Source organism: Prionailurus viverrinus, chromosome D3, assembly GCF_022837055.1.
Source record: "Prionailurus viverrinus isolate Anna chromosome D3, UM_Priviv_1.0, whole genome shotgun sequence".
Classification (NCBI taxonomy): domain Eukaryota; kingdom Metazoa; phylum Chordata; class Mammalia; order Carnivora; family Felidae; genus Prionailurus; species Prionailurus viverrinus.
The window spans coordinates 44,306,258-44,428,153 of record NC_062572.1 but is presented as its reverse complement, the minus strand read 5'-3'; the positions used below and the strand labels follow the sequence as shown (position 1 = coordinate 44,428,153).

Genomic DNA, 121,896 nt, shown 5'->3' with positions numbered 1-121,896 from the left:
CAATGCAGATACCAGGATTGATAACAAAAACAACAACAGCTATCTTTTATTATGCCCTCACCCATATGTATGCCAAGTGCTTTACCTGCTACATTCACTGAATCCTCATAATCGCTCTGGAGGTTGGTAGTCCCCGATTACAGGTTGGATTCCTCCAGCTTGGAGAGGTTAAGCAGCACACAGCTAATAAGAGAAAGTTTGCAACATCTATTCTACTAAAAGTCTTTGTGATTACAAAAAGGAAATTATTTTTAAATGTTATTTTAATGGCCATGAAAACAGCATTTATTTTTCCAAATTCTGGAATAATTAAAATTAGCAAATTGCTTGTATAAATAGGAATCTAAATTTTTTTTAATGTTTATTTTTGAGAGACAGAGTGTGAGTGGGGGAGGGGCAGAGAGAGAGGGAGACACAGAATCTGAAGCAGGCTCCAGGCCCTGAGCTGTCAGCACAGAACCTGATGCGAGGCTCAAACCTATGAACTGTGAGATCATGACTTGAGCTGAAGTCTGGAGCTTAACCGACTGAGCCACCCAGGTACCCCAATAGGAATCTATAAAAAAAGAAATGTGGATTCTATGGATTTGTAGGAAATTCTTTATTTTATTATATTATATCCCAAAGAAAGGGTTGGGGGAAAACTGAAAACGATTCATGAGACCAAACTAAAAAGAATGAATTCAATTTCTAAAAAAACAACATAGATTCAGTATACCTTTCTGGAGATTAGCCTTTGGCATCTATTGTCAGTTTTCCAATGGCACCTCCACCAAACCATGGTCTTCAGACAGAGAACCAAATGTCTGAGAAATGACTACATGTACAGCATAATTACCTTGCCAAATACAAAATATCTAGGTTAAGTCAATGTTAAGGTTTACATTAAAATCTGCCAAAGCTAGGTAATTATAGTTAAACCTTCCATGGTAACCACAACTCAGTGATTAGAGTCAGTAAACAGTTAATAACCCAATGCTAGGAAAGGTTATTTCATGTTTTTAAAATCATTCATTCATTCATAAAGCATCTGTATAATATCTACAGATAAATTCTGTATATTTTATTGTATATTGTATTTAAAAAGATCTCAGGACTTTATTAACTTGGAGAACTAAAAATTAATGGTAGGGTATTTTCTTTGTGTCTAAATCCAAGGAATGTAAATATTAATAGATTTTCAAAGCTTTTATTAGAATTTTTTTTTTTTTGTCGAAGGAGGAATTAATATCCTATCAAATTTAATTTAAAGTACATAGTTTTCTTTTGGAAATTTTCATTGGTGAGTAAAAATCAGTTTTTACTGTTTATACCTAAGTTGATTTAAATTTTTTTTTAATTTTGCTTAAAATAACTAGTTACTGTATTTTTAAAATTATTTCTTGGTTTTATTGTCATTATCATCTTTTCATTTCTTTGTAGTGGACTAATCTACAACCATTTCACCTTTTTTGAGCCCTGAGTTCTGGTCATTAATTTGCATTGGCCTATGTCCTTATGAATACTTGCAAGTGTGTTTACTAAAGACTCAACAACCAGGCACTCAAGAACCAAAAAATATACAATGACTCACACTTTAGAGAACACTATTTAAATAATCCAAAAGTGACTAAGGTAGAGATTTTTCTTTTAGAGACCTGGTAATTTTTGGCATAAAATAGCAAATTGGCACTCATGTTCATTTTATGTGAAATTAATTCCAACAAGTTAAAATAGAAGCAAAGCCAGAGACCAAGGAATGGATATTTTAAAAACCAGACTGGAAATTTTGGTTTATATTATGATGAGGTACTTTAAAATTTATTTCAAAAAATATGTTCAAGAAAATATGTAGATTCTCCTTAGACCTCTTAAGGACCTATTGTCTAGTTGTGAATTTATTTGAAACCTTGAAATAGAAAAAAAAAAAATTCCTCCTTTTGTAAAAGGCTCCAAGTCTTACATACTATCTCTAAAAGTCACTAGTCTCATTTCCTTTGAGATGATGAGCTATACGTCCAAAAAACAAAACATTTCCTGAGTCTGTTTAGAATACATAGGATCTGTTCCTAAGTGTTTGTCATGTGTCCTCAACAATCTGGTAGACATCAAAAAATAGATAGATAGATAGATAGATAGATAGATATTTATATAAAATTTTGAGATGGTTAATGGCACAGAATCATACAAAGTCTAAGCAAGTATTTGATGAATTTGGTCATTTAGACATATAAACACTTATTAAACTTTACTTACTGTAAGATATGGAAATCCATATAAAGCCTTGACAGTGGAAAGATCTTTGGTCTGGGAGTAAATATTAATTCTATTAATATCTATATTATATCTATATTATATTATATATATATTAATATCTATATTAATAAAAAATTTATTAATATTAATTAACACCACTCACTGCTAGTGGGTGTGAGATTTCTTCTGGGGTTCTGAAAATATTCTGGAATTGGATAGTGGTAATGGTTTCACATCTCTCTGAATATACTGAAAACCACTGAATTGTGCATTTTGAAGGATGAATTTTATGGTATGTAAATTATTTCTCAATTAAAAGAAATTCTGGTTCCAGAATTTTATGCCCTTATGTAGCTATGTAATCTTTTCCCCCTCAACTTTATTGGGATATAATTGATATATAACATTATATAAGTTTAAAGTATACAACATGATGATTTGATACACGTTTATCTATTGTGAAATGATTACCATAATAATGTTAGTTAGCATATCTATCACCACTTATGCTACACAGAATTGATCAAAGGATTGGGGCACCTGGTTGGCTCAGTCACTTTAGTGTCTGACTTTGGCCTAGGTCAGTGAGTTTGAGCCCCGCATCCAGCTCTGTGCTGACAGCTCAGAGTCTGGAGCCTGCTCTGGATTCTGTCACCTCCCTCTTTGCCCCTCCCCGCTCACGCTCTGTTCTCTCTGTCACTCAAAAATGAATAAACGTTAAAAAATTTTTTCAAAAAAAAGAATTGATCAAAGGATAAAGTACATAAATATAAGGAAATAAACACTATGTAACTAACTTCCAATGGAAAGGATAGGATACAAGGACAACTGATTGTCCATCTGAAGAAAGAAAAATTTGCCTAGAAAATTTTATGCACATTTATTGGCCATTCATATTTCTAATTTTGTGAATTGTCCTGAATCAACTTTGCATTTAGGTGTGATTGTTCTTTTCTTTATGGATTTTTAAGTACTCTTATTGAATATTTTGAATATTTGAATTCTTTATTTTTCATAAACAATGGCAACATTTCCCCCAAGTTTTCATGTGCCATTTATCTTTATTTGTGGATTTTCTTTTAGTACAGAGAAATTGAAAAAAAATTTATTAAAAAAATTTTAAGTTTATTTATTTTGAGAGAGAGAGAGAGAGAGAGAGAGAATCCTAAGCAGGCTCCACACCATCAGCACAGAGCCCAATGTGGGGCTTGAACTCATGAACTGTGAGATCATGACCTGAGCTGAAACCATGGATGCTCAACAGACTGAGCCACCCAGGTTCCCTGAAACTGAAAAATATTTTAATTGATTTATCGATCTCTTTCTTTTTGGTTTCTTTTAAGTTGGCATTCTTAAATTTTCCTTTCTGATCCTAAAATTATTTATATATTTTTCTACTATTTTTGTGATTTCCCTTTACATTGAACAAATTTAGTGCATTTGAATGTGTTTTATATTGTAGAATAGGAAGTAGTGATCTAATTTTTCTCTTTTTCCAATAAGATTGTCAGTTGTACCCGTATTTTCTGGAAATTAAATTTATTTCTTTTTCTTGCTTAATTGCTCTGACTAGGACTTCCAGTACTATGTTGAATAGGAGTTGTGAGCGTGGGCTCTTTTGTTTTATTCCTGATTTTAGAGGAAAAGCTTTCAGCTTTTCATCATCGAGTATGATGTTAGCTGTGGGTTTGTCACATAGAGCCTTTATTATGTTGAAGTATGTTCCTTCTATACTTGATTTGTTCAGAACTATTATCATGAAAGGATGTTGGATTTTGTGAAATGCTCTTTCTGCATCTATTGAGAAGATTATATAATTTTTATCCTTTATTTCATGTGGTGAATCATGTTTTCTAGCTATGTAATCTTAAGTACGTTTCCCAAGTTCTTAAGACTCTGGTTTTCTCCACTGTAAAGTGAAGGGATTTTATTAGATCAGATTTTTTCACACTATGGGTTGCAGTTCCTCAGTAAGTAGCAAAGCAATTTAGTAGATGGCAACCAACCTTTTTTAGAAAACGAAACAAAGAAATATGAGTGTTACTACATATAATAAGTATTATTTTGCCAAACTCTTGTTTCCCTTATAGATGTGTACATACTGAGCCGTGATGTAAAATATATTGTTTTCATTGTGGGTAACAATTAAAAGTTTGCAATCCACTGTATTAGCTGATTTGTAATGTCCTTCCTTCTATAAAATTCTGTCAGTTTATTCTATTTGGTAGTAGCAAAGTCTCTATTTGATCTTGTAAAACTTGCAGGTAACATTCTTTGAACACTTACTGTGTGTCAGAAGCTATTCTGAACTCTTTGGGTATTAACCCAGTCCTCACTGCAAACTATGAAGCAGTACAATTATTATAATCCTTCCCATATTATAGGCAAAGAAAATGAGGGAAAAAGAAGGCCACAGCTAAGATAAAAATATTTAGCTAGAACTGGTGAAACTGGAAATTAATAGTTAATTTTAGAACCAACACTTTAACCACGATGTCATTCAATTAAGAATTCTAGAAAAAAAAAAAACCTTTAAAACAGTTTAGACTGATTGAGATCTTGTAGTCCTTCTCTACTTAATATTATAAAATTATGTATTTTGGGTGGTGAATAAGCCATATTTGAGAAAGCATTAAAAGAGGTGGGGGAGGGATAGTCAACACATCATTTAAGACCATCAACTCTCTTCCCAGTTCCCTCTGTAGATCTCGAGGTTGGGGCTGAGTAGCAGAAATTTTTCACTTAAAAAGAGAGAGAGGGAGAGAGAGAGAGAAAGAGAAATATTTCTCTGTGATAAATAGTCTTCCCTTAAGAAAAAAAACAGAACTCTTGTAAATTCCTTTGTTTCATCCTATTAATATAAAGATTTATTCAACTTTAGTTCAGTTGAATTTGGTCACAAAAATGTCTAGTGTCTTTCCTCCTCTCAGAATTTTTCTAATTAGCTTCTAAAAAAGGTAAATGATACTAAGATGCATGAGAAATGAAAAACAGAATTTAAATGAATGGCTGAAGTCAATGCAATTAAAACAACAGCAACAAACGCTAGATTCTCTGTCTTCCTATTTTTTTCCTTTTGATGATAGCTATATTCTGTGGCACACATACATACTCACTATTCTACTAATTCAACAACCACAAAAATTATTTGGACATGGTCCCTGCTGCTCAAGTACATTCCAATTTGTTGGTAATAAAAATTGGAAACTATCGTCTGTTGTGTTCTTTACCCAGTACTTGCCATGATTTATATGCTAAGTCATTTAAATTCATCTTCTCCACAATCTGTGAGGTTATCCCCCCTCCTTTTTTTTTTTTTTAATTTTTTTTCAACGTTTATTTATTTTTGGGACAGAGAGAGACAGAGCATGAACGGGGGAGGGGCAGAGAGAGAGGGAGACACAGAATCGGAAGCAGGCTCCAGGCTCCGAGCCATCAGCCCAGAGCCCGACGCGGGGCTCGAACTCACGGACCGCGAGATCGTGACCTGGCTGAAGTCGGACGCTTAACCGACTGTGCCACCCAGGCGCCCCTATCCCCCCCTCCTTTTAAACTGAAACTCAGTTAAAATAATTTGGTATTAAAAGATCCTGCTTGAGTTAAGCCCCAGATTCTCTGAGCCATGTTATAGTTTCTCCCCTAGCTCTGAAATGTTGCTGTTTCCCCCATACACAGTATACATGTATTTAGTATGTTTTCTGTTATTGCAGTTATTTGAAACAAATGTAATACTTTCATTCTTTCGCTTCCATCTGCTATGGGATTTGTATTTTACTATTATGGAGCATTTAGAAGATTTAGTTTAACTACAGAGACTATTATTATTATTTCTGGTTCAGCTCAAATCGTGATTATTTCCTTTATGTTACAATCACATGTACATTTTTCACATTTCCTTTTTTTAAAAAAATTTTTATGTTCATTTATTTTTGAGACGGAGAGAAACGGAGCATGAGTTGGGGTAGGGGCCAAGTGAGAGGGAGACACAGAATCCGAAGCAGGCTCCAGGCTCTGAGCTGTCAGCACAGAGCCTGATGCGGGGTTCGAACCCACCAACCGTGAGATCATGACCTGAGCCGAAGTTGGATGCCCTACCAACAGAGCCACCCAGGTGCCCCATTCACATTTCCTTTTTAATGCTTCATTGTGAATTATTAATGTCTAATGGGCCAGGAACAATGTAGCTGTTTAGATAGAATTTTTCAAATTCATCATGGAATTTAAAGAGGGAGGGAGATCCCTGGTTGAGTTTCTTTAAAAAACAAAACAAAATAAAAACCTCTATAATCATACTCTTGGAGCAGTGCTTGAAATAATGATTCCCCACAAGGAACATTAAATAATGTAAAGGAAAAGCATTTGTATAAAGCATAACAGAGAGATAAACTTCCAGCCTATAAAACCTGTTTTGGAAAAATCAGATATGAAATTCCACAAGGCAGAGGAAGAACACATTTAGCAGAGATTTTAACCACATAGGAATAGTGCAGAACTACCATGAAGAACTTAGTGTGAGCAACCACATACAACCTTACAAGCTTTCTGGACATTTATTTTCTAAGGCAGTGTTAAAAATATTCAACTGGGTAAAAAAAATTTTTTTAATGTTTATTTATTTTTAAGAGAGAGAGAATGAACATGTGAGAGCAGTGGAGGGGCAGAGAGAGAGGGAGACAGAGGATCTGAAGTGGGCTCTGCACTGACAGCAGAGAGCTCAATGTGGGGCTTGAACCCATGAACTGTGAGATCATGACCTGAGCTGAAGTTGGATGCTTAACTGACTGAACCACCCAGGGGCCCCTGGGTAAATTTTTTTGGTAATGTTTATTTATTTATTTTGAGAGAGAGTGTGAACACAAGTGGAGGAGGGACAGAGAGAGATAGACACATAATCCCAAGCAGGCTCTGCACTGTACTGCTGACCAGGAAATTCCAGATTGACTAGTTTAAGATTACATTCCCAGGAGAGGTTGAAATTGCAATTAAATTGGGTGCTAAATCTAGGCTTGCTGAGGTAGGCTTAGCACAAGTGACTCCATTTTGGACCTATTGTCCCTTCTTAACAGCAGGTACTATTTATTTCACAATCACAAGGTTCTAGGCAAGTTACTAGTACTTCACATCATCACAGCTCTTTTCATCCCTCACAACAATCCTATAAATCCTAAATTTGGGCATTAATGAGGTTCATATGTCCTGAGAGTCAGAAATATTCTTTAGTGATGAATATCCTTTTTAATTTATAACAAAAGATAGAGAATAAAATTCTAATTTATTAATTTTCATGAGACTTAGTAAGGCTAGTGTGTCCAAGTTTGTGCAGTTATAACAGGTGGCATCACTATTTTAATCAAGTCTGATTCATAATCACTTTTGGCCACTACCTCCACAATTCAAAGGTGCTCCCAGCCCTGCCTGTTTTCTTAGAGAGCTCAGTTCCTCAACCACATATCAATAAATGTGAAATACAAATTGCATATGGCTTAGGCATTTTTCAAAAGCTAGAATTTAACTATTGATTATAGATTAGAATCCTTACATAAGGGAATACTTTTGGATATTTGTCATGGACAGAAAATATCTAATCTCAGTAATGGATATTGATTAATTTCCTTATTTTCATAATGACATTACAAACAAATTATTACATTTGTAACCTACTTATATTTTTCTCCTCTTGGTAATAAAATATAGCTTACATAAAATTCCCATTATCAAGAATTTTCCCCATTGTGTAGATTATGAAAAATCAGGACATTGAAAGGAGATGATTCCCCAGTTTCCCTTCATTATTCAATAGTAGAAATCATTGTTACTCAAGAAATGCTCACTGTACTGAATGAAACAAAGAAATATAAGAATATATCCTGCTTTTAGAAGCTTAGCACCTAGAATATTATACACAAAGATGAATAATAGCTCATATCTGATACATGCTAATGAAGAGCATAGAAAATAAAATCTTTGGGAATTTAGAGTAGAGGGAGATCTTACAGGCAGTTGAAAAGAGCTTTGAAAAGGCAGTGGGACATAATGAAGAAATCAATTCTATAAAGACATTCCTCAAAGGAAAGAAGATGACTTGGGCAGAGTTTCAGAGTCCAAAATGTGTGTGGAGATAGAGTGCAAACAATGCCAGAAGTTGGGGGTCTATATAGGGGGTAGAGTAGGAAATAAAAATGTCTGATGATTTGATGTTTACAGCTCTTGTCTTTGGACATGAATTTTTCTATCAAATGTCTCCAGTTCTTATTGTACTGAACTTTTTAAGGGTGGAGCCTTTATCTTATCTATCCTGATATCTTTAGCACCTAAGACCACATCAGTGCCTGGAACAGAAAAGGAAATCTAGACTCGGATGCTTTAACAGACTGAGCCACCCAGGTGCCCCAATTAAAAACAGTTTTTTAAAATAGGAGTTTGGTATGCAGTGGAAATAAGGATAGTTTTTGTAACTTGGTAAAGGATTTATATCTTTAACACCAATTTAAGACTCAATTTTGGGGGGTACTGGGGTGGCCTAGTCAGTTGAGCTTCTGGACTTGGGCTCAGGTCATGATCTCACAGTTTCCAAGTTTGAGCCCCCCCCCCCCCCCCTTAAGGCTCACTGCTTAAGTGCAGAGCCCACTTCAGATCCTCTCTCTCCCTCTCTCTCTGACCCTCCCCTGCTCACGCTCTCTCTCTCTCTCTCAAATCTTTATTTAAAAAAAAAAGGACTCAAAAATTTTTTATTGACGTTATAGTCATTGTGTGTGTGTGTGTGTGTGTGTGTGTGTGTGTTTAAGTAATTTCTGTGCTCAACGTGGAGCTTGAACTCACAACCCCAAGATCAGGAGTCACATATTCTACCAACTGAGCCAGCCAGGTGCCCCTGAAGTTATAGTCTTGACAAGATGATAAAAAAAAAAATAGAATTACCCCAAATCTGCCACTCTGATAGTAGTTATAAGGCATTCTTGCACATTTTTCTCCTGCAATTCTATGCCTTCAGTCTCTAATGGAGAGTGAATTCCAGTTGGATTCACAAAGCCCCAACTTGAACAGCTTCCTGATAGTTTTGAGTTTAATGTTTTATACCCCTCTTACAGTGACAGTGCCCAGAACAATGGCCGGCAGGCAGAAGGTGCTTGATGTATTCTTGAGCAACGCGGATATAAATGAAATTGGTTTGGAAGAGACCTGGGGAAGTCTGGGATAGAGGAATGGGAAAGCTTTCTTTGTTAGAAGTAAAGATGAATAGATACCCCTCAACAGTGGGACATCAAAAATGACAATCCCATGTAGCAATTGGTGAAGAGAAGCAGGAAATAGCGGGGAAATGAAGTAAAGGCAGGTACAACAGAGGCAGTCCAAAGGAATGAAGGCAAGCTTTGACTACAAGACTAAAGACAAGGGGGTGTTTGGGAAGGGGATGATGTCATCAGAACAACAATAGAGGAAGACAGTTTTGGCAGCAGCTTTTGAATAGACTTTGAAGAAAAAAAATTAGAGAGAGGGGAAAAAGGAAACGGGAAAGGGAAGTCTGCTCAGAACTCAGCATGACATTCAGAGTGGGTGGGGAGCTTCCTGTCACAGCTTGATGTTTAGAACATCTGGTCACCTCTTATGAAAACTGGGCCTTAGAAAACTTTAGCTTTCTTAAGCCGACCAGGTTAGAAAACGTACGAATTCCATGGCCTAAGGGTCATCGCCAGTAGACAGGCGTATCTGAAGATGGGAAATAAATTCTTCTCTTACCCTGAGAACACTCCCACTAGTTTTCCAAGGTAAGTGTTCTTATTTGTAAATGTATATGCTTTACGTGTTTTGGGAATTTATTGGTTTTGTATTAATATTAAAGGATTGCAAATTCACTTTTAATTCAATGATCTCAAATGGTGAAAGGCAGTTAAAAGACTTACAAAGCAAACAATTGTTTCCAAAGCTAATGATTTTCACCGCCCATTTTTCTGTTGCGTTGTTTAATTTTCCTAAGATTCCATACCTCGCTTCCTTTACAATCATGGTCCAAAATTTCCACAACTCAATTGTGCCCTCTAGTGTTTCTTAGTATTTAATGCAGGGTACTTTGGATTTTTTTTTTTTTTTTTTTTTTTTGAGACAGACTGAGTGAGTGGGAAAGGGGAGAGGTGGGGGGGGGGGGGGCGGAGAAAGAGAGAACCCCAACCCAAGCAGTCTCCGCACTATCAGCACAAAGCCCCATACGGGGCTTGAACACAACAGAAATGTGAGATCATGACCTGAGCTGAAACCAAGAATCAGCCGCTTAACCAACAGAGCCACCCAGATGCCCCTACTTTGGAGATTTTTAAAGTGGCCACAGGTAAAACTAATCTTGCAATGAGTAGGGAAGCTGATAATGATTCCCACTTTATCAGCTGTAGGCTACCCCCTGTATTAGCCAGTATAAGGTAACTATGTTATGTAACAAACTCCCAAATCTCAGTGACTCAAAAAACAAAAGTTTATTTCTCACAGAAGGTCCAGTGCAAGCTGGCCAGGCCTGTCTGCATGCCTCACCTTGGAGATGCAAAATTCCTTCATCTTGTAATTCTGTTATCTTACCTGCTAAAGTCACCAGAGCAGGAAAATAGAGATATGCAGATGGCACACTGGCTTTTAACTGGTCCAGCCTGGAAGTGACACATGTTACCCGGCTACTTTCTACTGGCCAGAAGTAGCAACCTGCCCCAGCCCACAGGCAAGGGGGCCTGGAGGACACGGATGTTCTGGGACCTCTGTCTCTACTAAAGTTTCTATAAGAGCAGCTGGGGATGAACACGTTAGACATTCTAGCTTCATTATTTTGGGACATATTTTTGATTTGAAGTTTTCCAGTAGGAGAGAATTCAATCAAAAAGAGAAAACAATATTTTAATATTTATAATTCTTCACTTTCAATATGACACTCAAAATTAAATATTTCATTTGTATAATGGCCAAAGTGTAGGGGACTGATTTTTATATTATAATTTCTGTTCTAACTGACTATTGTATAAAATAAAATGTCCCTATTTCCTTATTCTTTGAAAGAACTATCATCTTCCTCCTGCATCTATTCCTTCAACATAAGTTACAATTTTGTTTTTAATTATTTCTTTCCAACTTTAATTGGGTATATTTGAAAGCTGTTCTCTAACCTGTTCTTTTTACTGATATTCCATCTTAAATTACATTTATTAATGGCATTTTGGAAGTTTTGCCTATTATTGGGGAAAATGTATTTAAGGAAACTATAATTATCTATTAAACATTGAGCTTAATGGCTCTTTTAAAATTTTCTTTATTGTGGTGGTAAAATATACATAATATAAAATTTACCATTTTAACTATTTAAAAATGTACAGTTTGGAGGCATAAAGTACAGTCACAATGTTGTGCAGCTATCATCACCATCCATCTCTGGAATGTTTTCATCTTCCTGAACTAAAACTCTGTACCTTTTATTTATTTTTAAAATTTTTTTTAAAGTTTATATTTTTTTTTGAGAGAGAAAGTGAGGAGGGGAGGGCAGAGAGAGATGGGGAGAGAGAGAATCCCAAGTAGGCTCCACGCTGTTAGAGCAGAGCCTGATGCAGGGCTCAAACTCAGGAAGCCTGAGATCATGAACTGAGCCAAAACCAAAGGTCAGAGGCTTAACTGACTGAGCCACCCAGGTGCCCCAGATTCTGCACCCTTTATTTTTTTTTTTATTTTTTTTAACGTTTATTTATTTTTGAGACAGAGACAGAGCATGAACGGGGGAGGGGTAGAGAGAGAGGGAGACACAGAATCAGAAGCAGGCTCTAGGCTCTGAGCCATCAGCCCAGAGCCTGACGCAGGGCTCCAACCCATGGACCGCGAGATGGTGACCTGAGCTGAAGTCAGAAGCTTAACCGACTGAGCCACCCAGCCCCTGATTCTGCACCCTTTAAACACTGACCCTCATTTCCTGCTCTCTCCTATCTCTGGAAACCACCATTCTACTTCTTGTCTCTATGAATTTCACTACTTTAGTACTTCATGTAAGTGTAATTAGGCAATATGTGTCCTTCTGTGTCTGACTTATTTAGCACAGTGTTTTCAAGCTTCATCCATGTTGTAGCATGTGTCAGAATTTCATTTTTTAAGGCTGAATAATATTCTATTGCATGTTTGTACCACATTTTGTTTATCCATTCATAAGGGCTCATCTATGACAGTGTCACATTAATTTTGTTTAGTTAGTAAATCCTCAATACATATTTTAATAGTCTTTGATAATCTATAGCACATCTTGCTTAGAGAGACATAAAATTGCTCAATCTTTGGTTGCCCTATTACTCTATACATCTTATATATCTTGCCATTTCCACCTTTCATTAGGTCTTCTGGCAAATTTCCACTTTTTGAAGGAGGTTTTCTACACTGTAACTAACGGTGCTCTGGGGATAATCAACCGTAGTACTTGGCCTCCAGTACAAGCATGTTACATCGTTAAACTTTTCCTTTTCTGCCTTGATATTTCAGAGACTGATTTTTTAAAGTTATCTTATATAGAGAGATTCTATAGAGTGGTAGGCACTTCACCATCAGCTTCACCATGTTTTTAAAGTCTTTGTCATAATTCTATTGCTAATGATAGTGTTAACTCTCATTTTTTTAAATTTTCTTTTTTATTTTGAGAGACAGAGACAGAGACAGAGGGAGAGGGAGAGAGAGGCAGAGAGAAGGGGAGAGAAACCTAAGCAGGTTCCAAGCTGTCAGCACAGAGCCCAATGTGGGGCTCGAACTCACAAACCATGAGATCATGCCCTGAGGCGAAATCAAGAGTCGGACGCTTAACCAACTGAGCCATCCAGGTGCCCCAACCCAATCCTCACATAATAATAATAGCCACTGAGCTCAGTTCCAAGTATTTGATAGCACACTACATACTGCTGCTAGTTTTCGAAAAAGAAAACACAGGAGAAAAAGCAGGGTAGAAAGGAGGAAAATGATAACTTGAATTTTGGACAGGTAGGGTTTGAGGTGCCTGAGGGAAGCAGACAAGCTAGTGGGAAATGTGAATGTGCATCAGAACTCAGGAGCACTGACAGGGCTGGAGGTAGATTTGGGAATGAATAATATGTAGGTAAGAGCTACAGCTGCAGAACAAAAGACATTTCCAAGGGAGGGAGAGAATGCAGCTTCCACTTAGCCCAGCACCAGCCCTGAGCTGAGCCTGAGGCATGAGTAGGAATTAGCCAGGCAGGAAGCCAGGAAGGGATGTGAGCCTGCATGGTCCCTGGTAACTCCTGTTCTACTTTTCATTTCCATGGATTTGATTATCTGGGTACCTTTTACAAGTGGAATCATTGCATATTTACCTGTTGTGTCTGGCCATTGGGAGCAGTGGTGTTTACCCCAGCTGTTTAGCCAAACTATCTGAAGAGCTTTGAAAAACCACAAATGCCTGAACCCCAGAGCCAGTGATTTGTAGTCATGTGGTCTGAGGTAGGAGTCCGACATCTGCATTGAAAAAAAAAAAAAAAGTGAGAACATCTGCTGTAGAAGTAGAAGACCAAGGGAGGATATTCTCATGTAAACTAAAGAGGCAAGGCTGCAGGTGAGGGCAAGTGGTGACAGTGAAAAAGTATCTCCTGGAGGTTGAGAAGGGAGAGGACTCTGGAGCAGCCAGGGTGTTTGGCAAACAAGGTTTTATCTGCAGCTTGCATGGAGCAGTTTCAGTAGTGGGATAAGGGGAAAAACAATTGTCAGAGCAAGTCTTCTGGGACACAGAGAAATTCGAATCAAAATTATGGGTAGAAAGGGAAAGATTCAAGGACAGGTGGAGATGCAGGTAAGTGATGAGACGGGGGTGCATACATGGAGTGACTCATGCGTGATAGCTTCTGTTTTCTAAGCAGAGGCCACACCATAAGTGATAAAAACACAGACTCAAATTCTGGCTCTGCCATTTCCCTCGTCTGTGATCTCTGTGCCTCAGATTTCTCATCTGTAAAATGGGGATATATATATATATTTTTGAAAGACAGAATGGGGGGTGCAAGGGGGGGAGGGAGAGAGAGAGAGAGAGAGAGAGAGAGAGAGAGAGAGAGAGAACTTAAGCAGACTCCATGCTCAGTCACTCAGGCGCCCCCAAAATGGGGAAAATATTATTTCCTGCCCAATAGAACTCCTGGCATACAGTGAGGACACAGGTTCATTAACAGACATGGAGGTGAAGGTTGGGCTCGATGGCCGCTGCCTCTGAAGGGACTCGAAAAGGAACCAACTTGAGTCGCAAAGGGGGTTGTGGGATAGTGTTGGTGGTTCAGCCGAAGCTGGAAACTATTGCTTGTAGCGGAATAGATCAGCTTTTTGTTTGATTTCCTTGGCGGAATTCAGCAGCAGGAAGCAGCGAAGGCGGGGCATTAACAGGGGAGGGGGCAGTAGGCGGGGCCAACAGTCGTGGGCGCCACCACGGAGTGTCAGAGTGTCGCGGGGGTTCGCCCCCAGCCCAGGCAGGACTGCGGCTTGGGTCACGAGGACTGCACGCGCCGGAGGTCCCAGAGGAAGCTTCTGGCTTGGGAGGTAAGTGGAGATGCAGAAGTGGGGAGAGTTAGGGTTTGAGAGAGAAATTCCCCACAGGAAACATGTTTTAGGACTCCTGATTCAGTTTATCCCACACCATCAGTACTTTTCAAACTCCTCTGGAGATAGGGAAACTGAAGGGATCCTGTAAAGGATTGCTTTTTTTTTTTTTTTTTCTTTTTTGATCCTTTTCCTGGTTCTATTCTTGCTAGGACCTGTACCCCTGCTTTACACAGGCCGCATACACAAATAATGTATGTCCTCCTTGTAAGAGAAAAGGAGTTAAGGATTTCTTTGGAGTCTTCAGCACGATAGATAACATCTAAGCCCACCAGGTGGGGTTGTTATGTCTGTTTTCCAAGACCACTGACTCCAGACACCTTGACGCCGAAACCCCTGGATCCCTGGCGTGAGTGAATTATGAAGGACACCTGAGCACTTGTCCTTGTTCCGACCAGTTTCTAGATGCCTGAGAGGACCCGCACACCAGACCACAATCGCCCATAAAAACCCCAGACCCCAGCAAAGATGAGACTCTCTTTTACCTGAGTTCCCTAGATTCTGTTTGTATTTGTGCTCTCTCTCCATCTTCAGTAAATTCTGCTCTCACTTCCTCTCTGCTTGCATTTGATTTCCAGCCTGCAAAACCCTCTTGGCTGGTCCTGAGGGCCCCCTCTGGGTCCTCCCACCTGGCCAGCCTACATCACTCTTAGGTTGGTAGTTCTTCAGATGCCTAAGGGAACAACTCTTTCAGTCCGAGTGACTCCATTTTATTTTGTCTAGATAAGTAAGGGGGAAGGGTGTGGAGGGCTAGAAGCAATAATATTCTTTATAAAATTTCGTTAGAAAAAAAAGGTGTTTTTGTTGTTTGCTTGTTTGTTTTGGTTTGAAAACCATGGTCCTTTGGTGGAATGAATTTGGGATCTACAGTGTAGAGACATAGGCCTTGATCGTGCCCTCGCAAAAGCAGGCGTGTGGTTTGGATTGGGTCAATGACCTTGCTTGGATCTCAGTTTTGTTATTTATACAATGAATGGGCTGCGCTAGGTGACCCTTTCTGCTCTCACATACCCTTATGCTGGCTGATGAAAGCTGGGATTCAGCCCCTCAGCGGCAACGCGTCAGTGGAGGTTGCGGGCGCCACCTGGTGGTAGAAACGGATAGTGCTGTCCACAGGCTGGGACCAGACTCAAGACCCAGGGATCCATGCCACTTTCTCCACGGGAGAAGTATCTCTCCAGGGACAGGATGCCCTATCCAGGGTAAGAGTGATCTTTTGTTAGAATAAATTGAGGATTAGCGGGACATGGCACAGTGGCCAGAAACTCATCACGGCGACCAGAATAACTCATCAACACATGTGAATAATTTATGGCATGCTCATCACATTGGAAAGAGAAGGCCAATAACGTTAGCCAAAACTTACTTGGAATTTGCTTACTTTGATTAAATGTTTCTTTGTTGGAACAGTGACCTTGAAAATAACTCCATCATCATGTTTAGGTCCATCTCACAGGTTTCCTGGTTGAATTGTGAAACTGCTGTGTGTATTTGCTGTTTATGTCACTGCATTTGTTGAGCTCAGATGAAGTCAGGGTCACTCTGCCATGAGCCATAACAGCCTCTTTTGTCTCTAAAGGATTTTTAAAATGACTGAGGGGTAATATTGGAGAGCCAGGTATTGATTCAGAAGGATTATTGGGACAAAAGCTTCTGGGAGTAGACTTGGATTATGAGTTTCCTACCCACAGGCAGAAAGGGTGCCTGTCATGAAGGTTGTCAGGAAACAAACACAATAAAAATGATAATAGAGCAGAATTCGGAAGGAATTTTTCTGTCATTGTGCTCATCCTTGAACCCTCAAGAAATGAGATCCACGCCTCTGGTTTTGGATTGCACATAGTCTGGGTTTAACCTCACTTTTTTTTTGTAAAACAGCAAAGCTAAAGTTTTACTCTCCAAAGAGCTGGTTTCAAAAATGTGTTGGAAAAGCTCCTGTTCCTTTATATTTAGGGTAATTTTATTTCCTCTATGAAGAATTTTGTGGATTAAAAATCAGAGTATCCAAAATTTATTATAGGCCAAGATCAAAGCAATCACCCACTTTTATAATTCTGCAGGTCAATCCTGTAATCCTACCCTTCAACTCCTTCCCCCTCAGTCTCAGATCTAACTTCTAGTACACTGTGAAAAATTGAAACTCTTGACTCCCATCCCCAAAAGTCTACGACATTTATACTTCCTTCCCATTTCACAACAAAAGGTGAGCACCCTCCACTCGTGTTCTGGATCCTAGGACCTCTCACCTCCTACCTATACGTCAACTGTCATTGTCTTCGGTATGTCCATCTTCTCCTCCTGAACATATCATTGTGCATAAGTGATTCACATCTTTAGACAAAGAATCAAACTTGATCTTGTTTTCCACTTTGGTTACAATCTTGGGTCTCCTCTTCTGGTCTAAACCAACCCTCTTGACAGAGCAGGGTATGTTCTCTATCTCCAGTCCCTCCCCTAGTTCATAATCCTTCCTCAAATGATAGTAATAAGGCTTCCAACTCAACCATGCTATTGAAACTACTCTGCCAGAATTACCACAGCCAGATTCAGTGCGTGCTTTTCTGGCCCCTCTTGATCTCTCGGGGGGCATTTAACACCTCTGACCACCTTCATTTTTTAACAGTCTCCTCAATTGGCTTTGGTGAACCCCTCTCCCTCTCCCAGACTCTCCTTCCTCTTCAGAAATTCCTTCTCAGTTTCCTTTTTTAGGCTTATGCTGTGTGTGTGTGTGTGTGTGTGTGTGTAGAGAGAGAGAGAGAGAGAGAGAGATGCTTGTCATTTACTGAGCCCCTCCTAAGTGCCAGGTCCTGTAATAGCTCGCATACATTATTTCATTGAACTCTCAGAATAACCTTATGAGGTGGTGTTGTCGTTGTTGTTGTTTTTAATTTTATAGGGAGGGAGGTAAAGGGAGAGAGTAGGAGACAGAGAGAGAGGGAGGGAGGGGGAGAACGAGAGTGAGAGCGAGAGAGAGAGAGAGAGAGAGAGAGAGAGAGAGAGAGAATCTCAAGCAGGCTCCATGCTCAACGTGAAGCCTGAGGCAGGGCTTGATCTCACAACGCTGTGATCTTGACCAGAGCCGAAATTAAGAGTTGGTCGCTCAAGCAACTGAGCCACCCAGGCGCCCCTGAGTTAGGTGTTTTTTTTTTTTTTTTAATTTTTTTTTTAATGTTTATTTATTTTTGAGGGAGAGAGAGACAGAGCATGAGTAGGGGAGGGGCAGAGAGAGAGAGGGAGACACAGAATCCGAAGCAGGCTCCAGGCTCCGAGCTGTCAGCACAAAGCCCGATGTGGGACTCCAACTCACAAGTTGTGAGATCATGACCTGAGCTGAAGTCGGATGCTTAACCGACTGAGCCACCCAGGTGCCCCGAGTTAGGTGTTTTAAATTCCCATTTTATATGGGGACCTCAAGACTCAGAAAAAGTTTAATAATTCCTCGAGTAACAGACTGAAGCCCAGTGTCATCTGCCTTCTGAGGCTAAGCTCTTACCCTCTGATGTTATAGTGCCTCTTCTTCATTGGGCCTCTTAAAGTCTGACCTGCCTGAAGGCTATGCCCACAGTTCCCTTGCCTCCCTCAGGGAGTATCATTCCCACCCTGAGGTTTGATGACCATTTCCCTGCTGATACATGAGAAGTCACTGCATGCACTGTCACTCCCTGTAAATAAAACTCCATGTCCCACAAGCCTCTCAATCTTTTCAAAGTCTTTGTTTTTTAATTGTGGAAAGAACACTTAATATGAGATTTAGCCTCTTAACATTTTCAATGTACAATATGTTATCGTTGATTGTTGTCAAATCTAATCAAAGCTCCGAGTCCTATAGATGGGGACCTTACCACTTGCAACCTCATTTCTTCCTGTTCTGCTCCTCCCTCTCGTGGTGCTTCAGCCACACCCACCTACTTGCTGAAGTCCTACTCAGTTCCACCTCGAGGCCATTGTCCATGTTGTTCTCTTTTACTGTTGTGTTCTTACTGCAGCTTATTTCATAGTTAGGTCTTTCTTATACTTGATGGCTCGGCTTAATTACTATATTGTCAGAGAAACTCTCCTGACCATCCTATCTATAGAAATCTTTCTTCAGTTTTTCTTGGTCACATCATCCTCTATGGTTATCTTGTGTTTACTTAGTCATCGTCTGTCTGCTCCCACTATCACAGAAGTCCTTTGACTTGTCGGGGGCCACCATGAACATTTGCACATGTTGTACACCGTATGAAGGTGCCTAGCTGAGGTGGGTGAATGTGCTAACATCTAGTCTGCCTCTACTTATGTGCCAGAAGAGCTCTCTTTAAAAAAAAAAAATTGTTCAAAGATACCATCCAGGCTGGTGGTAGACATGGTTTTGTCTGTCTTGTTCAGTTTCTCGAGACTAGAACAGTGACAGATACATATTGGACTTTCATAAAATACTTATTGAGTGAATGGAAGGGAGTAATGTAGTTGCAGGACAGGTTTATACCAGAAAAGAACCATTCCTTAACATTTAAAATCTTCTGATAGGTTCCATTACTCATAGAGTAAGATAAGAATCCTTTACGTGGCCCATGGGGTTGGGCTTGCCCTGCCTCCAGCCTGTGTTTGCAGCCTCATTTCATACGCCCTCCCCATGAGTTGTTTGATAAATGGCTATCATTCTGACCTGCTTCACAAAAGACACCCCCCCCCCACCGCCATATCTTTTGCTAATCAAACTCTGATTACAAGTCCAGAGCCCACCAAACATAGGAAATGCTGTTTCTTGCTAAGTTTCAACTTGCATGAAGGGATGGTTTGTATTCCAGGGCGTAGCTGACGATGTCTTGAATGCTTGTATTTTCTCCCTATCATAGGAACATTTTTGATGAGAATCTTCACCAAAAAACTGCCTGGTAACTTCAGTTCCCTCAGGTCTTGAGAGCCCACACAAATTTACCCATGAATGTTTCCTTATTAAGTTTTACTTAAAATCCCAAGTAAGTGGGAATGCTGTATCAATTCTGGAAGTTCTTTGACACTGTCTTTAATAGCTATCTCTAATCACTTGGTTCCTTAAAGTAATTCCTCCTTTGATTACTGCTGTTTGACTAGATTCTCATCTTCACCTAATCCCATTACACCCACCATATAACCATCTGCTTCAGGCTGGCTTTTTATTGTGTCCTTTCTCCTCTCCCTTTTGCAAGCTTTGCCCAACCAATTAGGGGAGACCTCCTATCCTGGCGGTGATAGTAATGGAGCAATTGTGGAATCATTCCCTTCAGGTTACCCCAGCAAATGATGAGTTGTTGTGGTGTTTTTTTTTTGTTTTGTTTTGTTTTGTTGCTAGTCCTGAAGGGACTGGAAATTCATTTCCTAATGACTAACTTCCTTTTTTCGTAATGTGACAGGAAAGGAAGAAAGGCAAAGACCCCAACCTCTAAACTCCCTCTTAGGCTTTTGTAAGATGTGTTTACAAAGGAACAATTAAAAAAATTTTTTTAACATTTATTTATTTTTGAGAGACAGAGATAGAGCATGAGTGGGGAGCAACAGAGAAAAAGGGATTCACAGAATCCAAAGCAGGCTCCGGGCTCTGAGCTCTCAGCACAGCTCGAACTCATGGACTGTGAGATCATGACCTGAGATGAAGTGGGCTGCTCAACCAACTGAGCCACCCGGGTGACCCACAAAGGAACAATTTTAGGACACCAAGCCAGACAAAGTCCCAGGGCCAAAGTTTTAGATTTTTCCTTATTTACTCATAGGGCAAAGTGGTGGTGGTGGTGGTGGGGATGGCCAGGATAACCTTAATCACATTAGGCACATGTGATTTCTCTTAGTACCTATTTCTGCTGAGTCCTACTTTAACATATACATGCCTCTTATTGCTATGCATTTAGAACTCTCAGATCTTTGGAACAAATGTGACAGCCTCTAAGCCCTTATTTGCTGCTTAATAGATTTAGGAAATTTAGGCACTGGAATGCTCCAAGATCCAACCACAGGAAGCCTGGTGTGGAGAGATTGCTTTCCAGGGGCCATTTCTCTGGGAATACTTGCCTGAACCAAATGGAAACCATCTGGCTGAGTGAATTTATTTTCATGAGCTAATAACACTGTATTTTCATATCTTTTTAAAGGGATAGGTTTTTGGAAAAAAAAAATGGCACTTTAGTAGTCATTCATTCTTATTTCAGTTTGAGGTAGAATTTTTTAAACTTTTTTTTTTTTATTTTGAGTTTATGTGTTTATTTGGAAAGAGAGAGAGTAGAGGAGGGGCAGAGAGAGACAGAGAGAGAGAATCCCAAGCAGCCTCCACACCACCAGTGCAAAGCCTGATGTGGGGTTCGAACCTAAGAACCATGAGATCATGACCTGAACTGAAGTTGGATGCTTAACCAACTGAGCCACTCAGGCACCCCTAGGGTATATATTTTAAAATTAAAATTAAAATTTAATTAGTGATCAGGGACACCTGGCTGGCTCCATCAGTGGACCATGAGACTCTTGATCTGGAAGTTGTGAGTTCAAGCTCTACATCAGGTATAGAGATTACTTAAAAATAAAATCTTACAAAAAATAAATTTAATCATCAAATTGAAAGTGATTATTTTCATTTTAAAATATATTCTCCCCATCCATATTGTTGCTTTTCCAAAGTACAATCCTTAAATGATAAGATAATGATACAAATGTGAAGAAAAAGTAGGCATTTTTCCAATCCCATGAGAAACTTTTCACCAAGAGTGTTTTTGACAGAGGATTCCATTGTATATAATAGCACAGTTTAGATAATCTGGAAGCAGCCTAGATTACTTGATGTGATAATAATAATAGCTATCAGCATAGAATACATGCCCTGCTAAATATACGTGCTAAGTATTTTACATGAACTATATCTCATTTTTTAATGTTTATTTATTTATTTTGAGGGAGAGAGATAGTGAGCAGGGGAGGGAGAGGGAGACAGGGAGACAGGGAATCCCAAGCAGGCTCCATGCTGTCAGCACAGAGCCTGATGACTCAGGGGCTCGAACTCACGAACTCTGAGATCATGAACTGAGCCAAAATCAATGGACTGAGCCACCAAGTTTCTCCAAGCTATATCTCATTTAATCTCTACATCATAAATACAGTGTACTTACCAATCTGTATGTACAAAGAAAATACAGCTCAGAGGAACTAAGTAACTTTGCCCCAGGCATGACAGGTGGTAGGCAGCCAAGTGGGATATGAACTAGGGTCTGTCTGATGCCAAACACATATTCTGCATGCTATGTATAGACGGTGGAGAGACTGGGCTCATTTTTTCTTGACTTAAAACTGTCACAGTGTTAAATCCTAAACTTGTGAACTCATTCCTCAAATGGAATTTACGGTTAAAAACGTTTATTAGGGGCACCTGAGTGGCTCAGTCGGTTGAGCATCTGATTTCGGCTCAAGTCGTGATCTCATGTTTCATGGGTTTGAGCCCTGTGTTGGGCTCTGTGCTGACAGTTCGGAGCCTGGAGCTTACTTCAGATTCTGTGTCTCCCTCTCTCTCTGTCCCTCCCCTGCTCGCACTCTCTCTCTTTCAAAAATGAATAAACATTAAAAAAAAAAAAAAGAACAAATTTGTTAAGTTCTAGTCCTTTTAAAAACAACTTATAATTCTGGAAAAGTTGGCTCATAGTGAGATGATTAGGGCTTATTCGTCAGGGCTAATACTATTTATATATTTAGATGACTGTTACTCATGCCAGGCCTACCCAGGAGGAATTATAGAAATAGAAGTCTTTCTGTTCACGTTGTAGTCCTTCTATTTCTTTGGCTATCTCTCTGTCTTTGGTGGATTTTAGGATTCCTTTCAGCTAGAATGCAGAACCCATCAACTTAAAAATACCACTAATTAAAATAAAATACAAAATCCACCAACGGAGTTGTCTTATAGCCAGAATTGTTTCAGTTAGTTTATATTCATCTGGCTTATCATGACAGATACCCAACTCAAATCAGCTTAAGGAAAAACAGTAATTTCAAGGCTCATGCAGCTGAGAGGGATTCTGGGCTGGCTCCCAGAGAGAAAGGTAGAGCTATAGGAACCAGGGCTTAGAGCCCTGGCATGACGTCTCTCCTAATGGCTGTCTGTCTTCCATCTCTGCTGTCCCTTCTAGACTTCCCCCTGCAGATACGCTCTCTCCACAGGATGAGAAAGGGGCTAGCCTCAGCCACACTCTCATCTTAGTGACCCCAGGGAAAGAGGCTGACCTGCTTTGTGGGATGCTTCCCCATCACTGTGTGCAGGTAGTAATGATGGGGCTTTGGAGTGAAGGTCTGGAGCTGGGCAAAGCAAGGCCGGGCAAGATTTCTAGAGGCATCTTTGGTGCAAAAAAGGTGATTTTATTAAAGCACAGGGACAGGACCCATGGGCAGAAGGAGCTGAACTGGGGTTGTGAAAAGTGACTGCTTATATACTGCAGAGTTGGGGGTAGGGATAAAGTCAAGAGGAAGTTTCTTTTTTTTTTTTGTAAATTTATTTATTTTTGACAGAGAGTGCGAGCATGAGCTGGGGAGGGAGAGAGAGAGAGAGAGAGAGAGAGAGACACAGAGAGAGAGAGAGAGAGAGACACAGAATCCGAAGCAGGCTCCAGGCTCCAAGCTGTCAGCACAGAGCCTGGTGTGGGGCTTGAACTCATGAACTGTGAGATCATGACCTGGGCCAAAGTGGGACGCTTAACCAACTGAGCCTCCCAGAGGCTCCAAGAGGAAGTTTCTTAAAGAGATTTCCATATGCTAAAGAAGACTCACAGATTACTGGAGGCCTTGCTATTGACAAGCTAAGGTGGTTTTTCCCTCTCAAAAAGCATTATCATTAAGACAATAGGGAGTTTCTGGAGATTAGGTTGTTGATAAGATTGTCTTTTTCTTGTAATTTACTAAGATATTTGTAAACTGATGGAGACTCAGGTCCTGTGATCTATCAGTTAACCATGTGTCTTCCCCTTTCCTTTGTTCATGGGCAGCCAGGAGTGCCTGAGGAATATCACACATATCCCACCTGTAGGGCGGGGGTGCTGGTTTGCAGCCTCATTTTGCCTTATGCTCCCTCATCAGTAAGATTGGCCAGGCTTGTGGAACACGCCCACCCCTGGATCTAGGGATGGGGCCACAGTTACCTGACAAGGGGGAATGGGGTAAAATGTGCTGGGCAGTCAACAGCGAGAGCCACCACAGTGCATTGTATGCCCTGTGCAGTATACCACATTCCTCACCAGAATAACCAGTTTAGTTAATGAAACCTAATTCCTTCAGAATGGAATCTAAGTACTGTCTACCTTTGTACCAGTCAGATTAGATTATACCGAGTTCCAAAATAAACAACTCCAAGATCTCAGTTGGCTCACCAAATTGGAGGTTTGTTTCTCCCTCATGGTGTATGTTGGTGAAGTTCAGCTGGGTGTCTCCTATTCTGGTTTGCTCCCAACTGGGTGCCCTGCCATACATTTCTGATATGTACCACTTGGAGATAGGGTCACGCCTCACAAGTTAAGGGCCAGTTATCCACAAGACTGTCCTTATTTCAGATACTGGACACACTTCAGGGGTCCCCAGGCCACCCATAATTCTGGCTATAAAAATCAGGGGTTTCTACAACTCTCTTGGGTTTGATAATTTGCTAGAGTGATCCACAGAACTCAAGAAAGTGCGATACTTATGACTGCAGTTGTATTATAAAGGATCCTCATAGGGCAAAGTCTGGGAGGGAATACAGAGCTGCTGTGCCCTCTCCTGGGCAGGGGTGGCGGGGGTGGTGTCAGCATGCATCATACTCAGCTGTTTACCGTGTTCACCAACCAGGAAGCCCCACTGGGCTTCGGTGTCCAGAGTTTCACATGATTCAACTCAATGTTCAGATCCACTCTGCTTCCCAGAGTCAGGATGACCCAAAATTCCAACCCTGTAGTCAACATGGTTGATCTTTCTGGTATCCTGAAAGCTATCTAGGTGCCCACCATAGTTACATCATTAGATAACAAAGACACTCCTGTCATTCAGGAAATTCCAAGTGTTTTAAGAAGCTCCGTGCCAGGAACCCTGGGGAAAAAAACACACAAATTCTTTATTATTGCCACATCTTTACTCTAGGATTGAGGCTGAAGGAGCAGCTCCTTTCTTAAAGACAAAAAAAAATTTTTTTTTTAATGCTTATTTATTTTTGAGACAGAGCGTGAGCAGGGGAAGGGCAGAGGGAGAGACACAGAATCTGAAGCAGGCTCCAGGCTCTAACCTGTCCTCACAGAGCCCAATGTGGAACTCAAACTCACAAACTGTGAAATCATGACCTGAGATGAAGTCAGACGCTTAACTGACTGAGCCACCCAGGCACCCCAGAGCAGCTCCTTTCTGGGACAGTGACAGTGACAGTGGAACCTTGTGTTAGCTCTTGAAACTTCAGCTTGCAGATGGAGTAATTTACTTCTATTTCTGTCACTTTGGCTTATAGAAGTCATGTGACTCTGAGTCTGACATCACTGAAATTAGGGTATACAATCCTCCCCCAGTGAGGGCAGCAAATATTTTGAACAGACCTCACAGTGTACCAAAATCCCCTTTACAGAAAGGTAAAGCTGTATCACTGAAATTTGTTAGTTAGAAAACCCTTTTCAAAACTCTCTACAAGGGGCGCCTGGGTGGCGCAGTCGGTTAAGCGTCCGACTTCAGCCAGGTCAGGATCTCGCAGTCCCGTGAGTTTGAGCCCGGCGTCGGGCTCTGGGCTGATGGCTCAGAGCCTGGAGCCTGTTTCCGATTCTGTGTCTCCCTCTCTCTCTGCTCCTCCCCCATGCTCTGTCTCTCTCTGTCCCAAAAATAAATAAACGTTGAAAAAAAAAAATTAAAAAAAAACAACAACTCTCTACAAGTTTTCTTCTGGGTAGGAAAGTAGAATTTATACTAAGTGCCTATAATGTGGCAATTGCTTTATATATGCTATATTATATAAATAGCATGCTGATTATATAAGGTGTATATTATTATTATATGATTATATTACATTATATTATTATTATACAGTATGTGTATCCATTTTACAGATATGGAAACTGAGTCTCAAAGATAACTTATCACAGAATTATGGGTTGAGTCAGATGCAAATCAGATCTGTCTGGCTCTAAAGCTTCTCCTTGGAAGTTTGTTAGATGTAGAATCTCAGAGTGCCCCTCTTCCTACCCTCACCTGCTAAATCAGAATCTGCATTTTCACAAGATTCCCAGGTGATTAGAATGCACTTTGATGTTTGGAACTGGATAACACAGAGATTTCAGAAGCTGAGGTTTCTTTTACTGCCTCTTGCCTGTTTTCTGCCTCCAACCTGTTAATATAACATGGGGGGCGGGGAGAAAGCTGCCTAGTGCTATCATTTACCAATACTTCACAGACACAGTCTCATTTAAGCCTCATAAAAACCTCACACTGTCAATACCATCACCCCCACTTTAGAGGTAAGGAAATTGAGTTTTGGAGAGATCAGAGTGCTAATGTTGGGATTGGAAAACAAAAATAATTCAGGTGAAATTTAAGTTTAAAATGGTATAAAGTATTATTGCTTTTGACTTTCCTTTTAACAAATATTTAATAATCCAATAAAGATGATAATGGTACTAATAAAATTGTAGCTATTTGTTGAGTACTATACTAAGTGCATTATTTTAAATATGTAAAATTTTGGGGGGGCCTGGGTGGCTCAGTCAGTTAAGCATCTGACTCTTGATTTCGACTCAGGTCATGATCTTATGGTTTGTGGTTTGAGCCTAGTATCGGCTCTGTGCTGACAGTGCAGAGCCTGCTTGGGATTCTCTGTCTCCCTTTCTCTCTCTGCCCCTCCCCTGGTCGTGCTTTCTCTCTCTCTCTCTCTCTCTCTCTCTCTTTCTCAAAATAAGCAAATGACCTTTTTTATTTTTTAAATAAACGTTAAATAAATAAATATGTAAAATTATTATGTAAATGGAATTTATTCTCTCTGACCATAATAAGTAGAAAGACAAATATGAAAGCATTTGGCTTGTTTATCAAGAATTAATGGCTTAAAAGAAGGGATGAAAACCGTTTATTAACTATTGTCAGCAAGACCATCTGATATTCAGTCAGTGATTCTCAGTCAGGTGTGGGGCACCTTCCAAGGGACATTTGGAGCCACATAGGGACCCTTTTGGTTGTCACAGTGAGTGGGAGGTACAATTGGTATTTAATGTCTTGGGACCAGGGATGCTAAATGTTCTGCAAAGCATGGGATCCCAGCCCAACCAAACATTGTCTGTCTCCACATGCTACTGGCACTCTCCTTGAGGAATGGAGAAATTTGTCACAATGTTTGTATTTATAAAACAAATTTCACCTTTGAGGAGAACCATACTAATTATTCCCACCTCAAAGAGTTAACACATTCAGCTACTAACTCATTGTGATAAACCCACTAGCATATAGCTGTACTGAAAACCCAGGGGCTTTGAAGCAATGAGAGATCCTTAAAGGTCAAAGGGACAAAGCCCTTCTCCCCATACCTAGAATTCCCCTGCAGCTCACAAATGGGGAAACTTCTGTCTCCTGACCTCCCTGGCCAGTGTTTCTTGGGAAGAGGAGTGGCTAATTAGATTGTGAGGCAGGTTTTACTAGTGTGTGGGGTTACTGTGGTTAAATTCACCCTTCCTTAGTCACTTCCTGCTGAAGGGGTTCCTAGCAAAGCCACAGGCTAAAGGTCAAGGAGTGGGCCTATGCCAGCTGAAAGTCATGGGCTCTTATTCTCTATTTTGCCCTTTGCTGTAGTACTGGGAATGCTCTTCGGTCTGGCCATTCTCCACCTGCCGTTGGATTTGCAGGTGAAACAAGTGGATAAGGAAGGGAAGTAGTCTGAAGCTCCTCTTTACCCTCAGGCCTGACCCTTTCTCCAGTTCCTTAGCAGAATTCCTGTGGAGGGCTTGCTCAGCTATTAACAAAGAGTCACTGTCTTTTCTTCTGTGTTCCTTCCCACTGCGCAGGCTCAGTCAGTAAGCCTGAAGGAAGGAGCTGGAGGGGGCATGAGGGAAGGGGGCCTAGGGAGGTCTGGGGACAGAGGGGCTGGAGGGAGGAGATGGGGGGTGTCTGGAGGGAAGAGAGCTGGAGAGAGGGGAATTGGAGGGAGGGGGTGAGCCGGAGGGGGTCTGGAGGGAGGGGGGCTGGAGAGGGGGAGCTGGAGAGTGGGGTGGCTGGAGTGGGGGAGTTGAACCTTGAACATATTCAGCAGCAGTAGTCGCTGCCATCTAGGAAGCACTTACACAGTGCTGAGCATTTGATTTACAGTATTTTCTTCACTCAAAACTCTGAGAAATAGGTATTATCCCTGATATGGAAGCAGAAACTTTGAGACATTAGTAACTTGCCCAGGGCTACTTAATTAGCAGGTAGTAGAGTTGTAATTAAAATATTTTCTGGACTTTAAAGACTAGGAGTATTTAAAAAGACAAAGCAATTTCTCCCATGTTTTATGATACAGATTTATCAACAAAGCACTTTTTTGAGTTTGTAAGTAGATCTGAAGCTGTTTTTTGAGAAAAAATATTGTGGTCCTGGTAGCTTCTCTGAGGAAGCAGGTTGCTCTGTCTCTGGCAAGAATATAAATCAGGTTTCTAAATTTCCCCAACACTTTTAGCCATGCCATCTGCATGTCTAGGATCAAAAACATATGTATTTTCCTCCACTTTGCAACACAGAAGACTGGCATTCTAGTCATTTGTCACAATTTTATTGCAGTTTAGCACTTGCCAGCAGTTTGCTTGTGACATCTGATGAGACAGAGAGAATGAGAGACAGAGAAAGGAAGAACGTGAAAAAAGATTTGTTGAAATTGTGTTTATCTGTTTTTCTAGGGTCTTTAAGTTATTTTATTGTATTATAGGAGACAATCAGAAAATAATGTTCTTGGGGCACCTGGGTGGCTCAGTTGGTTAAGCATCCGACTTTGGCTCTGGTCATGATCTCATGGTTCGTGAGTTTCACCCCCGCATTGGGCTTTGTGCTGACAGCTCAGAGCCTGGAGCCTGCTTCAGATTCTGTTTCTCTCTGCCACTCTGCCTCCCCACCTCCAAATATAAACAAACATGAAAAAAAAGAAAAGAAAAGAAAACATTCTTGACTGTGTGTGTGTGTGTGTGTGTGTGTGTGTGTGTGTGTATAACCATAGATCCCTTAGAAATATCTTTGTAAGAATAACTAAATAGTGTTAGGCTAATCTGTGTTTTACTGATTTCTAGGGCTGCTTTAATTGATCTGGCAGGTGTCCCTTTTCTCACCGTTCAGTGTCTGTCTATAAAATTGATGTTTGATGGAGGAAAACTTTCTTTTCAGATGCGGAAGGCTGATACTTCAGTCAAAGTATACAAATGTCCAGGCTCTCATACTTTTAAAATAACTATCCACTACATTATTCAATGTGTCTATATAAGCATCACTGTGAGATGCTAGAGTCCAATTCACTTTATGGAAGAATTTATGTGCCTTATTCTATTTGGAAGTGAGACCTCATACTATATGTCTTTGCTTTATTTTTTGGTTACCAGAAAACTCAAGGCCAAATGCAGACTCAACTATACTACTTAATTCTTTCCAGATGATAAGTATACATATTGTCCTTAAAATATTACACTTTTAATTTTAATCATCACCTTGTGTTTTAATATTTTGTAAACTCCCTAAAACACCCCCTCCCACTTAATTTTTTTGCCAATGGGCATAAAATTACTCCACAGATTACTTGGTAACTGTCCAGGGTCATTAACACCTTAAAGTTGGTGGATCTGGCTTTTACCACCCCAATATAGTGATCAATTTTACAATTACTAATAGTAGGACAATCAGACATTATGTGCTACCTGATATATGGAATATGATGTGCATATCACCACTTATCAAAAACGTTAGCTTGAATGTAATCAAGCCTTTACGTCTTCCAGTTCCTGAAAATAGAAGGAATAGAGAAATAAGTTAAGAAACAAAGTCAGATGTAGGATGTGGGAGATTGTTCAATACAATTGTCCAGGTCTCTTAAAAAACTAAGTTTCATGAAAATAGGAGGTAGAGTGTGTTCTAGATTAAAAGAGATGGGAACAGGCACAGAAACTAGATCAACAGTCATCACGGATGGGCTTGTAAAATAGTACAGCCACTTTGGAAAACAGTTTACAAGCTAAATGTACATTTACTATGTGATCCCCCACAGTTCTTCACCTAGGTATTCACCCAAGAGAAAATATATATTCACACAAGGACTTGTATATGAATGTTTGTTGCAGCATTATTTGTGAATGTCCCAAACTGGAAACAATCCAGATGTCCATCAACTGGCAAAAGGATAAACAAGATGTGATGTATGCGTACAATGGGATATTCCTCAGCCATAAAAAAGGAAGAACTATTGCTATATGTTATAACACAGATGAACATCAAAAACATTATGCTAAATAAAAGAAGCCAGATGCAAAAGACTGCGCATTGTACAATTCCATCGATATGAAATGTTTAGAAAAAGCAAATACATAAAGATGGTAAGTAGGTTAGTGGTTGTCAGGAGCCGAGGGTAGAAACAGACATTATAATGGTCATCAGGGATCTTTTTGGCGTAAAAAAAAGTGTTCTAAGAATGGATTGTGGTGATGGGTGCCCAACTCCGTACATTTACTAAAAATAATTGTATTGTACACTTAAAATGAAAATTTAAGTATAGAAATTAAACCTCAATAAAACTGATTTTAAAAAGGATATGGCTGAAGTGATGTTGTGTGGTCCTAGACCCCCAGAGACCTTGTAGATTTCACCTTCCCCTACTGAAACCTTCCCTGAGACTGTCACGGAAGAGAACTGAGGTGCCCAGCCAACAGCCAGCCCCAGCCACTGGACCTGGGAATGAGGCCACCTTGAATTTTTCAGCCCAGCCGACTTCTAGGTGACTGCAGCCATAGGAGCGAGCGTAAGGGAGACCAGCAGAGGAAAAACCCAGCTGATCCGTGAATCATAAGACATAATAGTTTTATGGTAATAACATATAGAGATACAATTAAATAAAAATATATGGGTCAAGCAATATGGCAAAGTGTTAACAATTGTATTTACATGGTGGCTATATGATGATTTATTGTGCTATTTCTACTATGTGTTTGAAAAATTTTAAACAAAAAGTTAAAATTGGCACATAGGAGAAAGCACACCCAAATAAGAAAATAGGCATTTTGGGTGGTTATAGGTGTCTCCCTCAGTTGATGTCTGCACTTCCACCCATGCAATTCTTGGAATTTGAGATACATCCCGAATGAGTAGCCACTGAGTGGGGAGCACAAGGGATTCTAATCAGAGGAAAAAGCAGATACAGAGAGATAGAAACAGGACAGGGCATGGTTCAGTTGGGGCTTACTCATTTATTCAACAAAAATTACTAGCAGTGTACTTGGCACTGATAAGGGTACTGGGGATTCATTCAGTAGTGAACAAACTGGCTAAAATTCCCGCCTAATCAGAGCTTACATTCTAGCGAAGGAAGACAAATAATAATTAACAAACAATTGGATGGTATATATGGAATATTCAGTTAATCAGGAGTGGATCCAGGTTTTGTGAGGTTATACACACTTGGAACATGCATCACCAAAATAAAAAAAAGAAAGGATCTTTTGTGGGAAATTTTACAAAGATATGACCGTGTGACTACACTTCTGGAAGCCTTCCAGTGAGGGGTTATGGTCCTGATGCTTCATCAGCTTGTAATGTAAATCTGCCCCAGAGTTCTTTGGATTTCCCTGGAAGAACCGGGATGAAGATTTGAATGTTAATGGTGGATATGGGAATGTCCAGGCAATACCAGTAATGGATGGGAATGTGAGAGAGAGAAGAAAAGTCAATGAATGTGCTCATTCCTACCCAGGGAACTAGGAAAAAGGTCACTTAACTTGCTCCGACTCTCCTTGCTCACTTGAAGGGCAAGGAGACTGGAGTGTAGTTGTGTACACTATCTCCTGTCGGGCACTGGTTGACACATGTTCCTGGGGGCATTATTTCTGGGGCACTTCTGGCCTGTAGGGAGCAGAATGGGTGCCAGCAGTTAGAAATGGGACTGGCGAGCGAGCACCGGAGTACGAGTATTAAGAGGGAGATGTGGGTTTTGCCTTGAGGGCAATACCATTGTTCACACTTAACACCACTCTGATCCATTTATGCCCTGCATTGGGTTCATGGCAACCTGTCACCAATTCTGCGTTGGCCAGTCACATTTTCTAAAAAATACTCTTGTAACAAGATTGTTGGAAATTCATGCTTTCTCGACTCTAGTTGGTCCCCAAACTGCAACTAATATTCACTATCTCCCTCATCTGCCATCAGTCTAGACTCCCCCTATCCTTGGCTCATCTTTCTACTGGTCTAGGTTGCTTGCCCAGTGGGAAATCCAAATCCTTCCTTGGGGAGGTCTGAGCCTTTAATTCTTGTGTCCTTGCCAAGTGCAGTTGCTGTGTATGGAAATGACAAGTGGTGGCCTGGTGGATCCCTAAGTTCCAGACATATTCTTCCCTGCCCCAATTATGCAGCAGCAATCTTATTTCCTCACAATATCTGGGTCACTAACCTCCGCCAGTGTAGTAGCTCTGCCCTGCTTTCCAATCTACAGCATGAGAAACCAAAAATGGCAGTCAGGGCTTTCGCTTCAGTAGAACCGTTGCTTAACCTCTTGGTGAAGTGGACTTTGGTCAAAGAGAGCCTAAAATTGCAGGGACAGGAACTGCTTCCACCTTTTGTTTTCAAGACCTGTGTGCTTTACCTAACAGAGACCTAATACCACATCTTGGCCAGTTCAAAGTGATTTTATCCTTTCAATGTGGATAGAGCGGAAATACTGCAAAGGCCCAGGCAGAGAAAAACAGATGTTTTAAAAGGAACAAAGCATGGGATTAGACTTTTTTGAATCCCAGAAGAAAATAGATAGATACCAACAATACTTGAGAAAAGTGTACAGTTGGGGAATTTAGGCTGGCCAGATTTTTGGTTTTTTGGGAAAATTAAAGGAAGGTGTTATGTGTGCTAAAGCCCTGACAAAATACTTGTATGGAAACGAAAATTGTTTGGACATATAACCAAGGTCATCAACAGTTAACCAATATTTAAAATTTAAGAACTTGAGAGATCCTGGGGGGGCCTGGGTGGCTCAGTCAGTTAAGCATCCAACCCTTGATTTTGGCTCATGTCATGATCTCACCGTTTGTGGGATCAAGCCTCATGTCAGGGTCAGTGCTGAGTGTGGAGCCTGCTTAGGATTCTCTCCCTCTCTCTGTACCTCCCCCACATGCATGCTCTCTCTCTCTCTCTTTCTTTCTTTCTATCTCTCTCAAAATAAATAAACTTAAAAAAAAAAGAATTGAGAGATCATGCCGTAAAGGACTGGTAACAAACATTAAAACCACTTAAACTTAGACTACAAAACCAAATGCAAACTTTATTGGAAACATTGAGGAAGACCTAAATTAATGGAGAAATAGATAACATTGAGAGAGGAAAGCCTGTGTGTTTATCCCACTTACTTATTGACTCTTCTGATGATGGCCACTGAATTCATTTTCCTATCACAAATAAGATCAAAATGAATATTCTTGTATTCTTCTTCCTAGGCACAAAGGCTAGGGTTTCTCTTTAATATGTACTCTAAAGTGGAACTCCTGATTAGAAAGATGGTCTTTATATTAAAAAAATTTTTAAACATTTATTCACTTTTTGAGAGACAGAGAGAGACAGTGCAAGCGGGGGAAAGACAGAGAGGGAGACACAGAATCCAAAGCAGGCTCTAGGCTCCGAGTTGTCAGCGCAGAGCCTGACGTGGGGCTTGAACTCACAAGTTGTGAGATCATGACCTGAGCAGAAGTCAGACACTTAACCAACTGAGCCACCCAGCCACCCCTTGAAAGATGTTCTTGTTTTCAATTTAATGAGATGTTTCTAAATCATTTTTCAAAGGGGCTGTACAAATTATCCTTCCACCAGCAGGACATGAAAGTCCTTATTGCTTCACATTCTTGCCAATACTTAAGACTTTATTGTTGTTGAAATTTGTAAGAGTACTAGGGAGACTGAGCACTCTTTCATATGTTTACTGGCTATTTGACTTTCCCTGTCTGCTAACTGCCTGTTCACATGTTCTGTTCATTTTTCTGTTGGGTTATTTGTCTTTGCTTTTGTTTTTGATAACAGGGTTTCTGAATACATTCTAGATACTAACCATTGGTAATTTATATGGATTGCAGACTTCTGCCTGTCTATGGTGTGTCATTTGATTTTATTTATGCTATCCTTTTGGGCATTTGTTTTGTAGTGTTTGAGCCTTGGGGCATCCACTGGAGGTGTCTGGGTAGTAAAGATCTGGGGATTTTTAGCAGGATGCTGAATGATGTACATGAATGTGGTTCGACTCTTATGCATTTAAATCCTTTGGGCAAGTCATTATTCTTTCTGTGTCTCATTTTTCTTATTTGTAAAGTGGGCATATTAATAGCACATGTCTCATAGGGTTGTTGTAAAGATTGAATGAGTGTATTTTTTCTATTTCTGCATAAATTATCATAAATTTAGCAGCTCAAAACAACACAAACTTATTATCTTACAGTTTCTGTGGGTGAGGAACTGAGTCTGTTTTACTCTCACACGACAACCACACCCAAAGCACCTCTGACACCAGATATATGGGGCTTTTCCCCCACCAAGCAATTTTCTGTGACACTAGGTCTGTGTCCTACAATTTAACTCAAATCTGACACCATGTACCTGGAGACAACATCAGATCCCACAGGTTAAGGGCTCAGTCCTACAAGACTGCCCCCAACCTCACTTCAGATGCCAATTGCAAAAGTCTATGTTGCCACCTGTGCTTCTGACCCATAAGCTACAAATTTAAGGTTCCCATGACCCCCCCCCCCCTCTTTGAATCTGATTAATTTAGTAGAGTGGTGCACAGAACTCAGGAAAACAGTTTACTTAATGTTGACCAGCTTATTGTAAAAGGATATGATAAAGGATACAGATGAAAATCCAGATGGAAAAGATGCATAGAGCAGGGTATGTAGGAAGGGCACAGAATTTCCGTACTTTCTGAGGGCACCACTCTGAGGGCACCACCCCCATTCTTTATACATTCACCAACCTAAAAGCTCGCAGAATCCTGTATTTTGGGATTTTTATGGAGGTTCCATCATGTAGGCATAAATCATTACCTTCGTTTCTAGCCCCACTCCCCTCTCTAGAGTGGGTGTGGGGCTGAAAATTCTAAGCTGCTAATCATGGTTTGGTCCTTCTTGTGACCAGCCCTCAGCCAGGATCCCCTAAACAGTCAACTCATTAGAACAGAAGACACTTCTATTACCTAGAAGACACTTCTATTACCTAGGCACTTCTATTACAAGGGATTTAGGAACTCTGTTCCTGGGGACAAAGACCAAATATTAGAACAAAAGATGTTCCTAGGGCTGTCATCACTTAGAAAGTCACAAAGGATTTAGGAGCTCTGTGTGAGGAACCAGAGACAGACATCAATATATACATTTTCTATTATCTTAGGGTTCCAAGCACGTTTTTGCTGGGTCCTATGCTCTCATAAAGCTGAAATCAGGATTTTTGCCAGCGTTTTGATCTCCCCTGGATTTGGGGTCTTCTAAGCTCATTGGTTGTTGGCAGAATTCAGTTTCTTAAGGTTGTAGGACACTTTCTTGCTGTTGACCACTGGGCAGCCTTCTCATATCCTAGAAGCTGCCTGCCTTCCCTGCCATAGTCCTCTCCCCAGCATGGCAGTTTGCGCCTCTGTGAGGCTCTCATCTTCCAAATTTCTTCCTTCAGGAAGGGCCCAGTGACTTAAATTTTTTTTTTTAAATGTTTATTCTTGAGGGAGGGAGGGAGGGAGAGAGAGAGAGAGAGAGAGCAGGGAAGGGGCAGAGAAAGAATCCAAAGCAGGCTCCTCACTGTCAGCCTGAAATGGGGTCGAACCCACAAATCATGAGATCATGACCTGAGCTGAAGTCAGACACTCACTCAACCAACTGAGCCACCAAGGCACCCCAGGAACCAGTGACTTTTAAGACCTCATAGGATTAGGCTAGACCCACCCAGGATGATTTCCCTTTTGATTAACTCAAAGTACACTGATGAGGGGCTTTTATTACATCTGCAAAATCCCTTCTGCCATGTGATGTAATATAATCACCAGTTACAAGTCACACTCATACTCAGTGGGGAAGAGATTGTAGAGTGTGTACAATAGGGGGCAGGAACCTTGGGGTCATCTTAGAATTCCACCTAGCATAACATTCCTACTCACTGTTCAACCTGCAACAGATTTTTGGTCAATTCCATAAATATTTGTATTATAGAACTTGAGGAATTTCATATTGGAGTTTTTTAAAAGTAATCTCTACATCCAACATGGCACTTGAACTCATGACCCCCAGATCAAGGGTTGCATGCCAGCCAGTCGTCCCTTGTATTAGACTCTCTTATCTGTTACCCCCTGAGCCCTTTGGGAAAAGGCAGTCTTGAACAGAATGGAGGGCAGGAGTAAAAGTATTTGGAAAGGCCCCCTGCCTGAAGTCACAGAGGATCAGGACAAAGCCAAGAAGCTCTGTGTTTTCTTTTCAGGTTAGAACCAATAGCTAGAGCTAATGACATGCTTGTGTCCAACATTTGGTTGCCCTATTAATTGCACAGTTGAATAACTTTTCATTAGGTTTCCTCAAAGATGAATATGCCTTCATTCTCTTTAGGGTCTTTAGCAAATTAGATTTCTGAGTTATTTTATAAAAATTTAACTCTTATTTTTAATGATGACTGGAAGAAGGAAGAGAAATCGTCATTCATAGAATTTTTAGTGGGAAAAATAATAACTTTAGTATTCTTTAGGGGGAGCATTTTTGGGTGAAAGTTACCCATACGGTTCCCATGATTATTATTACTTCAAATATGAACCTGAGTGAAAAGAAAAATTTGCTGATTTTTGTGTTTGAGATTCATGTACCCAAGGCACAGGGAGTGTTCAATTTATTTGTAATACAATAAATTATGCATTAGATTAACATTTTTGGTGATTCATTTTCTCACTTATTAATTTAATGAATACAATTTTTCAAAGTGAGGTTTAATATTGTGAGTAATACAGGCCTATCCTCCTGGGTTAAGTGAGAATACCTTCATTTTCATAACTTACAGCATTATCCCTTATATAGAGAGGTTGAACCAAATGCCATGCTTGCTGCATTTGCCTGTATGAGGATGGTTTGTTTAAGAGGAAACATTTTGTGTTTGGCTGAAACTAACCATTTGGAAAAAAATCTCAGGAAACTTTACGGACTGAATTGTTTTCATGGTTCTAAGAATTTATAAATGAACTAACTGTGACAATGAAAAGAAATGGTTATAAAGATTATTACTTAATATAAAAGAATATGAACTAGTGTCATCCAGAACTTAGAAACCAGTTTTGATGATACATATGGTGTATATTAGGTAATAAAACTATGTTCTTTCTTTCATTTCAGTATCTATGAGGATAAAGCTAACTGAGCAGCAATGAGTATGGAGCACACCTAGCTCACAGAGAATCTGTGATCACTGGCATTTATGCAAAATAAAATTCATCAATAAGCTTTAAAAGAAAGAAAACATAATCAACATTGGATGCTATCATATAATAAGATACTCTATGTACATGTTGGAAATGCAGTTATTTAGTAGAGTTCCATTGTAAAAATCATACAGAATTCATTTCTGGGGGGTGGGTTAAACATAATTTAAGTAGGTTTCCCTTCAGTGTATCAATCATATGTGGATATTTCCAGGTGGAATGAATTTTTTGGAAATTTTGGAAAACAAAGTTGGTTTGTTCTAGTTCTGGGTAGTCCTACCTCTATCAGGTTGCTCTTCACTGCTACCAGATCTTGGCACCTGGCTGGCTCATTTGGTAGAGCATGTGACTCTTACTCTTGGCGCTGTGAGTTTGAGCCCTATGTTGGGCACAGAGATTAAAAAATAAGGGCAACTGCTGCCAGAGCTTCTCATTTTTAAAGATGTTTTGATATGTGTATATGCTGAGAAATGATAACTTTGGTTAATACCAATCACTTCACATAGTAAAAAATTTTTTTTCCGGTGATGAAACTTTTAATATTTACTCTCTTAACAACTTTCAAATATGCAATACAGGGTTGTTAAACTATATTCACCATGCTGTATGTTACTTCCCCAGAACTTATTTATCTTATAACTTAAAGGTTGTACCTTTTGACTACCTTCACCCATTTCATTCGTCCCTCATGCCCTGCCTTTGGCAACCATCAATATGTTCTTTGAATCTTTCTGTTTTTTTTTTAATTCCATATATAAGTGAGATCATATGGTATTTGTCTTTTTCTGATCTATTTCACTTAGCGCAGTGCCCTCAATATTGTTGCAAGTAGCAGGAATTCCTTCTTTTTATGCCTAAATAATATTCCATTTTCTTTGTCCATTCATCTGTTGATGGACACTTAGGTTTCTTCCATGTCTTGTCTATTAAAAATAATACTACAATGAACATGGGGGTGCAGATATCTTTTCAAGCTAGTGATTTTGTTCCTTTGGATATATACCCAGATGTGTAATTGCTGATCATATGATCATATGGTAGTTCTATTTTTAATTTTCTGGGGAACCTCCATATTTTTTTTCACAGTGGCTGCACTAACTTACCTTCCCACCGATAGTGCACAAGTGTTCCCTTTTCTCCACATCTTTGCCAATATTTGTTTCTTGTGTTTTTGATAATAGCCACTCAACAGACGTGAGGTGTTTTCTCATTGTGGTTTTGATTTGCATTTCTCAGATAATTAGAGAAAATTGCATTTTCATGTACCTGTGGGCCACTTGGATGTCTTCTCAGATCTCTCTGTCTCTTAAAAATGAATAGCCTTTTAAAAAGAGAGAAAAAAAGAGAAAGGGAGACACAGAATCCAAAGCAGGTTCCAGGCCTGAGCTGTCAGCACAGAGCCTGATGCGGGGCTCAAACTCATGAATTTGAAGATCATGATTTGAGCTGAAGTTGGACACTTAACTGACTGAGCCACTCAGGCACCCTCAGATCTCATTTTTAAAAGAAGCAGGAATTGAGCTCTGTTTTGTATGAGATCTTCTAATTTTTAAATGTTGGCTCAATTTTTGTGAAGGTGCCTTTTGGCCCAAAGGAGGAAACATGTGTGTGGCCCATAGGAGAGAGAGATCTGTGTGGGGCATTGATATTGATGTGAAACAGAAAGAGGACAGGTTGAGGACCATTGTGCTCATCACTTGCCTGGCCTTTTAGGGAAACCTCTCCATCTTCTGGACCTTAGCTTCCATTTATGCAAGAGAGGATTGGCACATTCCTGGTTCTGGGACAGGCATGTGGTGGGGGTGGGGGAGGGTCAAGGTGGTCAAAAGGTACAGACTTCCAGGTGTAAGCTAGATAAGTATTAGAGGGGCACCTGGGTGGCTCAGTTGGTTAAGCATCTGACTCTTGGTTTCCACTCAGGTCATGATCTCCTGGTTTGTGAGTTTGAGCCCCACATCAGGCTCTGTTCTGACAGTGTGGAGCCTGCTTGGGATTCTCTCTCTCCCTCTCTCTCTGCCCCTCCCCTATTCACTCTCTTGCTCTCCCTCAAAATAAATAAATAAATTAAAAAAAAATTTTTAAAGATAAATAAGTACTAGGGATGTAATGTACAACATGATGCATGTAGTTAACACTACTGTATGGTATATTTGAAAGTTGTTAAGAGAGTAGATCTAAAGACTTCATCCCAAGATCAAAACTATTTCTCTTCTTCTTTTTTTGTATCTGTATGACATGGTGAATGTTAACTGAATTTCTTATGGTAATCATTTCACAGTTTATACAAGTCATTATGCTATAAGCCTTAAACTTATATAGTGCTATATGCCAATTATATCTCAATAAAACTGGGGGGAAAGGTGGTGATCAGATGATATGTTCTCTAAAGATCCCTCCTCTGAAACTCTTAACATACTTTTTCTATTTTGTACCAGCAACATACTATGTTTCTTTGAAGAATCGTCCATTACAACATGAAATTCATACTACATTACTTGATTTCTCATTTATTTTTCATATACTCATTAGGTTCCCATAGATATTCTCAGAGAAGTAGCATGCTCCAGGTCAGCAGTAACTTGTTACTCTTTTGTTTTGACATTATAGGCTTTTTAGGGATTAACTTCTTAATTTATAGCCCAAGAAATAAAGTCCGTCTACTATATACAAAGGGAATTGGCATTGTAATTATTTTCTCTCTTCTTTTCATTCTGTGTGGCATTACTTTTGGGGCCATGATAGGAAGCAGAAAATGAAATAAAAGGTAGACGTATTTAGTGAATCTTAGCTTTTCAGGCAGTCAGTCTAGTTTATCCAGTTCCAGTTTCTACTTCACTTTTAACAGTGTAGAAATTCTAAAAATTCTAGCACTAGATGTAGTAATTCCAGTTTTGTAGGCTAGGCTGCAGAATTGGGTTTTTATTAAGATTGGTTTCCTAGATTCCTGGAATTATTTTTTAACAATCTGGGCTTGTTATGCCATCTCAAAGTGTTGTACCATTTTTAAAAACAACACTCATGTATAAGAAAAACAATAAGAAACAGGCAACCTCATTGTAAAATCCTATTCACCATCCCTAACCATTTGTCAAGGTCTCTCTACATATTTGTTGTGAAAAGGTATCCTTAGCAACCAAGATGGTTGGCTTTTCATATAAAAGAGACCCCAGACCATTCTTCTAACATCTAAAGATTCAACTTCCCCACAATAACAAGCACACAGATGGCGAGACGTGACAGCAAAGCACGTGGGCCAGAGCACTTGAATAAAAAGTGGATGTGTTCTAGGCCACACACACGGTGATTTCCCTTCTCAGCACTCTTTTTATCTTTCATCAAGTCTCTCTGAGCAAGGCTGCCCTACAAAAAGAAATCCGGCATTTCATTAGGACACTTGGGAAAACTAAGAGAATATAAAAATCCTCCTGGAGCATTTTTAAAATGAAGAATGAAAGAAAGTCATCTGAAGTTCCACTTGGAAGTGAAATGTATATTCTTACAAATTGTCCTTTTTGAAAAAAGAATGATAACAAGAAAAGAATGATTAGTCCCTAAGATGGTCATATTAGGGCATACAGTAAAACCTTGGTTTGCAAGCATAATATGTTGCTGAAACCTGCTTGTGATCCAAAGTACTCATATATCAAAGCCAATTTCAAGAACCATCGGCTCTGGGCACCTGGATGTCTCAGTTGATTGAGCATCCAACTTCGGCTCAGGTCATGATCTCATGGTTCGCAGTTCATGAGTTTGAGTCCTATATTGGGCTCTGTTGCTGACAGCTTAGAGCCTGGAGCCTGCTTGGGATTCTGTATCTCTGTCTCTCACTGCCCATCCTTGCTCATGCTCTCTCAAAAAAACAAAAATAAAACCAAACAAACAAACAAACAAAAAAAACCACCCCAAAACAAAACAAAAAAACACCCATTGGCTCAGTTGTGGTCATGTGACATTCGGTGTCACATACTACTCATATGGTGAGACATTGCTCGTTTATCAACTTAAAATTTATTAGAAATGTTTGCTTGTCTTGGGGAGTACTTGCAGAATAAGTTACTTGCAATCCAAGGTTTTACTGTACTTGAGAAATAATAACATGGAGGTCGTTTTCTCATTTTTACCCTGAAATTGGTGAATTGTTCAATTAAAGGGAGTTCCTCTGCTTCTAAAATGGTCCTTCTTTTCATAAAATAGGTTGGGGAGATTTTCAGAAAGAAGCTTTCATTTTCAAATTTTTTTTGGAAATACTAAATGCCCTTTTCCTTTTCTTCTGCAGGAAATTGCAGTGCATGTCTCAATTCAAAACCATGAAAGAAGAATGGGCTTCCTGAGTACAGGTGGTCAGAGCTATCTGCTAATGTGAATAAGAAAAATGGGAGGGGGACATCAACGATAAAAATCAAGCCCTTCCTTTTTTGGCTCTCATGTTTTGGGTAGTCATTTCCTGCTTCTAACTTGATTCTCTTCACTTCTGTTTAACTGCAGAAATGTTTCCTAGAATTGGTTGTTCACACTTAGAAATCTTTGTACTGACAACTTACAGATTTTTTTTTCACCTTCTTGTGTGTGGCTGACGGACTATTAAGTGACATTTACAATTCAGGCAATCCTTTGTGTTTCTGACCTGCCAGTTTCTACGCGAAATAAGGACGAGCAGCTTGGAGAGTCTCAGTCTGAACAAGGCTATTTGAGCTCAGAGGGAACAATGTTCCCTCATGAGATGTAGGAATAAAGAATTAGCTCAGGGTGTGCAAGGGAACATTTCAGACTTTCTCCTCTTGTAGAATTCAGATCTGGTTTTATAGTTGTCCAGTTTCTAAAAACCCAAGGTCAGTTTTGACATGAGTCATCTGGACATAATCAAATAATTGTGGGCAGTTGTGTGAAGGGGTCACACACACAGGGAAAGGGGGAGAGCCTCCTATTGCTGTAGGGTTGCTTGCACCCATGGTTTCTGTTTTTTAAACCCAGACAGGACTTGGTGGGTTTCTTTCTTATTAATGAGTCCCCCTTAAGATACTCACTCAAGAAGTTCTATTATTTTATGGTCTGAAATGATCACATTCACTCTTACATAAATTAAGTAAAAGCTTGTTACAAGTTACCTTATGGTCTTCCTTGGGGGGAAATCACCCCTTAAGGGAATGGCAGACTTCTTTCATGTGGACTAGAATGCACGCACTACCCAGCAGATAAAGCATTAAAGCACAGAAGTTTGGCTGTTGACATGGGATCTACCATTTTGTCTTCCATCAAAAGAACATGAGCCCAAATAAACACGCAGCCCAAGAACACATGCTCTCAAGTTCAAAGTCAGCATGCCATTAATAGTCAAATAAACCTAGAAAAAAAAATCGAATTTTTTTCTCCTTCCTGACTGTATCCAAAGATAATCACATGCCTCCTTGGCTCAAGATGCCAATTTTGGTAAATACATAAATGTAATATGTTTCTATTTCATTTTTGTGCTCTTTTTTTTCTGTCATATTGAGGGTTTCTGTGAAATGGTGCACTTCGAATTGCTTCTGTCAGTTCCAGTTTGCCTCCGTCCAGCTAAGGAGAGGCTGGGGGAAAAACAGTGCAATTTAAATAATAGAGTTATTTAAAGTGAAAGATAGCAAGGCTGTAGTTCTTGCTCACCAGTATAAATTGTTTCTGGTCTCAACTGGCTTTATAATCCATGGTTCCTATTTTCTGGATAGATCTTACTCTGTGAATCAGAGGATTTCCTGTAATAAGGCAGAAGTAGTTTCATTCAGGACCATATCTTGGTCCAGATGTTCTTTTGAAAAGATTGCCAATCTACAAAGGCAGAGGGCTGCAGTTTTGGCAGGGAGAAAGTCCTTCAAATGGGCCACTAGATGGTGGTGCTGCACTGTCAGTGCTAAATGCTGCCCGCCCTCTACATTTCAGGGCTGGGAGTATTCCTGAGGAGAGAACTCTAATCACTGAAGTCTGTGCCCAGGAGCAATAAGGTGGGCCCAAGCAAAGGTGGTCTTTATATGTCATATATCTGGGAACTGGATATTCTGTTAAGCTTTTATTGAGGCTGTGATTTGTTGACTCAACAAACTATTGTTTGTCTGTCTAAAGGTCATGATGTTTTTTGTTTTTTGTTTTTTTAATTGGAAAGGACCTGAAAGGGCAAAGTGCAAAATTTGTTGAGATTATATGTAACATTTTTTTTACAGTAATTCATGCTTTTCATTGGATGATTAAAATTTCCCAGAGACCGAGGACTTTGATACCTGAATGGAAAAGTAAAGAACTGTTGGCCAGGGTAGCATCAGGTGGCAGGAGCTCTGCCCTACATCCTGAATAAGGAGCTGGAAGGTTGCTGGGCCTTTTCTCAGCTACATTATGAGAGATTTGGACTGGACCCGGATAAGGTTCCTTCTAAGAGTCTATGGTTGTCTGATCTTAAGCAGTTGCCAAGTACAGAAGCCCCTGAAAGCCATTTAATTTTACTCCAATTTACTGTGAAGGCATATGGGTGTTTATAGTGTAGTATATATGTGAATAATGCTCTTGTTTAATGTCAGAAATGGTGTTCGTTCCTGGACTTCCAAGGTATGGAATGAAACTTTGGAGTTTTAGTTAAAGAGATAATGAAACTGTTTATTACAATATCATCTTAGGCTTCATCTTTGCTGTAAATGTTTTAGAAACCACTGGCCATCTCTTTGCTGCATTTAAAATCACGTCAGAAAGTCAGAGAGACAAATACTGTACATACGTTCTCACTTATATGTGGGATCTAAAAACATTAAACTAAAAGAAATAGAGTAGAATGGTGGTTGTCAGGGTTGGGGGGTGGAGAAAATGGGGAGATGGTCAAAGGGTACAAATTTCCCTTATAAGATGAGTAAGTTCTGGGGATCTAATGTACAGCATGCTGATTATAATTTAAAATATTGTTGGGGCGCCTGGGTGGCGCAGTCGGTTAAGCGTCCGACTTCAGCCAGGTCACGATCTCGCGGTCCGTGAGTTCGAGCCCCGCGTCAGGCTCTGGGCTGATGGCTCGGAGCCTGGAGCCTGTTTCCGGTTCTGTGTCTCCCCCTCTCTCTGCCCCTCCCCCGTTCATGCTCTGTCTCTCTCTGTCCCCCCAAAAATAAATAAACGTTGAAAAAAAATTAAAAAAAAATAAATAAAATATTGTATTATACACTGGAAAGGTGTTAAGGGAGTAGATCTTAAAAGTTATCACCACACATACACACACACACACACACACACACACAGACACACAGAGGTAATTATAGGAGGGAATGGAGGTGTTAACTAACCTCATTGTGGTAATCATTTTGGAATGTATACACGTCTCAAATCATCACATTGTTCACCTTAAACTTACATGTATTATATATCGATAAAATCTCAATAAAGCTGAAAGAATTAAATTCATATTAGAACTTTTGGATCATAAGTCTGACAATAAAGAATTATGTAATCTTCTTGTAAGGACATGATATATTTTACACAGTTGTGTATATATTCCCTTTGAATTAACTTATTCATTAATTTTCTTTTAAGTGATGTATTCATATATTGAGGGAACCGGTAATGTGCCCTGCCTTCAAGGAGATTACATTTTTCTAGTGAGACAATTAATTGGACAAGCAATTACAAGAATGTGTGGGTATGTGATCTAAGTGGAGAAATACAAGATTTTCTGAGAGAACATAGTAATAGAGATGAAAATTTCTCTCTGCAATAACTTCACATGGAAAAACTACAAGTTAGATTTGATTTTACAGGGATGTTTACACAAAAAAACAATCCTTTAACAGAGGAAAAAAAAACCCATAGTGTGTCTGTGTTAAATGCCTCTTTCCTTTATGAAACCTGGAAACATATGCAAAATTCTATCAACCTTTTGATTATAGATGTTATAGAAAAGCTACAGAAATAAATACTAAGGGAATATTTTTCTTTTAGTTTTCAAGTCACATCAACAGTTGTATCTGGAAAAAAGCTTAAAATTTTTTTTCAAATTTATTTTTAATGTTTTTATTTATTTTTGAGAGAGAGAAACAGAGCGTGAACATGGGAGGGCCAGAGAGAGAGGGGGAGACACAGAATCTGAAGCAGGCTTGCTTATCAGACTGAGCCACCCAGGTGCCCCTAAAAAATTTTTTTTTAATGTTTATTTTTGAGAGAGAGAGAGAGAGACACACACACACACACACACACACACACACACACACGAGCAGAGTGTAAGCAGGGGAGGGGCAGAGAGAGAGGGGGAGACACGAATCCAAAGCAGGCTCCAGGCTTTGACTGAGCCACTCAGGCACTCCATGGACAAAAACTTTATCAGTAGGCTTTCCATTCATTGTGAAACTTTCTGTGCCCCCTCCCCCACCATTACTTATACCCTTCCTTTAGGAAAATTATGAACTCCTAATTAGGACTTAATAGTTACCCAAAATTTGAAAATAAGAAGCAACAGTTTGCGTTTGCAATAAAGACCATTTCAGGTTAATGGCAACTTTTGCTTGTATGCAAGAAATAAATATACTGAAATCTGTCATTCATACTGTGAACAAAACAAGGGAGAAAATATTCCTAGAACCAGTGATTCATAGTTATTTTTGTTGGGGTGAAAAACCATCTCTTGAAAAGTACAATGGTTCAATGAACAAATGTCACAGTGCATGGGATGACATAAGCCATACTCGTAGCTGAATGGAGGAAGAAAAAGAGTTTTTTTTTTTTTTTTACAAGGCCAGTTTTGATGCAATTGAAATATTACATTTAAAAAACCCTACTCATTGTTGATGAGTAATCTGATTTTGATGATGGTCCTTTGTTTGAGATACATATATTCTGACAACTTTCCACCCCCAAATAGAATGTTTGAAGCTTTCTATTATCCTTTATTAATGTTTTCTGTATTATTCCCACACCTTGGGCTACTGCTAAGTGCCACATCCAATTTTAGCAACCAGAATGTCTTGTGAGCCCTTCTCCCAGGGGCAGTTTTTGGGGTGTGTATATTGAATCAGAGAATGTTAGGGGTGGACATGGCTTTAAAGACCACCTAATCCTTTATTTTACAGATGGAAGATTCAATCTTGAGAAATTTGGTCACATCTGATAGGTCATGGAGCTCCAACTAAAACTCAGAGAAGAGAAGGTATGAGAGAATTTGTTTTTATGAAGAATTTACTGGGATGGCCATGGAACACACCTTATTTGATTTTAGCCCCCAAGTAACTGTTTGTCATGGGCAAATCTTTATTTTTAGATGAAGAGATTAAGGCTAGAGAAGTAAAGAATAGCAGTCCAGATCTGAGTTTGCTGGCTTTTCAGTCACTCACTTACTCACTCATATCTGTTGAGAGGCCGTCTGTGTCACACACTGTGCTAGGGATACGGAGGTGTGCAAACATAGGTGGATTCCAGGCTCAATTTGTTTATGGTTTAGCTGCAGAGATAGATATCATCTAAATAATCATACAAAAAGATGTAAAATTACCCATGAAGGCTCTGAAGGATAGGACAAGTCTTTTGCTCCATATTGTGATACAAAAGCAGGGGTACCTGGGTGGCTCAGTTGCTTAAGAGTCCAGCTTCAGCTCAGGTCATGATCTCACGGTTTGTGAGTTTGAGCCCTGCATCAGGCTCTGTGCACACAGCTCAGAGCCTGGAGCCTGCTTCAGATTCTTTGTATCCCTCCCTCTCTGCCCTTTCCCCACTTGTGGTCTCTCTCTCAAAAATAAATAAACATTGGGAAAAAAAATGTGATACAAAAGCAGAGCAGAGCCTTTTCCCATGAATGTGGTCCTGGCAGCGGCCTGGCTAACCAAGTGCCAGCCTCTTAGACAGCCAGGTTGGGGAAGAAGCTGGATCATTTGGTAGGATGACAATCAGTTGGTAGGATGGCCTAGGTGCTACCCTTTGATTAACTTCTCTGGGGCCTCATGGTCTTGCTTTCACATGGCTTCCTCTAGTGATTTTTCTGTCATAGTTTTGTGTCAATAGCTGTGTCAATTTTTTTTCAACTGTAAAAAAGATTTCCTTTGTGAAGTTGTGCTCAGAAGGTACAGCTTGCATTGCTTTCTCCCAACCACACTTTCTGAATCTTGGTAAAACTCCATGGAAATTGACTGTAACATTGGTGGTACTTTTCCTTACTATGAACTGTGATCTTAAAGAAATAAGTCACCTTGCCTATTTATGAGTGAATAATCCATCCGTCCATCCATCCATCCATTCATCCATCCCCTCTTCTATCTATTTCTCTTTAGTGGTTTTTCCTCATTTCTGATGCAGAATTCTAAGGAAGGTTTTATCAGTGGTTATGATGACTTTGCAAAATTTTGCTTTCTTATAAGACAGAAACCAAAAGGAAATATGGAAAAGGAAATGATTTTCTTTTGACAGAATAGAACCTTAAATGAATGTTGTCTTTTTGATATCCACTGTTGTCATTATAAAGTTTGTATAACACACTTTTGTTTTCTCTCTTTTGATCTTTCCAGATATATTTTCTTGCAAATATGTGCATACATATACTTACTCATTTTTATGAAAATGAAATCATACTCTGTAAACATTTTTGTGGCCCTTTTTGCTTTTAGAAATATAAAATAAGCATTTTAAGTTAACAAAGCTCTTCATAATAGTTTTAATGGCTGCACAGTATCCCATTGTAAGAATGTGCCATAATTCACTCCATTTAATTAATTCAACTAATCTCCTTTTTTTGGGTATACTTTAGAATTTCTCCATTCTTAGAAACTTTGATGCAATGAACATTCTTGCATGGTTACTTTGTGCACCTGGTCATTAATTTCCTTACAATAGATTTCTAGAAGTGGAATTTGCTATATGAAAGGCTTTTGATATAGTTGGCCAAACAGTTCTTTTTCAAAAGTTGAACCAATTTATCCTCCCATCAGTAGAGCGTGAGGATATCTGTCTCTCCACTGATTTTCTGTCATAAGTCACTAAGCAATGCCAGTGAACATTTTTTACCATTGAAAACTTTTCCATTATTGACTGGATGCTTTTCTTGTTTTGTCAATTGCCTGTCTGTATACTTTGGCTGATATTCAACTGAAGTGTCTGTCTTATTTTTTTTTTTAATTTTTTAAAATTAAAAAAAATTTTTTTTAATGTTTATTTATTATTGAGAGAGAGACAGAGCATGAGTGGGGGAGGAACAGGGAGAGAAAGGGAGACACAGAATCTGAAGCAGGCTCCAGGCTCTGAGCTGCCAGCACAGAGCCCGATGCGGGGCTCAAACCCATGAACCGTGAGATCATGACCTGAGCTGAAGTCAGACGCTCAACTGACTGAGCCACCCAGGGGCCCCTCTGTCTTATTTTTTTTTTTAAAGTCCCTTTGCATAGAAAGGACATTTTCCCAGTTTATCATTTATATTTTAACTATGATAATGATGTCTTTTGATTACAAAATTATAACACTTTGGTATAATCAACTTTATTTACTTCTTCCTTTGTAGTTGTTGTTATGCCCCAAGTTCATATAATTATTCCACATTTTTGTTCTAGTGATTTATTTTAAAAGATTTATATCTGCTTGGAAACTATTTTGGAATATGGTGTGTATTAGAAATATGATCTTTGTTCTAAAGTAATTAAAATAAATACTTAGATCTATTTCTTGGGCTTTTAATATTGGTCATTGATCTGTCTGCAGGGGAAGGCACCAATATTACATTGTTTAGATTAGTATGTTTTTACTATTTTTTAATTGTTACACTATGCAAAATGTACATAACATAAAATTTATCATTTTAACCATTTTAAATGTGCAACTAAATGGTGTCAGCTACATTAACAATGTTGTGCAACTATATCATTATCCATTTCCACAACTTCTCCACCATCTCAAATAGGAGGTCTGTACTCATTAAACAATAATTTCTTGTTCCCCTCCCTTTAGCCCCTGGCAACCTCTGTTCTACTTTCTGTCTCTATGAATTTGCCTATTCTAGGTACCTAAAACTGGAATTGTACAACGTTAGTCCTTCTGTGTCTGGCTTATTTCACTTAGCAGAATGTTTTCAAGGTTCATCTATATGTAGCATGTATCAAAATCTCATTCCTGGGGTGCCTGGGTGGCTCAGTCAGTTGAGTGTCCCACTTGGGATCATGATCCCCCTGTTTAGGGGGTTTGAGCTCCGTGTCAGGCTCTGCTGACAGCTCAGAACCTGGAGCTTTGGATTCTGTCTTTCTCTCTCTCTGCCCCTCCCCTGCTCATACTCTGTCTCTCTTTCAAAAATAAATAAAATATTTTTAAAAATTAAAAAAAAATGTCATTCCTTTTACAATTGAATAATATTCTGTTATATGTATATACTACATGTTTTTAATCCATTCATCTGCTGATATTTGGGTTGTTTCTCCCTTAGGCTATTGTGAATAATGCTGTGATGAACACTGTTATAAAAGTATCTATAATGTAGTTTTATAATTCCCTTTAATATATTATAGTGTGTATTTCCACTCATTATTCTTCTCCTTAAAATTTTTCCTTAGATATCCTGCATGTTTACTTTTGCTGCTAAATGTGAAGATAATTTGATTTCCTTTTAAACCTCTAACCTCAAATGCTTTTGGAATTTTATTTTGGATCATATTGAATTTATCCATTAATTTTGACAAAGTTGATATTGTGATATTTAGAGTTCTCAATCAAATATTATGGCTTGCCTCTCTTAAATAATGATGCCCCCGGTAGAGTTTTGAACATACTAGGATAGCTCTTCTGCGTTTTTTGTTAAGACTATTCTTAGGTATTTTACAGTTTCTGTAGTTATTTTTATGGAATAGTTTGCATTTTATTTTCTACTGCTTATTGCTGGTACACAGAAATTCTTCTACATTAACTTTTGTTACCAGGTGCGTACTTGAATAACATGTATATTATAAACGTTAAACTTAGTTAATGTTTTTTTTTAAATTTTTTTTTTTTCAACGTTTATTTATTTTTGGGACAGAGAGAGACAGAGCATGAATGGGGGAGGGGCAGAGAGAGAGAGGGAGACACAGAATCGGAAACAGGCTCCAGGCTCCGAGCCATCAGCCCAGAGCCCGACACAGGGCTCGAACTCACGGACCGCGAGATCGTGACCTGGCTGAAGTTGGACGCTTAACCGACTGCGCCACCCAGGCGCCCCTTAGTTAATGTTTTAAATTGATAGTGTGCTTGGCTTCCTCTCTGCATGGATTGTTTTTATGTTTAACAGATACATATTTAACAGGAAAAAAATTTGTTTTCAAAGATTGAATTGTTGCTGTGTATCCATATTATAGGGAACAGTGGCCTTTATCTTAAAGGCAGACAGCTCTTTTCTTTGGAAAAACTCTTAGTAGATCTTTTGGTTATGGAAATCCTAGATAAGTGAAGGATTAAAAACTGTTCTTCCCAATAAAATAACAGGAACATTCATGAATTCTTCTGCCATTTGAATAGAAGGGAGTGGGGAACTGAAGGATGAAAAGAGAAGAAACCACAGGGAGTAATAATAGCCTCAGTGGGGAGAGGCGTCCCATGACAATATCGCTGCTAAGAAATTCTACGTAGAGATGGCTGAGGAACAGTGATATCTAGTAATTAATTGTAGGTTAACTCCTGTTCTGTGCCTTATTGTGATTTGTTCAAGAATTTAGTGTAGTAATAAAAAATTTATGGGAAAGCCAAAGGATCACAAAATGATTGCCATTGAAAGATACTTTACTCACAATTCCCAAGAGGAGTGGGCATGCCATACCATGGGGTGTGCCACACGAGGAAGCACAAGGGTTGTCATGAGGCAGAGGGAGGGGGAAGAAATGTGGGCCAAAGTTTATTGTGGTTTCTTCAGAAAGGAACTATCAAGGCAGAATAAGCAGGTTTTGGATTGGCTAGTTGGAGTAATTTCACCAGGCTCCAAGGCATAAGGGCTGTTCATGTTGTCTGGGGTGATTAGGGCAGGTGGATAGTGGCCAGAGTAAGGAGGTGATTGGGGGTGTGGACTCTGGATTGTTTGGTTAGTATTTGAAAAGGAGCCCCCAAGAGAAGGACGCCTCTCAAGGAGACAGGGGTGGTGAAGCAGTGGAGGCTAAGTCAAGGTGACTCAAACATATTAGTAGGTTGTTCAGAACGAGTCATGTCCAACATATGCATGGAGGGCAGATATTAAAGGCATCAAGTTTATGGGGCGCCTGGGTGGCTCAGTCCATTAAGTGTCCAACTTAGGCTCAGGTCATGATCTCACGGTTTGTGAGTTCAAGCCCTGCATTGGGCTCTGTGCTGACAGCTCAGAGCCTGGAGCCTGCTTGGGATTCTGTCTCTGCCTCTCTCTCTGCCCCTCCCCTGCTCACACTGTCTCTCTCTGTCTCTGAATAATAAATAAATGTTTAAAAAAATTAAGCATCAAGTTTATAGAACCTAGAAACATGGTTAATACATGGTCCTTCTCAGTTTTTCAAAGCCTTCAGTAAAGTTCTATCTTATGATAATGGTACTTTGAGGAATCAAGGAAACAAGAGCTATTTTCTATGTTGAAGATGTTGCTATAGGAGGTGAATAGAGTAGAAAATCAGAATGAGAGGTGACCAGGAGAAACATGAGCAATCCCACCAAGAATTCTCAGAAACACTGAGGAGGGCTGTAGACATCATGTTGGATGGAGGCTCAAGTCAACTTTTAGAAGATAAATACTTTAAAGAGGCTGGAGGAGTTGAAAACACTAATGGCAAGCCCTTGGGTTATGTAGTAGACATTTTAAGTTTTAGAGGTTAGGGAATGGCTTGAGGGCTGGTTTGTTTCCAGAAAAGGGCTCCCTTATATAGGGGAGCAAAATATGCTACCGAAAATATGTTTCATTGGCATATAGATTATTTTAGGCTGGTTATTTTTAAGAAACAAAAGACCCATGAAGAACCTTTGACCTTTCACTTAGCTGCATGAAAGTATCTAGATAGAAGTCCTGGAAGTCCTGCTCCAGGAAAGGAGCTGTCACAATAGATGAGTACCTTATAATATGAACTAGGTATGGCAGACAGGGAACATTGAAGTATCTCCCAAAATTAAAGACAGAAGTCATAGTAAAAGAAATGAATACTATGTGTTCTCCTTAAATTGGCCACAGCACATCTGGTCCAATTATGCATCTTTAATACTACCACATGTTCACTGAGAGAACTACTTTTTCTTTAACCAACTCTACTGGTTGCATTCTTATCTATCATGTAGTGTAAAGTCAGGTCAACTTAGAATGATAGAAGTAGTGCTTTTATAATAAATGTCAGGGCAGTTTTCTAGTATTTATTGTTAAAACTTATGTTTTTCATATATATATTTCATGTATATTTTATATTTTCATATTTTCACACATATTTATATATCTATTCATATATTTCATATATCATATTTTTCACATATATATATTTTAAATCCAGTTAGTTAGCATATAGTGTAATAATGATGTCAGGAAAAGAATTTAGTGATTTATCACTTACATACAACATCCAGTGCTCATCCCAACAAGTGTCCTCCTTAATGCCCATCATCCATTTAGCCCATTCCCCCCACCCAACACCCCTCCAGCAGCCCTCACTTTGTTCTCTGTATTCAAGAGGCTCTTATGGTTTGTCTCCCTCTCTGTTTTTATCTTATTTTTGCTTCCCTTACCCTATGTTCATCTGTTTTGTTTCTTAAATTCCACATATGAGTGATATCATATGATATTTGTCTTTCTCTGACTGACTTATTCCACTTAGTATAATATACTCTAGTTCCATAAACTTACAATTTTTCTTTACATCCAAATGAAGTTAATAAGGACTCATTAAAAAAAATTTTTTTTAACGTTTATTTATTATTGAGAGACAGAGAAACACAGAGTGTGAGCAGGGTAGGGGTAGAGAGAGGGGGAGACACAGAATCTGAAGTAGGCTCCAGGCTCTGACCTGTCAGCACAGAGCCCGACGAGGGGCTCGAATTCACAAACTGCGAGATCATAACCTGAGCGGAAGTTGGTCGCCTAAACAACTGAACCACCCAGGTGCCCCACCTTTAAAAAAAAAATTTTTTTTAACGTTAAGGACTCATTTTTTACTCTTGTTTCTATCTAAGAGTGTGGATGACATCAGAAAATCTTATTCTTTTCTGTTCTGAGTGGAAGTGAGGAAATATGATTACCAAAAAAGATTTTTATCTTCAAGTTATTGAGAAGTTTTCTGAATAGTTCAAAGGAGAAATAAAAATCACATAATGATAAAATGAAAGCTTGCTTGACATTTTTCTTAAAATTTTAACAAGAGGTAATTTGATAACTTATTGCTGGCTAACGTCTGCCCAGGGACCATGAATTACAAGTAATTTCACTGGTAAAATGATATCTACAGGGAATAAAACAAAGCTGTCTATAAGGGTTTCATAAGACACATTTCAGGAGCCTTCATTTATCTGCTTATTTATCTTAAGTTGTAGGAAAAGGTGCTGTATAATAATTTGTCTGGTCTCTGCCCAGCTTCCCAGATGGAGATCTTAAATCCTTGGAATTTTCCCAGGGACAGAAGTGTCTGTTATTCATGGTGGCCCCCTCAGACTCTCAGACCATGTCTGAGTTTATACCAATGAGATGACTCATGGTAGGCCCATAGATGGTTTCTGGGTGGGGGCTGGTCATAATGGAAAGACTAACCATGTGACTAGAGGATTAGAGGGTTGCAGCTTTTTTTTTTTTTTTTTTTTTTTTTTTTGTTAAGAGGGTTGGAGCTTTGAATCAGGTGATATTAGCTCAACCACTGGGGAGGGAAGAAGGGCTGGAGATTGAATTCAATTACATGTCCAATGACTCTATAAATCATGTCTAAATAATGAAACCCCAATAAAAACTCTAGATGCCAAGGTTAAATAAACTTCTCAGTTGGTGAGCACATCAGTGTGAAAATAGAAGGTGATGTGTCCTCATTCTGCAGGGAGAATCATGGAAGTTCTATGTTTGGAACCTTACCAGGCCTCACCCTACAGGTATCTTCCTTCATCTGGTCTTGATTTTCATCCTTTGTAATAAAACAATAATCATAAATACAGTGCTTTCTTGAGTCCTGTGAGTCTTTCTATCAAATTATTAAATGTGAGGGAGTAGTGGGAACCTCTGAATTTTTAGTCAGATGGACAGGAGTTTGAATGGCCTGGGAGCTCCAGAGTTTGTAGCTGGTGTCTGAAGTGAAGAGACTCTTTTTTTTTTCTAACATGTATCTATTATTGGAGAGTCAGAGCTTGAGCAGGGGAAGAGCAGAGGGAGACACAGAATCTGAAGCAGGCTCCAGGCTCTGAGCTGTTAGCACAGAGCCCGATGCAGGGCTCAAACTCACTAACTGCGAGATCATGACCTGAGCTGAAGTCGGACGCTTAACCCACTGAACCACCCAGGCGCCCCTCTGAGGTGAAGAGACTCTTGAGAAGGACTGTGATCTCTACCTGTGAAGTCTGTGTTAACTCTAGGCTGTTGGGTAGTTAGTATCAAAATTGCATTGCAGAAGCAGTTCAGGTGGATGTAAGAAGAGTGTCCTTGCCTGGTAAGGTAATTAGACACTGGAATTGGCTACCCACTGAATAGACGAGCATCTGTCTTGTTTGAAGTGTTGTCTTGGCTAGATCTAAGAGATATGGGCTAATTATTGTTTATCATGAATTTTGACCCAGCTGTGTGGTTCTGATATCTTACAGCCAGCTTTTTTTGGAAGGGGGGGGGGCTAGCACAGTTAAAAATTTTACCATTTTTTTGCTGTTAAATAAGGATTTTAATAAAGATTCAGTATCTAAGATTGGTAACACATTTATGAAATTATGTTGAATAAACATTTGAATATCTCTATAACAGAAAGAGGTCTCTCCAATAATTTTGAAAGGATCATAAAGGTTGATAAAGCACTTATTAAAAAACACCATGTGGTAGAGTAGAAATATGGTTTGTGATCTTAAACATGACAAAGTTGTCTCAGAGCTGCTATTTACATATAAATTTCCCTGATATTTGCCAGTAGTTCTTATAATGGAAAATGTTGTCCTTCAAACATACAGACCTTCTAACAAAAAATTTAAAGAAATCTCATGATTTGAGTATTTGGACATTCAAATAAGAAAACAATCACACAGTTATTTTGGACCCAAAATAAAGAACCAAAGAGCATCTGTATTAATTGTATTAATCTGTATTAATTGTTAGGTAATAAGGAAATTACCACAAATATTTTCCAAGTCCTAAAACCCTAATGTTGGGCTACAAATCATCACAAAAATTGCAACATGAAATATTTGTTTTGTATGCTTAAGTAATGGATAAATACAAAGCACTAAAGAACTGCAGGAACCATGGAAAACACAGAATCTCTAGAGATTGCCATGAGTGCTAAACCAGGTCTACACAAATATATGAAGTAAGTGAAATTGGTCTTCTGTTCCATTTCAGGATCCTGTCTTCTCTGAAAGTATCTTCCCCCCTCTTTGGTTTCCCAATGCTATTATGCCAGGCAGACCAGAACCTCCTAATCAGCCTTTATTCTCAACTCCAGAACAAGTCTCCTCCCTTCCCCATCAAGAATAGCTCCCAGTTATCACATTATGAAGTTCTGATAAACTTACTCTGCCTCAGCAGTTACTGATAAGTGTAAAACATTGTTCCTCCCTCAGTCTCATATAGTGTGAGTTGAACTGTGGCAGGAAAATTTTCCTTTTTCTCTACCTGATGTATTTCCTCAATCCCACCATTAACCTAGTTCTTAGGGTTTTGAAGTTTTTTGATCTTTGATAGAACTCTCTTAAAATATAGTTTAAAATGCTACCAGCCAAAGTCAGCTAGTAGAAGAGGTGGAGATAGAGTGAGGAGTAAAGGCTGGAGGTTGGGGTTTTTGGGGGCTTATAAGAAAGTTTAACCATAGGGTCTTAGAAGAGCTCTGGAAGAAGATGCAGAAGGCTGCCTTGTAGGGTGGAATTAACTTATAAAACTTTAATTTTACAGTTTAGACATAGCTATTAAAGGAGATCTGGAGAAAAATATACACACAACTTTGTGACTGCTTCATCCACCTTGAGGAAGGGGATCTTGGTCAGAGACCTAGAAATGGAAAAGTGGATCAAGTCAGTGTGTGATTCAGGAGGCAATGAAACACGAGGGGAAAAGTACAGACTGGTTCTAGTCTCACATTTGTAATGGGGCAGCTATATGAACTTGGTTCAATCATTAACCTTCCTGAGTAAGTATCTTCCAGGGTGACATATGAGAGTCAGACTGGATGACTGATTTCTGAGGCATAATCTGGCTCACATTCTCATCCAGACACCCACTTTCTGATAATCTTGAATATATTGAATGTGATTCACATCTTCTTTGTAAGAAGAAAGACTAATACAACAATAGGTTGTAATCCCTCATTTCTTAAAAAAATCCCTTATCTCTGCCTTCTGTTGTTAGTCACTATCCTCTCCAAGGGCCACCATTCTTAGTGCATATCATCTTCTACTTGGATGATGACTTTTTTCTTAAACCTTTCAAATTCCACTTGTTATGTTTGGTTTTAAATTCAGGAGTATAGCTTCCGTGGGACTTTGGTGTAGGTAGGGAGATTGTAGGCAGCAGGGGATCCTGGCAATAAGGTCGGAAGCAAGACTTAAATAGTAGAGATGAGTTTGGAGTTGATCTTGAGACTAGATCATGTGATAATCTTGCCTTAGAAGTAAGCAGCAAGTACCGGCGCTCCTGGGTGGCTCAGTCAGTTCAGCATCAGGCTTCAGCCTAGGTTATGATCTCGTGATTCAAGCCCCTGTGGGGCTCTGTGCTGATAGTTCAGAGCCTGGAGCCTGCTTTGGATTCTGTGTCTCCCTCTCTCTCTGTCTGCCCCTCCTCTGCTCACACTTTGTCTCTCTCTCTCTCAAAAAATAAACATTAAAAAAAAAGTAAAGGGCAAGTACCAATTTAGGAGCAAGCATTGAGTCAGAAGAGCAGAAGCAAAAACAATATCCATAGATCAAGGTACCTCTATACCACAGAAAACATAATCCCAGGTGCAACAGGACCCAGAGTTTTGGCTTTTCATGGCATGGCCAAGATGATGTTTAAAGGCTGCTGCTGTGTAAAAACTCATCACTCTGGGTAGATTTTGTTCCACCGGACTTGAAGTAGAATTATCGACCAGATATAATGGATATGTGTTTGTGTGGGAAGGAGCAGTGAGTGGTCAGTGACTGATATAAGAGGTCAACCACTGCTGAATACTTAGATGTTAAAATATCTTCAAAATAATCTTGGATAGGTGATTATTTTATCATAACTATCTTACATTATTTAATCTGTTAAGATTATGTCAACTGAGACTTTCAAATTTTGCCTAATTTGATTAGGGAATTTACATTATCCCTTGTTATCTCATTAACTCTCACAATAATCCCATGAGATAGGTATGGGGAATGAGACAAACGAGTTTCAAAAAGGTTAAGTAACTTGTATAAGACCAATTACAGAGAACATAATGGGCCTAGAATTCAAATATAAACCTGTCAGATAACATAAAACCCAAGCAAGCCTTACTACTGTATGTACCATTGTCAACATGGAACAATAAAGTGTTCTCTGTTAGAATATTCTAACTATAGTGGCATGAATGCCAGAACCAAGGTTCCTCTACCTTCACTTTTTTGCCCAAACTCTCAACATTATATTGGTGAAACTGTTACTTTTGGCAAAGAGTGATAATGACAAAATAAAAATAATCTGTATATAAAAATATCCTTAGAGTTGCCTTTATAGAGACTGTAGATTAGCAAGAAAAGTCTCTGAATACTGTGCATATATTATTCCCACATTCAAGTGGATGAGCTAGTGGGAAAAATAAATTTTCCAGTGATAGCCAAGCATAGAGTTAATTACTGGTTAAAAAAAAAAAAAAAAAGGTCCCAGTGTCCTGCCTCCCCTCCCTGGGCTGCATGTATGTGTGTGTGTGTGTGTGTGTGTGCGCGCATGAGCATGTGCATGTAATGACATTATACTCCAGGTAGGCTAGGAGTGAGTGAGTCCATCCCTTCCCAAATAAGGCCTGGAGAGAAATCCAAGCTCCATAGAGAAGTGCCTCCCAAAGTGTGGTGTGGCAGTGGCAAATGCCCATGGGGAAGGTCTGGGCAGAGAGTGCCTGAGGCTGCCCCCAGAGTCACCTGTGGACCAGAGGAGTGTAGAAGAGCATTAGAAAGTTTCCCATGCTCTCAAGAGAGGGTTAGGATTGGCTGAGAAAAGGCTGGTGGATCAGAAGTGGTCTCTAGACATGAATGAGGAAAAGTCATGATGAATGGAAGCAGTCAGCAGATGTTGCATAGACCATTTGAATGAGAAACCACAGCTGGAATAGATGTTCACCACTGAAGACACAGCAAGATAAGTTATATCTCTGTGGATACCTGAGGAAGATGGATAAGAACCAAATACCTCACGTTCTAAAGAACAAGTACTTCCAGAAGTTCTCTAGCACTTATGCCCTTGGGTAAAAGTGGAATGGGGTCCCTGGATTTTACTGGAAAAAAATTCCTGAATTGATTGGCTAAAAACATGGAATGAGTGCATGATCATTCATTTGATTGAGTTTACCTAGAAATCATTCTATTTAACTTTCTGCTATTAGGCAGTATGGAGGCTCAGGCAGAAATTTACTTCAATTATAGGAAAATAAAATACAATTTTGCATATTTGAGTTTATGACTAAAACTCCATTCCTTTCTATGTCATAATGCAAAACAAATCAGAGTATTTCCCACCTACCTCTATGTTTTTCCACAGTTTCTCATTGATTTCTCTGTTATTTCCTCCCACACAGTCTAAGTCGCTAGGCTATCCCTGTCAGCTTTCTCGGATTTAGAGGCCAGGAGCTCCAGGGAACTTGGAAGATGTCAGGTTGTTAGTTATTATTGTAATAACTATTCAGTTAAATAAGAGCTCCATGAATTTGTGTGTTGAAAAATTTCAGATAGTTTCTATTTCTTTTAGCTTTGTTCCTTTTGCAATAAAAGCTTTGTATTTAATTATTAATTTGGCTGTTATTTCTGGCAATTCTTGGTTATAAATAAATGTCTTCAAAACATTATCCACAAACCACTAAGGGTTTTTCCCTTGGTGGTAGAGCTGTTATATATGAAATTGTTGACTCTGTAAGTAGTGTTTAACCATGAATAAATACTATTAATGTAAATTAAATTTAAGTGATAATTTCTTCATGATTTTGGAAGAACTGGAGGCAAAAAATATAGTTTAGACAAAATTTGCTATGTAGTAATTGTGATTGGATGACCAAAGAGATTGTGTAATTTCCTAGTTATAATGGAAACAGAAGTCACTCTTACAGATTGTGATGGTTAGTTTTATGTGTCAACTTGACTAGGCTATGGTAACCAGTTATTCAATCAACACTAAGACTTTACTATAAAGATATTTTGTAAATATGGTTAACAACTACAGTTAGTTCACTTTAAGTAAAGGAGCTTATTTTTGGTAATGTGGGTGGGCCTTATTCAATCAGTTAAAGACTTTAAGAACAAAACTAAAGTTTCCCTGAGGAAGAAGAAATTCTGCCTTAAGACTGAAGCATCAGCTCTTGCCAGAGAGTTTTTAGCCTAGCAGACTGCCCTACAGATTTCAGATTTGCCAGTCCCCACAATCCTGCAAAATCCTGTAAGCCCATTCCTTGAAATCTCTGTCTCTCGATCTCTAGATCTCTATTATATGAACATAAAATTATATCTGTTTTCCTTGACTGATACAGATATAGTACCCAGAGTAGTTCTAGAGGAACAGAATCTTAAGGATGAGTTTTCTGAATTGGTTTTGGGTCTTCTGGAATTCGTTCTGTAATATGATTGGATTTAAAGGCATGAATAACTCCATTTCCAGTGGCAAAGAGGCCACTGATAGATATTCCACGGTATGATGCAGCAATAAAGATATGCAAACTATTACCACCGGATACACTTAATTAAATAGTTATGAGGCAAGGTTCTAGGTGACCATAAACTTGAAATCTTAGAACATTGTTGTCAAACTAACAAATATAATGAGATTGGCTAATTTCACTGGAGAAAGTGAGGAAAAAGATGAGTTCAGGGTTTCATGTTCCCAAATAAATGCCCTGAAAATTTCTGTGTCCTCCCTGAAAGGAATCCTTACCTTCTATAGTTTCAGAGCTGAGATTTCCAAAAACCAAGCTTAGAGTATCATGCAGGTGGCCTAATTATTCAGGCTGTAGAGAAATTTTTCCTTATTAATTTCTAGGTTCTTTGGCTCATCTAATAATTCAGTTGACATAAGATAGATTAACAGAAAAACAAATTTAATTTCATGCAAATAAGAGCTCATAGAAATATTAGACTCAGAGAAGTGACCAAAGCAAACAGTTTTTACAGCTTTTAGACAAAGAACCAATAAAATTTTGAAGAATTGACAAGATAAAGAAGTTGGGCTTGGGGTAGTAAATTAGTGAAGAAGTAACAAGGTATGTTTTCACAGCCTTCTCAACCCTAAATTCCCTATCTCTGGTGACAAGGAGGTCTCTCTTTCTCCTGGTATGGGGAGGTACCTTCCACATGGGAGATTTTCTCACTGTTTTCAGGGGGACAAAGGATGGTCAGTGTGTCCTTTTGGCACCAGCTGTTTTTTTTTTTTTCCTTAAAGTAAGTTTAATTCAAAATAATCAATATGCCAAAGTGGCTTAACTTGGAGTAGTCTGCCCTGAACCCCATAAGGACCTTGAACAGGACTGAGAAGCTGCAATCAGTTTTCAGCAGCTGCAGCATAACATCTGTGGGTCTCAGGGACCTGAGGCCAGTTACAGGTAACTTTAGAGGTGAAAGAACTCTGGTGTTCAAGGTGTGGCTTTGGTCTACCTGTGTTCATTGTATTTATGTAACTGAAAAAAGTTAGCTTTTAGGAGACTTTTTTTTTTCCCCCCTCTTGGTCTTTCAGATTCAACTGCTGCCAACAAATAATTAGCCTTGGTTTTATGGATAATTCATATTCATAGCCATGTTGTGTATATTTAATAATTATATACATGTATCGGGGGATTTCATGACTTTAAAAATGCAATAATTTTATTGGTTTTTATTAATTTATTCATCTATAAATTATTATTTATTACATTATTGCTTTACCTAATTTTGAACAGGATATGACTTTACCTGACAGGTAGAAATAAACCAGGTTATTGTGATGTAACTTGTGAAGTACGCAAGTCTTAAGTTCACAGTTTGATAATTTTTACCTAAGTATAGATCAAGGTAACCATCACCCAGATTAAGGTACAGGACATTTCCAGAAGACTCCTTCCTGCTCCCACCTGGTCAATATCTTCTTCTAAAGGTAACTACTACATCTCTGTCATGATAGGTCACCAGCAGGCACAATTTTAGTGACTTTAAGGTACATAGATTTCTCTGTATCTAGCCACTTGCATGTTTTTATGTCAGAGTGATGTGGCTTTGATAAAAGCCATTGAAAGCAAAGGAGTAACCGTCATAAAATTTTTCTTTAATATATGTGCTGACGCCCTACAAGACCTTGGGGAAAATCTAAAAGAAATCAAGTTGTAAGTATAATGACATTTATTTCTGCCTCTTCTACGTATTTTATTTATTTATTTTGAGAGAGAGAGTACAAGTGGGAAGGGACATATAGACAGAATCCCAAGCAGGCTCCACGCTATCAGTGCAGAACCCAACTTGGGGCTTGATCTCACGGACCGAACCGTGAGATCATGACCTGAGGTGAAACCAAGAGTCGGACACTTGATGGACTGAGCCACCCAGGCACCCCTCTTTTATGTATTCTAATTTAATTGTCCATCTACCAGGAGAATCTGCTATGTGCTCTGAGAGCAAAGTAAATGAGGAGTATGTGTGTATGCATGTATCTGTATGTGTGTTGTATGGTATTTGTAACAGGTATATTTGTTTTGTTGTCTCTGTTGTGGGATAGGAAGAGAGAATAGTCTAGGTAAAATCTGTATTAGGAGAGTGTAAATTTTGTAGGTCAAGTAGTTTTTGTAAACATACTGATTTTTTTTTCAAACACAAATGCCATTTAATTAGAATAGTGGAAACTTGAAAGTACAAAAATCATTCTTGAACAGTAACAGATAACTTTAACATTTTAAAAGAACATATGAGCACTCTAAAACTGCATTAGTTCAGACCACATGGGGACACTCCCTTTGGTTGGCTGTGGTGAACATGATCTGAATTAGAGTCCCACAGGCTAAGATCTTCAGGCTCAGGGTGTTGTGGACTAAATACCTATACCCACTTCACATCCATTCAGACATGCTCATTTTCTAGAACTTAAAAACCATCAGCTAAAAACAACTCCTCATTCAACTGAGTTTGGAATGGAGGTTACACATATTATGACTTAAAATAAATGGAGTTTAAACTCTCCTTACACACTTCTCTACACTTTATCAGGTCTAACCAAAATGAAACCAAAACACTTATTCTCTTCCCACTTTTTTATTTTTAATTAAAAAATTTTTTTTCAGAACAGGTAAGCACAGTGATTTTTTTTTAAATATGAAATTTATTGTCAAATTGGTTTCCATACAACACCCAGTGCTCATCCCAACAGGTGCCCTCCTCAATACCCATCACCCATCCTCCCCTCCCTCCCACCCCCCATCAACCCTCAGATTGTTCTCAGTTTATTTTATTTTATTTTATTTATTTATTTTTCAATATATGAAATTTATTGTCAAATTGGTTTCCATACAACACCCAGTGCTCATCCCAAAAGGTGCCCTCCTCAATATCCATCACCCCCCCTCCCTCCCACCCCCCATCAACCCTCAGATTGTTCTCAGTTTTTAAGAGTCTCTTATGGTTTGGCTCCTCCCTCTGTAACTTTTTCTTTTCTCTTTCCCCTCCCCCATGGTCTTCTGTTAAGTTTCTCAGGATCCACATAAGAGTGAAAACATATGGTATCTGTCATTCTCTGTATGACTTATTTCACTTAGCATAACACTCACATAGTGATTTTCAAAAACGATTTGCAAAGTTGCTGTACCTCACATTCATTCCTGCTATCTCAGGTAGCAGTACAGCAGTTATTCTTGTGAGTGGCAGTGTCTTACCTGATGAACCCTCTTCTTTAACTGAGGTATCTGCTGGAAATTTCAAACAAATCGTATTTGTGGCAGTCGTGGCATCTGCAGATATTTTCTGACTGGGAGCAGTAGTTCAGGCTGCTATAACAGAACACTGTAAACTGTGTGGCTTAAACAATAGATGTTTATTTCTCACAATTCTGAAGACTGGGGAGTTCAAGATCAAGGCACTGGCAGATTCAGTGTCTGGTGAGGGCTTTCTTCTTGGGGTTTTGCAGATGGCTGCCTTCTTGCTGTGTCCTCACATGGCAGAGTGAGAGATTATCTCTCTTGTGCCTCTTCTTATAATGGCATGAATTCCATTCATGAGGGCTCCATTTTCATGATCTAGTGACCTCTTTAAAGGCTTCACTTCCAAATTGGGGATTTGGACTTCAACATAAGAATTTTGAGGGGACACATTTGGTCCATACCAGGAACTCCGTAGACAACTTACAAAAAAGCATTTTGATTGTAAACTTCTCAATGGCAGAGAGTTCACATGTCTTATGGTTCTCTAGCCCCTTCCATACATGACATTAATTGACAAATACTTGTTGATATTTTTATTTTGATTTGGCTTCAGTAGATATTATAGAGGTATCCTGACTGTGGTTGCACATATAGTGCTAAACTATGGACCTGAAAGCTCCTGTTGCTTTACGTGCAGCTCTCTATAGTACTATATGTTTAGAGTTCTATATAATTCTGAGTTCCTTCAGCTCAGGAGTTGGGACATTTGCATCACATTTTGGGAGGGCTTGCTTCTACATATAAAAGCACCACATTAGGCAACAGTAAAAGAGAACAGGCCAAAATCTTTCCCACTCTAAAATATGTGTATATCCCTATAGCAGAGGCATTTGGATAGGAAAGATGAAGGGTCTTGCCTTCAGAGTGAGGCTGACTTTATAGAGGAGTGTCTTTCACTAAATTGAGAACCTATGTATCTCAGAGTTCTCTAGTGGTCCATTTGAAAGGTGCTGGGGCCTCCTTCTTTAAAAAAAAACATTTTTTTTAACATTTATTTATTTTTGAGAGAGAGAGGCAGAGTATAAACAGGGGAGGGGCAGAGAGAGAGGGAGACACAGAATTCGAAGCAGGCTGCAGACCCCGAGCTGTCAGCACAGACCCTGATGCAGGGCCCGAACTCACAAACCACGAGATCGTGACCTGAGCCGAAGTCGGACGCTCAACCATCTGAGCCACCCAGACGCCTCCAGGGGCCTCCTTCTTTTGTCCTCTGCCTATTGCTCTGAGTCATGCAGTTTTCCTAAAGAGATTGCATTTATATAGCAAAACATTTGCCTTCTTGGCACAGTCTAATTTATGAAGTGTCTGTTGTGTGGACTGTTAGGGAATGACCATCACACCCTATTGCCCTAGTGTATGTAAACCACACAGACATCTCTACACAGATTACCCTATCTGCACACCATGCATTAAGCTGGCACAGTAGCTTGCTGTTTTAACACATTAGGAAGTATCATAAAATTGCAAGATTTAAAAAGCACTAGATGGAGTTAACAATTGCCTTAATCTATTAGGCTCTGTAGCCACTTCTGTTCAGCACATTTATTATGGTTGTCACTTTACCTGTTTCTGTCATATTGATGTACTCCCTTTCTTTTCAAAGTGCTTCCCAATATGCTTTAATATATGAATTCTGTTGCAGTAATCCTGTGAGGGAGACCAGAATTTTATCCCAATTTATTAAAGATGAAAAATGATTGCAAAATGGAAGTTGAAGGTGAGGGTATATGCAGAGAACAGGCAGAGGTTTTTGCCTGCAGATGCAGACAGGACTAGATCCTCAATTCTTGGTGATTAAGTTTATGGCAGTTCATTATATATACACAGGACATGGCCGCTGTTAATGACTGCATTGCTTGACTCTCTCCTCAGCTATGTTTCTCTTCCTACCTGCCTTTGTTTCACTTGCTTCCTTAATGTGCTGCTTTGGTTCTATTCTTCCTTTTGTCCAGATTTGCCTTTAACTTTCTAGTGCAGGGGTGCCTGGGTGACTCTTTCTCTCCCTGACCCTCCCCCATTCTCACACACGTGCATACTCTCTCAACTTAAATAAATAGACATAAAAAAAAAATTTTATGCCACTCAGGCACCCCCTAGATATATTTTTAATGTTCCAACAAAACTTTATTATAGACAGTGAAATTTATGTTCATATAATTTTCACGCCACAAAAGTATTCTTCCATTGATTATTTTTTTCCTCAACCATTTAAAAATGTAAAAATCATTTTAGCATACAGGGCATACAAAAACAGAGTGGGTTTGATTTGGCACAGGGATTCTAATTTGCTGATCCATGAATTATTGGAAGGAATAAAGAAGCCAGAGATAATAACTATGTATAGAAATAAATGGCTATACATATTTCCTTTCCTTCTCTTAATTTCTTTTAAAAAAAAGATATATAACTTTAAAGTAAACATTATAGGGGCGCCTGGATGGTTCAGTCAGTTAAACATCTGTCTGACTCTTGATTTCAGTTCAGGTCATGATCTCACAGTCGTGAGATTGAGCCCTGCATCCAGCTCCACGCTGAGCATGGATCCTGTTTGGGATTCTCTCTCTCTACCTCTTTCTCTGTCCCTCCCCTGGTCATGCTGTCCTTTCTCCCTCTCAAGATAAATAAATCACCATTAAAAAAAATAAAGAAAACTAAAGTAAAAATTATGACATTGTTTTGGTGTTTTAAAATATGTCTACAAATACTTTGATACTCCTACTTTCAAAAAGCCTGTGCTGTACTTAACGGTTTACTTATTTTTTTTAAGTTGGGATTTTTTTGTGTGTGTAAATGTAACTTTATTTATTATTTTTTAGCAGTGTGATATTAGTTTCAGGTGTATAAACTCAACACCCAAAAAAACAAATAATGCAATTTAAAAAATGGACAGAAGACATGAACAGACATTTCTCCAAAGATGTGTCTCCAACAAACATGAAAAGATGTTCATCATCACTTACCGTTAGGGAAATGCAAATCAAAAATCAAAACCACAATGAGGTATCACCTTACACCTGTCAGAATGGCTAAAATCAACAACACAAGAAACAGGTGTTGAGGAGGATGGGTAGAAAAAAGAATCCCCCTGCACTGCATTCCTCATGCAGGAATGCAAACTGGTGCAGTCACTGTGGAAAACAGTATAGAGGTCTCCCAAGAAGTTAAAAATAGAACTACCCTATGATTCAGCAATCATACTACTGGGTATTTACTCAAAGAATACAAAAGCACTAATTCAAAGGGATACATGTACCCCAATGTTTACAGCAGCATTATTTACAATAGCCAAGATAGGGAAGCAACCCAAGTGTCCATCGATAGCTGAATGGATAGAGAAGAAGTGGTATGTATATATACAATGAAATATTATTCAGCCATAAAAAAGTATGAAATCTTGTCATTTGCAATGATGTGGATGGAGCTAGAGAGTATAATGCTAAGTGAAATAAATCAGAGAAAGACAAATATCATATGATTTCACTCATGTAGAATTTAAGAAACAAAACAAATGAGCAAAGGGAAAGAGAGAGAGACAAACCAAGAGACAGACTCTTAACTATAGACAACAAACTGATGGTCACCAGAGGAGAGAGGGTTTGCGGGGATGGGTTAAATATGTGATGGGGATTAAGGAGTGCACTTGTTGGGATGAGCACCTGGTGATGTAAGGTAAGTTCCTTATATTTTGAAAATTTGAATTCCTTCTTTTTCTCTTTTTTTTTTTCAAAAAATTTTCTAATTGTTTATTTTTGAGACAGAGAGAAAGATAGAGTGTGAGTTGGGGAGGGGCAGAGAGGGAGACACAAAATCCGAAACAGGCTCCAGGCTCTGAGCCATCAGCACAGCGCCCTATGTGGGGCTTAAACCCACAAATGGCAAGATCATGACCTGAGCTGAAGCTGGATGCTTAACTGACTGAGCCATGCAGGCGCTCCTGAATTCCTTATTTTTCACAAACAATGGCAACATTTTCTCCAAGTTGTCATGTGCCATTTAACTTTATTTGTATTTCTTTCAACAGAGAAAATTAAACAATATTTAAGTCAATTTATCAATCTCTTCCTTTTTGGATTTCTTTCAAATCGTCAGTCTCTCCTTTCTAATCCTAAAATTATTTATATATTTTCTTAGTATTTTTATGATTTACATTAAAAAATTTAGTCCATATCAATATGCTTCATATTGTTGTAGGATAGGAAATAGTGATCTAATTTTTCTTTTTTGTCCAAGTGGGTAGTCAGTTGTCCCAGTATTCTATTCTTTCCATTGGGAATTACACAATAGTGTTTATTTCTTTACACGTTTATACTTTGACCTATTTGTTTTTATTTAGTTATTCCTTTGATCTATTATTTCACCTGTACTACACTGTTGTAATTGCTACAACTTTATCACATTTTTAATACTTGGGATGCAACCTTATTCATTACTTATTTCTTTAAAATGTTTTTTTAAATGTTTATCTTTGAGAGAGAGAGAGAGCGAGAGAGGGAGAGCACTAACAGGGGAGGCGCACAGAGAGATAGAGGAGTAGAAGATCTGAGGCCGGCTCCGTGTTGACAGCAGAAAGTCCAATGTGGTCTCGGACTCATGAACCCTGAGATCATAACCTGAGCCCAAGTCATATGCTTACCCAACGGAGTTGCTCAGGTGCCCCTAAAGTATTCTTAAAAATGATACTTACACATAACCTCTTTCTTTATTTGAAAATGTCAAGAAAAAGCCAGAAAAATTGTTCAAACTACTGCCTTAAAACTTATGTTTTTTATGAAAGCTGACACTTCTTTCCCCTTTAATAATAATGGTAATTATACAGTAATAACAGGCAGGCCAATGGTAGTAGACAGCACAGTAACTTTGCAAACAGCTAGCCCTGGGCTGGAAACCCAGGACTTTGTCCTTTGTTGGCAAGTTAATTCACTTTTAAGAGTCTCAATTTATCCATTAGTAAAGATAGGAATAATAGTATCTTATCTATTGACAAGAGCAATAAAAGGATTAAATGGAGCATTGCTAACACAAGGCTTGTCCTGCTGTTAAAGAAGGAGGATCTATTGTTTGTAAAACATTTTTATATATATCATCTCATTTGACTCAGAAAACACTTGACTCACTGGCAATCATAAGGTTTCTGTGGTATTGAATTACATGATGATTTAATAAGATATGATGATATAATGGCTACTAAATGGTGATCTTACAAAATAATAAGTTCTTTTTTTAACTTAAACACATCACTGAAACTTTTACTACCTTCTTAGGTATGAAATCATTTTAAATAATGACTTAGGATGGCAAGATTTTTTACCTTTTCTACAATTTGATATATATAAATAAGAATACATGCACTATTAATGCACATATTTTTAGAAGCATATCTATTCTATAAAGCAAAGTTTGTTGTCTAACTTAACCAGTTTTATTGTGTTAATAGCATTTGGTTCCTATTACATGAAACATAATTTTTAATTTGAAAATTAATAAGAAATCCATTTTCTCCTTAGTTGAGTCAAGTCAGAGATTAAGGCTCCTATTAAATGAGTATTGGTATTCATAACAACTCTAGAGAAAATAAATACATAAACCAGTATAATAACTAAGGTCATTAAAACTGTTTGGAATTATTGAGAAGTGAATTTGAATTTCTGATTATAGAGATTCAAGCTGTGTGACTTTGGGTAAGTTACCTAGCCGTTTGACCCTCAGCTTCTCATCTGTAAATTGGAATAATTGTATGTCTAGAAAAAAAGATTGTTTAAAGGTAAACAAAATAACTGTAATCAACATTTTAGCCCAGTACATGTTCACTAAATAGTTATTATTGCTGCTATTAACTGGTGAGTAGCAAAAATCATGTAGCCCCACTGGAAGGAAGAATTGAAAAGAACATAAAGAAATAATAATTGAAGTTTTAAAATAGTAAATGTGCAGCAAATATAGTTGTATTCCAAGCAGATGATAACTTAAAAAAAAAATCATGCCTGTGTATACTTGGGTGGAGAGAAAGATTAGTTAAAAAGTCTTTTCAGTGTTATAATCATTACCACAAAGTGCTAGTAATGAGGATAATGAAAAACAAAGGCTCCAAAATTATTACAAACAGATATATTCACAGATAGATAAGGCTGAGTCTAAACCAAGAGGACGGAGGTTTGGGATGCTATGAACTCAGAGAGCAATATCCTTTTTTAATTTACACATAAAAACCTTGTTTTATTTTGCACACAGATCTTCCTTACAACATTTGCAAAAGCGGTCACAAAAACTTGTTTAGGATATTGGGTTTCCTGGATCCTCTCCATACTTTTCTTCCTGCAATTAAGCCTTATATGATCTGAGGATTTAGACCGAAGTAGAGAGAAGACTTTCTTCCTTTTGGCTTTTAAGAGGACATGTTCTGGAAATCTTGGGAGAATCTGGCAGATGCTACACAGTGAAGTCTGGGGTATGTATTTTTGGTACCCAAGAAACAAACATTCAGTGAATAAGGGACTTAGAAGAACCATAGATGCCAGATAGTTGAAATCATCCAAACCTGCAGCAAAGGTTAGATCCTAGTTTTTGTTTCTAGAGGGTCTGCTTTGTCTTAAAACAACTGACAAAATTTTTTGGCCCTGTGAACATGCAATTCTGTTCCTGAATTAGAGAGAGATGCTTTTGTTCATACAGCTTGGAAAGGCTTCCTGGTTCCTTTCAGAGTGTGTGAAGCACTAAATTCTGAAGGTCAGAGAAGTTGTGACACATTGTGGGTAAGCTCATCAGCGTCTTACTTCATAGTGAGTTCAGAAGGGTATGATGCAGGCAGTCCAGTAAGTGGTATTCATGATGCCCTGCTACAGAACATTTGGGTTTCCCTACAGGTATAATCGTTATGAAGTGAGTCATTAGTCATCACATTTTCTGGAAGAGTCAGAAGAGAAAAAGTTTGGAGTGAAATTGAATACAGTTTGTAATTTACTTTTGTCACTAATATGGGGGAAGGATGTTTGCATCAAGCTTGTTCACTGAAAAAGCCTACTGTAGTCTGGTTCTTATGCTAAGTAGTGGCTAGAAATGAATACAATGAGAATATAGGACTTTTTCAATCTGATTTACTATTATTTATAGTAGGAATTTATGAAGATGCTTTATGTAAACATGTCCTTTTATGTGGTTAAAAAAAGTCAGTGAGGGTAGGGGATGGGGATGGTGGAGGTACAGGGCAATGGGGACATCTACATAACCATGGAAGAAAAAGTGAACACACGGGATGTGTAGGATGGGTAGCTAGGCCAGAAGGAAAGTAATAGAAATATCCTTACCCTAGGGAACTGAGTCTTGCCTGTGCCAGGTATTTGCTAATGTTGTGAAGCCATCTGCAAATTCAAATTCTCAGGAAATATACAAGACATATTCTTCCTGTTTAAATATAAAAGCTCAACTTTTCAAGGGCTAAAACAATCTTTGTTTATTTTTAATATATGAAATTTATTGTCAAATTGGTTTCCATACAACACCCAGTGCTCATCCCAAAAGATGCCCTCTTCAATACCCATCACCTACCCTCCCCTCCCTCCCACCCCCCATCAACCCTCAGTTTGTAAAACAATCTTTAAATCGAGTGTTGACTGAGGTTTCAAGGCTGGAAGCTTCAGCAAAGACTGATGTGTCCTGAACAGGAAAAACAATTCAGGCAAGTATTAGTTTGACTTGTAGCTAGCATTCACCATTTCAGACCAAAAGTTATGTTTTCATGTCTTAAGGACAAATAGGATAAAAAGCAGTTAATACATCAGGGGTTGACATTCAAGGTCTTTGATCATTTTCAACAAATATTTCCAAACAGCCTTTGCTGGGTAGGTTGAGGCATAGCCCCAGAGTGATGCCTTCTGTCCCTCTGGCTCTCAGAGGACATAGGTGAAACCTACCACTGGGAAGATTTCCGTGGTTCCACTAGCTTTTTGAACTAGACATGATTCCAGTCTAGTCCAGTCTATGCCAGTCTAAGCTTCCATAACCTGGGAAGAAACGTTGTTGCCTGGGAATTCTTCTACTTTGTCCGGACGAAAGTTGTGTGGACAGGGTGGAGCTGTCCGAAAGAGTAAAATTCCTTTGTGTTACTGGTTAATTGGAAGTTCTAACTTTTGGGTCCCTTCTTCATCCCCTCCCTCTTCTCCCCTGTCGTTTGCAATTATATATAGGAGATCTGAAGGGTTCTCTCTCGCTCTTAACCTCAGTTGCCTTAGGAGAATGTAAAAATCTCTTTGGGAGAGAAATGGTGAGAGCAGGATAAAATTGGAAGGCTCCCCTCCCTTGGCCTGCCTTGCCCCAGTTCCCTCACTCTCCCTGCTCTTCCCCTTCTCTTCCCAGCAATGCTGGGTTAGTTGTGAGTCCATCCAATCTGCGGTGCAGGCCCCACACCTCCTTTTAAGCCAGACTGATGCCTGCATTTGCTAAGAACTAGTATGTACTAGCCGCAGTTTAATACGGCCTCCTCAGCCAGGGCACCTCAGTGCTTGTCCGGTAGCTATGGGCCTGTCTAGCCCAGCAGTGCTACCTGATGCACTCCTCCTCCTTGCCGCTCCCCAGATACAAAGGCTCCGTGGAAGCAGCGTTAACACTCTGAGTTAGGATGCTCCTCGATGGTAATAGCAAATTACTACTCTCAGGGGGCACTTGGGGGCAGTTTTGGTCTTTGAGACATCAGTCGCTCCGTATTTGTCTCTACCCAATAGAAAGCAGAAAGAGCCTGTGCGCAGGAGGATTTGGCAAGGTTGGGGTGCAACTGCAGGGCCGAGAAGTTTGAGAGCCCAGTCCTCAGCTTCTAGTTACTCCCCTTCCTCAGTGTTCCCGGAATCCCTTGGTTCAAGGGCCCAGGGCCAAAACTTTCGAGAATAGGAAAGCTTCTTTGCTCAAAGGATGCCAAACTGGCTTAATCAGAGATGGACAGTGGCAGCAGAAAGATCCGTGGAACCATCCTGTCCCGGGCTTGATTTCCCCCAGGCATCTGTGGGTTGGGCTGGGCAGTTCTTTAGATTGTGATGAGCAACAGTTGGATTTTGGAAGCTTGATTTTCCTGAGGTCAGTGACCAAGAATCTTAAAATGAATTCTCTGCTTAATTTTTCACTTTCTTGAATGGGTTCAGGTCTCAAGGCTGTTAATTTTGGAGTGCTGAGCCTGAGTTCCGTGCTGAGTTAGGTCCTGAGTGCCTAAGCTGAGCAGAGTGAAAGTGGCCAAGCCCTTGTAAGCCAGGGCACAGTTCGGATTCTTGCGGACCACAGAGTCAGTACTTCCATCACCCTCCCCACAAAGTTAATGGTGTTTGTGGTTTTCCCTTTGATAGGCCATGAAGTCAACAATCTCCCCACATGGTGGCTCCCTTTACTAAAGTTGAGTAGTGAATTTGTACAAGGAGTCTTGGAAATTTTCAAATATTTCTACAGATTGAACTCATTTCAGAATTCGTGTGGGAGGGAAGAGTAAGGATTTTAATCGGATTCACCTTTGACGCGAAGCAAGACGGAAGACAGGGAAGTCACAGTCGGTAATAGCTTTGGGCGCTTTGGTAAAAAAGACGTCTCTGCTTCATTATCTGGTTGTGTTCCCCGCGGACTCTTTGTGTGCGAATTTACTCCAGAGGCAGAGCTGAACATGGAACACATGCATGTAAACACTCCAGCATAAATAGGCGAACATATGCAGTGGAGACAAAGAGATACATCCCCACGTTCATAGCTTTTTTGCAGGCAGGCAATCTGGAACATCCCCAGAAATAAACTAAGAAGAAGCAGTAGCTTCTGGCTATTCATGGCCAAGAATAAGTAAAACTTAGTCTTCTTGAAGGAAATATTAAATCTTAAATAAGTAGGAAAGGCATTCAAAATGAGAAGTATTATAATTTTGTCTTTGAAAAAGCATGCAGAGCTAATATAGCTTATTTTAATGTTAGCTCCAAATTATAATAGGAAATATTCCCACTAAATTGCCATTTCCTCTAAATTTTGTTTAAGATCCAAATAATTAAAATGCACACTAATGGCTATTGATGAGTCTATTTCCTTTGAGCCATAAAAAGAAATAGACCTGATTTTCTCTTACTGGAGTAGAAATTTAGGAATCTTCTTAAATTGCTCAAGGGCTTGAAAGCCTCCATGTGGCTCTAGTCTTCCCTTATTGCTTTCCTCTTTCCACGTCATTTTCAGCTAAAAAAAAATTTAACGGTTCCCAGTGGAGGGATTCCCGTTAGAAACCCTCAGCTAGTGAACTTGTACTGGGAATCCTCGTACTTTCCCAGTCTGTCTGTATTTCTCCAAACAGAACTTAAGTTGTAAATAAGAGGAGAAAATATTTCTCACTCCCAAATTCTTAAAATTTCAATTTTTGTGGAAAATACAATTTCTCAATTCTAATCTTTAAAATAAGTAAGAGTCACAGAAAGTGTGAAGGTGTCCAAATAGGCCGTCTAGAGATCTAAAAGCCAGGACTAACAGGAAACAGAATGCTCTTTACTCAAATGTAGTCAGGGTCTGACTATTCTCAGCATTAAGAGCAATCATGGACACTGATGGAGGGGGGCATATCTGAACAGCGGGGAGACTTGGAAAATGAATTGCCACATTAATAATATCAGTGCCAAATCTTCAGATTTAGAGGCTCTGGTGAAAAATTAAACCAATGGCAATTTTCAACGTTTCAATGACCAGAGTTCAGCACTCAGAGCTTGGACAGCTCCGCAGGCCGCGCTCCGGACACCGCTTTGACTCTAATCAATTTACTCCAAGCCAGACTGTTAACGACAGCCAGACTCATTAGCGATTTACTGAAAATCCTCCAAGACTTCCCTTTAAAAACAAAACGACTTCCACATTTAATTGTCTATCTAAAAGAACATACGCAAGAAATTAGGAGATCTAAATTAAATTTATTAATAGGAGAGCTTGAGGGTGCTTAATTCTAGAGGCCAGAGCTCTGATTGCTGAGGTTTGATGAAAAGTAAAGAGAAATCATAGAGACATAATTAAAAACATGACTTTTACCATCCTCGAAATTGTATGAATTCTTTACCCATCCTTGAGAAATGGGCAAAATTGAAAACCATCAAAATAATTGCACTTCTTAAAAATTGGATTGTATCAGTGAAAGGTGTTTATGAGAAGTCGATGACTCCGGATCTTATCATCCAAGAGGACAGCACAAAATAGTTAATATGTTCCTTGAGGGACTAGGATGCTGACGTCTTTTTCTGATACCCGATCATTACGTGACTGGAAAAAAAAAAAAAAAGGAAGTCATTCCATGAATAAAAATCGGAGCGCAACAGTGCAACAAAATATTCTGTACTTAAAGGCCATAGGCAGACAGATGTTGACAAGGAAGCCTCTTCTAAAACCACATTCAGATAGATTTCTGCTAACTGCACATATAAATAGGAGCAGAGGGCTGGTCACCTCAGTAACCACCGGCAGCAGCAGCAGAAGCCGCAGCTTCAGACGCAGCCAGAGGGACCTCAGAGTAGAGAAGGCGCTGCCGACTTGCACAACTGCCTGACCAGGCGGTTCCGACGGACGCCGGCTGAGACGCGGCCCTCCCTCTTCCTTCCTCCCCTTCGATTTTCCCTCTTTTCCTTAATCACTTACTTCTTTCTCCTGGTGGACTTAGGCCACTTTGTCCCCCACCCCCCATTTTAGCTCCTCGCCTCCTCTTTCTCCCTTCTACATCTCTCTCCTCGCCCCCTTCTCTCCCTGTCACGCTTCCTCCTAGTTCCGTGCGTCTGCAAACTTTTGAACAGAATACTGGCCTCAGCAAACAAGTCCTCCAGCTCCTCCTGCTGCTGCTGCTCATTCCTGCGGCTCCTCAGACACTAACGCCAGACGGTGATGCCTCTTGGGTTGTGACTCCAGCGCAGAAACTTGGAGGAGCCCTTTGCCCGCCGTCCTACTTGGCAACAAAGCCTCTCCTAGCAGCGGTAAGAGTTGAATGGTGAGGGGGAAATATCTTCCCTAATCAAACGACTCCTTTGCTGATTCTTTGACCAGCATCAGGGTATGAGTTAGCTTTCCTTCGCACCAGGTCTGGCGAGTTATTGGGCCCCGGGTATATACATACATATTTTTTCTAACTATAGAGAGAGGGAAGTGGCAGGGCGCGCGCGGGCTGTCATTAAGCGGTATTCAACAATGGGAGCCGACCCCTCCCCCAGCTCGGGGAGTTTCTTGGGGCTGGAGGGCGAAAGACCAGGGGCTGTTTTGACAGCTGTGTGTCCTCTTTCCCCTCCTGCGCAGAATGACCATGTGTAGCGGAGCGAGGCTGGCCCTCTTGGTCTACGGGATAATAATGCACAGCAGCGTCTACTGCTCACCTGCCACCGCAGGACTCCGGTTCCCTGGAATCAGGTAGGTGCTTGCTGCCCAGGCTGAGCTGAGGCTTGGCTTCCCCCAACACTTCCTCGTGGTCTCCCTCCTGCAGTTCCGCGGTCCCAGCTACAATCATCTTCCCACCGGCTCCCAGTACGCCGCCGCTGTCAGCCCGGGTCGGACCGCAGGTCCCTGGCCGTGGCCCTGGCTCGGCGCGAGGGCCGGGCAGGCTCCAGTGCGGCTCCGCGCCCCTCCCCCAGACCGCCGCAACCAAGGGGCCTGGGTTGAGCAAGGGAGCATCAGCCGGCTGGAGAAATCTCCCCTCCCCCAGCCCCGCCTGCGGGAGGGGGCAGGGCCGGGCCCCGAGCTTGACTTCTATTCCCTATTCTTAGCTTGAGTTAGGAGAAGTTCTGCTTTGGTGCCTGCAGCCAGGTTGGAGGGTAGAGCGTGAAGCTCCCGTGGACTTTGCTTTGTTACAGCGTGTTCTGGACTATCGGGGCGGGGTCTCCCTCTCTCTCCTCTGATATCCCTTTCACTTCAATTCGAATTCTTTCCCCTGGAACAGCTTTCTCTTAAGTGATACGTTTTCCAGCTGCAATATGAGTCTCAGACTGTCTTGGGGAGGGAGAGTGTTGGCCGGGTATGGTTGAGGAAAAGCGATTTGAGAGAAGAAAGAACAAGAATGAGTCTGAAAGGAAGGGGGGAGAAACGGATGAAACGGATGCAAGGAAAGAGGAAGAGAAAGCCGGCAGGCAGGCAGGACCTGGACAACTTTGCCCGCCAGAGGCTGGAGTAACCGTGGCTTTCTTCTTAACCCCTGACTTCTAATCGGTTGACACTGATGAGTTCCTTACGCAGCCCCAAAGTCCCGGGGCGGTCAGCGGACCGTAGTAGCTCCTAGCGTCCTCGCCGCGCGGTGTACGCGTCTCCTTGCAGCCAGGAGCGCGCCTTCTGCCTGCAAAGCTGCTTCTCCGAGCCGCGCCCAAGAACGGTCGCCTTAGGGGCCACTGACCACTGATTTGGCCGGAGAAATGGGTTCTGGCTTCAATATAAGGATTCCAGCATTTGGGCACGGGATGGAAGTGGCCAGAAAGACGCAGGGACTCTGGGAAGCTGGGCGATATAGAGGAGGCACGTCGCCGAGGAAGGGCTGGGTGCGGGGCGGACGGAGACTTGTGCTTGCCTTGTCTTCACCAATCCGGGGACGGAGGAAAGGCGAGCAGATTAGCGAAGTACGACTCTTACCCCTACTAGAGAGCGCTACTTGCTCTGGCCGCGTTCCGGGTCTTTCCAGCGGCTCAAAGCGAGGGGGTTATATATTTTAGCCCACCTCTCCCCGTCCTACATGAAGGACAGAGGTAGTAGGGAAGGGCGACTTCAAGACCGCGGCACTCCAGTTGGCTCTTGGTCCCCTATTGACCCTTTCCCTTTCCGCTGCCTCAACATCGCCAACAGATTCGCGCGAACTATTTATTTAGCAGACTTAAAAGCCCCATTTCACTCCCAGCAATTTTCAAAGTCCCGTGTGCCTAGCACTTTCCCTGGGCGCGAGGCACCAGAACGCGTGGCCATGCCACACAGAATGAGCCGCCGCCAAACCGGCTAAGTTTAGGGGCATCTATTATTCATGTTCCTGCCAAATCCTCTCCCGCCCAAAATAGAAGCCGGAGGTTCTCCGTGACCTACATCTGCGCGGGTAAGGGCTCCCCTGGGCTCAGAGGCTAGGTGGGGGTGGCGGCGGAGTGGGCCGTCGCACACCCCACCCATCCACCCCCCCTCTGTATATCGCTCCGGGCCTCCCCAATCCGGTCTTCGCGTCGGCCGGCGTCTTGTCTCTGAGGACCTTCCACGTCCCCGCCCGTGGCTGCTTGTTTGGGGTGGCTCAGGCGCCAGGTCCCCGTAGGGGGGCAGGTCCTTTTTGGTGGCCAGGTGTACGAGGTTGGCATAGACATCTCGACTTCCCAGGCCCTGCAGGGCGACTCTTCACCCACAAAGAGGAGGGGTCGGAGAGCCGCCTGGAGGGGTGAGGAATTTCTGTTGGGTGTACTTTCTAAAGCCTTACCTCAACCGCCCTCCTCTCCCCCTCCCGATCCTCCCCTGTCCCGGAAGAAGAGGCAATTATCCGTGGGGACCTTTAGGAAGAAGGAAAGTCGGTGCGAGCCCCTTTTCTGTGGGTCGTTGCGGAGCCGGGGAGGGATCTGTACTGACCACTCCTTCTTTCCCCGGCTCTCCCGGCAGGCCGGAGGACGAAGCGTACGACGAGGACGGAAACCCGCAGCAGGACTTCTACGACTCAGACCCGCCGGGCGTGGGGAGCCCCGCCTCCGCGCTGCGCGACGCCTACGCGCTCTACTACCCCTCGGAGAAGAGGTACCACCCGCGCGGCCTCCGCGCGGGGCCCGGGACTGAGGTGGCGGGAGGGGCAGGGTGGTGGCCCACAGAATAGGATGTTCTCCATAAAAACCCCCAAGCCTCTCTTCTTCCTGGCTGGTACCCGCGAGAGCGACGGAAAGTTAATAGCGGGCCGGTCTGTATGGACAAGAGAGACGGGTGGGACCAAAAGGTCTGTGGCCTAAGGAGTGGCCGTGAGTGCGCGCCCAGGCCAGACTCCCTGCCTGCCAGCCCCGGAGGGCAGGGCGAACTCCCGTTCTCCGCTGTCAGTCGCGGGAACTTCCCCAAAGAGTTATTTGCAAGTTCTGTGCCAGCGTCTTGTTTGTCATCAAGGGGGTTGTCGTCAGCCTCCCCGAGCGCCGGGGCGCGTGCGTGCCCAGCTGGGGGCCTGGGGCGGCCACTTGGGGGCACACGATCAGTGACCCTGGGCGCGTACTTTGCCTCCCCGTTAGAGATGTCGCCCAAGGGATCCTTAACAAGGCCTACCGCAAAGTACTGGACCAGCTGTCCGCCAGGAAATACCTGCAGACGCTCTTGGCCAAGGGCTTGGGGTAAGAGTTTGCGAAAGAGTTAAGCGGCGCAGAACGGCGCGCGCGCTCCGGGGTGGGTGTCCGTGCGAGCGCGCGCGGGGTGGGCGGTGCCGCTTCTGCGTCCTTGCGTGCACGTGGGCCCGAAGGTGCGTGTGCGCCGCTGAGTCTTCGGGACCAGTCTGCGGTCGCAGGGTAGGTTCGGATGTGGCACCTTAAGTTTGGTGAACAAATTCTGAGCGGCAGAGGCAAGGAGAGGGCGGAGAAACCGGGGAGTTTGATCCGTTTTGAATTTAAAAAACGAAGAAAAACTACCCCCTCCTTCCCGCAAGTCATTGAAAATCTTCAAGCTTCGTGGGATGATTTGCTATAATTTCCTCTAAGCATGACTTAAAAAAAAATCCTTTTAGTGTAAATTCAAATCGAAACCAACAAATCTTCAAATTTGGGCAGTTAGGGAAACAGTTCTTTTGCGCGTGCCAGACAAACCCAGAGCACAGAGCTTGCGTAGAGCATCTCTCAGCAGAAGGCAACATTTTAATAAAGCCCATGGGGAAACAGATTACATTTTTCGCAATGAATAATTCATGCGATGAAAAATATTGCCTACAGCCTGTCGACTTATATTATTATCATCACGTTTTTCGACTTAGCGTGCGGAAGGGGAGGCGTGCTCCAGTCTGACTAGGAATTGAGGGATCGATGTAAAACTCCCAGGCAGCAGCCAACGTGGCACTTGGGGCTCTTTGGTTATTTTCTCTCTACGTGGGGGGTGAGAGGAACAGTTAGGACAATTTAGCGCAAAAGCACGGATGGTCAAATCTCTAAGGGCAGCGTTTGGAGACAGGTTAGGCGTGAATCGCGCGCGTGCCCTTGGCCTGGACCTCGTCCCGGGCCCCTTCTGTAAGGACGTGATGCCAGCATATCCTCGGTGGGGAGGGCAGAGTGAGGGGTTTCCATCACAGTCCTCCGTCCCCCGGCTGCTTACTGGCAGAGGAAGGCGGCGCCGTGGGCCCTGAGAGCCGTGCCTTCCCGGATGGCTCCCGCGTGGGGTGGGGCCCGCCTGCTCCCCACAGCTATTGAATCTTTGTCTCCCGCCCCGCCACCCTCTTCCCGACTCCTTTCCTTGCAGTGGGAACCTAGGCGGCGGCCCGGAGGACGACTCAGAGCCTCTCTCCAAGCGCCACTCAGACGGAATCTTCACCGACAGCTACAGCCGCTACCGGAAACAAATGGCTGTCAAGAAATACTTGGCGGCAGTCCTAGGGAAAAGGTATAAACAAAGGGTTAAAAACAAAGGACGCCGAATAGCTTATTTGTAGCGATGAGTTACCAGCTACCCTGTGTATACAATCCTGACACTATGAAAAGTCACTTTCCCAACTGACTGAACAGTCATCTCTCATATGTTCTATCCAAACATGTATTTATGTATGAAGTAAAGCCATTAAATGAATATTTTGATAATAATATTGTTTTTCTTTTTACAAAGCACTAGAGAATGCACAGATATACTTTGTGGACCAATTATTGATATATATATATTACAAATATATATATTAAGAATATATATAGGTATAATAGCAGTTCATACAAAGTGTGCACAAGGATTGAAAATTCGCCTGAGCTGTTTATGTTTTTATATAAAATAAATAGAAAAATAGACAATCATTGTTTTGAATATTACTCCTATTTTTATAAAATGGAATTAAAAGGATAGTATTTTTATCCATGACAGGCCTGAAGATATTAATACTGACCATTTGCTACTGTACATAATGATGCCCTGCTCCAGGGAGATTTGGAGGTAATGATTTGGGAGAATTGCTGAAGGGTGTTCTTTCCTAGTGAGTCTCTGGGCCAGGCTGCTTCAGTCCCAGAGGAACTCAACTAGGCACTGCCCCCTTGGTCCCCCTCACTGGGTGGCAATTCCAATACTTCTGCTTTCTTTGGTTCCACTTTTATGTGTATTTGTCTCTCTTTAGACTCTCAGCCCAGAAGGAAATTCTCCTGATAAAAAACAACAGCTCGATACAAATTGTGCTTCTCCCCAGAATTCACACCACCCCCTGGGGAAAGTGTTGGGGGGTTGTACAGAGAAGGGAGACTTGGGTCTTGAAGCTCCCGTGAAGCTCCCTTTTCTGTATTTCCAGGAAACCCAATATCCCAAGGTTAGGGCAATTGGAACAAAGAGAAGGAAATGTAGGTATGTTGGAAGAGGCAGAGCATAAGGCAGTCGGAGGAGGAGGACCCTGGAGAGGGACTGGTTTGGAGCTGCCCTGCGTCTGGGACGCGGAGGGTAAGCCCAGCCCCACTGTAGGTCCTCTGCCTGACTGACTTTGGGCGCTGGATATTGGAAATGGATGCAAAGTACAATGTGTTTTTCTCCAGTGCTGTCAATGCTTCTCATCTTGTGAAATGACCAGGATACTCCCCTTTGAATACGGCTCTGTAGGAGCCATCCTTTTCTTTGGCGGTTTTCTGAAGACTCTTCTTTCCCACCCTTCTGCACTGTTGAAGTACTGTTTACCATTTTTCATTCATTTCTCTTAAACTTGTGAATGCTTCTTTTTTTGTTGTTTGATGTGAGTACTTAATTGTAAAGTTTAGGAACCCCTGTGTAGTTACCAGTAAGTAATTATGCACTAAATATGAACGAACCTTTTGTTTCTTGTTTATTGAGTTTGTAGGTAAAATGTATTTTTCTACATTATGGCTTATTGCTTAGTAAAATTTATTTCATAAAACCAACCTTTGTCATATTAGAATGTGTAGTGTTCACATGTTGCTCAGTTTTACTAACTGATAAATCATTTAAACCTCATCTTCATATGTATGAGTACTATCTTATATTTGTGGTCAAGAGTGAAGTAAGCAAGCTCCAACAGACCCTGAGAACCTCCCCCTTTGTATCCTTTCCTGGCTACTGAAAGCATGTCTGTCTGTTTCCTATCATTTCCTTGAACATGTGAGTAATCTCTATAAACAAAAGAACCTTCACCCAGCAGCCAGATCAAGCTACAGCAGGCAAACAAGCCAAACTCCCAAAATTCAGGCACAAATTCTTTTGGAAAATAAAAAAAGAGAACAAGAAAAGATTAAACATTAGCTTGTAAAGTTTAAAGGACCTTTCCTTTTCCTTTATGGATTTGATTCAATATGAAGTCATAAATCAAAGAAAACAGAATTGGATTTGCATTCCCAGGCGGGATGGATGCTGCCAGGAGATCACATTGCAAGCAGTGAAAGCACAGAGGCATTCGATCTATGCCTGAGTCCTATGTACGGGATCAATCTTTCTTTAATTCTGCAGTCTCCTCAGGCAATGTGACACGGGATGCAGTTTGCAGCTTTAGTGCCTTTCTTCGCCTTTTAAATCGCCACGAATCACAGATGGCTATTTAGTGGCCCTACAATGCTGCAACACATCGGCTTGCATTTTAGTCTTAATTATTTGTTTCTTGGATAATGGGCAGAGTTTTCTGTATTTGTGTCAGCTGTTCGTGGTGAAATAGGGCTCTAGTTAACCTTTTATTTATGAAGTCTAATTTAGTGTTCCCGTGGCTAGTTGCAAGCATTTACAGTGATCACCCAGTTTAATCTTTTGTATACTTTTTAGAAATGCCAAGAGCCTTACTAACCTGGAGCAGATTTATGATATAGTGATAATTTAGGTAGATGTTAGTCTTGAAGCTCTTATTTTGTGTGCAACTGATTATAAAAACATCTTAACCAAGTATTATTACACACATGATATCTATAACTAGGACTTTGATAACTGTTATATAAAGTGTGTAAAATTTGTATGAATAAATTTTTGTAAACAATGCAACCTCGTCTAATGTTTGGAGAGAAAAAGACATTCAGGAAATAACTAAGATCTCTTAAAGTATTATATTTTCTTTAGCAACCATAAGATCTTTCATGTTTGGAATATATAAGCATCCATGTATTTTCATAAATTGTACTTTAATATCTGCTTCATGTGTTAACTGAATTCAGCTAAAAATTTAGAGTAGCTACTCAGATGGAGATGCCTAAGAAGATACTAAGTTCATAAATAGGCACAGATGTTGGTACCCTTATAGGATGCACAATTTAGGTTAATTTCCATCCCCTATTGTATATATGCATTGCTCAGTATTCAGAAAGTTACTACCCACTGGTGGGAGATAGTACTTGGGTATTAGTTATGCTTCTAAAATAGCAGTCTAACATATTCTTTTATAAGTAACTCTGCAGACTAAATTGGTCTTGATAAAATTCTGTATAAAAATGACTTCATCAGTTTTGGAGGTTTTAAAATATGTTTAGAGATCTACAAACAACTATCTCTGATTAAATTGCTTTGGGTGGAAGCAAAGAGAACATGAGCAAGCAAAGAGTTGATTAAATACCTTTAAAAGACAATGTATTTTATCTTTAAAGAAAAAGCTAGGAGAAAATGTGAACAGTCATTTGGGCATTCTTTTGTTTTATTAATTGATATTAACAAACTTTAAAGCAAAGCCTTTTTGTGAAATTCCCATGAATTTCTCAATTGTGTTTATTTTGGAGCCCATGATGATTTCTGGGTTAAAAAAAGTATTGCAAGTCGCTTATAGTAATTCAAATATAATTTAATTTAAATTCCTAGACTTTCATCCTAAAATTAATGCTTTCAATTAATAAATCAATAAATATGTCACAGTAATACTAAAGAATGAGCAAAGCTCAGCAAGGATTCAAAAACTATCTTTAGAACTTAGCTCAGTATTTAAGGCCCAGAGTCATTCTAGGGAGGAGCTTATGATCTAGAGATCTCATTTGTAGTAAATTAAAAAAAATGAATACAGTACAATTCATAATTACGTTGTTTTATTGAATAAGCTTTTAGTTTTCCATCTTTAACTGCCTACCCCATGAAGCTGCTAGTGTGGTAAATGGAAAAATGAAGAAAATTAATTACTTTGGTTGGAGGCTGATAACTATCAAGAAAATAGAGATAACCACAGATTGGCTGACTTGGACTGAAATTCATGTATATAGCAATTTGCTATATTCTCTTATGTGGGATAAATCAAATGATGGTTTTTCCTTGGAAGACTTGATATATCTAGATACCCAAGAAGTGTGACTTATTTCTGTTAGGGCTGAGAATACATTGATTCAATACAATAAATATTTATTGAACACCTAAAATGGACCAGGCACAATGGTTGAGAAAGCTTAATTAACACCTGAGAGCTAAGGTAGTATTTTTCCAAAGAATGTTCTTCTGCTACAAGATCATGTGGGAGACTTGTTAATAATGTAGATAGATTGCAGGCCTCCATCAGAATAAGTGAATCTGTGTTTTAAATAAAAATCCTAGGTTAATGGGCACTAAAGTTTGCGACCACTAGATTTAGAATTTGGTGACATAGATAGGCATTTATGTGTGCTGGGACTGGGTGTTTTTTTCTTTTTCATGTTAAATAAGCAATAAGTCATGTTTTCTGTACACAGTAATAAATATATCAATAAGCTGTATTCTCCCAGGATGGGCATTAGGTTAATTGAAAAATTGCAGTATTTCCTTTAGGTCACTAAGGCCATAGTTAGCATCATTTTACTTCTATATTCTGGTTGGACATTTCTGTTCAAGGGGCTTCTGGAAGAAGAGTGATCCTATAAGTAGAGTACAAACAATTGAGTCACGTGACAGAGGGATGAATGAAATCACTGAAAGGAACTGTGCAGCCAGTTGGCAGTAATTCCGTGGATCTAGAAGTCAGCTTCCAATTGCATCATATCCAAATTTGGCTTGAATGTGTCCCCACAACTGTTTACAAGAGGATTTCAGTTGGATGCCCTGCTGTGACCTCAGACTCAACCCTACTGTTCACACTGTCATAAGATGGGAACCAAGATCAAGTCTGAGCTCTTCTCTTTCACTGTAACACTTCTTGATGAAGGGAGATGCTTGCCCCTCTTGCTGCTTCCCAGAGGTTTGTAACTGGTCAGCCCACTGTGGTCATTCTTCCTGTTCCCCAACTACAAGCCATCTGTTTTAGAAGGACAGATTCATATCCATCTTTGAAATGCTATTGCTCCTTTCATTTCCCAACCATCCCTCTATGCCCCAATGTCTTTTCTCTGTTACCCGATCTAAATATTCTGGAAGGTCCAACTCATGCCCTCTTTTTCTAGAGATCTTCCTCAGCCTGTCAGAGTGACCATAGCTTCATTCCTCCCATTTCACCCTCACACTGTTCTCCCGTGACCCTTACCCTCTGTAGTACTACTTCTGATCTCTAATTTCACACTGCTTTGCCCTGTTTCTTAACTGTTTTATATGTGCATGGCTGTCTTCCCAGCTAGATGACCTCCTGGAGGCCATGGCCAGTGTGTTGCACTTGAGTGCCAGAACACTTCTGGGAACATAGTAAATATCTCTTGAGTGACTGAAATAACCAGAGGACTTACAGAATTCACTATGACATCTTCCACTTAGTCTAGTAGGACAGCAGCCACAAAGCCTTATGTAGGAAGTGAAATTACCTTACTAATTAGGTGTTCATAATAAATCAAACTAGATCTTCCTCCAGGAAAAGCTACATTTTTTAATTAGACGTGTTCCTGCCATAAGATAAAATGAAATTTAAATTTACATATAGGCAAAAGGCTGCAATAGACTCAAGCCACTAGGTCTTTATTTTCTCATTCTGATAAAGAAAAGGATCATATTTTCATGCTAAAGAGAATTTACCTTATGACTCAAAACAGTAATGATTTTTTCTTAAACTAAAGGAAAAAGGGATTTCTTGAGACAGAGACTGGGAGCTGGGTTGCCCTCAAAGTCATAATTTACAGAGTAGTTATCTGCAGCTGCCAAAGAAACTTGTCCCATCAACAGAGATATGATTTGAACATGAGTTTCATAGACAGGAAAAAGGACATAATGAAAAATATTTTTTAAAAACAATGGAATATTAGGTGATATTATCTGGTCTAAATTTATTTTCTTCTTGGCTATATCTTTGCTGTATATTACAGAATCCTAATTCAGGGAGGAAAATTACCTATAAACCTAAAAGAATATAGACAGTATGAAATGTATCTGTGCACATTTCCCCTTCTCTTATTAGCTACTTGATTTTTGCTCCATTGACCACATGTCCCTCTTGGCTTTCATGAGACATTAACTTCACTTCTGGATATAACAAATCAGGATAATTGTACCCTTGACCACAATTCAGGGCTTGGCATGTGATCTATTTTAGGATGGTGAGATCAGAGAAGAATTTTTTTTTTCTGGAATTTTTGCTGGATTTTTTTCTCCCGGGAAAGAATTTACTATTTTCCTTCTGAGTGGTGTGGTATATAATGTAACATACCATATAAGAAGCCAGCCTTCTTATATACAGTGGAGATGATACCATGAAAGACAGAGAAGAGTGACAAGAAGAAACATGTCCTTGACAACATCATTGATCCCTTGAATCAAACCAACCCTGAAGCCTGAACTACTACTGGACTTTCCTGTTAAATAAGCCAACAAATCCCCTTCATTGCTTAAGCCATTTTTTTGTTATTTGTAATACCAGTTAGGACCTGTGTTCCAAGTAATGGAAAACTCAACTCAAGCTGGCTCAGTATCTTTTCTTCAGAATGCAGAAGAGGGTTTTAAAACTGGTATGCAAGGTTCCAGCCAACAGGAAGTTTTACAAATTCCAGTGCCTCAATATTTCAAAGACTTCACATTCTTTGCTAAAATTCTACCTTAGGGGTGCCTAGGTGGCTAAGTTGGTTAAGCCTCTGAGTTTGGCTCAGATCTTGATCTTGTGGTCCTTGGGTTCGAGTTGTGAGTCAGGCTCTGTGCTGACAGCTCAGAGCCTAGAGCCTGCTTTGGATTCTGTGTCTCCCTCTCTCTCTCCCCCTACCCTGCTTGTACTCTGTCTCTCTCAAAAATAACCATTAAAATTTTTTTTAAAAAATTCTACTTCAATGTTTTAATATTTAAAATGATAAAATGCCTAGTAACTTTTTAAAACTATAGTAAGAACTATTCCTTTGAGGAGCCCTCCCCATCTTTTGCTATCAACTATGCTACTTCTTTGAACTACTAGTGTCTTAGAAGTGCTCTACTTCTGAAATTTAAAAAAAAACTCTGCTCTCTGGGGCACTTGGGTGGTTCAGTTGGTTAAGTATTCAACTCTTGATTTTGGCTCAGGTCATGATCTCGAGGTTTGTGAGATCAAGCCCTGCATCAAGCTCTGCACTGTCATTGAGGAGCCTCTCTCTCCTCTCTCTCTGCCCCTCCCCCACCAGCCCCACCCCTCTCAAATAAATAAACATTAAAAAAACCCCTTTGTTCTCTGAGTACAAACTACTATTTTGTCATTGCTGCCATTGCCTACACCCATGAAACTTGTGATAAAATGCAGTAGAGAGCCACTTTGGAAGACAGTTTGGCTGTTTCTTACAAACTAAGCATACTCTTACTGTAAGATCCAACAATCGGGCTGGATTTAGGTCCACACAGAAACCTGTGCATAGATGTTTTGAGCATCTTTGTTCATAATTGACAAAATTTGGAAGCAACCAAGATGTCTTTTGGTAGGTGAATAGATAAATAAACTATGGTATGTCCAGACAATGGAAAATTCAGTATTAAAAATAAATGAACTATCAAGCCATGACGAGATATGGACAAAACTTAAATGTGTATCACTATGTAAGCTCACTATGTGATCATAAGTTTGGAGACAATAAAATGATCAGTAGTTGCTGGGGATGGCAGGTGGGGCTGGGCATGCGGTGGGGTAGGGAGAGGAGAGTTTAATAGGTAGAGCATAGGGGATTTTTAGGGTAGTGAAAAAGCTCTCTATATTATAATAATGAATATACCATTATACTTTTGTTCAAACCCATAGAATGTACAACACCAAGAGTTACCCTAAGGTAAACTATGGGCTTTGAGTGATTATGAAGTGTCAAAGTAGATTCATCCGTGGCAAAAACAAAAAACAAAAAAATGTACCATTCTAGTGAGTGATGTTGATAATAGGAGAGGTTATGCATCTGTAAGGGTAGGATATACACACAAAATCTCTGTACCTTCCTCTCAATTTTGTTGTAAACCTAAAACTGCCCTAAAAAAACAAAGTGTTCTGAAAAAAAGACAAAACTCAACAGAGACTCATTCCAGTCTTCTGACATTCTATCCTTCATTTTCCCAGGGTACCTGTCTCTTTCTCCCTTCACTATTTCCTCACCCACCTTGGATCAGTTTAATGACCCTCCCTGGCCCCTAAATTCTTTCATTCTTTGACCATCTCTTCTATGGTCACTTAACACTTCTCAAACTTGGATTAACCCAATCATGTGTTTTCTCCTGGTTGCTGAAGGCTATTGGAAAAATCTTTGATCTGTTTTTTTTTTTTAATGCTTATTTTATTTTGAAAGAGAGACTATGAGCGGGGGAGGGGCAGAGAGAGAGAAAGAGAGAGAGAGAGCGGGTGAGAGAGAATCCCAAGCAGGCTCCATGCTCAGCACTGAGCCAGATGCAGGGCTCCATCCATGACCATGACCTGAGATCATGACCTGAGCTGAAATCAAGAGTTGGTTGCTTAATTGACTGAGCCACCCAGGTGCCTCTCTTGGATCTGTTTTGATCCAGCTTTGCTTATACATTTATGATTACCTATGTCTGTTGGATCTATAAAACATTCACTTCTCATCAGTTCTTTTTTCCATTTCCTGTACTTGTTCTTTTTATTCTTCAAGATCCTTAGTTCATCTTGCCCTCGAACTTCATTGTTAACTTTGCCTTCCACTTTGTAAAAACAAAGAAAAACAAAATCCCTCAGTTTCTTTGCCTTTATGACCAAATGTTTTTTCACTTTAAATTCCTATCTCAATTTCTTGCCATCTGTATGGCCTCCAAAATTTTACTGAAATTTCTTTGTATTCAATTGTCCCATATTTTCTGAAACCAATACCTCTGCAGTCCCCATCCTACATTATCTAGCATTCCTTCATTCCTGAAACTTTCTTTTCACTTGGTTCCAAGGACTTGAATCTCCCGGCTTTCCCCCTGCCCCCATACCTTTCTGTTTCTTTTCCCAGTCTTTTACATTGCCTCCTCTTCCTTCTTAAATGTGAATGACCTCAAATTCTGTCCTTCCTCCTTTCTCTTAGGGCTATACTTTTACCTTGGATGAGCTCATCTGTGATGGTCTGATAGTGCCCAATTCCACAGCTCTTGGGAGTGAATTCAAATATACAATGGAGATGTTCACTGGATGTCCAATGGGTACCTCAAACTCAGCATGTTCCCAATGAAATCATCATCCACATTTATTCCTTCTCTCTGGTATCATTATCCACCATGCTACCCATTCTCAATACCTCAGAGTATTCTTCTTCCCTTTTCTCCTCTTTACTGCATTCATTTAATTGGTCACTAAGTCTTATGAATTTTCCAATTCCATTTTCTGCAGAGTTCCACATTCGCATAATCTTTTGCTGTTTTTGCAATAAGCTTCCTAACGCTTTGGCTCCAGTTACTCCTTTCTAGTCATTCTCCTCTGCCTACAGAATGATCTGTCTAAAATGAGATTGGCTTGTTCCCTATGCTGGCTTGAAAAAATTTTATGACTTCCTGTAGCCCATTGGATGGAGTCCAAAATCTTTGGCCTGTTTTTAATAATTCCCCCTCCCCCTCCATCTACCTTTCTCTTCTTGTCTATCACCTTCTATTTATGGCTCCTCCACTTTGGAATGATCTTCTACTCTCTCTCTCTCTCTTTTTTCTAATGGTGAAATGCTACAAATCTTTCAAGGGAGGACTATCTCCTTTCTCTGTTTTCCCACTGAATTTCTTCAGACTGTTAGTTTAGTATTTAGTTGCATACATATCTTTTACTGTTAGGTTAAGAACACAAGGACCATAATTTTTCAACTTCCAATCCTTTTGACCTGTAGTTTCTGGCACATAATGGGCACTTAATCACTATTTGTTGAATTGGAATTAATCCCATGGAAGTTGTTGAACAATTATTCTCCACAGAAAACATAATTTAAGTTATAACATGAAGGATTTTGGTTAGATATTAGGAAGGATTTGGGCAGCAACGAATACTTTTTGAACAATGTGTCAAAGCTTACTCCTTTGAATACCTAAAGTGCTATGTGCTGAGGTGGTCTGAGTTCTGCAGGATTGTTTTCCTCTGTTTTTCTTATTCTCTTCTGATCCAAGCAGGTGATAAATCTTGTGCTTTCAGGTTATAGATGGGAACAGTAACATAAAACTTGTACATAGTAGGTGCTCACTAAAAGTTGTAGCCTGGTTAAATGAATATGAACTTGTTTTTTAAGAAAATATAGCCCACCAATTTAGAGCCCTATTCCTGATAGTTTCTCAAAGGGCCCCAAGTATATTTGACCTCGTGCATTGATATGTGTTTCTCCAAAATTTAAGCTTTGATGAGAAGTGGAAAAAAAAAAAAAAAGAAAACATTCAAACAATAGACATGAGACTTTCTTAAGTGGTTGGGAATTTTCCATCTCACTTGCAGATGCAGACGTTCTTGGATGATCCCCTGCTAAGAACTCTTCTGGCTATTTCACTTTGAGAGTAAATAGGGATCATCAGAGTAAGGCAGTCTGACTTCTTTATTGTCATATACTTTCTTGCCTGTGGAAACCAGATGCTCGGTCCTACAGCGAGGTGGGGAAATAAATGATGCTCTTAGCATTAATTAGATGGAAGCTATCTTGGGATTGTGATTTTGCAAGGGGCACATCTTGCTCATATAACTTTCATAATTATGGAGGAAGCTGATGATCCCATTTGCAGATTCTATACTCTGATCATGAGATTATTTATTGTGCTTCAATTAGAGAGAGGGAAGGAGAAGAAACAAAAATGTGAACCAGTTCAATTTGCTGATTGCCAGACATCCTGGTAGAAAGGCTGTTGAAAAGGATATTGAAACTGCCAAAGCAAGGCTTCTAGATTCCCATAAATCTAATCAGTGTGTGTTTGTCTCTATTATCATCAGTATTGGGGAGAGATCCTGTTTTTCTTACTAGGATCTTTAAGGTATAGTAAGGGAGAATGCTATTTTTTAAAAACAGTTTAAAAATTTTTGTAGGGGCGCCTGGGTGGCGCAGTCGGTTAAGCGTCCGACTTCAGCCAGGTCACGATCTCGCGGTCCGTGAGTTCGAGCCCCGCGTCAGGCTCTGGGCTGATGGCTCAGAGCCTGGAGCCTGTTTCCGAATCTGTGTCTCCCTCTCTCTCTGCCCCTCGCCCGTTCATGCTCTGTATCTCTCTGTCCCAAAAATGAATAAACGTTGTAAAAAAAAAAAATTTAAAAAAAAAAAAATTTTTGTAATTTATTATTTATTTTTTAAATTTTTATTTATTTGAGAGAGAGAGCATGAGTGGGGGAGAGGGACAGAGGGAGAGCAAGAGAGAAAGAAAGAGAGAAGAGAAGCTTAAGCAGGCTCCATGCTCAGTGCAAAGCCCGATAATGGAGCTCGATCCCACAACCCTGTGATCATGACCTAAGCCAAAATCAAGAATCAGGTGCTCAACTGACTGAGCCACCCAGGAACCCCTAAATTTTTTTTAAAGTAGGCTCCACGCCCAATGTGGGGCTTAAACTCACAACCCTGAGATTAAGAGTCACATGGTCTACCAACTGAGCCAGCCAGGCACCCCATTTTAAAAACAGTTTAAAGTTAGCAATTCTATTTTAATGAGTAGTTTGTGTCCCTGACATTACTGTGAGGAAGGACATCCTGCCTTGGGAGGGAAAAAAATAAAGAAATTTATGAGGTAAGTGTTTGTCTGTACCTTGAGATAACTGATTTTTAATCATTCTTAAGAAGTTATCCCTGTGTAGACTACAGTCATTTAGACTTTAGGCTTAGTTTTGTTTTTCATTCAAGTGATTTAAAAACTGTAGGCAACTTGATCACCCAATTGTTGCAAGACTATTCAATTCAAGTCTCTGAATGTATCCTTTCTGGTTCCTTTAGATGACCCTGAAGAAATATTTCAAAGAACTGGGCTAGAGACTTGGTGAAAATAAACACTTGGACACCTACATATTCTATCATTATTGTGACAAGCACAAAGGATCCATTTTTAGCAAAGGATATCAGAAGATATCAGGCTGGAGGAGGTTTGATGAACATGGTTTCCCAGGTCTTCTAGTTCCTTAGGGATGTGCTTGGGAGGGGTAGCCTTGGTCATTTGCTTGCTCAGGCGTAGGTCCTGTCAGGTGAAGGGAAGCCCAAAGTCATAGATTTCCAAATCTCTTCTACTCTCAACTACAATACCCTATACCATCAGCTTAATTACTTTATATGGTTACAAAAACTACCTTTAGTAAGCTACCTGTGTCTAATATCCTGATGTATTTTTTTATTTTACAACCGTTTGCCCTAGTGTGCATAGATTATATAATAACGATTAGACACCATCAGTCTCCAGTCACGTGGATTGAACTATGTGAGGCTGACCAGTCTGAACAGACACAATCAGTTCTGAGCAGGACCAGCTACATATTATGTGGGGCCTAGACAAAATGAAAACGTGGGGGTCTTTCTAAAAAAATGATTAAGACTTTCTAGGCAACAACAGCAGAGTATTAAACCAAGTGCAGGCCTGTTCTGAGCTCAGGGTCCAATATGACTGTATAGGTTGTAAGGTCACAAAGGTTGCCCTGGTTCTAGATCTAGGCATGCTGAGTATAGTAGGCCTTACTAGAGCCTACCCTAGAACCCTGTCTTCATTTGTTCTTAAATGCTCTATCCTTATTGTGTATATGTGTGTGTGTTATTTTAATATGCATATAATTTTATTGTCAATTCAATTTGCCATTTACAGTGAAGTAGAGAATAGATTTTTTTTAATGTTTATTTTCTTTTGAGAGAAAGAGAGAGACAGACAGAGGCATGAGCAGGGGAGGGGCAGAGAGAGGGAGAGACACAGAATCTGAAGCAGGCTCTGGGCTCTGAGCTGTCAGCACAGAACCTAATGCAGGTTTTGAACTCCAACACTATGAGATCATGACCTGAGCTGAAGTTGGATGCCTAACCACTTGAGCCACCCAGGCGCCCTGAGAATAGACTTTTTTCATTGTGGTAAAAAACACATGAGATCTACCCTCTTAAAATTTTAAGTGTACGGTACAATATTGCTTACTATAAACACAATGTTGTACAGCAGATCTCTAGAACCTTTACATTTTGCATGACTGAAACTCTCTGTACCCTTTGAACAGTGATCCCCCATTTGCCCCTTGCACCAGCCCTGGGGCAACCACCATTGTACTGTTTGATTTGGTGAGTTTGTCTACTTTATTATTGTTATTTTTTAAATGTTTATTTATTTATTTTTGAGAGAGAGAGAGAGACAGAGAGACAGAGAATGAGTGGGGGAGGGGCAGAGAGAGAGGGAGATGGAGAGAGAGAATGCTAAGCAAGCTCCAGGATGGGCGTGGGGCTCAGTATCATGATTGTGAGATCACGACTTGAGCAGAAATCAAGAGTCCTATCTTAACTGACTGAGCCACCTAGGCACCCCCTGACTACTTTAGATACCTCACATAAGTGGAATCATGCACTCTTTGTCCTTCTATGACTGGCTTATTCACTTAGTATAATGTCCTCAAGTTCCATACATGTAGAATCTGACAGGATTTCCTTCTTTTTTATGACTAAATAATATGCCAATGTGTATGTATGTACCCTATTTTCTTTATTTGTTTATCCATCATTGGACATTTAGGTTGTTTCCACCTGTTGCTATTTTGAATAATGTTGCAGTGAACGTAGGAGTGCAAATATCTCTGATCTTCATTGTGTTCTAATTGGTCTAAATATCACTAATAAATAACAGTACATTCTTTTGGAAGTAGAGTTCACCTATTAAATGAAGAAAATAGAATAATTTGACTGGTTTTGTAGGTTACTCTCTATTGAAATGACCACTTCAGATTACCCAACTGGCAATGCAGGCATCAAGCTAACATTCCAGAGAACTGAACTCATTCTGGGAAAATGTAAGATAACCCAGGCCCCACAATGGATGCTCTGTGAGGTAAGGGGCACATGGTGCTACCTCACTGGCCTCCATAGGACTACATTGCATCAGCAGAATAAAGAAAGATAACACTCTGGAAAGGATGCTCTGAGACTGAGTAAATATTTGCCAGCAGGGCCTCAGCTCCTCAAAGCAGAGAGACCTGGGGCATTCAGCTGTGAGGACATCTCTATTAAGGGCTAGAGCTTGAGTTACATGTGCTAGCAACGTCTCTAGCAGCAACAGCAGGCTCTTTGCTGATACTGGAATCTGTTTTCTTATTTTCCTGAATCTTAGTTGTTGATTAGATGCCTAATTAGAATGTTTCTGGGCCTTTTACTTATACAATCTTGTTTTGCTTCAGGGAGAAAAATGGGAAAGTTTAGGTTGCAGCAGTTCCCCTTTGTGAGGAACAAATAGCTTGGTGAAATATGCAGGTAGAAAGGGAAAACAAGAGAGAAAAGCAGCTGAGTGAATGCTAGTCCAGCTGTGATAGATTTTCCAACAAGCTCTGGGTTCTTCTGGCTTTCTCAGTTTCTGTCACTTTGCTGATCAAACCCGTGAGTTGGTGAATGAGGATAATGCTTCCTTTTATATAGACATACCTAAGTGTATAAATCACCTACAAATGCTGTTAGGCTATTTGGACCTATAAAGGCTTCATTGAGCAACCTATGTATACTGTGAATTACTTCTTTTTTTTGTGGTGCTGAACATTCCTTTTGTTCTAAAATTCTGTGACTCTCCAATCATTCATGACAATGAGGAGTGGCTACTGTTATCACATTTTAAACTTGTGAGCCACTGTGGCTCTCTCCTCTCTAGCAGTGTTGCTCAGGAAGGATCAGGATAGAGTTATGTGCAGGACTACTTAACATGGACCACTGGGATACAGCTGAGGAGGGAGGTCATGGCCTCAGGGGAGTGAAAGCAAGTGGAACACACATTCAATGAATCAGCAAGGCAGTTCTGTTATTTAGGAGTGATAGTGGGCATGAACATGACCCTGGCTCTTGTTTTGTGATCTTCTTTCAGGAGCTGGGAAACCAGCCTTTTATTGGTCTATTGCTTAGAGTACTGCATCCAGGGTACTGTGTTTTGGTCTTCACATCTTAAGGTATGTGTGATAAAATTGGAAAGGGACCACAGATGAGCAATGGAATTGATTAAAGGCATGAAAAATAGGACTTATGCTTTATCAAGATATATCAAAGGAGTTGTGGCTGTTTTACTGGAGAGGAAATACAGAAGGGATTCTTAGTAGGCTTTGAAGTATTAAATATAGATTGAAATGGCACTGATTATCACTTCTTGAGCAGACCTAAGAAAGCTAGTGGAAAGCATTTAAATTAGATACAAAAGAACACCTTTTTAAGAGGAAAGAGACCTGGAAATGAGTCTCTTAAAGAAATTGAAGAATGCTTCCTTTTCCCTGCTAATGGATAGGCTAGATGACCACGTGGGTTAGATAGTTGAGGCTTCGGGGCACCTGGGTGGCTTGGTCGGTTAAGCGTCCAACTTTGGCTCAGGTCATGATCTCACGGTCCGTGAGTTCGAGCCCCACGTCGGGCTCTCTGCTGACAGCTCAGAGCCTGGAGCCTGTTTCAGATTCTGTGTCTCCCTCTCTCTCTGCCCCTCCCCTGTTCATGCTCTGTCTCTCTCTGTCTCAAAAATAAATAAACGTTAAAAAAAAATTAAAAAAAAAAAAGATAGTCGAGGCTTCTCCCCAGATCTGTTTTCCCTGGTCTCAGATCTTCCTTTGATGCCACAAGAAGATGTTAACAACATTCTCTCTTTGATTAGAGGGTTTGGGATACTTTCCTTACCTATCTTAACATTTGCCTCCCTCTTAAGTTTCTCCTTTAGCCATTTGCCTTATGTTTACAGGGATACCAGGTCCCCTGATATATTAGAGCAGCCTATTGACTATTGCTAGGAAACTTGAGTCAGTTCTGGCCACAGTAAGTGGAAATACAGTAATGGAGTGTAAACACATCTCTCTGTGTCGGAGGGGACAGTATCCCCTAATGCTTGGCCTGACACATGTAGACAGAAAAATGTAACAAGAAGATGCGCTGGATTTTGAAGACCATGGTTTGCAGCCCGGTTCTGCCATTTACTAGTTGACCTCAGGGGAGTCACTCAGTTACTGAATCTCATATTCTTCCTCTATAAAATGAGAATGAACATAACAATACCTACTTCACTGGGATTTTATGAGATTCAAATGACATGAGAAAGTTTTCTGTAAACTGTAGATTCCCATGCAGCAGTCAGCCTTGATCACTGGCCAGGGTTAGCCTTTTGCTGATACTCACCTGGCCTCTGGTGTCCCTGTTGACTCTTATCTACTACTTGCTCCCCCATGCTGAGACCCTCATGTGGCTGCTTGCCTCTCCAGGTTTCTGACTTCCTCCTCCCAAGCAATATTCAGGGCTTCTCAAGCCTTTCCCTCTGCAGCCTTCCTTTTCCTCATTCTTTCAGAATCCTAATCTCAAAGAGATGACAATAGTGGGTGGTAGTGGGTTGATTGGATAAACTAACCTCTCCAGTCACTTGGATTTTTAAATGCGCAAACTTTACAAGAGAACATGTTATACTAATCCAAGCAAAACACCTTAGTCTTTAAGAAGGCCCTTAAAGAATGAAGGTCATGCTAATGATAACTGGAACATCAGGCTTCTCTGACAAGCCTATAGGTGAGTATCTCTATTAGAGAGACTCCATTAATTCCCAAGTTACACTGTGCCATATCTGCCTGCATAGCTCACTATGAATGGCATTGTCTAAGGAGAAGCCAGGGACAGGGTCCCCCTCCTTGACATACACACTTACACACTCACATAGACTTTCTGAGAACAGTCAGTTTGGAGGTTAGGCTGGGGGCAAGTCAGAGAGCTAAATTCTGAAAACTTGTCAGTAAAATAATGCTGCCTCTTAAAATAGCTCAAGGATGTTTCTGTGCAAGGTGCATTCTGTGGATATTTGCATACATATTATATTAATATTATATATAAATATAAAATCTATGTCTATATGTAAGGTATATCTTTAGCTACAGCATGTATAAAAACACATATTTAAGCACATGCCCAAATATAAGTCATGAAACAAAAATGATTGAACTCACATAAGTTATAATATTTATGTCCTAAGGATGGCTAAACTTAGCTACAACATCTAATTTGCAGTGACGTCTTTCTTTAACAAGTTTTATAAGAGGGATGATTTAAGTCAAGGAAGAACAGTGACTCATTCACATGGTGGGCCAGTGGCTGAGCTAAGTTTAGAATAGAAGGAATGCTAGGATCTTCTGGGGCTTAGAGTTTTACTGTGAAGTCATTTTGCTCTTCCACACTTTCTTTTATCATTAGTGTAGGTAAAACTAGAACTTGTAATGCAATAGCAAAATTCTCATTTTCCTTATTTAATTAGTTCACTTAATATAGCTCTCTGTTTTAAATTCTATTTTGGGACATCATTTTAAATAGTTTGGGTTTGATTTGGTTGTTTTGCAATTCATGGTAGGAGATACCACCAAGTTGATTTTTACCTTTAAACTGTGACAAAGGTAGGGGTGCCTGGGTGGCTAAGCATCTGACTCTTGATCTCAACTCAGGTCTTGATCTCAGGATCATGAGTTCAAGCTCCAAACTGCAGGTGAAGCCTACATTAAAAAAGAAAAAAAAATATGACAAAGGTAAAGCCTCCAGCAATTAGATGTGGAAATGGAGAGACAATTGAGAAGGGTAAAAAAATTCTTTTGCTCCCAAAGGGAGGAGTCAATGATTTGAATAATACACTATCCACATTCATTCAAAAGCTTTCATTTACTACATGAGCTAGGTACTAGGGCCATAAGGGAGAAAAATTGCGCTCAAGGAACTCATATTATTCTGGAAGGAAGAAGGAAATGCAAATAATTGTTAAACAGGGAGAGAAATATAATAGGAGAGGTAGACAAAAACCTTACTGTGGGAACAGGGAAGAAAGATGGAGCTGGTGGGGCACAGGTGGCTATTGCAAGTGGTCATCAACAGGTGCAAGGCTTGGGAATGTGGTGTGCGTAGAGCGGTGTGTGTGTGCAGCAAGTACTAAGTGGATAAAATCCCTTGGATTTTAGTAGTTGGAGCCGTTTAAATGCTGAAAGGTTGCCTCCAACAGAAATTACTCCATGGGAGGCTGAGTGGATGTGGCAAAGGGAGGGAATCTGGAGTCTATGACCTTTTAATATTCTTAAATTTGTCTCTAACTGATTCTTAAGATTCTCCAAAAAGTAATCAGATACTTTTGCTTCTGATAAGGTAAAGAGTAGGTCAAGACTTGTGACCTGCATACCTTTTCCAAACATGCTTCATGCCGAAGGGGAGCAGAATATGCTACCCCCCAAAATGCCACTTTGGCATATTGATTATTTTAAATTAAACTTACTTAAGAAACAGCTAGTACAAGAAAGGAACTCTAATCTCCTTTGTCCCCCTGAAAGGAGGAAATAAACCTTCCAGGTGAAAGACACCCTTCCTGTACCTGGAGGGTAGAAGGCATCCTTATCACCAGAGATTGGGAATTCAGGGCTGAGGTGGCTGTATAAACAAACCTTGTTACTTCTTTACTAATCTGCTACCCTAAGCCAAAACTCCTTTGTCTTCTCAATTCTTCACAAATTTATTGTTTCTTTGTCTAAAAGGTATAAAAGTTACCTGCTTTGGTCACTTCTTTGAGTGTCATATTTTTATAGGCAAATTAAATTTGTTTTTCTCCTTACTCTGTCTTATGTCAATTTAATTATTAGACCAGTTAAAGAACCTAGAAGCGAAGAAGGGAAAAATTTTTCTACCCTACAGTACACCATGGTGTAGGGCAGCGGTTCTCAACCTTGACTGCACAATCTTAATGCCCAGACTATGATCTAAACCAATTAATCAGAATATCAGGGTAGGGGAGAACCCAGACATTAGCGTTTTTAAGGTTCTCCAGGTGATTCCAACGTACAGCTAAGATTGGTTATCAATAGTGTATGGTAAAGTATCAGCATTACATGGAACTTGTTAGAAATGCAAATTCCCTGTTCCCACCTGAATCAGAACTTCTGGAGATAGGGCCCACCCGTCTGTGTTTTAAACAAGCTCTCTAGGTGATTCTAAAATTCAATAATCATTGGTCTGAGGAGAGTGTTCCAGGAACTTGACTTTCTTAATTGACTCAGCAACTTCAGTCTTCACAGATTTTCTGCCTGGGACTGACTTTTGCTACCATTACCTCTTCTTTTCTTGGCTTCTTGGTCTGCATAGGAGTCAACAATTCCTCACTTGTTCCAGCCTGGTCAGAATTTTCAAAAGGACCTTTAATGAAGGAAAGCAAAATGGGAACAAATAATATTCAGAAGCATAAAAGTCATTGATTATTTAGTATATGGATAGCAAACAGTTCATTAAAGTATATTAATTTATTTGTTTAATATCTGCATTGAATATCAGAGACACAATGATAAATTAGAAACATCTTCAATGTGAAGGAGCTCAGGGTTCTCAGGAAAGACCAATATGCAAATAAATATTTGTAATGAAGCATAAGAGATGCCTTCATAGAAATCTGGTCTTGGGGTGCTTGGGTGTCTCAATTGGTTGGGCTTCTGACTCTTGATTTTGGCCCAGGTCATGATCTCTGGATCATGAGATTGAACCCTGCATCGTGGCTCTCCCTCTCTCCCTCTCTCTCTTCCTCTCCCCCATTCTCTCTCTCTCTAATTTAAAAAACATTTTAAAAAAATATGGTCTTCTTCATGCGACTCATCAATAGAGGTGAGGCCAGGTTTGGGGGGACTCAAAGAATACAAAATTATGAAAAAGATTAGGTGCAGGCCTTGAAATTCACTAGCTTGCTGGTAAATGTAATTTTCCTCATTGCAGTTTAGGTGATAGCCTCTTCCAGCCAGGACCTGTGTTAATTTTTCTCAGTGACATATCCTCTGGATAGCACAGTGGGTTGCACTTGGTAGGGACTCAGTAACTATTTGTTGTAAGAAAGAATAAATCTATGCAGATTAAGGAGGAGGAAAAAATTAGTTTTATCTTTACCCAGCCTGAGGAACCTCCAACTGCAATGACTTTGGTTTGACCTTGGTCCTGTGGAAGGCCTGGAGATATCTCTATCATCCATAGTTTACCTTTTTCTCTCAGGGCTCCTGTGAAACCTGGAGTGTCTATACTGATATTATTACCTGGTTTTCTCGTTTCCCCCTAAAGTCTGGACATGTGGGTGAGAAAGGTCCATCCCATCCTAGCTTCAAGAGCCCTGCTGTATTAGGTTTGTTTGTTGGAATGTTATTGATATATCTATCTAGGCTTCTTTGCTCTGGCTTCTGAAATTATTCTACTTGTTCTTGGTCTGTATCTCAGGGTCATGCTTAATTTAGCTATGCTTAGTCATAAACCAGATGGTAATAGCTGGTTACATCAATTGGTTAAGCTTGGCTTTCTCAATAGTCTTTGGATATAATCTGGTTTGATGTTAATGTTCACTAAATGATGCAAGATGGTGAACTCCATCTTTACTCAGCATCGAAGATTTATTTCCATATTTTCCATCCTCAGTCAGACTGTCACCTCTATTTGCTTCTCCCCTCTCTGATTGCCTACTCACTTTCAGCATTTGGTTTAGGTTGTATATCAATTTAGACCTCATTTACATAGTCTTCAGGCAAGACCTGACATGACCCAAGCAGAATTTGTACTCAGAGCCTTTGCTGCTATAATTCTCCTGGGTATTCTTTATAAAGCGACTTGGCACAATTTCCCATTGTCTTGGCCACACCTTCAGTAATACAGTTCTCGCAAGTTTGTGACTGTGTCTACAGGGATCTTCATAGTTACTGCTTTATCTTGTTGCCTTTGGGATTTCTAGATGGCTTTGCTAAAACTGCTTAACATTTGCCTACTTTGTCCCATCTTAAATTTTTCTCTATTTTTGGACATTAATTTGTTTCTACTTTAAAAAGCCATTACATTCTGGGGACACCTGGGTGGCTCAGTCAGTTAAGCATCTGACTCTTGATTTCGGCTCAGGTCACGATCTCATGGTTTGTGAGTTTGAGCCCCGCATTGAGCTTTGCACTAACAGTGCAGATCCTGCTTGGGATTTTGTGTTCCCCCTCTCTCTGCCCCTCTGCCAATTGTCTCTCTCTCAAAATAAATAAAAATAAACTTAAAAAAGAGCTATTACATTCTGGAGTGCTGGTAATAGTCTGCTTCTTTTTTTTTTAAATTTAATGTTTATTTATTTTTGAGAGAGAGAGAGAGAAAGAGAGACAGAGAGAGACAGAGCACAAGTGGGGGGGGGGGCAGAGAGAGAGAGGGAGACACAGAATCCAAAGCAGGCTCGAGGCTCCTTGCTGTCAGCACAGAGCCCAGTGTTGGGATGTTGGGCTCTAACTCACAAGTTGTGAGCTCATGACCTGAACCTAAGTCAGACGCCCAACTGACTGAGCCACCCAGGTGCCCCCCACCTTTTTTTTTTAAATTTTTAATGTTTATTTATTTAGTCTGCTTCTTTAGTTGGGTGATGGCTACATGGATGGGTTCAGTTACTGAAAATTTATTGAATTGTATCCTTCTCTATAAGTACGTTAACTGTAATAAAAGGTAAAAAACCTTTTAAATGTTATTAAAATGTTCATATTTGCACACAAAGCTTTTTATTTATTTCAGTTTTATATGCATATGCATAAAGCTACTCAATTATAAACTTTTAACTTAATTTTACTTTATTATTTTAAAGTTTATTGGAGGGGTGCCTGGGTGGCGCAGTCGGTTGAGCGTCCGACTTCAGCCAAGTCACGATCTCGCGGTCCAGGAGTTCGAACCCCGCATCAGGCTCTGGGCTGATGGCTCGGAGCCTGGAGCCTGTTTCCGATTCTGTGTCTCCCTCTCTCTCTGCCCCTCCCCCATTCATGCTCTGTCTCTCTCTGTCCCAAAAATAAATAAACGTTGAAAAAAAATTTTTTTTAAGTTTATTGGAGAGAGAGAGAGAGAGAGAGAGAATGTGTGTGAGCTGGTGAAGGGCAGAGAGAAAGGGAGAGAGAGAGAATCCTAAGCAGACTCCATGCTGTCAGTATGGAGCCTACAGTGGGACTCAATCTCATGACACAAGAGATCATGACCTGAGCCGAAATCAAGAGTCAGATGCTTAAATGACTGAGCCACCCAGGCGCCCCTAGATTATAAACTTTTTAAAGGCTCCTGCTAAATTGCTTTCAAAGGAGTATGAGTTTACACCCCACCTTCAGCAATAAGTCTTATTACTTAAAAAAAAAAACTTTGATAATATATAAGTAAAACTGTTTCAATATTCTAATTTAAATTTCTTTAGGTGTCCATATATTTGAACATAGTCTAATTTAGAAACTTCAACTTATAAAATTAATCTTTATGTATGTGTTTACACATGCATACATATATGTTTATATATACACACAAAACACATAAGGATAGGCATTATTTTTTTATTAAGTGAAAGCCTGTGTACATTTTAAGCTAATAGAAAGTCACCTTAAAATAGTGGACACCATTGTTGAATGTCTACAAGTTATATATTTAAACAACTAAGCTCTAAGGATAAAGAGATTCTCTTAGATAAGATTTCATTAAACATTCAAATGGTGAATATTTTATTTCGACTTAATTGTATTTCACTTAAAAGGTTTCAATCTCTTTGTAATTTTGAGCACCTAAGAAAGCCTTACTTGTTCTGGCACATTCTGAATTTGTTCAGGAAACATTTCATTTGGGAACAAGCAACAATGGAAAAATCTGATGACTCTATCTCAGGAGTGATTGCTGCCCAGAAGGTGCATCTTGTTCCAAAATGTATCAATGTGTTTATACTTCTTGACTCTAATAGTCCTCCATTTTTCATACTGAAGGACAAAAATGCTTATCGCTACTCTCTCCAATTCTCAGAGAATACTAAAACTTGTGTGTTAAGTCTTCTAAGACTAAAACATTTTTCATCCCAGTGTTTTATTTCTAACCATGCTTTTAAAGCAAGTGCTTAAGCCAGTTAGCATTAGCCTGTCTTAGGTTGGTTCCTCAGAAGCAGAATGTAAGAAGAGGATTCCTGTGAAAATCATTTACTTAGTAGGAAGTGTCCCCTGGTAGGGGGTTGAAAGGGGAAGAGGGTGTAGTGTGAGGGAAAGTTCTATAAAGGAGAGCACTCATTCAAGTTGTCTCCATCAGGCTGCAGAGAAAAGGGTTTTATCCTCTGCACCTGTCAGTAATGCATGGGTTAAGGTTGTCCCCAAGGGGTCTAAATTCGGGTTCAGACAGCTGGAGGGCAGACCACCAGAAAGAGCTTGCGGTTGGGAGTAAAAATGCACTAGGAGTCAGTGGGCATGAAAATGGTGAAGAGATTCGAGGACATGCAAGTGGGTCATTGACAGCATTTGCTGCATCAGGAGAGAAAGGAGCTGGGTCAGCACGGGCAGAGGAAATAGATATTTTCATCCGGTTAAGCTGATACTCCATGGCTTTAGTTCTATAATCGAGGTCACCATTTCCCATTGCCGTTGCAGACATCTGGTTGGACTTTTTGGTTGTGGGTGGAAGATAGTGACAATAATAATATAATGTGAAGACTCATATTTGTGTTATTTGCCAGGTTTAGCTACATGCTTTACACATATTTCTGCATTTGATGAGGCCCACAGAATTTTAAGTTGCTTGTCCCAGGTCACACAATTAGGTTGTAGCAGAGCTGGGCCTCAAATGGTGGACTGAGAGCAAGTTCATGTTCTCAGTCACTGCGCAGAGCTGTTCCCTAGCACTTCCTCTCAGGCCTGTGGATCAAGCTGTGCATTTGCTTTGCAAGGGAGAGGGCTCCAGAGGGCAGAATTTTTCATAAGGATAAGGTCACAATTCTTTCTTAAGGCATCATTGCTTAACGCTTATCACAATTTATAGATATATTAGATACAATCATGTATGTGTGTGTATATATATATATATATATATATAATAATCATATACATTGTCTATGGTCTGAATGCCTCAGTGTGCAAGCTACCTGGGAATGAAGACCAAGAAAATGGTTCACTGATGATTAGTGTGTTGTGAATCTATGAGGAGTCTGCTCAGCATTTCCCGCACTTTCTGCATTACACACAGACCATACAATGGGCTCCTCTTTCTACTTAAGTGAATTTAAATGTTAGATTTTCCTTGAAGGCTCTGTGAATCTGGACAAGCTATTTAACTTCTTTGAGCATTGGGTTTTCTGGTGAAAAGTAGGGATAATACCACCTGTTTCAAAAAAATGTTGAGGTGACTAGACCTAATAATTGTATAGAGGGTCTGGCATGCAGTAGGACTCAAAAATACTAAATGGGATCAGGTGCAAAGTACAACTGCTGTGAGGCTGGCTGTGAGGGTGGCTGGGAGGAGAAATCTTCTCTTCGAATTATAGTCAGGGATTCAGACTCTACAAAGAGTTCTTGGCTTTGTCTCCACCAAGCCTTGACTGTGGCCATGACTAATATAGGGTGTGTATGTGTAGAACCTTAGGTCTGTTGTCCTGGCTGCTGTTGAGAGCTGACAGAGTGCTTTCTGTGAGCCCCACATGCTGGTTTCCAGCAGGAAGAAGAATTGGATCGAATGCGTTGTTCCTTAGCCACATAGCTTAGATGCTAGAGGGAATCAGGTTCCTGAAGGCACTTCTATTAACTACTTAATATGTGAAGGAGAATAGAATATGCCACCCCAAAATATGCCACTTTGGCATATTGATTATTTTGAATTAAACTTACTTAAGAAACAGCTGGTGCTACAAAATTGTCGAATCATTATGTTGTACACCCGGGACTAACATAACATTATATGTCAAATACTTCAATTAAAAAAAAAAAGAGGGAAAGAAACAGCTGGTGCAAGAAGGACCCTCCTTCTAAAAGCAAGAAATAAGTCTCCCATGTGGAATATACCCTCCCTGTACCTGGAAGGTAGAAGGCGTCCTTATCACCAGAGATAGGGAATTCACGGCTGAGAAAGCTGTATAAACAAACCTTGTTACTTCTTCACTAATCTGCTACCCTAAGCCCCAACCCCTTTGCCTTGTCAGTTCTTCACAAATATAGTTTCCTTGTTTAAAAGGTATAAAAGCTGCCTGCTTTGGTCACTTCTTTGAGTCCCATATTTTTATGGGCTCCCGTTAGTATGAAATTAAATTTGTTTCTCTCCTTACTCTGTCTTATGTCAATTTAATAATTAGACCAGGCAAAGAATCTAGAAAAGAAGGGAAAAGTTTTCTGTCCCTACCTACGCTTAGGAGCCAGTAACACTGGAAGCATCATGCTAGCAACAAGGAAGTATTTCTCAAGGAGGTTGAAACATATTTGTTTCCCTACCCTTCCTGTCCATTCAGAGCAGATTCCTGTTGTCATGGTAACAGAAACAAGAGCAAGTAAGAGTTTTTGAGTGCCCTAGACGCTTTTGTACAGAAAGAAGGGTGAGGTTGAACTGAAATGTGGACTTTAAATGAAATATCATTTTCATCTCTCTCTCTCGCTCTCTCTAAAGAGGGCAGATGTCATCATTGTGCCTCAATCTACTCCCCAAAAGTAAGCATATTCAGTCACTGCATTTGAAGAAAGAAAAGAGAGAAAGGAAGATGGAAAGAAAAGATGCTGTTCTCTTGTCCCCTTGCTCCTTCTCAAACTATTTCATCTGGTGACATGCCTCTGGGAACACTTTGCCTCTCTGTTTGGGCTCATGGACTGTATCCCAAACACAGATTAGTTTTGAGGAAATTTATAACTCACCCCTGCCCCCAACTTTATATTTCAAAAAACACATAGGTTAGATTCTTTAATTTTAATTTTATTTTATTTTACATTTTTTAAAATTTATTTTTGAGAGACAGAGCACAAGTGGGGGAGGGGCAGAGAGAGAATGAGACACGGAATCCAAAGCAGGCTCCAGGCTCTGAGCTGTCAGCCCAGAACCCGATGCAGGGCTCGAACTCACAAACTGTGAGATCATGACCTGAGCCGAAGTCAGATGCTTAACCGACTCAGCCATCCAGGCGCCCCAGATTCTTTTTTTTTTTTTTAAATGTAGATTTGATTTAACTAAACAAATGCACGCGTGGATTTGATGTGGAGTTTAATGATGAAGAGTGAATTTTACTTACTGTTCTGTCTGATCCAAACTGTACTTTCCACCCTGGAGACTCTCCTTCAGTTTGGATGCTCATTTTCTCATCTGTAGCACTGAGGCTTATGTCTGTACATCCTCTCAGTTCTGTCCTTCTCCATCCCTTCCCTTTCAAGGAGCAGCAGACATGGCAGACACCCACACCAGGGTGTGCTGTATGTGCCCCACCCTCTGACTTACCCCACTCCCTTTGGAATCTCCATGACTCAGTTCCAGTAGTCTCAGCCCATCCGGGGGCATAGTCTGCCTGATTCCAGGGTACCCCCTCACTCCAGAGTGTGTGTTGAAGGGCATTAGTTGCCCAAAGTAATCTCTATGTTCAATGCAATAAGCAATTATAACTGGAAATCTGAGTTGGAGGCCTGAGGACTGCGTGGGACTGGGCAACGGCAATAGCAAGAGGGCTAAAGGAAGAGAGGAGGCAGAGGCAGGGAGAGGATTGTGATGCTGGAGGCAGTGGAGCAAGGGGCAGAGAGCTGGCATTCGGCAGGCTGCTGAGCCCAGCTGGCATCCACGATGTTGTTCTTTCTTGCTGTGGAAACTCAGTCAAGTTACTGAACTTCTCTATACCTTAGTTTCATCATTTGTAAAATAAAATAATACAGTTATCTACCTACCTTAGAATTTTAAGGATTGAATAAAATAATGTATGCAAATTACTTGGTGCTATACTTGGGATGGGCTCAATGCTCAGTAAACTTTATCATTATTTGTGAATATTACCACTGGAGATGAACTTTGTTGATCTTCATAGGCTGTCTCAAGAGAACTTATTCATTTGGACCAAGCACCTCTGTTGGTAAATTTGATAACAGGAGATCTCAAAGGTTTAAATGGGCAGGATCTCACTTGTTATATTTCATTAAGCATATTCAGTACATTTCGATATCTGAATTTGAAGAAAGCACTCTTAACATTTGCAAAGCTGGGGACATCAGTATAAATAGAGGTCTGCAAACCATATATCTGAATTCTGAAAACTTATACATCAAGCTACTAAACTGTATCTGCTTTTACTTTCCTTCTTGACGCATACACTTTTTCTTTCTCCCCTCCCTCTCTCTTTCCATCCTTCTTACCTTCTTTCTTCCTTCCTTCCTCCCTCCCTCCTTCCCTCTTTCTATCTCATCTCATCTCATCTGATCTAGCAAGTAAACAGATGCTCCCTACACACACACCTTCATGGCAACCTGGAAGGCTGATTTTTTTAAATCAGATTTTTAAAATAGCATTTATTGCCTGTATTTGTAGTTACAAAATTAGTACTTGTGTAATAAAAGCTGTAGTTAAGCATTTATCCATTGTGCTTCAAGCTTTACATTGGTTATCTCATTTAGTCTTTATAACAATTTTATGATGAATATCCTATTATTATTTTCATTTTACAGACATAAAAACTGAGGCAAAACAAATATAGAACACATAGAAAAAAACCACCCACAATTCCACGTCCAAAAGTTAACCAACATCATGATGCATGATTTTCCAGTAATTTTCAAAGGCAGCTTTGATTTTAGAATTGTTGGTCTCCGTGGTGGTGTGTGACACAGGGAAAGCAAGCTCTGGTCCTTAGCCTGAGGCCAGCCCCTGTCTTCTCATCCTTGCCTCTGTCCTGCATGCCTTTGTGTGGGCACCCCTCTCTGCTGGGTGCACCCTCTAGAGCTGAGCAGGGAGCACTCTAGGTTTGATTCAGTCTCTGGAGGAGTACTCTGGAAAGTGGTGTTCCATAGGTTCTGGAAGTAGCTTGTGCTGTTTGACCTGGGAACTCAGGGGTCCTAGACACTCAAGATGGTGGTCTAGGAGAGGGGGGTGGGCTCTGGGTGTGCACATCCTTTTGGCTTTGCAGACTCCTTCATGGTCAGGGGTGGGGGAGGTGCCCCTGGACAAATGCCAGAGAAGGGATCCATAATAAGGCCCCTCTTGCTTGGGTCTAAGGTACTTCCTTACTGCTACTGAGTAAAGAGAAATCTGGTAGCTAAAACATTTAAACATTTCTGCACACCACTCACTCTTTGCGACTTCTCTTGGCCTGGGAGAAAGTAGAGTGAACACTGGGGAGAACGTGGAGAGTCCAGCCATGGAGGACCAAGTGCCAAGCGCCAGCACTTGGGGTCCAGCGAAGCCAAGAGCCCGTAGCCCACAGCCCACAACCCGCAGCCCACACGTCTGCTCTGTGGGGTCCCCTCTTTCTGGGCTTCAGCGCCCTGGCGCCTCCTGAGGCAGCAAAGGAAAAACCGCCTCCCGGCTCAGTCTCCTGGTTGTCTGCGCCCCCTCCCCCCGCACTCTCCCCGCCCCCCCCCCCCCAAGTGGTGACTCTGGGGGGAGGTTAGGGTTAAAAGGACAAAGCACGTTCTAGGGGACATAATAACTGAAATTGGAAAATAATTTATCTTGTTAGGAAAAGAATAGTGCCTACTTACCTCAAAGAAAGATTACTGCACAGCTTGATGAAAGGCTGATTAAAGCATATTAATAGTCCGTATTTAACAAATTAGTAATGCCTTACTATAATTATATTCTGGTAGCAAAATTACCTTTGTAGTATCACTATCTGGGTGCTTGCTTATTGTTTAATAAAACACATTTAGAATCAATATCATATGTTGCTGAATTAATTAAAAACACCATTTGTATTTTGCTGAGTAAAGTATGAGTCACTGATTTCAACAGTTCATTTACTCATTCAATAAATATTGAGTGCCTACTCAGTAGATCTTTGCCAGGTACTGTACTAGGAACTCTAGATAAGGTTAATAATTAAATAATGATTGGATTTGCATTTTGGCAACAATTGACATAAGGACGTAAACTGGAGATTCAGGCTCAGAGAAGGAAAAGTCTAGGAGTTTGCCAGAGAGAATGGGGTGAAAATCTGGTTAGAAAATATTTCTTGATTCATAATATGCTCTTGTTGTCCAACACCACTACTTGATTTCCACTTGCTTAAAAAAATGTGAATTTTGGAATTTAGAAGTATTCCTTTAAAAAATGGCTCTCTGGGGGCGCCTGGGTGGCGCAGTCGGTTAAGCGTCCGACTTCAGCCAGGTCACGATCTCGCGGTCCGTGAGTTCGAGCCCCGCGTCAGGCTCTGGGCTGATGGCTCAGAGCCTGGAGCCTGTTTCTGATTCTGTGTCTCCCTCTCTCTCTGCCCCTCCCCCATTCATGCTCTGTCTCTCTCTGTCCCAAAAATAAATAAACGTTAAAAAAAAAAAATAAAAAAATAAATGGCTCTCTGGACAAAGTACCAGAGACATCGCTAAGCATAAAACATACAGACATCACAATGACTCTAAACCCGTATCTTTCTGTAATAACACTGAATGTAAATGGACTAAATGCAGCAACCAAAAGACATAGGGTATCAGAATGGATAAAAAAACAAGAGCCATCTATTTGCTGTATACAAGAGACTCATTTTAGACCTGAGGACACTTTTAGATTGAGAGTGAGGGGATGGAGAACTATTTATCATGCTACTGGAAGCTAAAAGAAAGCTGGAGTAGCCATACTCATATCAGACAAACTAGACTTTAAATTAAAGGCTGTAACAAGAGATGAAAAAGGGCATTATATAATAATTACAGGGTCTATCCATCAGGAAGAGCCAACAGTTATAAATGTCTATGCACCAAATACGGGAGCCCCCAAATATATAAAACAATTACTCATAAACATAAGCAACCTTATTGATAAGAATGTGGCAATTGCAGGGGACTTTAACACTCCACTTACAGAAATGGATAGGTCATCTAGATACACGGTCAATAAAGAAACAAGGGCCCTGAATGAGACATTGGATCAGATGGACTTGACAGATATATTTAGAGCGCTGCATCCCAAAGCAACAGAATATACTTTCTTCTCGAGTGCACATGGAACATTCTCCAAGATAGATCATATACTGGGTCACAAAACAGCCCTTCATAAGTATACAAGAATTGAAATTATACCATGCATACTTTCAGACCACAATGCTATGAAGCTTGAAATCAACCACAGGAAAAAGTCTGGAAAATCTCCAAAAGCATGGAGGTTAAAGAACACGTGGGTCAACCAGGCAATTAGAGAATAAATAAAAATATATATAAAAACAAACGAAAATGAAAATACAACAATCCAAACACTTTGGGATGCAGCGAAGGCAGTCCTGAGAGGAAAATACATTGCAGTCCAGGCCTATCTCAAGAAACAAGAAAAATCCCAAATACAAACTCTAACAGCACACCTAAAGGAAATAGAAGCAGAACAGCAAAGGCAGCCTAAACCCAGCAGAAGAAGAGAAATAATAAAGATCAGAGCAGAAATAAACAATATAGAATCTAAAAAAACTGTAGAGCAGATCAACGAAACCAAGAGTTGGTTTTTTGAAAAAATAAACAAAATTGACAAACCTCTAGCCAGGCTTCTCATAAAGAAAAGGGAGATGACCCAAATAGATAAAATCATGAATGAAAATGGAATTATGACAACCAATCCCTCAGAGATACAAACAATTATCAGAGAATACTATGAAAAATTATATGCCAACAAATTGGACAACCTGGAAGAAATGGACAAATTCCTGAACACCCACACTCTTCCAAAACTCAATCAGGAGGAAATAGAAAGCTTGAACAGACCCATAACCAGTGAAGAAATTGAATCGGTTATCAAAAATCTCCCAACAAATAAGAGTCCAGGACCAGATGGCTTCCCAGGGGAGTTCTACCAGACGTTTAAAGCAGAGATAATACCTATCCTTCTCAAGCTATTCCAAGATTTAGAAAGGGAAGGAAAACTTCCAGACTCATTCTATGAAGCCAGTATTACTTTGATTCCTAAACCAGACAGAGACCCAGTAAAAAAAGAGAACTACAGGCCAATATCCCTGATGAATATGGATGCAAAAATTCTCAATAAGATACTAGCAAATCGAATTCAACAGCATATAAAAAGAATTATTCACCATGATCAAGTGGGATTCATTCCTGGGATGCAGAGCTGGTTCAACATTCGCAAATCAATCAACGTGATACATCACATTAACAAAAGAGAAGAACCATATGATCCTGTCAATCGATGCAGAAAAGGCCTTTGACAAAATCCAGCACCGTTTCTTAATAAAACCCTTGAGAAAGTCGGGATAGAAGGAAGATACTTAAACATCATAAAAGCCATTTATGAAAAGCCCACAGCTAACACCATCCTCAATGGGGAAAAACTGAGAGCTTTTTCCCTGAGATCAGGAACACGACAGGGATGCCCACTCTCACCGCTGTTGTTTAACATAGTGTTGGAAGTTCTAGCATCAGCAAACAGACAACAAAAGGAAATCAAAGGCATCAAAATTGGCAAAGATGAAGTCAAGCTTTCACTTTTTGCAAATGACATGATACTATACATGGAAAATCCGACAGACTCCACCAAAAGTCTGCTAGAACTGATACAGGAATTCAGCAAAGTTGCAGGATACAAAATCAATGTACAGAAATCAGTTGCATTCTTATACACTAACAATGAAGCAACAGAAAGACAAATAAAGAAACTGATCCCATTCACAATTGCACCAAGAAGCATAAAATACCTAGGACTATATCTAACCAAAGATGTAAAAGATCTGTATGCTGAAAACTATAGAAAGCTTATGAAGGAAATTGAAGAAGATATAAAGAAATGGAAAGACATTCCCTGCTCATGGATTGGAAGAATAAATATTGTCAAAATGTCAATACTACCCGAAGCTATCTACACATTCAATGCAATCCCAATCAAAATTGCACCAGCATTCTTCTCAAAGCTAGAACAAGCAATTCTAAAATTCATATGGAACCACAAAAGGCCCCGAATAGCCAAAGTAATTTTGAAGAAGAAGACCAAAGCAGGAGGCATCACAATCCCAGACGTTAGCCTCTACTACCAAGCTGTCATCATCAAGACAGCATGGTATTGGCACAAAAACAGACACATAGACCAATGGAATAGAATAGAAACCCCAGAACTAGACCCACAAACGTATGGCCAACTCATCTTTGACAAAGCAGGAAAGAACATCCAATGGAAAAAAGACAGCCTCTTTAACAAATGGTGCTGGGAGAACTGGACAGCAACATGCAGAAGGGTGAAACTAGACCACTTTCTCACACCATTCACAAAAATAAACTCAAAATGGATAAAGGACCTGAATGTGAGACAGGAAACCATCAAAACCTTAGAGGAGAAAGCAGGAAAAGACCTCTCTGACCTCAGCCGTAGCAATCTCTTACTCAACACATCCCCAAAGGCAAGGGAATTAAAAGCAAAAATGAATTACTGTGACCTTATGAAGATAAAAGCTTCTGCACAGCAAAGGAAACAACCAACAAAACTAAAAGGCAACCAACGGAATGGGAAAAGATATTTGCAAATGACATATCGGACAAAGAGCTGGTATCCAAAATCTATAAAGAGCTCACCAAACTCCACACCCAAAAACCAAATAACCCAGTGAAGAAATGGGCAGAAAACATGAATAGACACTTCTCTAAAGACATCCAGATGGCCAACAGGCACATGAAAAGATGCTCAACGTCGCTCCTTATCAGGGAAATACAAATCAAAACCACACTCAGATATCACCTCACGCCAGTCAGAGTGGCCAAAATGAACAAATCAGGAGACTATAGATGCTGGAGAGGATGTGGAGAAACGGGAACCCTCTTGCACTGTTGGTGGGAATGCAAATTGGTGCAGCCGCTCTGGAAAGCAGTGTGGAGGTTCCTCAAAAAATTAAAAATAGACCTACCCTATGACCCAGCAATAGCACTGCTAGGAATTTATCCAAGGGATACAGGAGCACTGATGCATAGGGCCACTTGTACCCCAATGTTCATAGCAGCACTCTCAACAATAGCCAATTATGGAAAGAGCCTAAATGTCCATCAACTGATGAATGGATAAAGAAATTGTGGTTTATATACACAATGGAATACTACTAGGCAATGAGAAAAAATGAAATATGGCCTTTTGTAGCAACGTGGATGGAACTGGAGAGTGTGATGCTAAGTGAAATAAGCCATACAGAGAAAGACAGATACCATATGGTTTCACTCTTTTTTTTTTTTTTATTATTTAAAATTTTTTTTTTTTCAACGTTTATTTATTTTTGGGACAGAGAGAGACAGAGCATGAACGGGGGAGGGGCAGAGAGAGAAGGAGACACAGAATCGGAAACAGGCTCCAGGCTCTGAGCCATCAGCCCAGAGCCTGATGCGGGGCTCAAACTCACGGACTGCGAGATCGTGACCTGGCTGAAGTCGGACGCTTAACCGACTGCGCCACCCAGGCGCCCCATATGGTTTCACTCTTATGTGGATCCTGAGAAACTTAACAGGAACCCATGGGGGAGGGGAAGGGAAAAAAAAAAAGAGGTTAGAATGGGAGAGACCCAAAGCATAAGAGACTGTTAAAAACTGAGAACAAACTTAGGGTTGATGGGGGGTGGGAGGGAGGAGAGGGTGGGTGATGGGTATTGAGGAGGGCACCTTTTGGGATGAGCACTGGGTGTTGTATGGAAACCAATTTGTCAGTAAATTTCATTAAAAAATAAATAAATAAATAAAATAAAATCCAAAAAAAAAAAACAAAACAATAGCCAAATTATGGAAAGAGCCTAAATGTCCATCAACTGATGAAGGATAAAGAAATTGTGGTTTATATACACAATGGAATACTACTAGGCAATGAGAAAAAATGAAATATGGCCTTTTGTAGCAACGTGGATGGAACTGGAGAGTGTGATGCTAAGTGAAATAAACCATATAGAGAAAGACAGATACCATATGGTTTCACTCTCATGTGGATCCTGAGAAACTTAACAGAAACCCATGGGGGAGGGGAAGGAAAAAAAAAAAAGAGGTTAGAGTGGGAGAGAGCCAAAGCATAAGAGACTGTTAAAAACTGAGAACAAACTGGGGGTTGATGGGGGGTGGGAGGGAGGGGAGGGTGGGTGATGGGTATTGAGGAGGGCACCTTTTGGGATGAGCACTTGGTGCTGTATGGAAACCAATTTGACAATAAATTTCATACATTGAAAAAAAAATAAAAATGGCTCTCTGCTGTAATTTCCAAATCCTGCTTATCACTTGTGTCCTTCTGGAGTTGAGTTCCAAACATATTGACCTGGGTAGACTCTCCTATTTGTTCCATGACTATACCTGTGTGATGCTGGGGTCCAAGGGAGGGTATTTAATGGCCTGGTTAAAGGCATTTAGTTGAATGCCAGCATTTCTCTCGAGGGGTGCATGAACTGAGATATGGTGGTAATTCTGAGCGTGAATCTCAACACTTGACATTTAGTAGATGCTTAATAAAACTTGGTTGGGTAGTGTAATCCCACACTGTGCCAAAGATTTCATCATCAAGATTTAGACCCCTATTAACAGTGGTACCAGATCACTGACATTCTAATGAGCATAAATATAGTCCCTGATTTGTTTTTACTTTGTGCTTATATAAGTAAATGTAAAACAATGGAAATGGAAAGCAAGAAGTGAAGTGGTCTTACAAAAGAATGGGTATGTGGAGATCATGGCTATATATTCTAGCTAAGTTACAATTCTTTCATCATGTATTTATTTATTTAAAACATTTTAAAATGTTTATTATTATTATTATTGTTTTTGAGAGAGACACAGAGACAGAGTGCAAGTGGGGAGGGGCAGAGACAGGATCTGAAGCAGGCTCCAGGCTCTCTGAGCTGTCAGCACAGAGCCCAACACAGGGCTCGAACACGAACTGTAAGATCATGACCTGAACAGAAGTTGGACACTTAACCGACTGAGCCACCCCTGATGGAGCCATCCCACCTTTTATTTAAACATCAGCTTCCTGACAGCATTTTGGTATGACATTTGAAATATTGCCTGCATATATATATATATATATATATATATATATGACTATAAGTTATTGAAACCTTGTCAATCTAGAAATAGGGAAAAACCACAATGATCAAACCACTTAGGGATCAAGGAGCATGACTCATGGCTATCATCCTGAAATCATCTTCTAAGTGTTGTAAGGAGTCAAACAGTGACGCTCCTTCCATCGTGGTCAGTAGCTACCTTTTTAAAGAAGTGATAATAGCATCCCTCTTCCCACAGTACTGGAATTCTTTAATTTCCTTGGGTACACAGGCTGAAGTCATATTTCATCTAGTAGGAGTTTATGTGGATAAAAAGCTTTACTTTAAAAAGATGACCACCTTAGAAAACTGATCTTAGAATGAATGCTGTTAGTCCTATTGCTTTCTTTGTGTCACTTCACTGAAGTCGGACACACAGAGTTTGGTGGGAGGAAGAGAGGAATGTTGGTCCTTTTGGTGAAAAGAGAACAGGTTCCTGAGTGCAGGCTTCTGGAAGGATTTTTCATTTTGTCTCAAACTGAATTATCTAAAAAAGGTTTACTTATTTATTTTAAAATGTTTATTTTTTGAGAGAGAGAGAGAGAGAGAGAGAGAGAGAGAGAACAAGCACATGAGAGCAGAGGAGGGGCGGAGAGAACATCCCAAGCAGGGTCTGTGCTGACAGTGTGGGCTGATGTAGGGCTGTTATGCCCAGAATTCGTGATCCCCAAAGACCACCAGGGAGCCGAGTCCGATGCAAAAGCAAAAGAGCCTTTATTCGAGCTAGCTCGAGCTCAATCACCTACCTGCACCGACGCAGCGGTGAGATACCAGGGAGAGAGAGCGAGTTTCAAAAGCACAAAGGTTTTATAGGGGTCTAGGGGCAGCCGATTGGCTGGGGAAGGGTCGTGGCCTCGGCCGATTGGCTGGGGAAGGGTCAGAGTCCTGTTACGCAGGTCGCTGGGCGTGTTTTGATCAGGAAGTTTGAAGGGGTGAGTGGGAGGTTACTCAAGGGGAGGAGGCGTGGTCTGAGGTTTCTGCGATTTTCGATTTTCCCGGAAAAGGGGTCATGTCGGGGACATAGTCACTCACGGTGGAGGACACAGAACAAGATGGAGTGGAGTCGGCCGGCGTAGGCCCGCCATTTCAGGGCTTCATTCCAGGAACCTGTGAGATCGTGACCTGAGCTGAAATTAAGAGTTGGATGCTCAACTGACTGAGCCACCCAGGTGCCTCTATCTAAAAAGATTTAAATCCAGTTAATACTCCCCCACCCCCTTGGTACAGGAAGCATATGAATTAAATGGAAGAATGTTACATACTGTCTGAAGCAACCAGACAACTGAGTGTGTTTTCTGACCATAGACTGCAGTGGTATTTATTTATTTGTTTGTTTATTTATTTACTTATTTGTATTTATTTATATATAATATTGTGTACATTTACGGTGTACAACACGATGACTTGATATCCGTGTATATGGTAGTCCCTGTCAGCCGCGGTTTCGGTTTTGCTTTCCTGGTTTCAGTTTTCCACGCTCCTTCTGACGAATCATCAGAAGGTGAATAATAGCCTAACTCTACATCGCAGTGACTACGTCATTCACTTGACTCATCGTGTAGGCATTTTGTCATCTCACAGCATCACAAGAAAGGTGAGTACAGTACAATAAAATATTTTGAGGGAGAGAGACCACATTCGCATGACTTTTAAAAAAGTTTTTTTTTTAACATTTACTTATTTTTGTGTGAGAGAGAGAGAGACAGAGTGTGGGCAGGGGCAGGGCAGAAAGAGAGGGAGACACAGAAGCTGAAACAGTCTCCAGGCTGTCAACAAAGAGCCCCACAAGGGACTCGAACTCATGAACTGTGAGATCATGACCTGAGCTGAAGTTGGGCACTTAACTGACTGAGCCACACAGGCGCCCGTCACATAACTGTTACTACAGTGTATTGTTATAATTGTTCTATTTTATTATTAGTTATTGTTATTTTCTTACTGTTACTTAATTTACAAATCAAACTTTATCAGAGGTATGCATGTGCAGGAAGAAGCAGTATATACAGAGTTGGGTACTATCCGTGGTTTCAGGCATTCCCTGGGGGTCTTGGAACATATCCCCGTGGATAACGGGAGACCCCTGTATCGTGAAATGATTACCACAATATGGCTAGTTGACATTTTCATCATCTCACGTAATCACCATTTGTGTGTGTGTGTGTGTGTGTGTGTGTGTGTATGTGTGTGTAGTGAGAACATTTAAGATCTCTTTTAGCAACTTTTAAATACATAATACAGTATTTTGACTACAGTTACCATGCTGTACATTTGATCCCCAGAACTATCTCGTAACTGGAAGTTTGTACCCTCTGACCACCATCTCCCCATTTTCCTTTGTCCTAAGCCCCAGGCAACCACTATTGTACTCTTTGTTTCCATGAGTTTGGCTTTTTTAGATTCCACATATAAATGAGATTATACAGAATTTGTCTTTCTTTGGTTTATTTAATGGCTGAGCATAATACCCTCAAGGTCCATCCCTGTTGATGCAAATAGCAGGATTTCTTTCTTATGGCTGAATAGTATTCCATTGTATGTATCTTCTTTATTCATCTGCTAATGGATACTCAGATTGTTTCCATGTCTTGGCTAGTGGATGATTCTGCAATGCAAAAGGGGATGCAGATATCTTTTCAATATCCTGTTTTCATTTCCTTTGGTTATGTACGCAGAAGTGAGATTGCTGGATCATATAGTCGTTCTATTTTTAATTTTTGAGGATCTTCCATATTGTTTTCTGTAGTGGCTGTACCAATTTACATTTCCACCAGCAGTGCACAAGGGTTCCCTTTTCTCCACATCTTCCCCAACAATTGTAATCTTCTGTCTTTTTGATAATAGCCATCCTAATAGGTGTGAGGGATATCTCGCTGTGGTTTTGATTTGCGTTTCCCTGATGATTAATGATGTTGGGCATCTTTTCATTTGTCTTTTGGCCATCTGTATGTGTTCTTTAGAAAATTGTCTATTCAGGTCCTCTGCCCGTTTTAAATCACTTTTTTTTTTCCTGTTAGATTGTATGAGTTCCTTATATATTTTGGAAATTAATCCCTTCTCAGAGAGATGGTTTGCATATATTTTATCCCATTCTTCAGGTTGCTTTTTCATTTTGTTGACTATTTTTTTTCTTTGCTATTTAAATGTATTTCCTGGAAGGAATAAGGTCAGGGTTTGTGAGTCTTGCATGTGTGTTTAAGGCAGGGGCTAATGTACTCTCATACAGTTGAAGAGGATCTTTCAGACACTGAGAGTTATTTTAAATCTTTGAGAGGGAGTGGTTCATAAGAAGAGATTTCATTTTCAAGCACATGTCATGTGATGAGCCAAGATGGGCCAAGTGCCTCTATCTCCTTCTAAATGAGTGACTTCCAGGAACTGCTGCAAATATTTCACCTTGGACTGGGTTTTGAATTTTGGGAAAGTAATTTCTAGCTTTCCCAAACTCTTTTGCATGTGAGACCTCAGGACTAAAGATTTTTTATAAACCCCATCTTGCAGTGATTTTCAGCAAGATGTAATGGAAAGAGCATTACTGACCTAGGCAGACAGACCTGGGCTCCATTGCTTACTTGCTGCATGACCTTGGACAAGTGTATTACACGTCCTGAGCCTCAGCTTCCTCATCTGTAAATGTGGATGGTAATTGATATCTCACAGTCTTGTTATAAGAATAGAGATTAAGTGTGTGCAGTTGACTGCAGGTTTGTATCCCACACCCTCTCCATGTGCTAAGTTCATGCAAAGTTCATTCTAACCAATGTGTTGGTATTAGGAGGTGGGGCCTTGGGGAGAGAAGTCATGCATGAGGGTGGAGCCCACTTGCATGGATTATTGTCCTTATAAGAGACCCTAGGGCACTTTCTCGTCCTCTTTCTGCCTTGTGAGGTTACAAGAAGTTGGCAGCCTGTGACCTGGTAGAAGAAGGCTCACAAGAATCTAACTGTGTTAGCTAGTACACTGGTCTTGGACTTCTACAGCAAAATGTCTAGCATAAAGTAAGTGCTTCACAAGTGTTCACTTAACTCCTCTCCTTTCTTCCCAGGCAGTTGGAGCACAGAGTAAAAGGGAGAGTTTTCAATTACTTCATGAATTTGAGACCTGCACCATGGGTGGAACCACTATACATCTTTTACAACAATTTTTTAATGGAGCATAGCATACATACAGAAAAGCGTACAGATCACCAGTGTACAATTCAGTAAAGTGTCACCAAGTACTCACACTCATTTAGCCAGTATCAAGGTGGAGAAATTACCAGCACCCTAGAGGACTTCCCGTCACTAACTTCCTGAAAAGGTAGTGCTCTCTGACTTCTAACAGGATATTTTGTCTGTTTTTAAAAATTTAAGTAGAATTATACAAAATGTGCTCATCTATGTCCAGTTTCCTTCAAGCAGCATTGTATTTGTGTTTAATCCATGATGTTACATGTAGCAATGGTTTGTTCTGAATCACTGAATTTTTAAGCTATTGAGATAGCTTATCCAGACTGTGGAAATGACCCCTGAAGAAACAAGCAAGTAAAATATGTATACACATATACGCACACACTCTCTCTCTCTCTCTCTCTCTCTCTCTCCCCCTCTCTCACACACACACCCACACACCCACACACCCACACCCACACTAAAGAATTATATAATTGCTTAGAGGAAAGAGCACTGGGGATACTCCAGCCCATCTGGAATTCACTTTATGGCTCTGGATAATTCTAATGGTAGTCCTGGGTTTTAGTTCCCCACCTGTAATTCAGGGATAAGGATAGAGTTCTTGACAGGATAAATTGGTAAAATAAGCGGAGTACTTTACCAACCCAAAAGGGAAAAATGTGGAAAGCTCTGAGTCAGTTTTTTTTTTTTTCAACGTTTATTTATTTTTGGGACAGAGAGAGACAGAGCATGAACGGGGGAGGGGCAGAGAGAGAGGGAGACACAGAATTGGAAACAGGCTCCAGGCTCTGAGCCATCAGCCCAGAGCCCGACGCAGGGCTCGAACTCACGGACCGCAAGATCGTGACCTGGCTGAAGTCGGACGCTTAACCGACTGCGCCACCCAGGCGCCCCGCTCTGAGTCAGTTTTAAAAAATTACTAGAAAAAGCATTGGAGAATTTGGACTTTTAGGACATATCTTAGGAATTATCAAATAAACAGTAGGCTTGATAAGACTAGAAACATGTTGTTACATTAGGCAGTGACTGGCAAATCACACACTGCCTTGCTTTGCTTCCCAAGTGCCAGTGGTTTCAGCAAAATTGTTAACACCGGGCCCAGTTCATGGGCTTTTGCCAGTGCTGTCATGTGGTCCCTGAGAGGGAAAAGGAGAAAGCCCTTTGAGTTAATAAGGCTAATAAGGCAGGGACATCGCCAGACAAATAACATGATTTAATTAACTGCTTCCACAAACATGCAGGAGAGTGATTCTGTGATTTTGTTCTCCTTCCACCTGTCCATTTTGGTTCTCTGCCTGGCTTCTCTGGTTCCAACAGGGGTGAAAAAGGATATTTTCAGAGCTGGAACTCTGATGTTTTTTCTGTTTCCTACATTTACACCTTCACATGCTTGTAATCCTGAGCTATAACACACAGCATTCAGGTTTGTTTGCTTCTGAGATGGGCCCTGTATTAGTTTACTCTTGTTGCATAACAGATTGTCCCAAGCTTAGTGGCTTAAAACAGCACACATGTCATCTTAGTTTCTGTGAGTTAGGAGTCTAGGCACAGCCTAGCTGGCTTTTTGCTCAAGTCCTCATAAAGCTGTAATCAAGCTGTTGTCCACATGCTATATTTTCATCTGGAGGCTCTGAGTCCTCTTCTAAGCTCACTGGTTGTTGGCAGAATTTGGTTTCCTGTGGTTGTAGAGCTGAGGACTCCTAGAGACTGCCGTCTTCTCTGCCATATGGCCCTCTCCACAACATGGCAGTTTACTTCTTCAAGGCTGATTGGAGGTGTCTGCTCCTTCTTTGACTACCTCAGATTTTTCAAAAGAGCTCACCTGATTAGGTCAGGCCCAACTGAGATAATTTCTCTAATTTAAAGTCAACTGTTAGGGAATTTAATAACATCTATAAAATCCTTTCCTAGAAACACTTAGAAGGTGTGTATACCAGGGGGCAGAAAACTTGAGGCCACCTTAGAATTCTGCATACCACAGGCCCCTTGTTGAAAACGGCCTCACCCATAATGATCATCTTTCCCTGAGAACTGTTTTGTCGCCAGAAGCCATGTTGGTAACATCCTTGGCCTCCAATGATTAGATCCTAGACAGATCATAGTGAGACCTGCCCCTTGAGTTGGTAGGGGAAGGTTATAGGTCTTCACTTTTCCAGGATCACTGCTGTATATCCTTACTTGTCTACATACTCTTATTTAAAAGTATTTCACTCTCTTTGCATGTGAGTACCTATGTTGTTAATTTCATAGTTTGAAAAGATGGAGGAATTATTTTAGGGTCACTTTGTACTTAAAAGAAGCAGTTTACTACCAAGGGTGCCCCAGTAACACAGAGCATTAAAATCCTCTGTCCAGTGGGCTGCTGTATTCCTAGAAGTAGGTTGTACACAAGGAAAATCTAGTATATTCTTGGAAGCAGCCCATAGTTCTTTAAAGAAAGAGCTGAAGCATATGTTGTGGCCTCACTCAATTTTTCTTCAAGGTCCAGGTGACTGGGGCAATGTCTAGTCTAGTGGCTAGGAGTACTGGCTCTAGAGTTGGCCAACCTGTTTCAGGCTTGACTTCCCTCTTATTTGCTTATCCTTGGGCAAGCTTCCTTAGTTCTCTGCCTCTGTTTTATGCCTATTGATTGGGAGTAATAGTACTATTCTCACTAGGTTATTTAGTTAAATGAGATAATGTCATA

At 40.2% G+C, this 121,896-nt stretch overlaps 1 protein-coding gene across 14 annotated transcripts; it reads left to right on the top strand.

The window, feature by feature from the left end:
• Window positions 1-9,871: 9,871 nt before the first annotated feature.
• On the top strand, window positions 9,872-82,659 carry ADCYAP1 (adenylate cyclase activating polypeptide 1). 14 transcript variants are annotated; one of them, XM_047828252.1, is made up of 10 exons: window positions 14,647-14,769; window positions 41,715-41,775; window positions 43,352-43,413; window positions 46,501-46,577; window positions 54,382-54,433; window positions 75,347-75,551; window positions 75,868-75,978; window positions 78,178-78,309; window positions 78,783-78,881; window positions 79,990-82,659. In XM_047828252.1, exons 7-10 carry the CDS (start codon window positions 75,869-75,871, stop codon window positions 80,177-80,179), a joined length of 531 nt encoding a protein of 176 aa, XP_047684208.1. In that variant the 5' UTR covers window positions 14,647-14,769; window positions 41,715-41,775; window positions 43,352-43,413; window positions 46,501-46,577; window positions 54,382-54,433; window positions 75,347-75,551; window position 75,868; the 3' UTR covers window positions 80,180-82,659. The 14 variants fall into 14 exon arrangements, with proteins under 14 accessions (XP_047684201.1, XP_047684205.1, XP_047684208.1 ...); XM_047828245.1 differs by lacking the exons at window positions 14,647-14,769; window positions 54,382-54,433 and adding an exon at window positions 9,872-10,001 and having other exon boundaries at window positions 69,835-75,551; XM_047828244.1 differs by lacking the exons at window positions 43,352-43,413; window positions 54,382-54,433 and adding an exon at window positions 69,835-70,051.
• The last annotated feature ends 39,237 nt before the right edge of the window (window positions 82,660-121,896 follow it).

Excerpts from the sequence above, each read along its gene's own strand:
- ADCYAP1 (XM_047828245.1), top strand. The coding sequence starts at position 75,869 with ATGACCATGTGTAGCGGAGCGAGGCTGGCCCTCTTGGTCTACGGGATA. Across the intron at positions 75,979-78,177 it reads CTCCGGTTCCCTGGAATCAG|GCCGGAGGACGAAGCGTACG; the intron begins GTAGGTGCTTGC and ends CTCTCCCGGCAG. Across the intron at positions 78,882-79,989 it reads CTCTTGGCCAAGGGCTTGGG|TGGGAACCTAGGCGGCGGCC; the intron begins GTAAGAGTTTGC and ends CTTTCCTTGCAG.